We start from the raw sequence: 113,464 nt of genomic DNA, 5'->3' as shown, positions 1-113,464 counted from the left end.
TAAGTACGTACAACTGAAGAAACCAATGAAGCTTACCTACTGGTCGCGTCAGAAGAAAAAAAATACGCACAGAATTACCATAAAATTACCATTAGAAAAAAAATTGATGATATTTCAAATAGGATTTACTATTATTTAATGATAAATCATATTACTCTATAAAATTACATAAATATCACCATTAATTTTCATTTAAATTGGTGGACCCGACTAATGTTTTAGAACATTAGATTACGTGTCTAAAAGTCCATTAAACTTTTCAAAAATGCTCCTAATTCGACATATGACATCCTACAAACGCTCCTAAGTTGCCATGTGATGCTCTAATAAATTAGTGAAATTCTCAAAAATTCTAAAATAACAAAACATATTTTCATTAAAATTGGTGGATGCATTATTTTTAACCATTAGATTAATTTTCAAGAAAAAATTCATCTCCTAAACCCAGGCCCACCTAAGCCTGTATATATAAGTTACTTTTTTTTACAAAAACGAACGTACGTTTGTGCGCCTCCTCTTCCTTCAATTCATTTATCCACTTTTCACCTATTCCTTCTTCTATTTTCATGCCTTATTAGTTAGATAAGCAATAATTCTGTGTTAAACAATTAAGCTTCAAAATCATACAACTAATTTCTGATCCACGTAAATCTTTAGATTATTTATAACTAAATTTACAGTTAAAGACATAACTAAGGCCCTGTTTAATTCAGCTTAGGATTATTATAATCTAGATTGTTAGGAGTAAGCTGAAACAAATAAGTAGATTATTATGATAGATTATTATAATCTGTAAGCCAGATTAGTATAATCTAATAATCTCCTCTAGAGGAGCTTTTTCTAGATTATTGGGTGGCTAAAGACCCACTATCTTTAGATGCCTTCAATAATCCAGAGAAACAAACAACTCGCAGCTTATTTTATATTAGATTATTATAATCCAGCTTAGAGTAATCTGATTTAATAATCTAGATTACAGTAATCTTAAGCTGAAACAAACAGGGCCTAAATTTATAGTTGAAGACCATATTTCTCTACAATTTAGCTTTGAAAAAAAATGCCATTTTGGTTTAGATTTCTTGACTTTTGCGTGCCATTCAAGCAACTATAAAAACATATGAAATAATGATAATAATATAGATTTTATCATCATACATAACTTCATAATAATTAAATTAGGTCTACAATCATAAAAGTAAAATGAATATACTATGAGCAATGTTTCCAAAATATGTTAGTTCGAAAGCAAAACTTATGCAAAAAATAAGCAACTATAACATCTAACTCACACAACTAATATTTCATGAACTTATGTCTTTAGACTATTTTACATGTAAAGACTCATATCCATTGTAATATTGACTTTGAGAAGAAATATGTCACTTTGGAGCTATATTTTCTAATTTTTATGTGTCATTTGAACAATTATAAAATTATAGAAAGATAATGGTATAGATTTTATCACCATATATGACTTTGGAATAATTAAATTAGATCTATATGGATAAAAATAAAATGAACCTAACTCTAAGGAATGCTTTAAAAAGCTACTGCCCCATTATAACATTAGAATAAGTCAAAATAAAATTATTAGATTGTAGTGGTTGTATTTTTAATATCTACTATGAATATACTGGAAAAGACAAGTAAAAAGGATAGATTTTAATCAATCAATAAATCGTTTTTCAAATTTTAGTTAAAAAATAATTGCAACAAAAACACTACAACCCGGTAAAAATAATTATTACAATTATATGCACGCGTAATCTCTTCCCTTCAACTCTCTCTTCCTCTCCTCACTCATTTAACTTCTTTGTCTCCTAATTTTTAACTAAGTAAAAAAAATCAATAATTAGAAAGCCAAATAATTATAATTCTTAAGTTAAATCATAATGTTAACTTATTTGAATTTTTGCTTTATTTATAATTAAATAGATAATTTAAGATCCATTATACCCATATTTCACTCTACAAAAATGAAAATACGTGATTTAAACATAGACATCGTTCCTTTGCACAGTAACCAAATAGAAAAAAGACAGACCATAATACAAAATGAAAATAAGTATTATATTATCGTAAATCATTGTACATCCTCTGAGCTCACTTAAGGCGTCACGTGTTACACCTTAAATAAAAATAAAACTTTACAAATTGGAAGAAAAATCATCCGATCATCAGTTTCCACTTAAATAGGTAGATCTACTATTTTCAACCAATAGATATACTTTTTAGAACATCTTAAGCCACAGTGTGTTATGTTTTTAAAATTAGAAAAAATAACAAAAAATTTGAGAAAACAAATAGATCATGGTTTTGCTTAAATCTTTTACATAACATAGAAAAAAACACCCCTCCACTTTGCCCTCCCCCCAAACATATGCACAACATGGCACTACTCGTCCCATTCCTTCTCGGCTTGAGCTCTCTACTCTACACCTTACTGTTTATATAGCCAAAAGAAATAAAAATATTAAAACATGCATAAATTTCAAGCTATGTATTTGATTTTTGATCTAAATATTGTTGTATTTATAATTAAAACAATAATTTAAAATCCAAAAAGCCAATATTTTGAACTGGTATAAAATATAAAATAAAGCATGTAATAGAAAATGTAATAAATTCGTAAAAAAAAAGGTTCTTACATTTCACTAAAATTGGACCAACCATTGCATGTTCCATTTTTATAACAATTTTATAATGGCCTTACGTCTATCCTATATCATAGCATTATGAGTTTCGGTGATGCCCGATCAAATTGGCTAAATTGAAAAGTTTAAACCGAAAAGTTTAACCGAAAAGTTTCGGTGATAACCATTCAACTTCCTATAAACGCTCCTAAACCGCCACGTGGCATCCTACAAACGCTCATAAGCCGCCACGTGGTACTCTAACGAATTAAATAAATTCCTAAAAAATATGAGAAAAAAGGAAAAAATCTAGCCGTTGATTTTCATTAAATTTGGTGGAACCATTATTTACAATCATTAGATTTATCTTCAATAAAAAATTCATCTCCCAAACCGGACCCACCTGGGACTGTACACGTTAATTTATTAGAGAACGTACGTACGTACTCATGTCCGTGCGCCCCTCTCCCCTCTTCAATTCATTGATCGGTTCTTTTCCACCTATTCTTTTTTCTATTTTTGTGCTTTATTACTTAAATATAAAAGAGCAAAAAAATCTGTTAAATAATTAACCAACTATAACATCCAAATCCACTAATTTTTATCCGGTTATATCTTTAAATTATATATGACTAAATTTAGAGTTGAAGACCAAATTTCACTATAATTTAACTTTGAAAGAAATATCATTATGGGTTATAGTTTCTGATTTTTGCGTGCCATTCAAGCAGCAGCAGCAGCAGCAGCAGCAGCAGCAGCAGCAGCAACAACAACAACAACAATAATAATAATAATAATAATAGATCTACAACCATAAAAGTAAAATGAAAACTATGAGTAATGTTCCCCAAATATATTATTCATAAAGTAAAAGTTATGCTAAAAAATAAGAAACTATAATATCTAAATCATACAACTAATATTTGATCCACTTATATCTTTAGATTATTTTATATATAAAGACTCATATCCACTGTAATTAAAATTTAAAAAGAAATATGTAACTTTCGGGGTATATTTTTCCGACTTTTTCATTCTATTCAAATAACTAATAAAATTATTAAAAAAATAATGATATATATTTTATAGTCCTATACAAATTCACAATAATTAAACTAGATCTATAGTGATAAAAGTAAAATGAACCTAACTCTAAGCAATATTCTACAAAATTATTCCCCCAATTCTAACATTATTAGATTGGTAGCGTCCATAGTTTTAGTAAAAAAAAGATAGATTTTAATCAATCAATAAATATTTTATTCTTTTTTATTTGATAAAGTAATAGCAACTAAAACACTACAACCCTAAAAAATGATAATTATAAGCACGCGTACACTCTCCCCTTCTACTCTCTCTTTCTCTCCTGTCTAATTTAATTCCTTTGTTGTCTTATTTTTTAACTAATTACTAAAAATGATCAATAAGTAGAAAGCAAAATGATTATAATTTTTAAGTTAAAAACAGCCATTTGAACATAGACACCTATCATGTGCGTGGTAAACAAATAGCAAAAAGAACACAATATTATAAAAAAGTGAAAATGAGTATTATATCACAAGTATATGTCAATCCTATTAGGCTATATAAAATTTAGTGGAGCTTGATGTCCCAAATCATCCTCTAATAAACCATGATAATATTATGCAATTAAAAAGAAAAAAATCTTACTTTTATTTTACACTTATTTTTACTTTCGTTGACATGTTCTCTAAAGAAAATAAGTCTACCTTCTTTACTATTTATAGATATTACTTAAATATGATATAATATATAACTAATAGGTTAGAAAATTATAAAAGCAATTAATGCCGAAATCATGGCAGATGTTCTCCGGTTAATATTTTGCTCATATAAGTATCTCAAACTTAGCATACGACACATACCCGCGCATTCGCGCGGGCTAAATTCCTAGTTGATAAAAGAGAGTACAGAGAGTCAAATCGGGGTAATTAAAGATAGGGTGGATCTGCTCTCACCAGAGCGTTTCACGCGACTTCGGCATGGCGTGTTCGCTCCCGCTACTATCCACGTCGTCCGGTTTCTCCTTCGGGTCACTGGGGTGTGAACCAACACAAAACTTTTTACGACGGCAATTGACTGCTCTGTGCCGCTTGACCCCGTGGCTGACGAGTGGGCCTAATTCTTCTCAATCGACCTTTCTTTGATGGGTATAGGCGCGGGCCTGTAAAGAACGGCTGCTATGCCGGCCCCTCGTGCCTGTAAAAAGCTGCTTTGGTGCCTTCTTATTTGGTTCGATGGGCCTGGTCCAGGGTGCATAGAGAATAAGTGGGCAAGAAAATAATATGTTCTCTATGGACCGGGAGAACACATAGCAATGTGCTTGTTTACCCGCATACTCCTTGCCCCACCGTCCGTGCTGTTGGAGTCACTATGTATTTGATAAAGAGCGTTACCACTGACATTTGGGCTCCCCTATTGGTATGGTCCCACCGATCAGCCAGTAATTGCCGTTGCCCATTGGGTGGATTTACCCTATGTGTTTTGCGCGCCCAATGGGAAATCGACAACAGTTTCTCTGTTTCCCCGTAGTGCTCTGGAACCCATCAATGCCACCGAATGCCCTTCTCTCCTTTTCCCCTTTCTTCAGTTCTTTTCTCCTTTTCAATGTGTGAAGTGTTCAGAGTGCTACAAGTATTATCCATTTCACTCTTTGGTTCCTATGAAGATGGCTAGGTAAATTTCTCCATGCGCGTGATGTTCTCAGCATTCTTGTGCAATGTGTGAGTGTCCTCAGCTTATGCGTGTTTTTCTATCGATGTGTCTTCTGCATTCGTCGTCACCTTCATATAGGAATCAGGCTTGACGTCACCTACAGATCGCCCGTAAAGCAAAAGGTAGGGCCTGGTTGGTTCCTTGCATTCATCCGTGAGCTTTGATGGTAGGCTTACTCCTCTTCATGGAGCCCCGGCGTAGTGATCGAGGCAGTGAAGCCGTGCCTCGATCCCCAAGACATCGTCCGAAGCCGTGCCTCCGGCAACAACACCTCAAGCGCTTGAGGTCAATGCCGGTTATCAGCGCTCGGCGCTTTTAGTTATTTTCTCATGTGAGTAACAACCTCTCCTCTGTTGTCAGTTACTTGCCATGCATGGTATCCCTGGTTCTGATTGCTTGCCAACCATCTCAGCCACTATCTCAAATTACTACCTCTAACGATAGGATTTTTCATTCATATTACCCCTGGCTCTGATTGCTTGCCACTTTCTCAAGCATAATCTCAAATTGCTAGCTCTAATGATACGATTTTGCATCCAAGTAGTTATTTTATGGCCTACCCAAATATCTACCAGGATTCACCAGTGTTATGAGGGATTCTGCATTTTGGTACAGTAGTCGGATGAGATTAGCAGAAAGTGAATCAACTATATGCTTCCTTGAAAAGAAAATCTCCCAGTTTTTGTACACTGAAGCTTCATCTGTTATGTGTTAATTACATAAAAGGAAGTGACTGCTAGGAGCCACACAAGCTGTGGCGGGCAAACTAATACACTTTTGAGCTGTGAGCCAGTGAGGCTAGATTGATTGAATATATGTGGAGAAAACTGCCCACAATATGTATTTTAGAACTAGCTGACAACATGCTGACATTACCCAACTAATTTCTATCATGGTAGCACCGTGGTCAGGACAGAGCTTTGGAGTTTTTAGGTGCCCTCTATGTAGCAGCAAGTGCAATGTAAAATTTGAAGGTTCACGTCCACTTTAGATTTCAGGTCGGTTTGAGGTTGTGTCATTTGTGTGCCATGAGGTTGAGCACCCACCACCTTGCCTAGGAGATGCAACTTACTTTTTTCCTGAGTCATGTCTTTGTATCAAGCTAACTCTGTTAAAATTATCATCCTCATTGACTAATGCAAAAGCAAATTGCCAGATTTGGATCTACATTACAGTTGTGTTTCTGTGTTAAAAGGATAAAAATTGCTAATATTTATCTTTCTTTCCAGTTTGCCTTCTACTCTAATTGGTATGTGAAATGGTTGTTAATAGACAGTGGAATCTTTTTTTTTTGAGAGAAATAAGTGTAATCTGATTATAAATGTGAATATCAAATCTGATGACTCCTTTTGTTTTGTCCACGTAAAAAGGATTGGCTACTACCATAGAAGGTGCTCAAGTTTGTCAAAATTCCAGGAGTTTCTTGAAGTTGATTTTTGGTTATCTATCAACCTTGTGGCTCTGCTTTCTCATGTTATACTGTGCTAAGCAGCTGCATTGCAGTTCAAGATGTATTATTTTATACACAATCTTTGGAAATGTTTGAATTGCCACTTAGCTTCAGTTTTCCTTGAATGCCATGACTAAATGCATGTCTTTAAATATAGCGGGGTATCACTGCTTAGTTGTCAGACAAGAACAAATAACTGACAATAGAACTTGCTGCACTGATTATTATCTCATCTTCCTATTTTGTTTGATATTAGTTTTTTCCTTTCTAAATTAATGGACAAGAGGAACAAAACCAAAGTCAAGAGTTCTTTTTTGTTTACTCTGTTTTTCTATATCAAATTTAAGTGACAATGCTGTGACACTTCTTACCGACAATATGTACTATAAAATGATTAGAAAACCTATCAATTGACCTCCATGACTATCTTTGTACTTAATATTACTCTAAATGGGATATTAAAAGGCAATGATGATTTGCTCTATTTTTTTCTCAAGATTTGAATGAAAGTGAAGTTATATACAATTACAGATATGGTAACATACCCTATAATCTCTCAATAGAGCTTTGTGAAGCCTATGCCTAATGTTTGTTGAAATAATCTGCCATATTCATGTTTTGCCTACTTGCCCATTGGCTATGTGACTCTCATTGTCTAGACTACTACCCTTCACACTGGTTAAATTGGTCAGAATTTTGCTTTGCTTTAGATGCTCTTAGCAGCTATCGCATAGTCATGTTATTTGCTTTTCTTTGAATACTATTTAATGCTCTCCTATAATTGTATGTAAGCTACATCGCTTTTGATGAACGGTAGGGCACTGCGAAGTGCGGCTAAAGTCCTAGTTATACATGAAGAGAGCGGATAGAGGAGGAGAAGAGAGACTTCCACGTTGAGATTACATGACGGTCATCTAACTTAAGTCGCTCAGCCCACAAGGAAGCTTCAGCATGCATCCACGTGAACTCTATGGACCAAACGAAAAGAATGTTCTTTTCTTTCAAAAAAGAACTACAAATAAAACAAATATTGTTTTTCATGCCAATCAACCGCAATTTTCAACCATATATAGGTGTTTATGAATTATGAAATCTGGCATTTCTATTTTTGTAAAGAATAAGTAATGGTACTTTAATTTCATTCTTCAGATTGTTTACCAGATTATTTATACTGATTATTTCTTATCTGTGCTTCAAAAAACTATGTTTTCTCAAAAATCTTTTTTCTAATGCATTACTTAGATCACTTTTTTAAATATTTAATTTATATAGTTAAGTAGATAATTCATAACAATAATTTGCTCAATAATTTTAATCAAACATCCCAAGGAATAAGGCATAGTTTTGTATAAAATACTCGCACAATATTTTAATTTGTAATATATTCTTTATAAAGTACATATATCATTGGTCAAACTTAGTATATTTTGAGACCAAGTGAAGACAGAAACGGTATATTCTTTACGCGGCACTAATACCTTAAGCATAGAAATCGAAAGTTTATAATTTTAGTTTTATAACAATGGAATTCACAGTTTATATGCTAATGAGTTAAAAAATTCTAAAAAATATCATTGACAAGCGCATCATTGGAAAAAAATGCCGTTGCCACTACAAGCAGTTTTGTCAAACAGAAGATGGTTACAGCCTCCTAGTAACATCCCTCTAAGAGTTGAAAAAAAGAAGACCATTATACCTCTACGAATCGTAGAGTCGGAACTGATCATGGACAGAACTGTTGTTCTTCCTGTCAACCGATTTTTTTTGTTTTGTCTTTGGGGTGCAACTTACTTACATTAGAATTGAGTACAATTATGAGATTATGAATGTACTTTAAAGACAGATCGCACATACTATTTTCAGTTTCAAACCAAGTATTTTAAAAGTCGTTTGTAGTAAAAGTTTCAAAAGTTTGATAAAATATTGTCCAAAGACCAAAACATCATAAATTTATGACTGAAGGGTATAATATAAACATGCTTGCATTAGTACATAGCTGCTGTGTGTAAAGCATTTTTCAAACTTTTCTGTCAATGAATAAATAGCGATGCTACTGGTTTTTATTGAAAAATTGAAGCCAGATGAGCTTGGTAGCTTTCTGTAAGGATATGTTATTTTACGTTGTATCTGCTGGCAATAGAATTAATCGGGATATTTCATCTTCTTTTTCGGTGCCTATCTATGGCACCACCTCACAAAACTGCAACATCAACTTTTGATTTTATTAGAGAACTGCAAGCTCTGTTTGTCTGATAGGTCAGATCAACCATCAAACACAAATGTAACACTTACAGTCTTACACCATTGCCAGTTGAGCCCACATGTCAAACAAACTTATGGAAAAAGTTGGTTCTTCGATAAAATCAATACAAATTACATACATTGATACTCAATGCATATAGATATAGATGTTTAAAATCTATAAAGTTCAACTTGAAACACGACCAAAACGATATGCTTTGACATCCAGAGAGTACCAAATCAACGCTGATCTTGTCCCAATTATGGACGCAGAAATTTTACCAAATTAGCACTCTAGCTAATAAGCCATAGTGATAACAGAAACATTTTTGTTTCTACAAGAATCAGTAATATCCGGTAGAAGTTCCATTCCCTTGAGCTTCAGGACCTGCAGGCTCGTAGTATGCTCCAGGACATCGATGATGCTACGAAACTTACTGCAATAGTGTACTGAAAAGCGGACGAGGTTGGAAAAAGCACCGCGCTCGATTCGGAATGCCTCCAGGTTGGTTAGGCTACTGATCTTTAAATATCCCAGCTGAGGAAAGCTGTGCTGTGGACATGGCAAGAGTGCATCATCTTTTAGCTTGAGTTCCCATTGACATGTCAGACTGCCAAGTGTTTTTAATTGATCAGTGCCAATTCTCGAGGCTGACAATGTGATGCTCGTGATGTAATCTGAAAAATATTCGCTTAGAGTCAGGACAGGAGGATGTAGCATGCCTTGGAGATGCAGCTTGCGCAGCGGTGAATGGTGTGCTATTTTGTTAATCACTTCTGAAGAGATTTCTGTGGAAGACAACTTGAATGAGGTGAGAGCCAGCAGCAGCTTCAGAGATTTTACCAGTAGAGGGTATCCATTCCATGCTTTGAGTTCAATTTGTAATTTCCTCAGATCTTTTAATGTTAAAAATTCCATGGCAATCTGATCATTGGAAACTAAGACCCCACAAAACGTTTGTAGATTGGTGAGGCATCTTATACTTGGAGGTTCCATTCCGTTCAGGTACAGATGACGAAGTGTCTTAAGAGCCCAAATGGTATCAGGTAGCTTCTTGACTGATGTCTCTCTTATATCTAGTGTTTGTAGAGATGGGAACTTGCTCTCATTGAACGGGAACGCAACCAACTGGGTGTTTCTTAGGCACAAGTACCTTAAATGAATTAGGCTACTCTGGATGGATCTCAGAGCATCCGTTGGCATCATCAATCCTTCGACTTCAATAACTCTTATATAAGGCATGCTCCAAACTATTTGCCAGTTGATTCTACACCATCTAAAAATTAGCGGAAAGAATGGTCTGATAACCTGATGGCCAACACAAATGGTTTGAGTTCCCATTGTTCGTGGGACGATTAACAGAGCTCTCATCTTCTCGAAATCATGCAGATTATAACGTTTATCGGGTCCCGGATGGAGAACCAAACGACGATAGGGTTTCATCTCCATTTCCGACACTGCTTGGTTGCTATATTCACAATAAAGGAATCTGTTTTCTCTTCCTTCTGATATTGCTAGCTCACGCAATAGAGCATGGACACGCACCCTCGTTGATCGCTGCTTATGTTTCAGAAGAACAGGTTGCACGAGACACCTTTGAATGAGCTCATTTAAATAGTCAGTGGCCGTGTCCTCTTTTCTTCTTCTTCCACTTTGCTGAGGTATAGGATCGTCTCCAATCCATAGCTTTGTCAATTTAGAGATACTGATTTCAGATTCTTCTCTGAAAGCTCCTAGATAAAGAAAACACAGTTTCATACGATAGGGCAAGTCGTCGTAGCTTAAGGCCAATATTTTCAGGCACTGTTTCTCAGCTTCATTGTCGTTCCAGTTCATGCTATTCAGTATGCTGCTCCATACATCGTGTTTCTTTTCCTTGGCTGATAGTAGGCCTCCTAGAACCACAAGTGCAAGAGGTAAACCACCACATTTCTTGCTGAGTTGGCGCCCCAAATCCTCCATCAGTGGTGGATACGACATTGCTTGATTAAGGTTGCTCATTGGGAAAAGTTTGGATAGGAAGAGGTGAAAGCTCACCTCATCACTCAAGGGATTCAGCTCATGTGGATATGAAGCAGGGTCGGCAGAAATGGCTATTACCTTGGAGCGAGTTGTCATCAGGATTTTGCTCCCATTTGTCGACATGGGGAAAGCGTCAACCAATTCATGCCATGTTTCTTCTCTCCAGACGTCGTCCAGCACAATCAGGTACCTCTTATCAAGCAGAAAGGTGAACATATGATGTTTTATTTCAGCCACATCACGTGATAGATCCAAATTAGCTCCAATCTGAATAGATATGGTACTGAAGAGGTGGAGAGTATCAGGATCCTGACCAACCGGAACCCAAGCACAGACGTCAAAATGACTTCTTTTGCTGCTGCTTCCTGGATCTGTTGCTTTGGGTGGAGCTTGGCCAGACCAAGTGTTCCTTTCTTCAACTCCACGAGCCTTGTTGAAAACAAGAGATGCAAGGGTTGTCTTGCCTATCCCTCCCATGCCAACTATCACAATCACCTGTCGATGTTCAGTAGGTTGGAGCAGTCTTTCCATGATCATATCAGTGTCTTGTTCAAGACCAAAGATGGTATTGTTGCCTATGTGGTAAGATGAACTCCGCCACCTGACACAGGGTTCAATATTTCGGTTTAAAATTTTGTTCTCCGAGATAGGAATTTATTTTTGGCAAAAATTTCAGATATTTTTTTTAAACTTAGGCCCAATTTGGCATAGCCCCAAATCCAAGATTTTGTGAAGCTGCATATTCCTAGTCTACAACAGGGTTTGCATTTTCGATTTGGCCAAATTTTGGTGACGGTTGGACCGAAATTTTGTGATTTTCGGCACTTTTCGGACCGATTTTTTTTTGAAATTTTAACAAATTTTGACTAGATATGAATAAAATTTGACCAAATTCAACAAACATTTGAGAAAATCTAAAAACTTTGGTCGATATATTGATTTGTCGGTGGGGTGAGACATTACCGAAATTTCGAACCGAAATTGCAATCACTGGTCTACAAATCCATGCATCTGGATCTACGATTTTGTTTTTACCATTTGAATGAATCAGTTTGTTTCCATTATATATGAAATATAAAATTTTAAAACACTACTCCCTCCGTCCTATACTCCTTCCGTTTCACAATATAAGACTTTCTAGCATTGCCCACAAACATATAGATGTTAATAAATCTAAACACATACATATGTCTAGATTCATTAACATTTAAATGAATGTGGACAATGCTAGAAAGTCTTGCATTATGAAACAGAGGAAGTAATATATAAGGGATTTTGGCTATACAATTGTAGCAAAAATCCCTTATATTATGGGACGGAGGTAGTATAAGTCAACACTGGAAATTCAAATCTTGCATGGATATGTGGTCTAGATCTGTGCCAGAGAGGGCCTTAATTTGTTTAGACTTAAAATTTTCCACATGATTTCCTGATCCTTACTTCCTCCGTCTCAAAATAAGTTGATTCGTGGGTTTCCGTATATAACCTTTGACCGTCCATTTTATTTCAAAAAATTATGGAAAGATTCAAAAAGATAATTCACGTATAAACTATTATTCATGTTTTATCATCTAATAAAAAGAAAAATACTAATAAAAAAAAGTTTCATATAAGACGGATGGTCAAAAGTTGGACATGGAAACCACAAATCAATTTACTGCACGAGAATGGAGTATTTTGGGACAGATGGAGTACATCTCGAGAATGATTTTTGAGCTCCACGACATTGAAAACTGACGTGGAACAGGAGACGAAATGACGACTGATGGGGCTGATGCTGGTCTCTCCAGCTCAATGTCCAAGCTCACGTGCCATGGCAGCATAGCTGGTCCGGCGGTCTACCATGTCACGGATCCTGGACCTGATCTCCTCCACCTTCTGGGCAAACCTGTAACGACTAATCGGATGGAGAACCGAGTTCACGGCAGAGTACCTGTCGCCCTGCTGCTGCAGCACCGCGCTCTCGATGAGGTCCTCCGCGGCGTAAGCAACGTCCCTGAGAGAATTAAGCCACCGCCTCGCCGTCGCGTCTTGCCGCAGATCCATGCCGTGGCCTTGAGGAAGCTCTCGAGCGTCTCCCATTCGTCGACCAGCGAGTCCACTCGCTGCTGCGCACCCAACATGGAAGCCAACCCCGACACGGCCATGGTACTTAGCTGATCAACCATTCTGGTCAGGAATTCCTCCATCTCTCTTCTGACACACCCCCAAATGCAGAGAGAGACAATGAGCGAGCAAGATAGCGTAGTAGGTCGCTCTTATCTTCTGATAACTTCAACCATTTCATAAAGAAAATGAAAAGGACTTGCGCTAGTTGTCGATTACCTTGTCATTTTTTTTTCCCTTTTTCATTTTCATCATACTATCAGTCACTTTTCATTTGGATGGCCCTGATGATTACCTTACGATTCGTGCAGAGATGAAGACCTCCTGACTCCCTGTCCCTCCCGTTCCCAATCCCGCACCGCACGCCGCCACCAGTTGCTCGCCGACGCCCCACGCATCGCCGCCCTCTGCCTCACTGTCGCCGGCAAGGGCCGCCGGCCGCACCCTCCCCTCCTCCTCCGGCCGAGCTCGACTAATGCGACGATTGGACCAGGGGTCGGTGGCCGGCTGGCCGCTGTGGATTGGGAGAAGGTCTCTACGACGGCGGTCAAAATCGAGGGGATTAGCGGCCACGGTCAAGGGCTGGCCGTGGCTCAGCTCTCGGGCAGCCGTCTCGGCTAGTCAGCTGTGGTGGGCTGGTGGTTGTGTAAATAGTACTCCTACAGTACAGGGGAAAGAAAAAAAAAGCTACTCCAGGACAAAACGACATCCCGGCTGAGTTTAGAGCTGTTCTCTTTCTTTGACATCATTTTCAACCTTATCAAATTTAGGTAAAATTGCTAGAAAAGTGGCTATATTTAGTTTGCTGTCAAATTTTAATAGCTATATAAGAAATCCTGCCAATTGTCAAAATTTAGTAAGGGTTTTTTTTTGGCATCAAAGTGAACAGGCCCTTAGTTCCAAACTTTTTCTTCAAACTTTCAACTTTTTCATCACATCAAAACTTTCCTACATACACAAACTTTCAACTTTTCCATCACATCGTTCCAATTTCAACCAAACTTCTAATTTTAGCGTGAACTAAACACACCCCCGTCCACGGTGGAACAGTTCTGCACTGCACCAGTTCATTACCCGGCGGAGTTGGCGCACCAACCCGGCCAAATTAAGATGAAACGGGATTCATCACACTATATTATATCTCATCCCAATATAAATTGGTTTATTTTGAGAAGGAAAAATCATCTCTTGCTAGCATCTATTTAAAAAAACAGAAATACTATAGTATACTAGTATTTTGTCTGTACGTGACAACTTAATAACCATACAGCTAGATATTTTATCCACACTAGTACACCATATGTTCTTACCCCTTACTCTCTGTTCTTCTCCCTATCTCTTTCCCCTCTCCCTCTTTATCATGGATCAGCAGCTGAGAGCATCATCTCTACTCTCTGTCCTCTCTTTCCCCTTTCCCTCTCCGTCATGGATCAGCAGCCAAGAGCGCCATGCAGCCATCGGTCCATATGGTCGTGAAAAAGGAGGACGGGGTGGTAGGTCACATTGCTACTACCGCCGTCCCCAAATGTTCATCTCAAAATGTTTATTTCTAGTGTAATGTTTTATCTTAAAATGAAGCTATTTCTTTACCTACTATTTTCTCTTAACCAATCATAGTCATTCTCCATTTAATTTCTTTACCCATTTTCTCTCCTCAATCAATCACAATCTTCCTCTAATCATTTTTACCTATTTTTAAAACATATGTGTCTATCTCAAAAAATGATAACATTTCTATGCGATTCCCCCATTTTAAAATATAAGGGATTTTGGATGGATGGAGTACTCAACCTTTGTCCATATTCATTGTACTAGATTATGTCCTATTCAAGTACTAGGTTGAGTTTTTTTTGGATAAAGGGAGTATAAAGGGAGTACTCATCTATCTAAAATCCCTTATATGTTAGAACGAGGGAATCCCATAAATGTTAGCACCTTTTGAGATAGACACATATATTAAAAAGTAGGTAAAAATAATTAGAGGAAGATTGTGATTGATTGAGGAGAGAAAATGCGACGGAGAGGGAGTACTCATATATCTTAAATCCCTTATATTTTAGAACAAGGGAATCCCATAAATATTAGCACTTTTTTTAGATAGACACATATATTAAAAAATAGGTAAAAATAATTAGAGAAAGATTATAATTGATCGAGGAGAGAAAATGGGATGGAGGAAGTACTTGTTAGTACGTGTACAATGTGTACTATCTCTATGACTTAATGGATTTTTATCGAAGTTATGCCTAAATCATTGTATCTGGCTTGCACGCGTGTAGCGAGAGAAAATATATATCTTAACATAGAAAACGACTGGATCTTTTATTGTTTTTTTCCCTTGATATAGATCATGTGTGACTATGACCACCGGTACTATTTGAGAGCTACATTAGCGTAGCGTATATAGGACTAGATACCCACATGAGGTACCGGAGTCGGTATTCATGTTTATCGAACCCGATATCCATATCTATCATGTTTGGTTTAAGTCTAAAATATTTAACGTCGTTGACTTTTTAAAATATATTTATAGTTCGTTTTATTAAAAAAAATTTATGAAATATGTAAAACTATATATATACGTAGAAAGAAAAAGTTAACTCCTTTTAGGCTGCGTTTGTTCCAGATACATTGAGTTAGAAAGTACATCGTTTTTCGCGCGCACGCTTCCCAAACTACTAAACGGTGCGTTTTTTTGCAAAATTTTTCTATAGGAAAGTTGTTTTAAAAAATCATATTAATCCATTTTGAAATTTATAATAATTTATACTCAATTAATCATGCGCTAATGACTTATCTCGTTTTGCGTATCTTCTCAATCTCCTATCCCTCAAACACACGCTTAGAGCAGGTACAATAGCAGGCTATAAGCCAGCTGTAAATATATTTTAAGGAGTTAAATGAGGAGAGAGAAGAGCAGCGGGCTACAGATTTATAGTCAGCTGTAGCACGGACTCCAAGATGCAGTGTGTGTATGACAGGTGGGACCAGGTATTAATAGTGTAGTATGTAACTATTGTATGAATAAGCTATTATATTAGCTATATATGAATTGGAGCTACTAGTTGGCTATACCACTTTTATACCACTTGCTCTTAGGATAGAAACAAACAACATCGGTATTGTAACAACCAGGTGGCCCCTCGTTGCAACTTGCAAGCCGCCGCCATACCACTGCCAGGTGGTCCCCACCCCACACGAACCTACCTGAGACTAACCGCTACAGGGTGCCGCTGGCAGGTGGGCCCCACGGAAGCTTCTAGAATCCCCCGCACCCACCCCCACACCCCACCGGCGGCAAGAACTGAACAGATTCGTGGATATCCTCCCGATCCTACTCCTCCTCCTCCTGGGCAACGCGCTATCGAAGGTACAAGAAGACGAAGTCGTCGACGGCGACGACACGATCGAATCGAATTCGAAGCAAGCAACCGGAGGAGGAGGAGGAGGAGGAGGATCGGAGCAGTAGCTGAGCAGCCGCAGCCGACGAGGAGGGGATGGGGCAGTGCGCGTGCTTCGGCGGCGGCGGGGCGGAGCGGGAGCGGGAGCGGCGGGCGGAGGCCGAACGCGCCGAGTCGAAGGAGGCGCGCGCCAAGGCCGCCGAGGCCGCGCAGCGGAGGTAACTAGTAGAGTTCTCTCTTCGCCCTCCCCTCTCTCTCTCCCTTTCTCCCCTCCTCGGCGGAGCTCGGAATCCCCCTGTTCCGGTTGCTTGGAGTAGGAAGGAGAAATTTGGTTTGTTCTTCGATCGTTTCTCGTACGTGGTCTGAGCCTGTCAGGAAGAACAGAATGGGGGGAGGAGGAGTAGGTTTCTTGATTGGATGGGGGGATCGTAGGTGGATTCCTGGGCCATTCGAATGCTCTGTTCGGATTATGCCGCGCGCGTTGACCTGGTTTGATTGCGCCTCCTTCTCCTCCTCCAATCGAGCCGCGCGCCCTGTTTTGGGGTAGGGAGGTTTAATTTCTTGATACGAACTAGCGGCTCCCTTTTCTTGCTAATAACGTAATTTGTTGTTCTGTTCTCTGGCTCATTCATATGCCAATCTGTTCAGGCCTAAGTCGATCGGGTTTTAACCTTGCGGTATTCTTGAAAAACGTCGCCTGGAAATGTTTCCATGTAGCCTTGGGGCCATTTGAATTAGTGGTTTGATTAGGGTTTATGATTTTGTTTATCGAGAATGAACTGACCTCCCGATTTAGAGAACTCAGGGAGCTTGTTAGGATGGTTCGGTTACATATTCATTCACTTTTTGGATCATGTGTATTGTGTACAAATATTTTTGAATTCTTTATTTGATCTGTTGGGGCTTGTTCAAGTATATGTGTGTTTAAAGTTCTATCTTTTGGATCGCCACAAAAGAAAAATAATTATACCTTTTGGCATGATCTCCCCTGTCCTTTTTGCTGCCCATATGTTGCCATGCTTGTGTTGTCAACTTTCAAGTAGTTTCTTATCATCAAGTTGAATTAACTCAATTTTGCCTTTAGATAAGATTTTAGTTTGTCAATGCAGCAATGTTGCTATCACTTTTTGTGAAGATATTACTCACACATTTTGGCAGACACATTTCAAACAAATCACTGACGTCTCGAATTGTAACTCCGCAGACCTGTTTGAGTTGTATACTTGATTTGTATTATCTACAGAAGCTTTTATCCTGTGAGCACTGAGCAGTTCTTTTTTGCTTAACTTTTCCTGATAGCTCTACCAAGCATGCCCTTAGAGAGTATGTAGGCTTTCCTCTTATTTGGCGGGTTAGAGCTGGGGTTAGAGCTGAAGTAAGGAACAATTGAAGCAGGAAAACATGTAACAAAGGGATGAGAATGATAAACTAGATGAAATATATGTTCTTTTGGGGAGATTTTGTGCCATGTGATTTCTCGTCATGAAATGTTGTGTTCTGTTTGTTCACTGTTTCATCTTCCGATTTCCTTATATTCTTGAAAACAGTTCATTCGTTCCAATTTCAAACTTATTTCTTCGTTCCAGATTCCAATTCCAATATGCTTGGTTTCTTCGTTCCACATTCCAATTCCAATATGCTTGGTCTCTTTGTAATGCCACAATTCTGGGTATGACTTGAGTGGATGGGACCCTCCAAGACTAAAGGCATTGATGAAGTTTGCTTTTTCATCGTTTTAAGATAGATATACTCTTCTTTATAACAATTATTTATTCTGATTCTTGGAATATTTCTTGGCCCAGATATACTAATGATAGGTTTCATAGGTAGGAAGATACACTTAACTGCATTCAAAAGCCAAAACTTAGAGATAGGTTGTATCTATCATCTCTATTCCCTAAACATGAAGGTTTACTACACATTTGTAGTATCAAATACCAGATTAACTCAAACTGCAGTAGCTTGATCCCAATTTTGACTAATCTTTTTGCTCAACCTGCAGACAGGAGGAGTTTGATAGATCGGCAGCTGGAAGAGCAGCAAAAGCACAAATGAAGGCTATGAAGGAAGCCAAGACATCATCAAACCAAGGAGAACCAGTTCTTAAGGTATCGTTATCCTCAGTTCCTAGGTTAAAAGTAAATGTTTAAACCTGATACCATCCAATTTGTTTGTTGAGAGTATTTATCACTTTAATCTCTTGATTGATGCAGTGGCAGATGGGATCGTAAATTCTTCATTGGTGTTGACCTTGCATCCCTTGGCATGTAAGTCAACTATCTACACAATTTGTTCCGAAGAGCTTCCATTTTCCTATGTGGTGATGTGTGGCATCTAGTACTGTAACGCCTAAGCATTTTTTTTGTTCATTTTATATGGTTATGCTTTATTATTGAAAAAGGTTAGCAATTAATACGATAATTGATGGTATGTTCAACCTGTCAAGCAGTTAGTGAAAGGACTCTTGCAAATTGCAACTTTAGTTTGTGTTCTGAGAACTGGTCTAGAAAAGCCACATACAAGGAACAAGTATTCCTGCAAAATTGCCAGTTATTGCATACACTTGGTGCAGGTTAGGTGATATAAAACTAGTAGGTGGGTGAAATGGATATCAGTATCAATTTTAAACACTATTCTATTTTTTTTTATTTCCATGTGTTTTGATCTATATCTGTATTTTCTTTCTGTCTTATGTCTGTATTTCTTTCTTTTATGCCATGCATGCTTAGTGTTACAATCTCTTCCACGACCTTTTTTTCAGGCTGATAATGGTGCTTGACAGCTCTTGATTTCAGGGAGGATTCAGCTCAGTCATTTTCTGATGTGTAGTTTTGTGGAAGTGTGAATTCCCTTGTCATGTGCTGCGCACACGTAATTCAGATATATTTGTCCAGCTTGTGTGTTTGTTGGAACAGATCATGTACATTTCTGTAGTAGTTTTGTATAGTTTTTTTTTTTCTCTCGTTTTGGTACAATCGCTTGGGATTTCGGAGCTTGATTTATTTTCTCCCCCCATGCAAACCATCAGCTCATAGAGAAGTAGAAGAGTAGCAACACTACTGGTACTGAATTCTACAGAAATTTGTCAAATCATATATTGTATAAAGCACCTCCTGCAGATTCATGCAGACATTTGGGCTATGTTTCATACCAGTCTCTTTTCTATGGTGAAGCTATAAGCCTATAAGTCTCTGTAAATTGTAAAATAGTTTCAGTTTCTTTTCTGCACATCATCATTTTATCACAGATGATGTTTGGTATGGTATATGCACGCGGGAATAAACCCAGGTAACATTCTGCTGTGCCAGAACAAGCAATTTCTTTGTGGATCCTTCAATGTTGTGTCATATGTTTGCAGCTTGTATACAGCATCTTGTGCCAGATCTTTGTTACAAATTCTTTCACAAACTGCTGCTCATTGCTTCTTCGGCTCTCACCTGGCATTTATTTTTCATAGCAATAAGTCCACATGTCCCTCATTTTTACGTGAAGTTTGCACTTGACACCTAAACCACAATAACAGAAATCTTAAACCATCAACTTGCAAAACCGGGTTAAATTAGGTTTTTTTTAGAAGGGTACAACTCAGGACGCATACTCACACTACAACAACACACGCTCTTTGGTAGTATAGATCGTTGGTTTTGTTGAAATGGCAAGTTGACCTCACTTGTGCTAACTAGGTGTTTTGCGTGGCAAAAACAAAAGTGTGTCTCACATGTCATCCTCACTCTCCTTGCCTCGGGCGAGAAATAAAGAGAGAAGAGAGGAGAATGGCGAGTTGGCAGCGCGAACGGCTCGGGACGAGAACTAGGGCATGACGATGGCACCACCGCTCAAGCTTGAGTTCTGCCACCACTGTTGCAGTGCCCCATTCCCATCCTCCTGACTCCTACTCCCGACACAACCAGGAGACGGTGGCATGCGCACTCCTAGCGGCCCCATCCTCACCTGCCCTCTCCTCCTCTGTTGGTGCAGGCAGTCACAACCCCCATCCTCTGTGTCCGCAACCACCACCACCGCCTTCTTGCGAATAGCTTGAGAGCTCGACTCCCTCGCCTCCCTCCTCTTCTCCTTCTCTGCCATAGACCAACGGAGCCCTCTTGTCGCTGACCTTCCACCGGCGCTGCTCTTCTCCCCGTGCGACAAGCTCCTGGGGAAGAGAGGAGAGAGTTAGAGGGATGGGGAAGATAGGGGATAGGTGATGTGGAACTGTGGAAGTCCACTTACATGTAGGCCCCACATGTTTTTATATTTTCCTTTTTACTGACTAAGGTGCCACGTCAACGAAGCTAGCCATCGGTACTGCCATGGGACCGGCTTTGTCAAGATGGAGGTAAATATTTCTGGTATTGCCGTTTAGGGTTGTCAACTAAACTCGACGTAAAATGAGGGATGACAAGTGGACTTATTGCTTTTTGCGCATGTGTTCAAGTAGAAAATGGGCCGGTATAATGTTGGCCTGTTGGGGCGTCGTTTGTCTCGGTTGAAAAGAAGGCCAGGCGCTCCTTCTCCCGAGTCCGGGTAGAGGAAGGAAAGGAAACCTCAAACCCCCCGCCTCCTCTCGTCGCCACCGGAGTCCGATTCCGCTCCGGCGAATTCGCCTCCCCACCGCGAATAAATCCATCCAGCTCTTCTTCTGCCCACGCTTCCCGTTTGCGACCCACGGAGATCGGCGCCGTCTCAACGTCCGATCAAACCACAATTTGAGCCGGCGGCCACCGCTGCTGGAACGACCTCCGGATGGTGGCGGCGGATGCGGATGCCGATGGTCGGGAGGAGGGCTGCGACCTGTTCGAGTGCTTCTGCAGATGGCGCAAGCGCTGCAGCCCCCGCATCCCGCGGGTCTCTCCGGCGAGGGATTACGTCTGCATATCCTCCGATGCCTCCGGCGACAGCACTCCCAAGTGGTCCGTCCTCGTCGGCTGCACCTCCATCTATGAGCCTTTCCATAACCTGCGGACGCATCGCTTCCGGGTTTCCGGTTCCGGCCGAGTCATGGGCTGCAGCGACGACATGCTCGAGCGCTTCCGCGGCGTGTCCCCGCTCGACGACGAGCACACGGTTTTCTCCTCCGCCACGGCCGCCATGGCGCCCGACGGCCACAATCTGTGCATCATCTGCGCGCACTCTCCCTCTTTCGATGCGACAAGACGAAGCAACATCGAGCTACTACTGCCCAAGGCGTTTCTCATGGATTGTGCAGACAAGAGCTTGACTGCATTACCACCCCTCCCACTCCCACTCGGCTCGTATGCACCCGTGTCAGCTCACGGTGAACTCTGGACGCCCGCCACAGTGGAGGAGAGGAGGCCCTTTGGCATCGAGAGGCGGCTTATGGTGTATCTATTGGAGAAGGATGGAGCAAGGAACTCTTGGGCTAAGATTAGCGACATTGAATTCCCTTTTCGCTGTCCTTCGGACAACTTCTCGTGCGGCGGCCCTCTCCTTCACGGCTATGCTATCATCCGCGACAGGTTTATCTTGATGTCCTTCATCGACTTCAGCTTCTTCTGCTTCGATTGTGCTACCGGTACCTTGACGCAAGTCACCACAGAAGGCGAAACTAACGAGCATGTTCCTATCAATGGCAGAGCAGCACATGTCGCTGACAATGATAATGGTATCTACTTCATCGATGGTGTCACATTATTTAGATACAACTACTCACCGGAGGCCGATGAGCCGCTAAAACCTCCCAAGATGATCGACACTATTTGTCCATACCGCAAGGAAGGGTATGGATTCCTTGTTCACCTCAAGGATGATATGTTATGTGCCGTTTGGATGAACATGAAAATTCCTTGCAAGTGTGCCACACGACATGTCCTAATCACAACATTCCGAGTTCAATGCCAGCTCGATAAGGATGGTTTTGAACCTAAAGTACTTGAAGTCCTACACTCCACTTTTCGGAGGATTGGCATGCTCCGGAGCAAAGCACCTGACTTTGGATCCTATGATAGATTATGTTTCTTACAGTAAGTCACTGATACATTGTTTTGTTCAGCTCATAAGTTTGTTACAATTCATTTATTTCAATAACAGAAATTAATATTTTTTTGTTTAATATAATAAAATGTCTTGGTGAACTAGGGAATATCTTGATGATTCACCTGATATTGATCCTTGGATAGCTTCGATGATGCGAGGAAGCTCCAGCCACCCCCAAGGTGATGAAGTCGACCCACAATTATTGTTTTGTTGCAGGTACAATTTCGTTTAACGATTTCATTTATCTTTTGTTTTTATTGGTGAAATTGCTTCGTGAGCCATTTTGTTTTATCAAGTCATTCTTTTATAAGTAAGAAATTTGTTCGTCAAACCTTTTGTTGTGTCCTTCCATTAACAATTTTTTAATAATAATGCCTTTATAAGAACTTGGTTCATTAAAACCCTGGAAACCAGATTTGATCCACCGTGACAACTAGGATATATTTGTAGTACATTGGTGTCATAATTTTAAAATTTGTTGTTAAATATCCCTAGAACATAACAATCGCTATATATGTTGATATCATAAATTTACTGTTGCAATTTCTTGAAGTTTCAAATATTTTGTTAGGATTTGCTTTAGTCCTTTTAATTACCTTTAGTCACTTTGTTGTCATTATATCATCATTTTTGTGCTGAATAGTAGCAACCTTTATATGCAGGAGGTTTTTCAGTAGAAAACCTCATAATATTTTTGCACATATTAGCAATGTATATGTATACTCATTTACTTTTTCTAACTATATAATTGTACTAATTATTAAACATATAACTGTATAGAAGCGCTTTTTGTGATAAATCGATTAATACCAATTTCACACATTGAATCATAATATTTTTGCACATATTAGCAATTTAAGATTTGAGATATGACTGCGTCATCTATATGAAAATTGAGGTTGTAATTCCTTGGACAGAACTCTTAATGGAATTTTATTGGATAGGCTTCATTGCAAGCATGAAACCAAAACTCTGATGGGTTTAACTCAGAAGGTTTAATTCCATCTTGTTTTGCCAATTATAAGATTCTAGCCACCTAATTATCATTAATAATGCATCTTCCCATTATCACTTGGACTTTATTAGCGTCTATGTTGTCTTCTCCTGAAATGTGATAAATGATTAAGATAAAGTTTAGTGCACCGTTTCATACCAGTCACTAAACTTTACCTTCGTTGCATGTTACCACATGATTGACATGATTTCTCTGAACAATTGCATTTTCCATCACTCCATCTACAGGAAATTTTTGATTGGAAAATCTCGAGCCGTCACGCTTGAGGATTGCAAAGTGAAGACCAAGTCACATCTGTATTTTGTTTGCCAGGTCGGCCAACGTTCTCTTTTGTTCCAGATCAGCAATTCAGGAGGGAAGCTAACAGGATGCCATGAGAAGGTGCTGCAACCACAATTCTGCCTGGAAACAGCTAGACCTAGAGATGATGCTGGGCTAGTAGATGATCCTCATTCATGGCATTTCGTGCATCAGGGATCAAAGCTTTACTTTATCCCATCCAATCCATGTCTGAATCACTATGAGATTGACCTCAGTAGCAGTCTTCATAACATGCTAGAATGCAAGCGACCTTATACCCATTTTTCGATGGTTTCGCGAGCTGGTCAATACATTGTTGCTTTAGGTGACACTCTACAGGACGTATACATTCTTGACCAACAGACTCTCAATTGGGTCCCTTGCAAGACATTATCAAGGTCTCTGGATTTGACACGCGAGGTTAAGGTTTCTGGATTTGTAGACCTGATTGACGACGCTTTTGTATTGTCGGATGCTGACACGCCCGAGTGCTTCATGCTTGACATGAAGAAGAGGGAGTGGTTTCCTGTCAATCATCTTGAGATTTACCAGTATACCTCTGGTGGTTTGCTGAATGGGAGATGCATATATGCAGAGGGCTTCATCTACATGTGTGTCAAAGACGGCATCTTTGCCTTTGAGCTGTTTAAGGAGGGTGCTTTGTCGTACCGCCTCGACACGCCTACCCTACTGGAATTCCAATGGAAGAGGTTCTCAAACAGTAGACTAATGTCATTTGATCTGATTTCTGGGGACATTGGTACCTCCACTGTTAAAGTATTCTGTGTTGTTGAGGGTTATACTAGGGCGGGTCATCCTTATCCTTTTGTTTATAATGACCACGAGCTGGCTGTTACCACAGTTCAAGTGAAACTTGAAGGATCAGAAAGAGGAGCTATGGTCCCTGTTGGCATCAGGCATGTTGACATTGCCATTTCATCTATTCAACAGGAAGGATGGATCTTGACCAGCTATTCACTTGCTGTGTAAGCTAGCATGTAGTTTGTAACCTTTGCTGTGTAAACATCAATTTCATCTGATGTTTGTTACCTTTTATCATCTGATGTAATAAAAAGGTTAAGTGATTTTTATTTTTGAGAAATGAGATATTCCTCGCTCCTATTGAAACTGAAAGCGTAAAATGTTCTAAGCTAGTGCTCCCTCCGTTTCAGGTTATATAAGATATTTTGACTTTGGTCAAATCCAAACTATTTTAAATTTAACTAATTTTATAAACAAATATAGTAATATTTATAATACTAAATTAGTTTCAATAAATCAATAATTGAATATATTTTCATAATAAATTTGTCTTGGGTTGAAAATGTTATTTTTTTTCTATAAATTTAGTCAAACTTAAAACGTACCAAAGTCAAAACGTATTGTAACCTGAAACGGAGGGAGTAAGTGATAAGAGTACCTGGTTGGCTGGTTCTTAATTAGCCCAAATTTCTTCGGGCTATCTAAATAATATTGTCTCAAAGGTCATTATACCCTAAGCTAGACTTTCCATGTTTAACGAGGATGCAAATGCTAAGAAAAAATATTGAGAATATACATTTTTCTTTAATAATCTGCGTTGTATACATACATAGGGAGGAAATGCGTAAATATACACGTGCCGTAGGGTGGGAACACGAGAATGCTCACAAACTACGGTGAGGCCTCAATATACAAGTGCCGCAAGAACGCTCACAAACCGCGGTACGGAGATGCGTGACTGATGACCGAGCTGTTCCGGTGGCACAGGAGCACGGAATGGTCACGGAACGGATGCCACTCTCAAGTCAATAAGTCATGGGCATTCATTTCAATGCCACTTTCGTGATTTCTTGCATTTGCAAAATATTTTTTCATCCAAATAATTATTTCTTAGACCTTTTTGCACTGCACCTAGCTGTGGTTGAAACAAAGCACATCACAACTCTCAATCTGGACATCGCTTCTTTGTCGAGACCGAGCCGAGCGAGAGGAGAGAAGCACAAAGGGAGGGGCGACCATGCCGGCGTCGCTGCCCGCCAGACGCGCCGCCTCCCTCTACTATCCGAGCCGCCACCTTCCCCCACCATTCATGCCGATCTCCTTCCTCACGCTAACAACCCGCCCTGGACAAACCATAGTACAAAAAACAGACCGGCCCACCGGTTGAACCAGAAAAAACCAAACAAGAGGTTTGGATGGCTCGGTTCGCTGTAAAGACCGCCCTTGCATATGAACCGGAGCAAACCGCCTGAACCGGCGAACCAAAGCAAACCGAGCCGGCCGGTTTATCAGGCTAAGAGAGATGGGCCTTGTGCACACCGAGAGAAGATGGGCCCCACAAGGCCCACGATGCATGTACCATTGAAAATAGCAAGAAATAGGTGGAGATTGGGGGTTTGAACACAGGTTGGTCAGTTGAAAACTCCACGCCTCCACCTTCCTGCTAACCTTTTTATGTGACATATGGAGAATATGCATACAAAATAAGCAATTCCGGTTCAGCATTCGAACCGTGTGAACCGGCGGTTCAACCGCTAGACCGGTGACCCAGGGACTCGAGCGGTTCGATCTCCGGTCCGGTTTTTTCAACTATGGGCCAAACCCTAGCTATGGCGAAGAGGCTCGCTGCAGGCTAGGGGCGAGAGGCGGCGAGGTTCAGGGGTGGCAGCTAGGAGCGGCCGCGATGGCTACAAGCGCCAGCTCAGGCAGGACACCAACCGTAGGGCTAGGGGGCGAGAAGCGGCGGGGTTCCGAGGTGGCAGCGAGAGGCGTCGCAGCTGGCAGGAGAGGCGGCGCGGCGGCTAGTGGCGGAGCAGTGGTGGGTGGCGCCGGCGTCACCGCCTAAGCTCGTCCCCTCTCGCGCTTGCTTGCTCTCTCGGTCCTCCTGAAATGAGAAATTTGCAGAGGCGATTCAACATGTTGACCCAAGGGCATAAACGTCCGAGAAAAAGTGTAATTGAGGAAAAAATAATTTTGAAATTCAAAAAACCATGAAAGTGGCATTGCAGCGAATGCCCATGGCTTAAGAGTGGCATTCGAGCGAATCTCATTTTGACGACGGTATTCTAGGGAGGGATATTAACTATTTGCCACTGGGTCGATGTCTTGAGGTTTCCTAAATCATCAAGTAATACGGTTGGATAGCAGGTTGAGTAAGTCATTTTCAAGAATTGAAGATTTCTGCTAGAAGTGTTTTTATACCTTGAAGATTTCCTGATCTTCAGAATTGACCGATCGGCTGGGGGTTCTTTTGATCTGGTCGTTGTGCTGGCCGCCCGGCTGCTCGTGTCATCCTCTTCGTCCGAGTCATATATCGGCCTTTGGTGTTTCCTCTTTGTGCTCGTCTCATTGTCCTCAGTAGCTCGTTTCCCTTGGCTAGTCGGGTTGATAGTTGGACCACCTTGAGGTTGGCCTTGGCTGCTGGCATGCTGTCGAGGAGAGCGGCAACAGGAAAGAGGAGGCTTAGACTTGAAAAGGGAATTTTCCTGCATAAGTGATGAAGAGAGTAAATTCTACTTGAAGCACATAAAGACGATGTGACAAATACTGCGAATGTAAGTCTTACCTGTGGTAGAGGTTGGTGTAGGCTATACGACACGACTGGCAACTTGTGGTTGTAGTCAACTACAATGTCGGAAGAAAAGATCTTTTATATACGAGTCTTCATGATTTTGAAGTCCAAGGAGTCAGGGTCTTCACGGTTGGGATTGGTTTGGCCTTCAAATTCAAAAGCCGGCTTGGATCTTTCCTTGATTGGAGCCTGTCGGCACTGATAAAATGTCGAGTGACCTGTTCACCTTGGAGGCCTTGTTCTTTCATTTCCAACAGCCTGTCTATTAGGGTGTTGGCTTGTGCGACCTCGTCACCAATGGGCAGTGACCGCCAGAGTTCTTGATAGACTGGTGGGATGGCGACATACTCTGGAAGACCAGGGGCTGAGTTTTTGATATAGAACCAGATAGAGTGCCAGCCTTTGTTGGATGTTTTGAAGGGAAGACTGAAGTATTTTTTAGACAAAGACCCACGAAGTTGTAGGCCAGATCGTCCAACAAGACAAGGATCGTCTTTGTTGGATTGGGGTTTGAGAAAGAAAATGCGCCGGAACAAGACAAAGTGGGGGAGGATTCCAATGAAGGCTTTGCACAGGTGTATGAAAACGACAATGTGTAAGATGAAATTGGGATTCAAATGATAGATATTTATGCCGCAAAATTCTAGAAGACCACGGAAGAAATTAAAAGTTGGAAGAGAAAAACCAGAGTAGAAGAATTGAGTGAATACCACGATCTTTTCCTTATTCGGGGTTGGAAATGCCTCGGTCAATATTTTATTAAAAAGCAGTCGACATATCACTCGGATCATGGTATTTTAGGATTTGTACCTCGTGTGCTTTATATTTAACTATTATAAAACCACTTGGTTGGTTATTTATTTTATCCTTGACTATATGTTTAGTTTATTCAACTAATCACATAGTCGGGGGCTACACCTAATTAGGTGCATCTAGTCGATGCACCTAATTTTTTTATTTCAGCCCTTCACAACCTATGATGGATGAAAGCACTCGGGAGACTAGAGCAGAGATGGTTGAAGCACTCGGGCTTTTCAATTAATGACTCGAGAGAAGATTATCTCGTCGACTGTGAAGGTGTCAAGGGCTATTATGGAGATTATAGGTACCATATACCCACAAGGCTATGTTATCCGACTGGTTATAGGGGATAGTGGATAGAATATGTATAGGATAATGACCCGGGTATTATGTTAACTTGTGTATCAAGGAAATATCTCGTAGTCCTAGTTGGTTACAATTGTAAAATATCTATAGAACTTTAGACCGTAAGGGATAAAGTCTCTGCCTTGTAATCATGACTCCGCCAACTATATAAGGAGGACAGGGACCACTTGGGGGCATAACCACACCTCAGATCATCATATCAATAACACGATATGTGGAATATTTCCCCGAACAAGATTAGTGTATTATTTCTTATAAAGAAGGCCTAAACCTGTATAAATCTTTTGTCCCATAACACATCCACTTTCCTGCTTGTTCGCTACCTCTTTTAGAATAGCCAAAATCTAGTTTCGACAGTGAATGTCCTTGTGTTCCTGTCCTGCGACATAGGTTTATTTCTGCATTTTCTCTCCATGCATGTATATAAACATAAATTATTTAGAGAAAATTGTGGGTTCTCAAATTATTTTCCAAAAGCTAAGGTATAAATTCACCGTAAAGTTGTTCGATCTTACAGTATCCGGTTTCATTGGAATCTACATACCTCTTTATTTGGGTTTGTAAAATACTAAGCCAAACATCCTACTTGAATAATTTTATGCACTTCAATGAGCACCACCACGCCCAGATGTGTATACCAAGTAATTGAAATAAAGGTTCAAACAACCATAAGTAAAGCCAACCATAAGTAAAGCCAACCAGCCTAGTTACATACAATGAGAGAATCATGAATTGAGTATTAACTTAAAAAAACTTGAAAATGAATTAAAATGAATTTTAAAACAACATTTCTATAAAAAATTTTTTAAAAAAATACATCGTTTAATTTATAACTACATCAGGGTCAAGTTTCTCACTTCTCTATAGAATCTTTCAAAAATATCTGTATATTAAGAATAGATAAAACATGTGCTATATGGTGACACGCTCAACAAGACTGTCTCAAAACTCAAAAGGATAAAACAAATATTAAATAGGCCGGCAACACGATACTTGAGAAGAAGAATCGATTACATCATTTGCATCATTTACTTCAGATGTTAAATATCAAGCGTCCTGAAAATAGAACTTTAATGAGAGAAAGTACTCCCAACTTACTGTAGGAAACAGAATCGACAACATATCTACATTGCATCAGGTAGAATGTAAGATTTGGGTGCTACTATAAACAAATCCTCCATGATAGTTACGGGTGCCAATAACCCTCAGCGTGGTGGCTAGCAGATGACGGGTGATGCAGCTGCATGTAAGATCCGTACCAATCTAGGCAACACATAGAACCCGATTGCTGAAACTAGCAAGAAATCCATTACCATAAGTACTGTAATCATCATATAGACAGATGCATGCATTAAATAATGAATACCATACTTTTTTTTGCCATGGGCAAACATGGTTGCAAATATACTTACAAAAATGTGACGAAAGGAGATTAATATCAACATCAATCACCTATAACATAATAGAGAGTAAGGCAATAATAATTTGCAACCAAATAATTGTGAAATAATCATTGAAAATAATATATATTTTCCTATCTCAACGATTAGGGTGGTAATTGTAAACAATTATATTGTTGGTGTTATATGATAAATTGTTTCTGAGAATTTTCTCCCATATATTCCATCTGCCATTTATAGCCATGAGGCCAGTAGAATACGGTACAATAATGTCGTTGCCCCAAATATGTCATAGCGATGTATAATGTTACTTCAAACTGATAAATCCGAACAACAATAACATAAATTCGGGTCATGCGTTCTAATTTTCATAGCTTTGCTTGAAAATTAAGATAAAATTGATTAAAATAACAAAAGCTAAGAAAATAAGATAGAAAATTTTTTTTGAGGTATTGCCTGTTGTGTTTAAGATCTTGAAGGAAAATGAATGATTGGAACTAAATTGCATGTGAATCAGCCCACTCTTTTAGCTCCACCTTTGCATATAGAACATGTAGGGTATCGTCTGTTTCCTCCTCAACTTGAGTCATGTCACCTTCGGCTTCCTCAGTCTCAATCAAAGGCAATGGTGATGCCATGTCAGCTGGGATAATTGAGGGTGCAAACAAACTCGTAGTAGGAGTGCCCTTGGTCGCTGCCTTGGCGGTGGCGCAGCTTGGTCTCAGCGTCGAAAACTTGGTGGGCACTAGAGTAGGCAAGGTCGAGGGTGATGAAGATGATGCAGAATTGAAGTTGGCGGTGGTCGCCCTGATGCTGGTAGAGGACTCATCTTCTCTCTTCTCAAAGGCCTCACTCCTTCCTTCCTTCACGCCAAACATTTGCAGTAACCGATCAAGCTTCTCATCAAACCTACCATCAACTCAAACTCCTCTAGTAACCTATAGATTGCCTCATCCTTGGTTAACTTCTCCTTGCTCTTGATGCGAAGAACATCTCCCTTGGACACCCCATATTGGCTTGACATTTCATCCAACAGGTTGTGTGCGCTAGATTGACCAGCTCCTCCCTTGCCCAAATCTTCCTCCACCTTGCAATGCTGCCTTCCCAACACCTGCATAATGAGAAATCCCACGAACCGAGCGGCTCTGATACCAGATTGTTAGCAACCTCTTCTTCTCAATTCAATAATCTCAGGAGCAACCAAATCCAGTACAATCTTAGGAAAAATACAAGAGGGATTGGATGAGAAGGAGTAGAGGATACAAGCTTCTAGGTTACGGAAGCTTCTAGATATGGTAGTGAAGAAAAACAAGAGAGAGAGAGTGGGGAAGGAATAGAGATCGACGAGGTTCAATCGAACCAAGAAGCTGCTGCCTCCGCCGCCGCTTTCTGTTCGATGGCCTCGTGGAACCTTGTTGTTGTTGCTTTGTTGTCTCTCCAACTGGGCCTTCTTGGGCTGGATTGGAGAACAGTCGGCGAAGCCCATGATGCAGTCCAACAATACCTGACAGCATGCTCGGTAAAAAAAAACACGGAATTGCTATGTCGAACACTTTTTGCCGCCGTCCATATAAGAAAATTTCATGTACAAGTCACATATGAAAGTGACTCAATCCACTTACTATTAGAAGCAGTGCATAAATACGTCACACTACACAACAAATCCCCACTAAAATTAAACCAATCCTCTATCTTGTTGTACTTTTGTATAGAATCATAGATCCACCTCTTCTAATTAATAACCTAATCATCATATAAATCATAAAGTGCATGCACACAAGATGCACTGTCCCAGCTGCCATGAAAAGCGTCGTCACTTTTTGGGGGCCTTTTCTCCAAATTACTTTACAATTTCACATTCAAAAACGGTTTCTTGGAAATGAACTGCCCCTTTTCCCATGCATGCACCATGTTCAGTATAAGTAGAACAGATGCACCTCACCCAGAAAGCAAGTAGCTAGCTTGCAGCCTTGCAGTGAAAAAAACAAAACCTACCAAAGCTGAGCAGAGAAGCTCAAGATTGACCATGGGGCAGTACTGCTCCTCCTCCCGGCAGCCGGTCGCCGACCATGGCACGGCGACGGCGGCGGCCGCCGCCGATGGTTTCATGAGGTGATTGTTCACTGATTCGTACATACTGTCTACTCGCATATGGTTTCTTGGTTTAGTGTCACCTGCCTCTTCTTTTGGGTTTCTGAATTGAAGCTGCTGATTTGATCTAACCTGGATGCAGCTGCAGGAAGCAGCAGCAGCAGCAGCCGGAGATGGAGAAGAAGGCGGCGGCGGCGGCGGCGGCGCCACCGCGGAGGAGCAGGAAGGCGATGAGGCATGCCTACGACGCGGCGAGCCATGGCGACCTGGTTCTCGTGGTGTCGCTGGACTCCATCACCAAGATCGGGTAGCTAGCAGCGCTATCTGTAGCTGCACAACTCTGACAAGATCGAGCATGTTTCTCTCTGTCTCGCCTGGTACTAATTGAGCACAAATCTCCTCTTAGATTAAGCACAAATCTTGTGAACTGAAAGAGTATGAGTACTCATTGAACTGAATCAAATCCTTCTGATTTGAAAGTTAGTTTTGGGTTTAATTTTTTATTCTCATCATGCATGTGTAGTTGTAATGAAGATTTAAATCATCTAGTATATATCCACATGCTATATATATGTCAAGAATATTTTTTTATGAAAAATGTCATTCTGAATTTATTGCGGAAAAGTCGTAGTATGAGGAAGAAATATCAAATGCGTGATAGTGATATGAGATCATCATCACCAAAATGTATCAGTTTGCTTTCAAAGGTACAACCAATATCCCATCCAGTAACAACTTGGATGTTCTTGAAAATATCTTGAACAGCCTAGCATGGACGTCCATAGGATGATCAACGAACTTAGCAGAAAACGACTGTGCAAATCATATCCAGACAGCGAAATAATAAACAAATCAGTGTGATCTAGTAATAATTAGCTATGTTTATACCTTGTAATCTACTCCACCCGTCCAAAATCCCGACGGAGGGAGTACTAGCTTACAGCTTACACTACCTCAGGTAAAAAAAAATTATGGTTAGGAAAAAAGATTTAGTCAAACTTTTAATATTCCGACCATCAACAATTTCTCAAATTATTAATAATTTGAAAGCAAAAGGGATCATAATCGTAGATTTTCCTTGAAAAATACAATCCTAATAGCGTAAGCTATTGAAGTTTATAAATTTATTCTGTAAATAATGAATTATCGAAATTATAAAACTTGACCGAATCTTTTCCTAATGTCAAATATTTTTGTTTAACAGGGGGATTATTTATGGTGGTTGGACCTTATCTAACAACGTCGTCACATACTCACATTTGCCTTATTTACGTCGTCACCGAATCTTTTCCTTCTGTCAGCTAATGATCCACTAGGAGGATGTAGTTGACAGGTGATGTTTGTTGTCTACTTAAGAAGCTTTTATATATGCACCTGGGTGACTTAAATTAGTCCCTGGACCTTTGTATGATGAATAATTCGATAAGGTCCTTGTGTATCCATCATTTGTAATATATACTTCCTCCGTTTCACAATGTAAGTCATTCTAACATTTCCCACATTCATATTGATATTAATGAATCTTAGATAGATATATGTCTAGATTCATTAATATCAATATGAATATGAGAAACGCTAGAATGACTTACATTGTGAAACGGAGGGAGTATTAATTAATTGAGGGGTGTAATTGCAATTTTCCAAATTTTTTGTAGCTGTACTATTGTATCCTTGAAATCAATTTGATGATCGATCTTGTATTATCTTGGACTACTTGAGACCATAACATCTGCTGATGCATGGTATATATGTTCACTTGAGTTACTCTGCTTTTTATGACTGAAGTCTGAAGAAAAAGTTTCAAGATTGGAAGATCATTTCTGCTGATCACTTCGAGTCAATCCACACACAATGAAATGAACAATCCTTTCTACGATCGTTCATTAGCTCTCTCTCTCTCTCTCTTCTCTCTCTCTCTCTCTCTTCTAGGCCCTAGTGGAGTATTTTCGAATTAACAACTTAGATATATATTTTCTTTCCTTCATCTTTGCTTGCCTGGGGTTTTATGCCCCTTGTCTTATTTTCAGTTTTCACTTGTAGACTATTCTTGTTGGTTTAATTAATCAAACGGTAGTACTCCTGCAATTTCTTTCAATAACATCATATTTTCCTTAGTTTTCATCCTTGATGGTGATTGGTGGACATCACCTTCTGTCTGCTACTACTAAACTATAGGAGGATGCAGCTGAGCTGCCCTTATCATCAATAGTACTGTCTCGTCAACTGAAAAAAAATCTGAAGCAAATTTGCCTTTGTCCCAAACTGTACTCGTATGTACTCTATTCTAAAATAAATTGATTTCTACTCTCTTACCTGTAAGTACAATCAATTCACAGATTAAGAAATTTATCCCTTCAATACATCTTACCCACTTACTCACTAATATTATTTTTTTTATTAATGAGAGCTATTTTAGTCTTTTTTTTCCTCACTATTATAGTTTTCTTGGGATATGAGGAATCGTTTTATCTTGAGACAGAGGGAGTAGGAAGTTTGAGTAGATGGCTAGGGCTAATTTGTATCTGTGTTATTGATGATCCTATTTTCATTTCATCCGACGAGACGATTCTTGACAATAACTTTGAATTTTGGACCATATATTAAAATTTCTTTGGATTTTAAATGACCATTTGTATATTCTTCTCATAGGTTGGGTAATAGGCTAATGTCGTACTTATGATGATTATATAGGCATGGTACTGTCTCTTGTGTTTACAAGTAGTAATGTAATGGTGTAAAGTACTAAAACAAGATATTGGACGCATGAGAGAAGTATTAGGCATGTTATTTTTAAGATAAATGAAAATTTTGTTGCATTTGAATGACTAGACCGAAAACAGATGGATCTCACAATGTGTAGGACAAAAAAAATACAATTTTACAAGAACCGGTGACAACTGCGTTCCTGGTGCTTTTCTGAAATGATGGTAATGGTATATTCGTCGTTTGAATATCTACATTGGTTTGGAAAATGCACATTCCATTTTTTTTTATAAACTCTCCTGCTCAAAAGGGAAATATGATATTCAGAAGCAAAATCCAGTTTATTTGAGCATACTTCATCAAAGTGCGGTTATTTTCCTTTGTGTAAAGAAACAAGAATAACTTACAAAAGAATCCAGAAAATGAGATATCCATGAAATATAAAATCAAATCAAAGTCGGAGAGAAAAATTGCAAAGCTGCTCAGGCACAAATCCTTCCTAACTACTCTTGTGACAGAGAGTTCTGATAGCCCCTGTTGTTACCAGTGTCAAAAGCAAGGGGCGCATACATCCACATTTCATCAGAGCTCAAGAGCTGTGCAACATTCAGAAAGTAAAAAAGGTCAGGAAAATGATCACTGTAACACTTGGATATTTCTAATGTTATACTAGTACACACATATATTCAATGCAACTATGCAATGTAGTGAAATCTCATATCCAGTCTTATTTGTGTCAGCTCATAACTAAGAACTGAATGCACACCTTGATTTGCAGGTGTAGAAACTTGACATACTGAATTGCTTCCTCCAACATTGTGCTGATGTCAACCTGCAAATTTATAAAAAAAAGGAACAATTTAACCACTGCTAATTACAGCCACTGATCAAACCAGCAAGAACTTACTTTTGTTCCATTAGGGATCAGTTCTTGCAGTATTCTCAATCTCTCATTGATCCTCTGTCTCCTCTTCTGTTTTACAAGCATTGCGTGGCAAGATAAGAAACTAGACTGAAAAGCTCCTAGGTCAGGAAGAACATAATACAATTTAACAAACTAGTAAACCTTTGCATAATAAGACTGTGAGTTCTCTGAAGAAACAGAATGTTTGCATGCTTTTGACACCTGCAAATTCAAACTTAACTTGAAGTTCAACAAATTCCATGACAAAAAAAAATAGAACTAAGGTACATCAAACGTACTAGGCCCTTACCAACATCTTGGTGCGAACTTCCTTGCTGCGGTTCATCATCAGCTCATTCTCAGTATCCATCTGAACTTTTCTCTTGTTACCAATGGTAGTCTCCACTGCTGAAACGAAGCTATCATCTTGGTAATCAAAACATACGTTTGTGCTGCTATTCACAAACTCTGATGTCATTGTGTCATAGCCCTCACTACTGATGAGAGAAAATGATGAGCTACCAAAACAAGGATCAGCATCGCTGCTGCTCCAGAACAATGACTGCAAATGCGCAATCATCTCAGACTCATTGCAGATTGCTTCAAAGGAGCTGCATTCCATGGCTGAGCCTGAGCAATGGTTTTGTGAGTATGGTGCAAATTGCAGTTGCAGAGAGAATGTGTATATATACTGTGTTGGTGCTTGAAAGGGCTTCAGGTTTGCAGGCATGAAGTTGACTTGAGTTCCCCTCCAAAAAAAATGGATTGTTAATTGGGCAAAGAAAAATTCCTTTGGCATGTTGTTTCTCCTTGTCTTCAGAATCTTGTTGCACCAGGGTTGACAAATGACAGCACATACAATGACACAAAGAGGGTAGTAACTGCATTGAAATGATGAATCATGGTTAAGCACAGGAGAGTGACACTAATATCAACACCACAAAATTTTGTTTATGTTCAGTACACATATTTAAGAATGGAAAATGGTACATGGCTTCAGAAAGAAAAATGGAAAGAAAAGTAAAACAGAGAAGGTTGCTTGAGAAAATGAAGTGACAAAAATGTCTCGAGGACAGAGTGAACAGAGTAGGTTATGCTGGCAAACCATAAACGATAAGATACAATACTAACCTGAATTACTCCTAGTACTAGTTTACAACTAGTCAATGGCTATTGTGGAAAAGAAAAGTACAGCAACTTGCACAAAAGTGTACTTCTGCTGTGCGTGCATGATTCATGACGGCACAGATGGTTCTTTGTGAATCTGTCTGTCTGATGCTCTAAGCGAGTAATTAATTTTTAATTTTTTTTACTGATAAAATACCCAAACGATGTAACGGGTAATTTAATTTGTTGCAATTTTAGTTGTACGTGTTAAATTGTCATCGCCCATTATATAACACAGTACACGGGTATGTTGCTATTTCCATAATATTCAGAGTCTATGTCTTCAAACAAATATTCCTCGGTTCCATAGTAATAATGGGACGGAGGCAAAATTTGTTTTCAAATACTTGTAATTATAAAGTAGTACTAATTTTCACATTTATACCCCCAACTACCACCCCTTCACCATCAACCACACATAAGCATTATAGTTTTTTCCCTTACTAGCTGAATGCCCGTACATTGCAACGGAAATTAAATTAAATATCATAGAACCACACCGCATACTCTAAAGCCTCAAAAATTAAAACAAAACTATCCTCATTGTAAATCTTAGGGTCGAATTATTTATCATCATTTTCACCTCACTTCAATTTGTTTTCCATGTTTGATGGCTTGAGGTTAGGAAAGGGACGAGAGTCCACCTACCTCACTGTTTGAGAGACCCACGTAGCAGTGGTGATAGATGGTATGCACTATTTAGCAGTTTGAAAAGCGTACACGTGGAAAATAAGAGAGGAGAGTTGGGAACTCTTAACACACGAACACAACCTTACTCCATTTCGGGCTGATGTTTCCATATAGCAAAGCCCACTAGGGCTTTTCCTTAGTTCAGTCATGGCAATAAGTTTACTTTAGGTCCCTTATCTGGTTGCTCGGTTCAAGTTTCATCTTTGAACCACAAAACCGGAGAAAACGCATCCCTCAACTTATAAAACTAATGTAAAAGAGGCCCCTCAATAGTATTGTCCTGCTTTTCCGCTGATGTGGTGTCTACATGGCAGTACAAAACCTCCGCTATTGCTGCCCCCTTCCTCGCTAGCTTGCCGTCTTCCCGTGGATGAGATGGCGAGCTCACCGGCTGCCTCTCCTTCTTCTGTCGCTGCTGTCGGCGCGGATCGAGGTTCCCTCCCCGACCGTCGCGATAGGATCCCAAGGGACCGCCACGCAGCCCGTGGACCTCGAGGTTAGCGCGGATATGTTAGACGACGACGCCCCCACTGTCCTCTCCCCACTCCGGTGCGGTCAGCGAGCTCCGCAATGGCTGATGGCGGTGATGGGAGTCCTCTCGACAGCGAGACAACATGCATTCTTTCTCGCACTTCTCTAGGATGATTGTCAACCGAGGTTTGGACCACTTCTTTTTCTCCCTGAACCACAGCTTTTGCCCTCAAGCCACTACGGCATGCAAGTTACTCTGACACAAAATAAAGCTCTTTCCAAACCTCCATCATAACATCGGAGCCTAAGATTAAAACCACATGCTTGAGGCCATGCGTTGGACATGGCCTAACGGAGATCTCATTGTATTCATAAGCTCGTTTCTTTTTTTTTTTCCTTAAAGATACTCAGATGGGGCCAGGGACGCTCGACAAAACACAAAAAGGGACACAGCTACGGCAGCAGCGTTTCCCTCTTTCTTTTTCCTTTTTCTGTTTGTTAATACAATTTTATTTATATATTGCATCACACAAGCTAGCAGTGTACACGATGTATATACGGCGGGTATCGATCGGCGCTACTTTAGTCACCTGGGCGACCAATTACCGCCGTCATCCCTGTCCTTGCAGGCCAGCTGCCGGCCTGCGCCTGCGCCGGCGCCGGCAAGCACCGGCGGTAACCACAGCTTGGGAAGACGTAGTACGGTGGCGGAGGCGGCGCCAGCATTGCCCATGCGGCGGCGCCGGATTTGAAGCCCTTGTGGAATTTTCTGCCAGCCTTGACGCCGGCGGCGAAATCCTTCATCGCCGGCCTCTTCCGGCCGACAGATTCGACGCCGGCAGCAACGGCACCACCGACGACCTTCTTGATGGGCTCGGCCAAGCCCTCCCCGGCGGCTTCCAAGCCCTCCAAGGACGGCACGGCCGTGACACGATCGGCGCCGTGGAGGGCGGCGGCGACGGCGAGGAGGAGGATGGTGAGAGGGAGGAGACCACTCTTCGCCATGCTTTGCTTTGCTTATACCCTTAGCTCGAGCTATGCTTAGCTTGCTTCCTGGCTGCAGAGCTCCAACGATATTTATAGAGGATTAGAGGCTCGATCTCTGCAGGTGGAGAGGGTGTGTACTGTACTGTGTGCAGTGCGCACCCAATAGACGCGGACTAGAAGCGCCGCGTTCTCGATACGTTCATTAATCATTACTTACTACTACCTTCGTTTAAGGCTATATGACTTCCTACCATTACCTTCTTATAGATGTTAATCTAAGTCTTATAATATGACGAAGGAAGTATTGGTTATGATTAATTGCATGCTGAGTTTAATATTATGACATTGTATATTCTTCTCTGTACTACCTTGCCAAATTTGTACTACCTTGCCAAGAGTATTTCAAGATAAATTAGTTCAGTATATATTTCACATATAAATTATAGTTTCATATACAAGATGGGATGAATAAATAATTTTGTACAACTGCTTTATACTTCAGCCAGGGAAAAGCAAAGAAAAAGGAAAAGGAGGAAAAAGAGAAGAAAGGGGATTGACCACTGCCATCTCACTTTCGCATTACTCATCGCTGCCGCCGTCGCTACCCATTGCCCGTCACCTCACTTGCTAGCTGCTAGTGCGCAGAGTTTTAGGGTCCCTTTTGAATAGTAGGATTGAGAAAACAGAGGAATAGAAAAAAAACATCGGAATAGAAATGCCACTTATTGAATTCTTATGGATTTTAAAACATAGGAAAGTCTCCAAACTATCGTTTAATTAATACACAGAAAAAACATAGGAATCTTAGACACATGAAGAGAAAAACATGAGGTGAGACCCATGCTTGTTTTCCTCTAAAATTGCTCTAGTAAGGTCTATTCCATAGGAATTTCGAAGGGATTGATAGGAAACATCCTTCGTTTTAAAGTACTCTATAGGATTATTTTTCATAGAATAAAATCCTGTAGAATTCCTATGATTTTCCTTTGATTCAAAGGGGGTCTTAAGCTGTTTACTCCCAAGTACAATTTAGCCACTATAGCTGTTGTGATGTATGTAGGTCAACTTGCGAACTCATTTATAGATAAAATAGGTGGATAAACCTGCGGATAGTTAAATATCCCTTAATTTTCGGTGTAAATTAAGTTTCTTTTAAAAAAATCCGGTGTAAAGTTTATCCTAGGGCATGTATACAACACGTCGTCTTTTGCTATATAGAAAACCATGGGTCCACCACAGAGGCCCTAGGTAGTGTGAAGGGCTACTACTCGGTGTTTGCAACAATGACTGAACAGTTAACACGGGAGGAAGGAAGCTTCGTACGTGTTCACCTGACAAATCACTCAATCGATCGATCACATATGTGCCGATGTCTGCCCAAAATCTCTGCATCTCGAGGGTAGATAATAGTACAACTATAAATTTAATGTGGAGAAGAAAAATAAAAGAAAAATATGAAGCGTTAGCTCTTATAAACGATCTACTATACAAATACTTCAAAATAAACACATTAAGTTCATAGTGAGAGAAAGGTAGAAAAAAATAATAGAACTAACCTGTAAGTACACATATCTTTACTCTAATATGATTCTTTTAATATACTCCGATGGCTAAAAGATATGTGTACTTAAATATTAATAAGGTTGGTTTTCACCTACTACCCCGATGGGCTGATCAATGGAATATCTCTAGGCGCCTAGGTCCCAGTCGATAGTGCGAAATTTTATGAATTAATAGCTGAATTGATTGGGAAGACACTACAGATCAAGCGTCCGATTTTTGGAAGAAAAAATGGGTGCACTACGCATGTATGCAACCTTTTATTTCTGGGAAACCTCCACATGCATGCATGCGGTTATTTCTTCTCTTCCACGTGTGAGGTATATGCAAGCTCCTCCCATCCCCTTCTCTCTCCTCCCATACTCTTAATTAGCAAATTATAAACCATTTTTTTCTCATAAAAAAACTTATACAATTTGTGATCTGTTTGCACCATTGAATTTGTTGCAATTAAATATTTACAAAAGAGATCTCATATGATTATATTTTAGATAAATAAAACATATATAATTATATTACTAATTGAAACATTTTTATATTATAAGGAACATTGATTTGTAGCCGTTGAAACATCAAAAGAACAACACGTGCAACATTTCAAATGATCTAGTAAAATATATAAAAATATATAGTGAAACATCACAAAATACTACTGAAACATAAAAAAACAACATGTGCAACATTCCGAATGAGCTAATGTAGTACCTTCTGAAACATCACAAAATACTTTCTGAAACATTCAAATAACACCACGTGCAACATTCCGAATGAGCTAGTGAAATACGTTCTGAAACATCACAAAATACCTTCTGAAACATTCAAATAACACCACGTGCAACATTCCGAATGAGCTAGTGAAATATGTTCTGAAACATCACAAAATACATTCTAAAACATCCAAAGAACACGACATGGAACACTCTAAATGACATAGTGAAACATCATAATATATTTACTACAACAATAAACTTAAAAAATATTTTCATCCAAAGATAATCATATGAGATCTTGTTGTAAAGATTTAATTACAACAAATATAATGGTATAATCAAATCGTAGATCGGAAAAATAATTTAGAAGAAAAAATGCATAGTGTTATGATATAACATATTATAGTATTTCGATGATATAACAACTTTGTCCATAGTGTTAACTTTTGGCCTAATTAACAATCGTACTAGCGTAAAATTTCGGTGTAAAGCTTATCCTAGTGCATGCATACACCGCGTCGTCCTTACTACTGAAACCATGGGTCCACCACGGAGGCCCTACGTAGCGGGAAGGGCTACTACTCGATGTTAGCAACAGTGACTGAATAGTTAACACGGGAGGGAGGAAGCTTCGTACGTGCTCACCTGACAAATCACGCAATCAATCGATCACATATATGCCGATGTTTACCCAAAATCTCTGCATTTCGTTAATGGATAATAGTACAACTGTAAGTTATATGTTGGGAAAAGAGAGAAGAAAAATATAAAGCGTTAGCTCTTAAAAAAATCTAGCTCTACATATGTTTTAAAATTAAATGTATTAAGTCCATAGTTAAAGAAAAAGAGGGGATAAAAATAATAGAGCAAACCTTCTACAGGTAAGTACGTACAGTACATGTTTCAATATGATCTTTTTAAAGTGAAATTTCACGAATTCATAGCCAGTTTGATTGTCCTGATTGATTGAAATTTTACGGCCCTTTTCGTTTTGGAATGGAGCCAGATGTGGTACAGTTGCTAGCATTAGTGCTATCATAATACTAACTTAAACTCCCTCAGTTAAAAAGTAAAGTAAATAATTGTGTGTTTGATCCTGTTTCGTAAAACCGAAGCAACCATTTGATACCACTGTAACCACAACATTATTAATGCAGCTACTCCCTCCGTCTCAAAATATAACAACTTAGAACTAGATGAGACACATCCTAATCCAATGAATCTGGACAAAGCACTGTCCAGAATCGTTGGACAAGGTTATGTCCCATCTAGGACTATATTGCTATATTTTGGGACGGAGGGAGTAGATGATATGATTCTTTCACACGGCGGAGAGAGACGCGGAGTGGTGGCGGACTGTCCCGGCGCGGAAGGAACGCGTGAAGCTGCTTTTCTTTCTCTCTCCTAGACTACATTTTTTCTTTTAGAACTTGTGACTTTTTATTTATTACTCCCTCCATATTTTAATGTATGACGCCGTTTACTTTTTGACAAACGTTTGACCTTTCATCTTATTTAAAAAAATTATATAATTATATTTTATTTTATTGTGACTTGATTTATCATCAAATGTTATTTAAGCATGATATAAGTATTTTTATATTTGCATAAAAATTTTGAATAAAACGAGTGGTCAAACGTTGGTTAAAAAGTCAATGGCGTCATACGTTAAAATACGGAGGGAGTAGGAAACTAGAAACAGAGTACATGAGGGTGTGTTTAGTTCAAGTCAAAATTGAAAGTTTGATTGACATTGAAATGATGTGATGGAAAAGTTGGAAGTTTGTGTGTGTAGGAAAGTTTTTATGTGATGAAAAAGTTGGAAGTTTGAAGAAAAAATTGGGAACTAAACCAAGCCTGAGTTATATAATTGCCTCTTGCATGCAAAAGGTTTACAAGGCCACTACTAGTGTTTGGGCATGTAGGATGATATATAACAAAGATGAGTGTTGTTGTGATAGAAAGAAGTAGGTTCTAGCCGTAGATTGAACTCTTTTCTGGCTTCATTTGCAAGTATCAGCAACTTCGTTTGCCCTTCTTCGAATCCATTTGACCTGCAAGCAAAGTTGGAAGGAGCGGTCTCAAACTCCATTGGCCTCGATTTTCCTGAAAGTTGTTTTGCTTAAAGACAAAAGCAATTTGTTACATTGTCGGTGAGAAAGATCACATTCGCCGAGCTGAGAAGAATGCAGATTTGTAGGCCACCCGAAGTGCTGTGAGCTCAGCCTGCAAGGGAGAAGAAGCATCAACATAGCATCTAATACCAGAACTGGATCATGAATGAAAATACCAATTCATGTTTTGTGTTGTCCACCCAAGAAGCATTAATATAGCATCTAATACCTGCAGGGATGGGAGATATCTTTGTGATTATATATACCTGTTCCTGTTCCTGACCAACATTATTGTCCATCTTATCCACACTTGCTTCCTTGTCGTATGCAGAAATCATGGCCTGAGCTGCATGGATAACCTGCAGATGTTCCCATTTTTTTATTTGATTGAAATCATGTCTAGCTTTTTCAAGTTTGCTAGCTGTAGTAAAGATAGATGAGGTTGAAAGCATATCCTGGCTATTTTCATTCACAAACATACGCGAATCTATCATAGGAGCGGTGGGGTCTTGAGTCTCCACACTACTGATATGAGGCCCATAAAATCTCTACTTAAATTTTTTTTGACATACGTAAATAGGAAGTAGGGGCCGTAGTTTTGTCTATCTTATTTAGGCTGTATTTAATTCACGCCAAAATTAAAAGTTTGGTTGAAATTGAAACGATGTGACAGAAAAGTTAGAAGTTTATGTGTGTAGGAAAGTTTTGATATGATGGAAAAGTTGAAAGTTTGAAGAAAAACTTTAGAACTAAACATGGTGTTAGACCCCCTACTATTTATTCTTAGATCTATCACTGTTCCCAAAATGGACATGACTACACAATGACCAATCGCTGGTTTGGTTAAAGCAGTAACCACTCCATCCCATGTATAAATCCTCCTTTAGCTAAAAAAATATAATGATGCATATTGTTTTTTAGAACCTCTCTGATGACTTATATTTTTAAATCATATATTATTTTTAGGATCTATTTGCATCATTGTACTATACTCAAAATATGTGACAAAATGATATCAATGTTGAATATATTTAAACATTTCATTAATTAAAAAGTACTTTATTTCAATTGCAGAAGTAAGTTAGCTATGCAATAGAATAACTCTCTATAGCATTGGAAGTAATTACATTATGATTTAGTTGAAATAAAAAACTATGTGGAGTAAATTCATAAGCAAAGTGTAGAAAAGATTTTCAAGTAAATACATATATTATTTATTTAAAGTAATCAATGTATTATTTTTTAAAAAAAATCAAATCTTGTGTCATATAGAAAGTAACTCTTCATAACATAAAAGTAACTACACTGTTGGAGGAAAGTAACGTATTTAAAAATAGAAGTAACTCTTCATAATACTAAAAGTAAATACACTTATAGAGGAAAGTAACTATAAAAAAAACATAAAGCAAAAATAACTCTTCCAGATATTAGAAGTAACTATACTGCTAGAGAGAATTAACCTTTCACGACGTTAGAAGTAATTACACTACTACAGGCTATAGGGAAGTAACTCTTCACATTACTAGAAGTTAACTACACTGTTAAAAGAGTTAAGAAAAAATGAATAATTTGAATGTATTCAATATTAGATTTATTTTGTCACATATTTTAAGTGAAGTATGCCGGTTCAAATCGATCTTACAAATAATGTCCAGTCTAAAATAATATAAGTTATCAAAGATTCTACATATACCAAAAAAGAAAATGTACTAGTGTAATGGTATATTAGCGTCATAGCATAGTAGATAGCATGTGGTCTCGTTTATCTGCTTTTTGGTGAGTACATCATCTACGCGTTTGTATCTCAGCCATCATCAACTTTGATATATCCCAGGGTAATAGATGTCATTTGAAGAGATGCCATTCTACGGCAAATAGTTAAATTTCTTCAGAAAATATTGCTACGAACTTTTTCAATAGTATACACAAAAGTTGCGAACTTTGATGGCACATAGAATTAATTTTGTCGGTATAATAAGGATATATCCCATTACAACTCATGAGCATTTTGTATTACAACGCATGAGCAATTTGCTTGTCAAAGTGAAAATTCAAGCTGAATCTAGATCGAACATTTTGGCCAGCGTACTTTTTGGAGATTTTGGTCAGCGTAATTTTTGGTACAAGGAAACCAGAAGCGTCGTTATGACACAAAATCCGTTTCATAGCACAAGCGTATACAGCATATAAAAGCACGATAATGTCATCATTAACTTGATCCAGATATTAAGTAGAGATCATAAGATTGATCAGCACAACTACAAGATGCACAATTTAACTGATAAAACTGCGTTTAAACCACCAAACTGAAAATGTGCCTGTCCAAAATGCAGCAGCTGACTGCTAACCTGAACATCTCCATTCAACAGCAAAAAATCATACGATCCCTCACAGGAGCACATATATAATAGTATTGAAGGATTTTTTTTGATGCGCGATTAATTCATACTTAGCATCCACATCATTCAAATAGCATCAGAAACATAAACCACTTTAGTCTGCAGAGTACCAAACAAACAGCTAAATTACTGGAACTGAAATTAAGCCTTCCATTAAATGCTCCATCTCTTCACCCAGCAGTGGGCTGAGGAAACCAAGATGACTTTAGCGGTACTGCAACAAAATAATAGTGATCATTAGCTTGTACCATCTTGCAGCAAGAAAGACTACCATGAAGCAAGAAAGAAGCCAAAACATACTGATAAGCCTAACTAAATGATCAGATTTTTCAAAGATATGCACAGAAAAGCTTTTATTCTACAAGTGGGCCATTTTCAAACAGAAATGTACAGCATCATATAACAACCAAGATCACACCTAAATGGTAACGTTAACAAGAACACAACTCTTCAAGAATCAATTACATTACAATGCTGAATTACACAAGAAAAGATGAGGCATAAAGTAAATGAGCAGGACATCAATTCATAGGATGAATTTTTTCAAGAAGCAAGCAAGCATATCATAACATCATCTCATCATTCAACTGAAAGAGTACATAAAAATTGGTAGAGGCATCCCACAAACATACATCAACCACATATCCAGATAAACATTCACGCAAAATCATCTTAGTTAGGAGAACATTGCACAAAATCATCTAGATAGGAGAACAGAGTAACTATCTGGTTTAGCAACAGGCAGTAGTGATGCAGCAGCAGGTCCATTACTACATAACCAATGTCAACGCAGAAGCAGCAAACAGAACCAATGAGGATCTCACTATTTTCACGGAACAGCGGAAGTTCATAATAGAGCATACCTTGATGAAGCCGATGTCCTTGGCGTTGCTGCGGAAGCACTGTCTGCAGCACATGAGCCCGTACTTCCTGATCAGTCCATGAGGGTTCCCGCACACCCGGCTACCAAACACATCAAAGAAAATGTGGGATCAATACATACATACACCCAAAGGGCTAATCTTCCATGACTGCAATTAACATATCAACTACAGAAGCAAAGTGTGATTAATGAACAACAAACAGCCTACGATATCAGCTTTTCTACAAGAAAATCCATTTATTCTATCAAAAGCATTTACAGGTCACACACATACCGAACACCAATTTTTATCCCAGGAATCATACAAGTACTCTAATTCTGATATGCTACTGCAGACGAAGCTACACAATCAAAATAAGGTAGAAAAGTCTACTTCTTAGTACTCATTTGCTAGTCCTCTAACTGAACAGTCCATTCCTGAGAAATCCTACTCATGTAACCGAACTAGATCTTAAGCATGGCGGTGAAATGATTTCATCAACGAAGCGTCACAACCAAACCCAAATCACACTAATCGCGACGAGCTAAGCACCAAGAAATCACCACCAAAACCCAACCCAGGTAACGCCTCGATCCGAGGCCGACGACGTCGGAGAAGGTGGGGAGGAGGGGGAGCAGCAGCCATACCAGACGCGGGAGCCCGGCCCGTAGTTCTTGGGGTGGGAGTTCCACACGTTGGAGTGCCCCATCTTCGCCGCCGCCGCCGCCGCCTTCGCCTTCCGCCGCCGCCGGTGAGAGGTGGGAAACCCTAGAGAGGCGCGCGCGTGTGGGAGGGTGGCGGCGGCGGAGAGAAGCGAGAAGGCTTTTTATAGGAGCACGCAGAGCTAAACCCTAATCGGTCGGGTTGACCTGGGCCGGCCTAATGGGCTTTTAGTGATGGCTGACAAGTTGGGCCTCAACTTGGGCCGGGGTTTTCCTCCTCTCGGGCCTCGTCTTCTACAAGACGTATCCTCCTCCTCCGGAGGGAATTTGATTAGTTGATTTGCATATGAGAACCGAGCGTTGCGCGGTTGGCCAGCGTCGCCACGTGAGCGAGCAGCCCGCACGGGTTCGATCCCTGGGATCGCAACTCGTGTGTGTCACAGGGGTTTTTTTCCGTTTCCTCGGGACTGACTTCGGTTAGTCCCGGCTAGGTAATAGCGTTTTCTCGGGACTGACTTCGGTTAGTCCCGGCTAGGTAATAGGGTTTGGTAGGTTATAGAGTACACACGCGTGCGTGTTTAGTCGGACTGCACGTTTCCCGTGCACTAAGGTCTAGTGTCTCCAATCTCATTCCTAGCGTGTTTTAGAGACGCACACGCGTGTATGTGCGTGTGTCATGGTGTGAGTGCGGTGTGTGTTAGTGTGCGTCCTGAGTTGTACCCTTCTACTCCAATCTCATTCCTAGCGTGTATGTGCGTGTGTCATGGTGTGAGTGCGGTGTGTGTTAGCGTGCGTCCTGAGTTGTACCCTTCTACTCCAATCTCATTCCTAGCGTGTTTTAGGGACGTGCACGCGTGTATGTGCGTGTGTCATGGTGTGAGTGCGGTGTGTGTTAGTGTGCGTCCTGAGTTGTACCCTTCTAAAAAAAGTTGATTTGCATATGTTTTCAAAGTTGAAGGATTGATATAACCGGTTTGTATTCGAGGGAGCAATAGTTTAGAGAGAAAAATAAACTTACAGCCCTATTAGTTTCTCTAATAAGGTTAAGCCAAAACCAAAATTTAAATTTTCAAACTTAACTTTTAAATTGATTTTAAGATATTTTCAGCGTAGCTTTTTTATATTGTTTTTTAAGTCTCTACAAACACGTATATAAAGTTTTACCTAAAAATTAACTTTTATAGCCTAAAAAACCATTTTGGCTTATTGAAAAATGGGCAATTGATGAGGATCTTAATTCCCGCTACAATTTATTAGTTTTTTCTATCGAGAGATCTGCTGACTCAGCAAGTTAATCGTGATCAATCTATTACAGGACGAGTTAATTTACACTGATTTTAAATTTGGGAAGGTGTTCTGCTCGATTTTACGGTTAATTAAGGAAGAGATTCAATCAGTCGCTACATAAGAGATTAGGGAGGCAAAATAGACTTAATCCTTCAGATCGTATCTCCTGCGCCGCCAACCACCGCCTCCGACGATGTCGTCATCCTCCTCCGCCGCCGCAGGTGCTGGCTCCGGCGAGCCCTCGTCGACGTCCCGGCCGGTAACACTGCACTGTGCCTCACTCTCTCTCTCTCTCTGTCGGTGGGGTTTTCTCGTGTTCATCGGATGCATATTGTGTCGTCGCAGGGGAAGGAGAGGGAGGACGGCGGCGATGGCGGCGGCCGTAAGGTGGGGGAGGGAGGCGCGGATTTTGATCTGGCCGGAGCCGCGGCTGGGTGGGTGGAGGCGCGGACCAGCTGCCCCCACCTCCCCGCCATGCCCGCGGCCAGCGCCGACGACCTCGCGCGCGTGCCGCCGCCCGACTCGCCGTGCTCTAGGTTTTGGCCCTAACCTAACCTACCTCTCGAAAACCAACTCTGTTTTTTAGTATTCGGATTGTTTGTGTTCTTTACGTGGATAGAATGTTAGTAGTCGCCTCGCAGTATATCACTAATTCAACTTTTGCAAATTGCAATGAATGGTGAGACGGTTTGGTTCACCAAGTAAAGAGGAAAGTTTAATGCTGCATGATCAAGATGATTATATTGATCGTAGACATACAGTAAGGTTGTGGCTCTCAAAATCTCAAGATGTTTTGTAAGACATATGCAACATTTAGTGTTTGGCGGTAGCAGTTGTTTCTTCTTCGGTTTAGCGCTGGAAGAAATTGTGACATACATGTGAGTTTCTCTCACCAGCACAAGAGCACAACTGGATCAAGTCCAGAACTTGGCATTTTGCTCACTGAATGAATAGACACTGGCGATTTGATTGGTCACGAGGGGTGGGTGGGAACATGCTCTGTGTTGTGATAACAATTTTTGCAGTACTTTGAGCCTGGAAATGTACTCCTGGTGCCTGGGGATGAAGTTTTCTTCACCTACTTACCAACTGGAGTAATTGATAATTGATGACAAGATTATTTCTCATTGGGTGGTTTTTATGCAAATTTGTTAGATTAGCAGCCAAAGGTCCTTTTTTATGTTAACTGGACATCATGTTATAATTATAAGGTATAAACTTGTTGAGAGGTGTCTAAGAGGCCAGGCATGAGGTCACATGTGTACCCTAAGAAATATTGTTGAAATTAATCCTAAGAGTATGCTTGTAGATTAGAGTGGCTCATTATTCTCCTCAAGTTCAGGATGTGACGAAGGTAAAATTAATCCCAAGTGCCGATTTGCAGACTAGAAAGGCTTATTATTCTCCTCGAGTTCAGGATGTGACAAAAGTACCTTAAGAGTTCCAACCGAGAGTTGTTGAGATTTCTAACCAAAGTTCCACCTGATGATTTTCCTTTCCTTTATCTGCCACTATATTTTCTTGTTTCAACATCTGGCTCACACTATCATGTTGAGCTAATTATGCATGCAAACCTCATCTATGATAATTGGCCCACAAACCAGACTGACCTAGTTAGTAGGATTAATGTTTGCTAAGGTTAGGTGGGTTAATTAAGTTGCCAGTACAAAAGGTGGTGCATTAACTTACTCCACTGGTTGACCGGATCACCCCTATAGTGGGTTAACTTTTTCATGGGTTTAGAGGGTTAAAAGGCTTTGGCTGGGTTAACTTAGCCCTCCTTACCCATGCGTTGGCAGATAAACTTCTAACTAACCCTTATTCCCAAAAGAGATTCAACTTTAGTATTGACGTCTCCCAGTCATTTAAGTTAGCCTGAGTCACCCTGTATTTTGCATGATTCCCAACTGAAATATCTGTTATTATGAATCTTCGCTTAGTAACTGAGGACATATTTGCATGATTCCCAATGAATGCATGTGCTCTGAGTAAAATCCAAGGTATTATCTTCATTTGTGAGCGTTTGTCCGTGCAGATGTCATCACCCTGCTGAAAACTGGTTGTGCTTGATCTGTAAAGATGTCCTGTGCAGCCGTTTTATCAACAAACATATGTTGTACCATTATCAAGATACAGGACATTGTCTTGCCCTGAGCTTCAGGTAATCATCAAAATTGCATTTGATTAATTTCCTCTTTGATCACAGTGATTTTTTGGTGATACGATCATGCATCTGCACTGTCAGTAGTCAGTTCAGCGGGTTTAAAGTGTCACCTGAATTTCAAGTGTTATAACAATGAATAATTTTACCCGTTACTAGACTCTTGAACTGTTCCAATTTATTCCTACATACATCATCTTTAAAGAAAACCAAATTTACAGAACCAGCCAATAGCCCATTACTAAGTTATAAGTTGTACATTTGTTCTGTTTAATGTCTCTAGTAGTAAACCTAGTTATATAATTATACAAAAAAACAAAGATAATTAAAATATGTTTTAAATATCAGATTGTTATGTTCATATTAATTCCTATCCATTAAGTTCACTTCCAGGCATATGCTGCCTCTCTCTTGTATCTCAGCTTTCATTGTGAACCTGTACAATGTACATCTTCCTATGTTATTTCATTTCTACATGATCTGGTTAATATTACTTAGTACATGTATATAACCCATTGCAGTGATCTGTCAGTCTGGTGTTTTGCCTGCGACACCTACCTAGACGTTCAATCCATCTTAGAACTGCGTCCAGTTTATGAAGTTGCACATCTGATGAAATTTGGACAGCGGCCTCCATTTCGATCACTTGATGTACTGGATTTGAGCAGTGGACAGAACGGAGGTTCACCATCACAGTCCTAATGCTCCATATTCTGTTAGATTTCTTTTCATTATGGAAGACTAGTTAAACAATATGAACAAACAGTAGTCTACTATGTAAGGTGTCACTTGTTAAACTTCAGTACGATATGCCAGATGAATGATCCTGCTTCTCCTTTAATTACTACATTTTCACATTCAAAGCTTTCACAGATAACCCTGGTGATGTAGTTTGTTATATCGGGTGCGAAGCAAAATGACAAGTAAGTGTGTTCACCTTTGGAGATGATGAAGGCATTATAGCTGCACTGATATTGACATTGAAAAAACTATCCAACTGCGAATTTCTTTAGCTCCACTGACTGATGTACTTTATCTTATCCACTAAAAGGCATGAAAGTTTAGGTATATGTCGTTTGACTTTAGGTTCTTTGGCAAGACTTAGGCCCATCAACCTCTAATGCATAAAATATATAGTTTGTGGCATTTGAATTCTTTTGTCTATCCTAAGGAAAAACACGCTGTTTATGCATCCTCTTTTTAGTGAACAGATGTACAGTATGCACATCCTTCTTATGGAGGCTATATAATTTTGAAAGACAGTCAATATTCTAGTTAAAATGTTTCCTGGAGCACTGGTTTTAGATTGAGGGAAAATGCACACTCCTTTATATCACACGGCAAGTGATGCGTGCTTAACTTTAATATCAACTTGGCACTTTGTGACAGGCATACTAGAAAATTCAATGCATCTGTGAAAATAAGCTAATAGCTGTTAAAGTTTATGTGCTTCTGGGAGGATAAATACTGACATGAGAGTTGCCGCTTGGCCTTTTGTAACATGATTACATGTACTCGTCTTTGAGTTAGTATGATGCAATCTTTTGTTCCCAAGGGTGACACTGATGTCAATTTGCTAGTTGCCTAACATCATTGTCTGTCCAATCAGATATAGAAATTATCCATTCTTTAATCGTCATATGCTTGCCTGGTAACACATGGTGGATATTCATGCCAAGTGTGCCATATCATTATTTCAATCAAGATATCTTTTGTGAGTACAAATCAAAGAGGTACTCTGGCTCCTTGCAGTTGGTAGCTGCTTTGGATGTACTGGGATATTTATAAGGAGCTACTCTTTTTCTTTGTTATATCATATTCTTCTGTACTGAATGTTTACAAGTCATAATGCTTTTGTTTCGGGTTTTAAGAAAAGAAGGAAATATTTTCGTCATAGATTACTTTCTTGTGCCAGGCATTTTTTATGATAACCATACATTTCGGGGCAACTTCCATTTTCGATCTGGTACAAACCTTGAGGCATCATAGCTGGAAACATGAAACAAAATTTAATCCTAGGAATAATAAATACTGTTTTTAATGTTGCTGACATACTTGTGTCAATATTCAGATACTGCTAGTGCTGCATAGTGTTGTTCGCTTCAGAGTGTTCAGTTTTAGATTTTCCTTAGAGTTCTTATTGGCAATGAACATAGAAAATCCTCCTGAAAACTACATGCAAATGTTAAGTAGCATTTAAATGTCCCCACCTCTATCTGAACATGGTAGTGGTTGAATAGTGATAACGTTCAAGTGCAATCTGAGCATTAAAAAGTAGGGATGAGAGATATGGTACTGTATTCTGCATGATAGTATCAAACTAAGTATCCATTGCACATATAGTTGTTGAGATGCTACATAGTACTTGATCAGGTAGGACAAGTGTGCATAGTTCACGAGCGTTGAGCATTGCTTAGGGCACTTACCAAATGCCTCCAAGTGTTTGGTCAGATGTCCATATCAAGAACATAGCAGATGCTGCCATTATGCACTAAAGACACCCATTAACTGGTGAGTATCAATATCAATGGAATCAGATCCTCTGACTTCCAGTTGAACAGGTGCTACGTGCCTTTCGTCATCTGCTCCTTCTCATCAGAAATGGACGGCCAATATCTTAGGTGAGCGATATATGAGTTCAAATTTTTGTAATTATCTTTCAAGAAACAAATAAATTGCTTGTCAGTTGTCATCTCGACTCGTGATGATTTTCTGTTTTGTTTGCATGTTGCGGCAGAGGATGTGAACCTGCACAAGCAACCTTGTGCTACCATTCCTGGAATTTCACTTGGTTGGGTTGCATCAGGGTTGATATGATGTCCGTTTCATGCCAGTGCATGTGGAAGTTGATATGGTTTGAGCCAATTGTGCATGTGAACATGTTCAGGTGCCATTGTTAGATCAAAGAAGAGGTTTTCTGTCTTGGCTAAGCATTCACCCAGTGTCTTTCCAAGCACTCTGAACTGATGCAATCCAATGTGATTGCATCAGGGTGAGAAGGGGACATTGACAGCTGCAGGTGCATCCATTCCACGCATCTATTTGTTTCCCAGGTTTTACTATCTAAGCTGTGGAACTGGGACCATTAGCACTCAGCTGGAAAAGGCTAGTGTGATCCCTTTCTACGTGTCGACATGAGTTTTGTCAACTGTGATATGTGGAGCTCTGTGACCTAATCTAATGGGCTTGAATAGTTTTGTCACATAATCTTAACCTAGTAGCACATGATTGAACCATAGGAAAGAATAGAAGGTAGATTAAACTAGCACCATGTTATGTGGCATCTCCATGTTAGGAAAAAGCAGATGGAACATTAGCCCTTAAAGATTGCTTGCAGATCAGATGTTACTGTGGGTTGATTTCCTGGAATTCCATACAAAAACCAACTCTAGTAGCCATATGACTATCTTTTCCGCAAAAGTTCGCCATGACATTATTGTTTTGTGTAAAAGGTCTTTATGTGGCATATGATGGATAAACAAACATGTTTGCACGATCATGCTGGTGGATGGTTAGATCATGTGGGTGGTGGATGAACACGAGTGGGTGTACGACTGATATCTTTGTTATATATCTTGTAAGAGGAATATATCTTTTTTTTTCGCTTGATCATTGAAGTGGTTTTATTGAATGATGCTGTGCCCCTAGTGTCCTGGTAATCTGCACTTGTGCCAAAAGCTACTTTTTTGGTGTTGGGTTATGCTAGATGCAATATATATGATGTCTATGATGAGTTCCACATTTGCTTTTGGATGGCCAATAGGAGTAGTTGGTTGTGGAGTATCTCCAGTTAATTACAGTAATATGCCTGTGGGAGTATCTATAACTACACAGTATGCTTTTCTTATATGTTGGTCTCTGAACAACCACTAATGTTCCATCACTAGTTCAAGAAGTTGGTTTATTTTCTTTTCAGAATACATGATGCTTATTTTTTATTGTATGATCTTTTGAAGCTAAGAAAATATCAACATGTACCTGATATTTGTGTGTAGACATAAATCTGAACTGAATTTCTTTTTCCTGTAATGTTAGTGGGATTATTTGTTCAGTTTGGTCTAGTACCGGGCTTAGTGCTAGAGCTCAATCAAAAATTCCCTTTCCATAATACAAATAATCAATATTCCATTTCCATGACACAAAAATATGAATGGTAAGTTGGGTACCAAAGGTGCAGATAAGAGATGAGTCAGGAATCATGATAGCTACAGTTCTCAACCTTTCTTTTTGGTAAGTTGCATATAATTCGTTGGATGCACCGAAAGAAATGCAACCAAGATAATTCAAGCTCGACAACGCAACCCTTCTTTTTTTTTTTTTCGAGGAGACCAGACGCAACTATTATGCTACTAGATAAATAGATATATTTCTTCTGGAACCCTAGCTTTCTAAGGCTCTACAGCAAATTGAGCCCATCTTTTTGACCAAAAACTTTATTATGAGACACCTACAGAGCCGTCCCAGCCATTTCACGCCAATCTTTCTCTACACTTTATGGAATGGGTCAACAGTTCATTCCACTATCTGGATATGTTGGAGCTGTGAGCTCTCCTAGATCTACTTGCTAGATCTCAGATGATGTCAAACAATTAGTATAAAATTTCTAGATCCTGTCCAAGCTCCTTCCATTTTATTTTTTTACTTCTTGTTTAATTAGGGTATTGATATATTTATTAATATGCATATCTGATCATTATTTTTTTAATCATATATTCAATAAAAAATATTAAAAATATATGTGAAAGTTATTTTTCATGTCAAATATAGTTGCTATTTCTCACAAATCGAATTTAGTATTTTTGCTACATGTATATGAAAGGTTTACTACACATATCCTAAAACGATGTCTACCTTTGTGAGATATTTAATTTTTTGCCACTCTTACAAGTGACAATTAAAAATTTTTCACTGGACTCACATGTCATAGACACATAAGGACCCACATATTATAGACTAACAATGGTAAATCTTTAATTGCAACATCATAAAAGTGACAAATAGTTAAATATGTCCCGCATAATGTTTGCAACTCAGTGGAAGCATCACATAAAAGTTTGCAGAACAGTTCTCGCATGTATATTCTTCAAATAGATCATACATGTAAACTAGTAAATATTCACGTGGGACGTTAGGAGTGGATAAAAATTATTTCCTCTCTGTCCCCTCCAGGATTAGGTACTCCGTACTCCCAACAAGTTGATCCATCAAATCCAGAGAAAACTTTAGTAAAGTGCCTCTCATTGGTAGATAAATAGTTTTGGTGGGCAAATAAATAGGCAAAGTGTATTGAAGTAATAAAATTGCTCGATTTTTAAACTGAGAAATTACATAAGAGTGTAGAATTTAACATATTTTGCAACAAAGTTTGAGCTCCAAAAATCAACTTATTTTGAGAACGAAAGGGGAGTTCTCCCTCCCTCTCAAAATATAACGGATTTTGACTGAATGTGACATATCATACTATTACGAATCTTAGCATAGAGAGCCTACTTATTCAATCAAAATCTCGTATATTTTGGGACGGAAGGGGGTACTATTCAGATTGGGTGATCAATGATGATGCTTGCAAATGCAAGCCCCAATCTATTGCTGCCTGGCAAAGGCCCCACCATGGATGAGGCAATGTGCCTCTTCAACCCGGCAAGGCGTGCTCCACTGTCTGGGGGCCTCCCTCACCCTCATCAGCCAGGGATCAGAAGGAAAAATAAAAAGATCCTTTCTTTCTTTGCTTGCTGCTGCCTAAATTATCTATAGTGGCTTCCACATGTGTTTTCACTTGGAACCATCCATCTCCAGCATTTTGTTCTCTAAAAGAGGGAAGAACATGTACCAACTTCTAATAGTTAATTAATTTATATGAGCAGCTCTATGATCAACACCTTATTAGCAAAATTTCGATTCTCTGTTAAAGTATTGAGAGTGTTAGAGTTTGTTTTAGTCTAGTTTTTTTTTGGGGGTAGCATTTACTCAACTTATTTGTGCAATGATTTGGCATAGTTTTAGGCTTTCAGCTTCAGTCTGAGTAGACAATCAGAAATGGGCATAATTTTTGGCTTATTTAGCAACATGATCCAGAAAAATGATTTTAGGGGGTTAAGGGCCTAAGTGAAATAGTTTAGGGAGTACAGTGAAGATTTCTCTAAAGGACAGCTCCAAGAAACTATTAATTGGAGAGAGTCGGAACTTAAATGGGGTAAATGTGTACTGAATTAGCAAAATAGTGTTACTGATATGTGATGAATAGTCTAAAAGGTAAAACAAATCAAATATTTCCCTGAAATTAGTCCTCAATATATATCTATATATAGCACCTATCTGATTTAATTACGTGCTAAATAGAATTTATTCCAACTCAATATTAACTAGATTGATTCACAAGCTTTTCCTAAAATAGGTGTGATCGAAAAGCAAACAAGACCCCAAAATGCATCTTTGACCACTAATGGATATGACAAGATACATAAGAAACACTATTAAACTATTAACATTGTGAAAATACTTTTCGGTACAAATTCGTGTGCAGGGTTAACATAGCCACGTCTAAATATTTATTTACACAAAAAAAGTACAGAATTACACTCATCTGGAAATAATAAGGTGGAGGCAATAATTCTGAAATTGATCTTTGATAGACGTCTTGATAAGATGGAGTACAGAAATCAGCTGACATAAAGTTTTTGGGACGAGCAATATGGAAATATTGCGCTAATTAACAATAATAATGTATATCCACAGACTACAGCTGTCACCTAGATTAATTATTTGAAGTAATAGTCTAGCTGGTATATGATTAAGATAAGTACATTTTCATGATCCTCCGACAGTATGTATAAGATCCAAAGCAATTAAATAGTTTAGAGAATGGATTTCTCACCATCTGCTGCGTTCAACTACAAATGAAAGATTGGAGCTTTTTAATGCAGGGATCTTCCAAATTTTGGGATTTACTATGGACCAACAATTATTGATGTCCCTGTTCAGTATTGAATTAAATCTCCCACCTTATATCTACCTAAGTCTTATATATATGGGTGCTAGTAGTTTTAGAAGAAATATAGATGTGTTAGTGGAATCTTCTTTTGAGCTTTTTTTATGTGATAATGATCTAACCTTCAATGCCATACTAGATCTAATTGTGATACTAACAATTCCTTATTCACTATACCTTACTTGCCATCAATGTCTCACTGCCATGTGGGTCCTGAACTCACATTGTGTTTTAGAAAATTAGTGTCAAATAAGAAGGATGTTAAAATTTTGCTGCATATATATATATAAGAATGTTAAAAAATTAGTTTAATTAAACCAGGAAAAATATGCTTGTTGAGAAATAAAAGAAAAGCACATAAAAATGAATTGAGATGATCAACAGAGACACATGCATGGATGGACCCATGTGCAATCTCAACTGTTTGCATGCATGTAAGAGAAATTATTGGTTATTAGGTAGGTAGATCTGGGGATTTTGTTTTCTTTTGCCAAGCACAGGGGGGAGGGACCAAGGTAGACTTGACATTGCATCTAATGTGCTGATGTGAGGACATGACACAATCATAGAGACTGAGCCCCCCTTACACTGAGTTTCACAGATCACCCCAGTGATGAGCATATTACACAAGGCATCATCTATCGGTGTTTGTATTCTTGTTACAACATATGAGTGTGAATATGACCATATGTGCATAGTAGTACAATTAGTGTCTGCTTGTGACAAAAAAAATAATTATTATAAGTTGTGTGTGAATTGCACTGACATGCTTGTCTGTTGACATTGACAGGTGGGTCCTGCTGAATTTTTCACCTTAAGTTCCTGAAGAGAATTTAACTTGAAAGTTTTTTTTTATACAAAAAGAACAAGATGGACACCATTGATTATCAATCATCTAACATTGTGGATAAACACACTTAAATGGATCCTTTATTAAGATTTGTTTGTTTTTTCCCTACATGATTGGCATGCTGGATAGATTTGTACATGATTATGAGATGACTAGACCAAAATATTTTTGCTTGCCAAATTATGTCGTCTTTCTCTTCTGAGCCGTCTAATCCAAGAAAACATCATCACGCATGCTCAGCTAGCTGCCTGGCTTTTTTAAGAGCCTATTGGAATTCTATTTCTGTGATATGTCTATCTTAATGTTCATTATTCCTTTAACAAATGGTGTGATCTTGTTTGTGGTCGATTGTAAAAGATTCCAATCGATTTTCTGTTCACCCCCTCTTTTCAAGGGAGTGTCACAGTGTTCATTTGAAGGCAACTTTGAGCAAATTTTTTCTAGCTGTTCAAGTAATCTGAAACAAAATGGTGTTCATTTGAAGACAATTTCGAGCAAATTTTTTCTAGCTGTTCAAGTAATCTGAAACAAAATTTGTCGTAAAATCAATTTGATACTGACTGATAGGTTGGTCCTGTTCATAGTAAAAACCACATGGACCTGTCCGACACCGAGTACCTATGTCTTATGACATTTGTTCTTGTGCAGTCTTACCTGATACTCCAAGTACAACTACCAAAAAAAATCTAATTAAATTTGAACAGTAAATATAAGCTCAGTTTACGCCCCAGATCATGTACTTCTTGTAATGAGGAATCATTTCCAGAACTTCTGTAATCAATTTTCTACTACATAATTAGGTTACTAATGCTGTTTTCTGAATGGTACAAGAGAGATTAGGACAAAGTAACCACTTACTAGAAACAAAACCACAGCCATTTCCAAATAATGCATGCAATGATGCAAAGGAATTCTGTGGCATGAAGAACTACCACGTGTTCAACAAATTCATGCATCTGAAGTATCTGATTAACCAGATGACAGATATTAAACCCTGGAACAAAAAAAAAATCCAGCTAATTAATCCCTGGGGAAGAGGGTGACAGAGACATGCATCTGATAGGCCTGAAAGCAATGAGATGGACAATGACAGGGGCTGACACCATGGTCTGGAACTAATCATGCAGTGTTGGATTTTTCATACCCTCTGGCTTGATTGTCCAAATCCCTTGGGGATGAACAAAATAATACTACATATCACATTCAGGATGAACAGTTTGCTTGCATTGCAGGCCTCACAAATCTGAAGAAGAGAAAATGGGGGAGGGGACCAACACATGTTATTGTGACCAACTACTCCACATAACTCACTATCCAATCACATTGCCCAATCTTGAGCTGCATATAAGCCAACCCAAGATCCAACTTCAATTCTGAATCTGATCAGGATTGACCTGCTGTGGATCTGAATTCCTGCAGGATTTCAAGTCAGATCAAATCTTGACTGTCCGTTCGCGCTGTAAGAAACCGTTTAACCCGGTAAAGAATGATAATCCCTCCGTACTAAAATATAGCTACCTCTGTAGTTTAAATATGAACATTGCCGCAATCTGTAGGGAGTAGTATTTTTCTACTTACATCCTACCGCTGTCGAAAATGGTAGGGCGGCTTTTGTTATTCTAGTTTTTTTTCCCATGTGAAGCGAAGGCAGATTGTTCTGACTTTCAGTGACAGTATATTGCAAGTATTTAAATTAGTTGGGACAAGTGGTTATGGCATTCTTAAACCAATGCACATGTTAGCATGAGATCTAAACATAGCATTTCCTAGTTGTCTGTTCAGTAATCCTTCTGATGCTTGTGATCCACAACACAAAAAAAAACATTCAAAACCAATATTGCTACACAGCCCCAAATCTTACCAACAGCTCAGTAAACTTCAGTAACAAGAATCCCTACAAATCATAAAATCAACAGATCCATGTAAACTAGCACTACCAACATATAAATTTTCATCCCTTCGACAACGAAAAATCCTCCGTGACACAGTGTCAGCGGGTGCGCGTAGGATTTTTTTTTTTTTGGTGTGTTTGCAAAAATGAGAATATAATAGCTGGGGCTTCTTATCTTGGTCCTATCCTTTTCTTGGCACTACATAGGAGCATCTTTGGCACCTTTATCATACTTGAACTCCATTGGCCTAAGTGACTTGGATTTGTTTCGGCATGCCCATAGGGTCCCACCCCATGACAGTAAAACTAATGACAGGGGAGAATCTTAAAATCCCCCCCTCCTGCCTCACCAGATTTGATACATGCCAACCTGTTGCCTCTTTGCAGAACCAGAAGCTCCTTCCTTTGGTCTAGCTAGCAAGAGATCTTACTTGTGAGAGGAAGAACAAGAGGAGGAGAGGTAGTATAGCCTTGGCCTTCTTTCTTCAGAGGAATTCAGAAGTAGGAATTCTTGGTTGAGGTGAGCACAAGGCCCTTGTCATCCACCTTGCTTCTCTCATGATTCTTTTCCTCAAAGAACTGCACTTGAGGCTTCCATGGAGCATATGGTTGCATTTCCGAAAGTTTCGCGAAGCTCATTCTTTGATTGTGCTCCATGATTTTTCATAATTTCATCATGCTCAAGGAGGAGCTGTGTTGCTCTGTCCTTCTGAAAGTGTGGCATCATGTTTCGGTTTCGAAGATAAAACCGCTGCTGTTTTGTTCTCCTCTTGTTTCTTCTAGAGCATTTTAGCAGTCTTGTTTATGAAATCATAAACAAATGCATGCATATTCTTGTTCCATCTGAACAATGGTAGAAGGAAAAATCATGCTTCCATCTGAACAATGGTATTAGGAAAAATCATGCAGAATTATGCTATATGTACATCTCGTTTCCTGCTTCTTCCATAATTCTGTCTGGAAACATTATACATCGTTGACGTTCAAGGTGTAGATTTTGTAGTTGTCATTGGAGACATGAAGTTGTGAAAGAATTCGTGTCCCTGTTCAGATAACTGAACATAAAATTTATGATTTCCAGTACAGCATGATCCACAGTTTAATTGTACAACTTTGATACAAAACGTAAACGACAGTACTTCTTAAATGCCATCTCAATTTACATATAGTTATTTTCCTCTGTTCAAATATATTTTTTCTAAGCCTCTTCTAGTATCCTACAGAAATGTCAAAAGTTTCGTGTATATGTAGCATCTACATCCTGCATGTTTTTTTTCCCATCATTTTCTCAACAAAAAAAATTATCGGTTTTTAAAAATGGGATGACACATTATCAACAAGAAAAGTCTCACCCAAGCTGGAGTTCTCAATTTTTTTGTTCTACTGAAAGCCAGTGTACTTGCAAGAGTATAAACACAAGCAGACAAATGATTGATGTTAGGTCACATTACATTTATGCTTACATAGGATACTCATTTACCTAACTAATGCAACTTAAATGCCTCATGCTATCACCTGCCTGACTTCATTGCAAAGATTGGTAGTCCTCTCTAATAACAAGAAAATTATCCAAACAAGAACAAAAGATTAATTCAGAGGCTTCACTTCAAAGGTTGTGTTAGCAGCAGACAGTGTCACAATCACAGCATGAAAAAAGTTGAGAGAAGGAACTCACAAAGCCATCCACGCAACCAAACACTTAAACAACAGATGCATCAATAATTGCAGCGTATAGATGTAGCGGTGTCAGCCATTGCCATTGTTTGCAACAGCAACAATTTGTACTTACTTTGTCATCTCTCATGAATCAGATTATACTGCCCATGCCAGTGAGCTGACAAGAGAGAAAAAAAATGGAGAAAGAACACATCAAGATGGCCATCCTGAAGCAGGAACAGACATTCAGACAACAGGTAAAACATGTTTAACCAAAACCAACAATGCCTGCTCAGAGATAGTACAAATCTTTCTACAATTCTGAAGTGTACACTGTTTGTAGTAGAATCTTTCTACAATTCTGGAGTGTAGACTGATCTCATCTCTTTGTTCGTCGACGCAGGTCAATGAGCTGCATCGTGTGTACCGGGTTCAGAAGCAACTGATGATAGAGATGCAGAGCATCTCAACCCAGGCTCATGCAAAAGCAGACAACCGAACCATACCAAGATTGGAGATGGACCATCAACAATGGTACAGAAACTCGGGGGAGAAGAAGGCCCCCGAATTCGTTGAAGATTTTGACCTTGAACTCACACTGGCAACTGGGGCTGGTAGGAAGCAGGAGAAGCCATCCAACTCGGACTCCGGAGCAACAGTGTCATCGTCGACTTCTGCTGAATCAGAGTCGGAGCGGCGGTTCCCTGAGTCCAATGTAGCCCTAAGGTTTCAGAATGAGAGCAAGAGGCATGATGATCAGCTCATGCAATCTCCTTGGCTCTATCAATGTTTAAGTCTGAAGATGGCATGATGACTTAGCTATGATGGGTGGCTTTATGAGTGTTCAAAAACTCAAAAATCTCAGACAAAAAAAAAAAGGCTTCTTTTATGTATATGTATATGACACTAATTCAGAGTAACTGGAAGGCTCAAAAGAGTGAGAAAATGCACACAAAAGAAAACATGCAACATGAAGTGCTACTCCAGACCCTATGAAAGTTAGTGAAATATAAAATCATTTCTTCAGACATAGAAGAAGAAAATCCAAAGAAATATATATTCTTCAACAAAAGCTGCATCATATGTAAAAGATGTTGGAGCATAAACCTTGTTCGGTCCGACTTATCTTACTGAAAAGAACAAAATTACCTTACACCTCCATAGCTGGTTACAGTAAATTTGGTGAAAATTGCTTGGCTTCTGAGCCGTGGAATGAGAAACCCGGAAAGATAGAATAAATGCCTAGTATGGGTTTCCTCTATCATCCAAACAAAAGGCCTTCAGGCCAAAATAAAAAAAAAATTGGGAAAAAAGAGGAAGCAGGTGTAGTGGACACTATACACCACTAAAGAAATAATAGGTAGGGATAAGTTCATCTCTGTTTCTAGCCTCCCATTGAGAGGAGCAGATAGTGATATAGCCAGCCGCATCATAGTCCAGTTAATTCCTGTGAAGACCATCTAGCTAAAGTACTAATAGTTAACACAATCGACACATGGAGTTCATTCAGCTCTGATTATGAACTCGTGGTCACATCAACATCTGCTTTCTTTAAGCTAGCCATGTATGTTATGTAGATGGTCCAAAGAAACGAGAAGGAATTGCTCACTAGCGGCTGCGGGGAAAAAAAAACTCAGTTCAGAACGAGATAATGTGTTCAAATAGGTACAAGTGTTGGGAAATTGATGTTACCTGTAAATGAACGGGGATAAACTTGAAAGTGATAAAGTCACAAAGTGGCCAGTATATAAGTCCACTTTTGATGGTCGGGATTAAATCTCTCTTCAGTCTTGCCATGATCTCTGGGATGGTCTCACCTATGAATCATATCAAACAAGCAATTAGGGCACACAGGAGCTTGCTTGCTACAAAAGTTTCAACAAGAAAAATTTCTATGTGATAAAGATAGTGGGAAAGGTGTACTCCATCTAAGTCTATCTGAACATAGCTTCTCCCATCATGCTAAACAGTACATAGTGGCAATAAATGTATAGTGCACGCAACCTTATCCTAAATCGATAGATCAGAGACTTCAAGGAATTCACTTGAAATGACTACTTCAAAAAGGAAAGATTATAATGAACTGGTGGTACTCTAAAGTTATCAACTTGCAAATTTCAATTACAAATTTTTGCTAAGTACATTGCTAAATTTATATTTTTCTAATCTGAATCTGGGATCATATGGGAAATTTCAACTTTATTTCACAGTACATGACGATGTGCTATAAGTCAATTTACTACTGGATCTTATACTGCTACCTGAGTTCATTTTATATATCAATCACATCCATTCATGTAAATATATATTGGTCTTGATTTTTCACCTTAGTTGCATTTAGCAATCTACAGAACCTCAATGCACAATGCATCAAGGTATGCATGAATGAGACGCAAAATTGAAACTGAAACATCTACAGAGTATGGGCCTGTTTGGGGGAGCTTTAGATTCTGAGAAACAGCTGTTTGGTAGCCAGCTTCTGAGAATCTGGAAAAGCTCTGAAACCCAGCTTCTCCAGCTTCTGGCTTCTTAGTTCATTTTTCAGAATCTGTAAAAGCTGTGGACTGTTTGGGGCAGCTTCTAGCAGAAGCAGCTTTTGGGAAAAGCTGCAGCTGGGACAAGCTCCCCCAAACAGGACCTATATCAGCATGTGGAAGCAGCTGCATTTCATCATACAAAGCTTTTTTTTCAATTTAGGAGTGATTGTGACACTAGATAGCAATCAAAGCATACAACATGGATGGTGCTAAAACTTTAGTCACCTGTTGACCATGTTAAGTGTTTGACACAGGATCAAACCAAATAACAGTTTCCTCAAGGTCCTGACCTAATCAGATAAATATGGACATTAAATATTGTCTTCAGTCATTTGCCACTCAAGACACCTAACCAACAAAACCGTGTTAAACGGAAGTGCAAACCTGTTGTCACATGGATATTTTTGTTTGATTCACACAATACAGACAGTGAGACAGAAAATTTATAGCTAACATGCGCAATGTTGGTGATTTCTACCCAAGACATTAATTGTTGCACCTTACAGAAATGAGAAACCATATAAACAGAACGGCCACTGCATCAGAGGTGTACTACTGAGCAATACTGGACCGCTCGTGTAGCAACTAGCAAGATTAATGCCTCTAAAGGTTTTTTCTTATATTATTTTCATTGGACAGGATAGGGAGTCTGAAGAATGCATCATAATCTCATATCCTTAGCTCTTTACCTCACCATTGAACGCCAATAAAAAAAAACTACAAAAGGTAGCAGGTCGATCATGTCATATCCTATATGCTGCAGTCTCAACTCTCAATCAGTAGTTTACTAACATTTTATCAAAATAGAGTTTTCAGCCATGGTCAGCATAAGCATCATGGTAGTAGTTAACAGGTCAGTGTAGCACTTTAAGGTAAGAGTTATAGAAACAAGTCAAAGGAAGCCTAAATTAAATTCTTAATTTCTTATCAACGATTTGCACATGCAAAGGCACATAAACACCAAACAGAGAAAAAATAGATGTTTTTAAGAATCAATGTTTGTTCTTCGGAAAAAGAAAAGAATCCAAGTTTGTTCACAGAGGCATGTGCATCATACCTTGCAATCCTGCATTGTATGAGAAGAAAACTGAATTAATAATTGGTCCATAAACCGCTTGCCCAAGAAACATCTTCTTGAAGGTGTTCATTACGTCCTGTTTGGGGAGCAATTTTGAGACAAAGTTGAACCAAATATGCAAGGAAGGTCCTGAGATCAGTAGCCCATAACTAGCCATCCGCAGAGTCCTAACTAGATCAAGTGAATCTTCAGGGCCAAGTGTGATCATCTGATGAGGCAATATAGCAAAAAACACAAAAGAATCACATGACTTGACATAGTAAAGCAAAACAAGAACATTGTAAATTGAAGATAGAAACCAAGAAAAACAAAAACGTTATAAATAAAAGGTAGAAGCCTAAATAATACAGGTTAAATGATCAAAGTATGACAGGACACAACATAAAATAAGCCTCTTACACATAATATTAATCATGTATCCTACTTCTAATATAAACAGGATCAGGAGACCTATCTAACTTAAGGTCCTGTTTGAAAGGCAGGAATTTCATCAACTTCCAGGAGGAATTTCCATAGACATGTAAATCAAGACATATTTTCAGAATGATGCACATCTGCGCCATATTATGTAGCTAATGACATGTGCCACCCATTATTGGTAACACTTCTTTTCGTAGGTTACTAATAATAAACACTGCAAATGATTGATTAGCACAAAAGCTCTTACAAGGATAACATGCTGGATGATATGGTTTATACAACAGAACCCCATATTTAGTAGGTAATCAAGAATTAGAAACAGCTGGAAGGTTTCTCTTCATAACATTTATGGAAGTGCTACCCTCTACAAAAACAATAAAATAATACCAATAGGATCAAACGCAGATACTGGCCTACTGCTTCATCCCGGAGAATGAGCCTGGCTTAATTACACACACACCATTTTTTAATACGACAGATATTTTGTCTTCTAGATTTATTACAATGTTTTGTCTGGTGCATAATTTGAGCATATGATTTCTTATATAAACAAGCATGGTATTGGTGAACCCTTGAGGATCAACTAAAAGTTCAACACCTTTCAGGCTTTCTCTCTTTGCTGTATGGACTCAATAGTGTTGCTGGCTCAGCCATTGGGCCTTAGTGCCCAACCAGTGCATAATGGCTTTGGGTGATGCTTTGGACTGCATGACAGGGGTAAAACTTGTGTTGCAGTCGCTGAAGCCCACATGGTAGGACCACTGTGGTCTGTGGAATGATCTAGTCGACAATCGGAATTGCAGGCAAGCTATCACCCTCAATCAAATCTCACCCGACACAACAGAAGGCAATGGTAGTGTTATGTCATGGGCATGGGCCAAGGCCCTAATGAGGCAAAGAGATCAGGTAAATGAAGTTGTTAATGAAGCCAGAAGTATTGATTTATAGGAGATTAGGATTATTAGTTGCTATGTTTTCTATTTCCTTTCAGATGGAGTACTCATCTAGCACCTCTATAAACTATACGAGGACACCACTGTTATCATTATATCATGAAGTAGATCTAGCTACATCCCCAAAATGTACATACTCCTAGTCTAAGTATTCTCTCTTCCCTGAGAGGTCAATGTAACCTGGGAATCATCCTGTGAGTGCTTTGAGTTTTGGGGTTTAGCCAATAGTGCAGTACAATATATTGTTATAAACTTTTTAAATGAATAAATTCATTTGAACTTAAAAATGATGAGTACTACAGATATCAGCAGATTTATACTAACTATTACATCCCAACTATAAAATATGCAATACCTATAACAGTTCAAAGCCCAAAAATATGGATCAGAATGTATGGAACACAAGAAAATCACAAGCCAATAACACAAACCGGTAAATTTCTACAAAGTTTCGTTACTTTTGTTCTATATTCCGACAAGTTCCATTGTCTTACATTTTGTACATACACAATACAGGTATTTCAAGCGACCATTATTCCGATTTCCAACCATAATGTCCAACATAATTCCCACTGCAAACTTTACCAGCCAATATCAGGCTGGCAGATACATGGCTAGTGTGAATCTCTTGTAAGCAATCGCAGAACAGAAGCAATTAAGTACCATGACTCAAATTTGTAATGGAATTCTGATCCCCATTACTGTCTCAGGTTTAGCTTTTGAATCAATTACCTGGTCCCTTCCTACAATCTTATTCAGTCAATCCTCTAAACACCAATACTAATCCAGATAGATATTGTAGGTATTCATCACATTGGCACATTGTATGTTTAACAAACATATATCACACTTCCCACAACATATAACACACAAATTGATTCTTTAGCGCTTTCTACAATCAGAAAAGAACCAAGGCCGTGATACACGATCGAAATTGCATTCAATACAAACGACTTGTACTAATAAAAGCAATAGCATTTCCTCTCATCAGCAACATTTTAACTGATCCAAAACTCCTGCGCCACAAACGCCTGTGGGAGAGAGAGCGAACGAGAGACACCCACCTGGGAGGAGAGGTCGGCGACGGTGAAGATGGCGGCGGCGGTGACGCTCTTGGTCAGCACGGGCCGCGCCTCGATCGAGCCGAGGTACCACGCGACCACCCCGGACCCGACGGCGGCCCCGGCCCCGCCCCCGCCCCCGCTCCTCCTGCCCGCGGTCTGCACGAAGGCGGAGGTGGACGGGGCAACCGGCAGCGGAGGCGGCGGCGGCGGCGGCGGGGAGGAGGGGGAGGGGCGCTTGGAGGAGGAGATGAGGTGGGAGCGGACGTGGGACCATGGCTGCTGGGCCGCGCCCGGGGCGCGGCGGAGCGGGAGGAGGTGGCGGCCGCCGGCGTGGAGCGCTCCGGTCGGGGGCATCTCGTCGTCGTCGTCGTCCGCCGCGGCGGCGGCGGCGGAGGAGGAGGGGAAGGGGGGGGGGGGGGTTGGTTGGATGTCCTGCGTTTGCGGCGAGGGTTTAGAGGGGAGGGTTTGGAGGAGGAAGGGCGTGGGAGAGAAGAAAGGAGGGGAGGGGAAATCGGCCGTGCTGCCACGTGGCGGTGGTCGGTCCTCTAAACTTGGAATGTGTTTATTATTATTATTTTTTAGGTTATTTTTCTTTATGCCAAAAATATGTGTCTGATGTGTACAGAGGCACATGAACACACACAACAACAACGGCACATTCACATCCCCATATCCCCATGAATACGTTTCCTAAGAGCAAGTTTAATACTATCTTCGTATCAAAATGCAGCCATGGATATCCGTGTCTAACGTTTGACCGTCTGTCTTATTTGAAAAATTTATGAAAAATTTAAAAATATTTAGTACTATTCATGTTTTATCATCTAATAGCAACAAAAATACTAATCATAAAAAATTTTCAAATAAGATAAACGGTCAAACATTGAACGTGAATAGTACAAAACTACACTTATTTTGGGACGGAAGGAGCAGTCTATAGTCAACTACTGGCTTCAAAACATCTATAGCCAATTTAATAGCCAATTCATGCAATAGTTGCTTACTATACTATTAATACCTAGTCCCACCTGTCATACACATATTACGTCTTGGAGTTCGTGCTACAGCTGGCCACAGATATGTAGCCCGCTGCTCTTCTCTCTCCTCATTTTTCTCTTTAAAATATGTTTATAGCTGGCTTATAATCTGCTGCTGCACCTGCTCTAACACATGTTCTAAGAGCAAGTTTAATAGTAGAGTCAACTATTAGCTTCAAATTATCTATAGTCGATTTAATGGACAACTCATCTATAGTTACCTATAAACATATACTACACTATTATATGCATGGTCCCACCTGTCATACACACATTGTGTTTAAGAATCCGTGCTACAGCTGGCTACAAGTCTCTCTCCTCTTTTATCTTCATGACGTGTTTATAGCTCTGCCTCAACACGGCGGAATGGAGCAGTGTGATTAAAGCTTTGTTTGAATCTCCTGAAATGACGAAGATGAAGATTAAGTATTTTACGTAAAACGAGGTGGTAGTAACTCGTGATTAATTGAGTTTTAATTATTATAAACTTAAAAAATAGATTAATATAATATTTTAAAATAATGACTTTCATATACAAAATTTTTACATGAAATATACCGTTTAGCAATTTAAAGTATGCCACAGAAAACTAAAACTTTATCTCCCGTTCTCGAACAGGGCGAATAAGCCAACAATGTGATTTTATCGACTACCAAGAAAGCACGAGAAGCGACCGTAGCGGTGGGATTGGATCTCTTTCGACGGCTCTCGTTGTTTCTTTCCTTCACGATATTTTTAACCATTATCGAACGGCTACGGTTCTTTCTCTTTTTTGGTTTTTTTCTGAATCATATGGCCAATATTTATTCAATGACGTGGCACATGGTAGAAATATTTTGGGAAAGAACTTTCACTTATAGAGATTTGCAGGGTAAACGAGGAACAAGTTCATTTTTAAAATACTAGTAATATGTCTGTGCTAAACGCTACGGTGCAATTCTATTTGTTTGTATTTTTTAAAAAATTTCATGGTACCAAAAAATATTTTTACATAATTTGTGCATTTGAACTTTAATTAAATTCATATTGTACATTAAATATATTTTATGTAAGGTGCATTACTATCATATTACGTGGGCACAGTAAAACTTTACAAGACTTAATTATATATAATCACTTAAGTATACAATATAAAAGGGCAATATACGCATAAAAATATGTTAAGGAAGTATAGAGTTATTCCATTATTTATTGCGGGCACAAAATAAAGCATTTGTTATATATATATATATATATATACATATATATATATATATTAAATTTGTTTGGTGCTCCATGGTGCCCGGGCACCATTGTTGAAATTGAGTATATACCCAATTCAAATGAGTATGAAACTTTTTCAATTACTTAGGTATTAACATTAACTACTTTACTAACTAGTTCAAAGCATGTTTGTACTGAATTTGAACTTGTTTTTGTTAGATTTTGATTATAGGTATATAGCATCCATACATATAATTAGTTAGGTATGTAATCATGGATTGTGAAATAAAGTTAAATTTGAGTTGTTTTGTTGATAGTTATAGGTATGAATCGAATTATTATAACTAGGTATATACTCACAATTTGAAAATTTTGAAAAATTTGAGTGATTTTGTGCATTAGATACCATGGTGCCCCATATATATATATACATATATATATATATATATACATATATATATATATATATATATATACATATATATATATATAGAATACACCCTATAGGTAAATAACTATCCTAATGATTTGCATTTGCGATACACTGAAGAAAATCTCATGCGCCATAGGAATGTTACTTTCGCACTCATTTTGCTCGTACATCAATAGATGTAGCAAAAATTGTTTCCTTAGCTCGTCAACATTCTGTAAGTGCATTTGTTTATAAAATAAATAACTATATTATAAAATAAAATATAATATTCTAAATGCCCAATGCTAGTCAGAATGACCTTAAAAGACGGCAAATGAAGTGCTCCATTATTCCCAGATCGCATGAAAAGATATACAAGACAACTCGACAAATTACTATACCATGCGTCAGACAAATAAATTTATTGGATCAAACAAGTTTTTAGAAGAAAACTTTCGAGTCAGCCACCGGATTTGTGACATATATATGACGCCACATGTCGATATCCTCAGTCCACCTAGAGCCAGGACATGCCACAAGCATGGCTCTGTTGAAGTAGTCGGTAACTTTTAACAAATTTTTTGGTATATCTCGTAGTTGGGTTGTTCTCATACATTGGATTTAGTGGATTAGGGTCTAGAAGATAGTGTTATGCTTTCTTGGTCCAGTATGACCAAGATATAGCTTCCAACAGCACATATTGGTATAAGAATATGGAAAAAGTCAACCGTTAAGATAATATAAAAAAAACACATTCATATATGAACAAAGGAAAACACATTCATATAAGAAAAAAGGATAGCCAGCGTACCGATTTGTATTTTGCAACTTCATAATGGATTTTCAACCAACTACCAACGACCCCGCAAGATATATATCCTTATGGAACATCAGACTTACACCAAATTCAGTAGCAGTCTATATGATGTACAATAAATGTTTAAAACATGAGCAAAAGAATTAATATTGGGTAGATTATAAAAACTTACCCAAAACTGTAAGTACAGGCAAGATTATACAGTAAACCATAAACACATGTCAAATGATTTAGAGATGGAGAAGTATCAGGATCTGTCTGAAAAATGAATAGTAAAGAAAGAAGCAGACAAGCTTCTCCGAAGGAACTTTAACTTGCTTGGCTCATTTCTTTATTCATCGGTAGTATAGTACTTCAGTACACCAACCAGAGTTCCACACAAAGAGGTTGCATATCTAATTATCTATCATCGATGCGCCGCCAAGCCATCTGCTCATCACGATTTACGGCCTACACTAAACTGAACCCAAACTGCCTTAAACATTAAATTGAAGTGTTAAATAAATCACATAGTTATGGTTTTTCAGCGTTAAATAAAGCATTATTACATTCCAGTGCACTTATAGGCACACACATCACAAAGCATTCAAAATTGTCTTAAAACTAAGCATGCTTAATATTTTTGTTGAACGAAGACTTTGAATCCAGAACTTCGGCAATGTGAACCCATCTTGTTACATGATATCGGTCGACAAAACTGAGGTTGACTTCTCCGTTGACCACAAACCACCGAAAGTCTGTATTTTCACATATATAGTTATTACTTAGTTCATCTAAACATATATTGATCAGTGGAAACAACAAGCTTTATAGAGATACTCACTATGTAATTCATTCAGAGCATGAAAACTTGGATTGAAATGAAATTGGCTATGATCCGAAGACTCCAAGCACCCTGCTTTCATCCAGAAGTAATTATACGGGTAGTTCAATTCAACAAGTATATAGCACATATGTAGCAACACTTTTTCTAATACACTTACAATACGTGCGGTCCAATTGCAGCATAGTTCCCACAACAACGTGATTATTAGCAAATGTTGAAGCCCATTGCAGCATGTGAGTGGTCAGATGGTTAGCGTAAACTCCAATAACCACAAGCTGACACCTTCAAATATAAACAATGCATACATATAATTACTATTTACGTAAGAATAAGTTAAGGGTTGATTTTGTTTATGTATAAATACATACCTCGTGTCCACGAGGGTGACCTCTCTGTAGAGGCGATTAGAAATGCATTGAAGTAGACCTAGATACACAATAACACCAGCAATGTCTAAAAAAAAAGTGTCAGCCAACATATTGCTAATAACACAATTTGTCATTTTTTCCCATAATATAAAGATGAAATTTTTTAAAACTTACCCACAAACATCTTATTATAATATGCTGACAACTCACCAAATTCCGTGAGTTGTTTAGGGTAGATAGAAAAATGGAGCGGTTGGTTATAGGACTCAACTATAGTATTTCTAGTGAAGAAGCATTCATATTGTCTTTTTATAGCTCGAAAATTTAATTTCCAATAATTAGGCTGGAAATATACACCATGTATGGTGTAGTTCCGTCCTACAATCAAAATATTTTGAAACCTTGTAGTCAGCTCACTGCTTACAACTGCTTCCATTTTCGAGCCCTACAATTATAGAAACCATATTACATATTTAGTCGACGGTAGTATTTAATTTAATTTTGTTTATATTTTGTCCACATTAAAAACAAAAAAAGGAACTTACAGTAGCATTCATCAAAATGAATCATTGCCTATCACCATGAGCCTCTGAATGGAACTTGGCATCTACCATTACAATAACATTAAACGCTCTATCGACCATGCAATCTTCAAACTCTACATTGTCAAAGTGCTTGAACCTACAAACAAGCAGTCAATCACACGAAAGTATAAATTTATTACTTTAAGTTTAATCAATTCAATCAACAACTTACCTATGCACAACGGGTCTTGGGGACACAGCGGGTATTGCACGAACAGGTTGTGAATGTGTTCTATTCCTGTTCAGATTCATTGGGGCATTTCTATGCGAAAACAATTTCAAATGCAGCGAGAACAATTACTACAATATTATCAAGAATATAAACTTCTGATTGGATTCTAAATTTTGATTGTCTAATACTCACTATCTGTAATACTCACAAAAGCAATGTCACAACCTTTTCCCAGCTAATATAAAACAGAAACATGGTCCCACCTTAAAAAAAACAGAAACACGGTTGTCCAAAGATATAAAATCCAGATAGAGCAATTCACGTAGCATCCATTTATCAGATGCTAATATTTTAACAGTTCATGGCAAAGATACACACTGTTTATCGTTTGAGTCTATCAGAGATGTTATACACAACTGAATGAAATAGACACAAGAGAACGTTTCCATCACTAACCTTGTTTGGTCGCAGAGAGCATGACGATCCTGAGCGACGGTACAATTTTGCTTCGTACTAATTTCAGCATTGTTTCTACCTAACTGAAATAAACCAAATCAGCTAGATCTTATTAAAAACAAAAACATCAGACCGCCTAAATACAGTAAATTATTATAGACAGATGATGAGAAAACATTATGTTGATATTGGTCAGTTATGTTAAAACCTGATTTGGAATTAAGCAAAAAAGGAATTCATAGAGTGCGTGGAAGAAAAACCAATCAAATGAGTGTACCAGGATGGGGATTGGGCTCACACCTTAGGTCCGCAGCCTAGATCGAGCACTGGAGCAACGTCTCTGCGTTCGTTCACCCCATCAGCCGACGCGGAAGAGATCAGTGCGGTGCAAGCCGCCGAGGCCCCCATTCGTGTATATGTAGAGATACATTCAGATAAGAAAGTGTGGTAATTGGAAAGCGAGATTAGGGGATGAGCGCAATCAGGGGATTTCGAGTGCGATTAAGAGATTAGGAGCGCATGGTATTTGCACTGATCGGACTCCCGTTAGTGGACCCGCCACTAAGGCCTGTGACAAAAGTTTCCTTGTCCAAAAGGCAAAATTTTCTACAGGATACTTAAAAAAATTGTAATTAGCTAGGAGACACCGTAAAAACGTGACACAGCTGACGGACACTCCAAAAATTGTTTAATTGGCTGTAGGACACCGGAAGCAATATTTTATAATTTCCAGGTCAAAATAGAGGATATTTTTTTTCCAAATGACAAGATTGCCCCTGCCATGAGCGCCGCCGCCGGCCCTGCGCGTGGCTACTTCCTGCCGCGCTCCACGTCGTCGCCGTGGCCGCCGCCGGCCCCGCGCGCGGCCCAGCTCGAGGCAATGGGCGTCGATGGCGCAGACGGAGGCTCGCCTTGGCGACGAGCTGCGCGACGGCGAGGCCAGCGGGGCCGCCGCCGACGACGGGGTGGGCCGCGCGACCAACGAGACTGCGAGACGCGTCTGCCTCTGCTCCTTGCCGTGCATCGTCGACCCAATCAAGTGGTGGAGCGGCGTCGGCGTCGGCGTCGGCGCACGACGCTTCACGGAGCACGCGCAGCTCATGGCCGCTCTCGGCAGCGACGACCGTGACAACAACACGGTGGACATGCTTTCCTGGACAAGAGCGTCCCACGCCGCCACCGCCGTGTCTTCCATGGGCGCCGGCGACGAGCAGAAGGACCTCGAGCTGCGTCTGTAGATCGACGACCGTACATTTCCATGAATTCATCTTCTAGCTATCATCTGCCATGTTTGTATTAGTGCATCTTTAAGCGTACGTACGTATTAATCTTTACAAGTACGTCTCCTGTCTTCTTCTTCTGAATATATAATTTTCTTTCCACGTTGGGCAATCTCGTCATTTGGAAAAAAATATCCCCTCTTTTGATCCGGAAATTATAAAATATTGCCTCCGGTGTCCTACAGCCTATTACACAATTTTTGGAGTGTCCATCAGCTGTGTCATGTTTTTGCGGTGTCTCTTAGCCAATTACACATTTTTTTTCCTCTAGCAAATTTTGCCTGTACCAAAAATCGCACAAAATATGCCATATAAAAATTAGGGCCTGATTTGAAGGAAAATCGTGTTACCGGTGGTGGGGCCGCTAGCCAGGATGCCGCCGCCATGGGAGCCGATCGCCAGGACGCCGCCGCCATGGGAGCTGACCGCCAGGACACCGCCGCCATGGGAGCCGACCACCAGGACACCGCCATGGGAGATGGGATCCGCCTGATGTGGGCAGCAGCACCTCGCCGTCGGAGAAGGGGAGAGAGACTAAGAAGACGATGAAAAGAACGGGAATATCGCTTCGCTTCCTCCGCGCGCGACGGGAAGACGACGGAGGACGGGCTCGCCGTTAACGGGCGTTTACCCCATCGCCAGCCACCGGCGAGGCGTTCCTCCTCGCAGGCCGATTATTTTCCTCCCACAGGCGCAGACCGGCGACGCGGAGGCGAGGGATTCGGGTGGAGGGCGCGGTAGGAGGGGAGGCGGCGCTCGATCGTGATGCGGAGGGGAGGGATCCGGAGGAGGCGCGGCGAATGCGGAAGAGAGGGAGATGCGGGAGAGGATGCGCGATCGCGCCGATGTGGAGGAGGCGCAGCGATTGCGTCAATTGCGGCAGAGAGAGAGAGAGGGGGGTGCGGGAGAGGATGAGGAGCGACACGCGCGCATCTGGGACGTCTGATCTTAACTCATCAGATGATTTTTGCACCGTTAGATGTGTGATATGATGAATGATGAATGAGTAAAATCATTTGTTCAAATATAAGGTAGATAACGTTATTTCATGTTTGATCATTCATCATATTAAAAAAATGAACATATAAGTATTATTTATTTGTTGATGGCAAGACTGGTAAATGGCTAATATGGTATCTAAAGTTTCGCTCCGGAATCAATTTAGTCTTGTCCAAATAAATCCTTGAGATTTCTTATTTATTTTTACATAGCCCCTTGGATCCACCCAAAATGCCATAAGGATATGCCACGCTATCCTCACATGCAAGCCTAGCAAGGCTTGTTAATTGCTAGGCTTGCATGTGAGGATGACATGGCATGACTGTATGGTATTTTTTTTAGTCCTAGGATTTTGTTAGGCAAATAATAAATCTCGAGGATTTGTTTGGATAATCGGAAACATTAGGACTAAATTGATATGGGGTGAAATTTGAAGGACCATGTTGGCTTTTAGTATTTTTATTCTAACTAACACAAATACCCATGTGTTGTAATAAGTGAAGACAATTTTCACGACCGATAAAAACTCTGTCCATTTAAACGACAAACCGAAACAAGACAAACAAAACAATAGCAAAACAAAGTCAGCAAATTATATATATCATTGAACCCGATTGTGCTTATTTCATGCATCATCACACGAAGAATCCCTTATATACACATTTCCATAGCCTCGTAAATTGATCGTGTGGCTATTCCATAAGTTAACGCATATGAATTTTGCTATACCTCATGGACCAAAGATTAAAATTTTAATTATCCAATTAGTAAAAAAAATTAACTGTAGATGGAAAGCATTTGTAAAGTAACAAACTTGCCATATACACACCTAAAACAATGATAATTTCAAAAGGAAATATTTATGATGATAGAAATTTGGTAGATAAAAAAGGAGGAAAAAAGAGAAAAGGAGGAGAAAAGAGAGGAGATTGGAAGGAGTGGGAGAGGATAAGGATTATCGGGAGAAAAAAAAAGAGAAAAGTAAAAAAAAGGAGAAAAAATAGACACTAATCAAGGGAGGGGCTCATGCGACGCCGAGTGGAGGCGCGTAGGATGGGGTGGGTCAGTTGGGTTGGGTTGGGAGAAAGATGGTTAGGCTGGGATAAGGTGTACAATAGTTATTCTAAACTTACGTCGAATTGGATATGGACGTCATATAATCAACTCAAACACGGATGATATATAGGATTCCAACGAAAATATATTCAATTTTTATAATAGTAGAGATAATACCACATGCATACTACTAAATATATATATTTTAGCTTAATTATTACAAGTTACAAGTTTCATTAATTTGTTTAGCTTTGGAGATACTCCAGCTAGTACCAACACATAGCGATGGAGATAGGCAGGTAGCTGCCATTTGCTATCAATCATTTTCCCATTGATTTTCAGTGACCGACCGGGACAAGGAACCGCGATGGTGCCAAGCCCAGTGCCAGATAGCTGCTCCCAGGGTTTTACAAAAACCATTGAGAACTGTGTTTTCGCTAAGGCTGGCTTGATATCCAAAACGCTCAGTCAAACGCAAAAGAATCCAAGCTGAATTTTGAATTTCTAACAAAATTTAGTCAGATTCCATGGTAGTCAAATGGTTTTCAAACTGTTTTCACGAAAACCAGATGTACCGCCAAGGAACGGCTTTTAAAGGTGGTTCGGTTTTGTAAACCATGACCACTTTCTCGTCTGGGAGGTGGCTCCACCGCTAGGGGCAGTGAAAAAGATACCGACCATTGATCACCTCGCTTCATCACATTTTCGGTGCATCTCATCCTCGGCTACATCCGTACTTTGATTCTCTTATGGATGAGACTATTGAGATGACATCTCCCTCGTGTGGTCCTGTGGTCTATATATATTGAACGAATTTCATATGAAAATTTGCTTGAGCATCCATTACAAATGCAATCTTGCAAGGCTTCTAGAGTAAGCAGGTCAATTCTCAGGAAGTTCACAAAGATTTTTCACGCTAAACAGTTCGATTCCGGCGTTCTAAACTTGACATTAGACTTTTTAACTCCTGAGTTCACCTACTTTTCCTGATTCATTTGAAGCCAAAATTCCTTTCTTTCACTTTGAAAGTTAGTCCCAACAGTATACTCTACACCCTTGTTTCTAATAAATGAGTAAAATTCTTACAACTTGTTTTTGGAAAAGAAAACCCTCAAATGCTTTTGGATTGATATGCATTTTACTAAGATTTTTCTCCCATTCCAAAGGTATTATATATATTATCCTTTAACCCTACATTCCAACTCCCCCAATCAAGGCCATAAGGATGCCATGAAGTCAGCCAGAACTTCACCACAACAGAATTTCAGCTTTTCTTTAGACTTTACTATGATTTTGGGTGTTTGACTTGTTATTCTATTTCTTTGGGTGTCATACATTTTTCAAGAATAGTTAAACCTGCAAACTGATGACATACATAGTACTGGATTTAGAAAGCATACACAGTTGGGGATTAATCAATTAATCACAAACACATAGCAAAAACTTGCCCTAACGGATACAACTAAACAAGTTTAATTTTAAAACACAGACATTCAACACAAAAAAAAAAGGCCAGACTACTGGCAAATCTTTCATTCCTTCATTCATTCCCCAATATTCCAGCGTAAACTTTGAACTTTGAAGCAGAATTTTTACTGCACCTGTAGTAATGTCTAGTTCATCAAAGTTTTTCTGACAAAGTAAACCATTGAGATCCTAGAGATAAAGATATTTGTACTGTAGTTTGTAAAGCAGCACATCATCCTACACCATAGGCTTCCACTGAAACCAAAAGGAGAGAACAGAAGAATCGAAACTGATGACAACAACAATACAAGAATATGTGCTTTATTCCATTGTCAGACCTCTCCTAGTATCACCGACCCTAGTATCAAATCTGGAGGGAAAATATTTTACTTTTTTCCCCTGCAGCAAGAAGAGACAAGAAGCAATCGAAAATGCTCCGTCTTTAGTTTTGCACCGCAGCTATATCTGCATCCTACAAGGGGAACCAGATGCTCATCCCCTCCATTATTGTGCAAAGTGATTGTTAATCATCCTGATCAGAAAGAAATGCATGGGGAAGATGGATCAGGTCAGGAAGTACCGTATGCGAAAATTCTTGACCGTACCCAGCAGCATCCAGTAAGCGAACATCTCTGCCATGAGGATATATAAAATTCTAGTCCAAGATCAGTTCAGTTAGTCACTGGAAGATGGGTAATAAACTGAATCCACCTATCAATAGAGCCGACATGTCAGTTGCTACCCATATGGAGTTCACAAGAAATTCTAAAATATCCTTCATAACTATAGCACCATTTAGCATAAAGATAGCGTAATTGCTTTATAGCTGTGTTCTTTTCTTTTTGAATATGGAAACACCTAGCACAGGTTGTGCTGTCTCATGATTCTACACGTAACAATAGTACCACCCCAGGACTGTACTTGGCCAGAATTGACTTCAGATTCTGGGAGCATCAGTTCCACAATGTTTTTGTCCAAAGGAGTCCAATCAGGCTCAAAACCCCATTTTGGTTGCTCAACTAGAAGGCAGTGACTGCGAACAAAATAATTCGTAATCCTCCAGATAAGTACTAAACACAGTTTATCGTCAGGTTATCCTGTTCACTCACTCATAATCTACCAAGTATACAGTGTATTTGTAATTGCCCTAAGTATGTTGGAAGACTGCACTAACAAAGCTAAAACTGGCATATAAATACCAGGGTTGGGGAGGTAAGGTACCAAGCAAGAAGGAACTGCCATCAGCGCATCGGCTAGTCGATACCAAGGAGGAAAGGTCTGCCAGTAGAACCTTTATTGTGTTTCTCCACCTCGCATCGATGGGCCGAAGTGCGATTGCAAAATCGGCTGGTCTGCTCCGGTAACTAGTCATCCACTCTGAACCTACAATGGCGAGCTAGCGATCAACTTTCGATTTGGTTGATTCCATCATAATGCTCTAAAAGCATGACTGACCTCTGATGATGAAGAACATATTATGCAGTAAAATATTTTTTCACAAGCAAGACCATATCAGCTCTCTATAACAAATGTATAAAATATGCAGGGAAATCAAGAACAAACAAAGCTCTAACCTTATGAGCCGGGTGCAGCCTTCAGAAGCAAGGTCAGCGGAGACAGCATTGTGGGTGCCACACCCAAGAACAGGGATCTACTATCCCAAGGGCTTTGAGTGGGTCATGGAGGATGTCCCCAGCAGCGCGGCTTCATTCAGGCAGCTGTACTGGCTCAGGAGCGGCGACGCAGAGACGGCGAGCTCTCCCACATCAAATGATGCCGCTGCCTTTGATCACCCATTTGTGTAGAAGCATGAGAGGCTTTCCACTGGAAGAATCACTTACAGATGCAGTTGTGGAAGTTCTGACCATTTTGAAAGGTGCATGCATCCTATGAAACACTTAACAGTTGTTCTGATTCCCAGTGTGTAGGTGTGGCATCCACCGACAGATCAAGAATAAAGTTTGCCCTCCTTTTCTCCTTTGTTTTTCTCCCACTTGTTGATTAACCAACAGAAAACTCTCCCTGATTGTACCATCTGGTACATTGACACTCTGAGCTAATAATTTTAAGTTTGTAGTAACATTCACAAAAATAAAACAGCTTAAGGATTCGTTTCTCCATCTTTTGGGGAGCAACAAGCATGGAGGATTGTAACACAACCAAACGATTTCAGTTTAATTTTTCTTTAATTTTACATTTAAATTAATCTTATACCCAGTCCATTTCAACTGAAAATGGATGATCTACATATATGAACTAGAGTTACTAAACAAAAGTAACAACCAAATACTGGCAAAGTGCATTGAATCCAGAGAACATAAGTTGACAACATAGATAACAATCCTGTCCATTAACATCATTCTGATTACAACAAAAATGACAAAGCTGAGCATAAGCATCAAATGTTACCGAAGAAACATGCAGGTATGCAACTAAGGCACAATTGAGGGAAGGAAGGTAACATAGCTTATGTGAATTATAAGGCACAACCATACTATCCATAAGGACGAGATTTTTCAACACGCTCTGGAGAAACAAGGCTTGATGCTTCATCTCCTTCGGTCTTCTTCTGAAACTCAATGCCCTGAAACTGGACTCTAGACGAGCGATACTGACAACCATACGCTTTGCCGAAGCCCCACCCTAGCCCAAGACCAACTCCACATCCCCCACCTTAAAAGAAGGAAGAACTTTAATTGAAACCTGAGATACTGTAGGTGATGTACAATAATAAAGTAATGTACAAGAATTAGTACCGATGCCCAAGCCAAACATATTCAGAGGCATTCCTGTTATAGAAAAACAAGAGAACACGTTATCTTCAAACCATGAACAGATGAAAACTTCAACAATGGTACTAAGGTTGATGAGACTATATCACTATGAGCAGAAGACTTAAACCATTTCTTAGCATGTAAACTCACAATAGAACATAAAATGCTCCCAATAAATTTTGCCCCATTTCCCATCATCTAAGAAAAAAAAAGATTGCCTTAAGACTGATGTCGGTTACAAAAACCTATTTCTATCTATCATCTGGGACCACAGAGACCATGTCCTCATAAACTGGTTTCAGGGTTCATAATTGCACAGATGTTCATGTCTGATGCAGCATAACAGTACACACTGATGGAGGACAAGAAGGTCTGCAAAATCTCCCAAGCCCCAAAATTTACGAGATCACCTTCCACATCCGAGGAAACCAGTTTGTATTCAATAGCAATGCCTGTGGTCTGTGACTAGGCATGGTCATGTTCCACATTGGATCAGTCAAAGAGAAAACCTACAAGTCTACAACTTAATTACCAATTCGGAAATCAACTGAAATCAATACAAAATACCTTTGGAATAATCATAAACATACGTAGTAGAACTAACATTCTATTGCGTCACCATAGTTACATTGAAAAACAGGATAACCAGTACTGAATCCAAAGAGCTACTAAAATCCTTCAAACAGTATAAATATCAACGGAGCCGCATAGAATAGAACAAATTGAAAGAGAGAATTAATCCCAACCAATATGTGACACTGCCATTGACAAACGAGGCTAGAAATGTATTAGGGGTTCATCTCGAGCAACTCAAGAGTGACATCCATTATTCCAATCAGAACCTAACCCAAGCATGGAAAGGTTAAACCATAACACATCACATCAAGAGCTTCCTTCAACTCAATTCGACTAACTAAAATTCCCAATTCCACCACCAACTCCTACAAATTCCAATCAACGAAGATAAAACAGTCCGACGAATCCATGAAGCAAAAAAGAGTCCTCTCACCTCCGAACCCCCATCCGACGCCGAACCCGCACCCGATGCCGAACCCTGCACCCGAATCGAACCGCCAACGAGAAGGTAACACAAGGTCAGAGAAAACCCCCAAGAATCCAAACATTGCGCCACACAACGACAACAAAAACAACAGCAAGATCCGGTTTCGCAGGGCGGAGCGCTCACCCAGCCCAATCCCGGGGCCCGTGAAGTTGTTCACCACCATGGCTGGCAATCCGACGAGAAGCCGAAGGGGAAAAAGAAAGAAAAAAAAAAAAGCAGCAAAGCCAAATCCTTTCGCCTCCGTGGCCATTTGGGAAGACGACGCGGTGACGTCAGCATCCTCATGGGCCGAGATGGGCCCACCCTCCATGCCCAGGCCTAGGCCCACTACCGAATCAGTGGGCTCAAAAGTGACGTCAGCATATTCATGCGCCGACAAGTGGGCCGGATGTTTCGGTGCCGCGACGTGGGCCCCATCTGTCAGTGACTCCATCCCTCCTCCTCCGGTAATCGCGGCGATTAATAATCTTACCGTTGCCTCCTGCCCTCCTTTACCCTCCCACGGCGAAGAAGCGGATAAGGTTATTCCCGGGCGCTCCTCCACCGTCCGATCGGCCACGGCAGCGAGATCGGACGGCTGACACGCGTCCACCTGGTCTACTACTACTACGACTACTACCTCCACCGCCTTGGCTAACCCTATCCCCAAACCCACTCGAAAACCCCGCGCCGCTGCTTTCTCCGCGTGTGCTCCGGCGATGTCGGCGACGGCGACGGCGGCGGCCATCCGCTCCGGAGAGCTACTCGCGTGCCCGATGGCTCTGCGGAGGGCGGCGGCGCCCGTGGCGGCGGCGGTGTCGTTCCGGATGGGGAGGGCCGCGACCGCGAGGGCGGGGCGGTTGGCGACGAGGGTGAGGGTGAGGGTGAGGGTGGTGGCCGCGGCGGAGGAGGGGGCGGCGGAGGGGAAGTCGTCCGGGAAGAAGAAGAGGGCGGCGAGCGGGATCATGAAGCCGAAGCCCATCTCCGCCGAGCTGCGGGAGTTCGTCGGCGGCGCGGAGGAACTGCCCAGGACGGAGGCGCTCAAGATCATCTGGGCGCACATCAAGGGCAACAACCTCCAGGTCTGTCACACACCCCCCACCTCTTGCTTTCCATTTTCAGGTGTAAATTTTTGTTTCGCTTTGCGTGAATTGCTCGGTAGACGGTACTATTGTACTACGGTACATTCATATGGATGCAATTTGTATGATAGCATAGAATCGCTATTTGTGGCCTTGTGGGTGGTCTTGCTTTTAATTATGCTCTAGATTCATCAATTTGTCGTCCTGGTTGCCATGCTTCGATTTCCTGGTTGAGTTGTAGCTGCGAGTCTAGCTAGTGATACTGACTACTGCGGACAATGTAATGAGGCCTGTGGTCATCTATTTGCCACTTTTAGATTTAGCAATTAACTATTTGCCACACCTATCTCAATGACATGTGGGTCCACATGTGTCTATGACATGTGGGTCCAGTAGCAAATAGTTAATTGCCACATCTAAAAGTGGCATATAGTTCAATATCTCGTGGTCAGTACAGCATAATATGTTCGTCAAGAATGTCTCCCGCCATCGGTCACACTGGTGGAGGTGTGTTCAAGCCTATCACAAGACTAGAGGATATTAGGATGGATCTGACTTTTAAACTGGCTGTCTTATTTGATATGGGAATTATCCTATCCTAAAGAGTATTGAGCTTAGGCTTGAACCTGTCAATAGAAGGTCATCTATCAGTATCCTTGTCTAACTTTTTAGGTGTGGTCGGAGGGTGGCACAACTATTGAAGATAATTGGGTGGTGTACACTTGCATTGTGGCATGGCCAGCAGATTAATTATAGATATATATAAATGTCAAGATGCATTCAATCCATGTGGAAAACTGGAAACTGTAACACTTATCTATCATATGCCTAGAAAAATCTGCTAGGGTAAGTGAATTGATAAAATTATCTATCTACTAGCAAAAATGCCCGTGCGTTGCAACGGGTGAAAAATTCTAATGATAATATACGTTTTTCATGCATAATCATGTCAATGACAATGTTTGTATTTTAATGAGCGACATGTTTTTATATAAACAATGTTTTTTTTCTTGCGCGATTTTCTCAAACCATTTTTCAAAAATGGCGCATTTCTTTCTAACAATTTTTTCCTAGCATGTTCTTTTTGTTTTTTTTACTGACGACGAAAACCATATTTTTCTCCTTTTTTTGCTTTTCTTTTCTCGTGTGTTTTTTGCATTTTTTTCTAACAATTATTTTCTCACGCGTTTTTTGCTTGTTTTTTTAATGTTCTTTTTTGCTTTTTTTCCAATACAGGAGAATATATGACGAAATAAAAGCCGTGTAGTAGATGAAAAAAAATCGATGGATCCTATCCGGCTCAAACATCCATCAATTTAGTGTTTTTTCTGACAGTTTTTTTGGACCGATTTGTTTTTTTAATAGACGATGTTTTTTTGCACGGTTTTTTCAAACCATTTTTTAGAAATGGCGCATTTTTTCTGATAGTTTTTTTCCTCGCATGTTTTTTTTTTAAATTTTTTTTATCGACGATGGAAATAATTTTTCTCGCGTGTTTTTTTATTTTTTATGGAAGATGGAAATCCTTTTTAGCGTGTTTTTTTGCACTTTTTTCTGACTTTTCTCACACGTTTCTTTGAACCGTATTTATTTTTTCGTGCATTTTCTCTTTTTAAATAGTTAGATTAGATTAGACATAGCGAAGAGATATATACTGATTAGAAATTGGAATTTGTTTCGCCCTTTCCATTTTTTTCTCGCGCTTATTTTTTATTTTATACGAACCATTTTTTTCTTCTTAGAGAATCGGACGAACTTTTTTAGATGTTTTTTCGATTTTTTTCGCCTTGATAGGAATCGGACTTTTTTTCCGTTTTAAAGGAATCAGATCTAGCATTTTTTTCACCATTTTTTTTTTGCCTTTTATAGGAATCGGATCTACGGTTTTTTTGCCACTTAGGAGAAACGAAATTTTGTTGTTGTTGTTTTTCTTTCTTTTTCTTTATTTTCTTTTTTTGTGCGGTTTTTCTTTTTCTTTTTATGCAGCTTTCTGCCTTTGTTCTTTCCCTTTTATTATTTTTTAATAAAAAAAGACCTCAAGTATCTTATTGCAAGATTATAGGGACTCAAATGCTAAAGTACAGACCCAAAAATTAAAATCATATAAAAATGGAATGCTCTCGACCAGTAGGTTCCATTTTTGCAAACATATCTATAATCCGGCGCATCAATTTTATTTTTCGTTTTTAAGGGTGAATCAGATCTAGAGTCGGACTTTTTTTTCCCTTCCTGAGAGGGAAACAGTAGGAGTCAGACTTTTTTTTTTTGTTTTGACGGTTCTGAGACGGAATCGGTAGGAGTCTGACTTTTTCTATTTTTTTCGCTATTTTTTTTTAAGGATGGAGGAAACATCTCTTATTTTTTAAGTAGTAGAGATGTGTTACACAATTGAATTTGTCCAGACGAATTATGATAATGCACATGCAGAAATCTAAATCTAATTTTTTTTTCATCACCATTACAACAGATATTCATATAATTAATGAAATGGCCCAAAATTAGGATTTTCTTTCATGTTTGGAATACACCTTGCATGCCAGATATGTTGCACATTGCCCAGAACTTGTTAGAAGGCCCATATCACTGGCTCAGTTGCTTGCTTGGTGCATTGGCAGATCACTAGATCAGCTGCTATAAAACAGTAACTAGAGATCACTCCATTGCACCTAGGTATTTGTGATTTTTCTATACCCTTTTGTAACTTCTACAATTCCCAGTGATGCATGTAGTCCAATTATTTCGTTTATGTCTGATGTAATGTGCACTGAAGTGAACCTAAAGTACAAAAAAAGAACCATGTACCAGGATGGTAGAAAATATTATAAATGTAAAAAGTTCTCTCATGCACTTTATCTTACTCAAAAACAAAAGGAAAATGAAAATCTTGTAAAACATTTCTTGGTAAGGAATTAAGGATATGGCAGCAGTTCACATTGAGGAAGTGAATGCCAACAGTTCCCACTTGTTTCCATTATTTTGCATTATTATTGTGCAAACTTTACCAAAAGTTGACCCAGTCTCATCTTTGGTGTGAATTGTTATAACCACACAAACTGCCAGACATCTGCATGGACCACAAGTACAAAATACAAGTTGCTTTTGTTGTTGGTACACAAGTGAGTAATATAATCAACATGCCATGCTTTGCTAATATTAGCTTTTCCAATTGTATGGATTGCTAAAAAAGTTTGTCCTGAAGTATTTTAGTTAGTTCTTTATTAACTGTTAAAGAGTATTTATCAGCGTGGAACTGTGGACCCAAATGTGGTATATGTACTATGTATAGAGAGCTCTGAGATGATTTTAAATCATCTGATTACCAAGAACCTTACGATTATCACATACCAGTCCAGTGATTCTCTTTCTTGGATGTAAGAAAAAAAATATTGTTATACCCAATTAGATAATCACGAGGATATTTCATTCACTATCTTAGGTCTAGTTAATTTGTGTGTTCTTCCTGATTGGTCCTCATATCTATTATTGCAAAGTTAGTGCAGTTTTCTTGCCCAGAGGCCTAGTCTCCCTTACCCTTAGCAAATTTATCATATTTCTGTGTATTCAAACTTATAATAAATCATCAGTGTAGAGCACATAGAGTTTTGTAAACCTGTGAAAATTCAATTTCAAATGTGTCCTAGATGTTGAGATGCAAGAAAGGCAGCATTCATTATATACTATTGATCATGCAGTGGTAGCACCACTTCTCTTTTCTGTATCTCGACATCTAGATTTAATTTGAATTGAATCTTTTTTCTAGTTTACACAACTCTATTGTTCTAAATCCATGATCTATTTTGGATTCCTCCCTCGTCACATCATGTTAGATGGATTTGTTACATTTCTCTAAGAGGAACATTGAATTCCTGAGACAGGCAACTAGTGTTACAAAATACAGCTTTGTTGTGTCATAGAACATCTCAATGGCTTCTTATCTTTGCAATTGCAATTTGTGCCATTTTCCGTAGAGCACACATTTGCTGAATCTTTTTGCTTCTGTGACCAGGATCCGAACAACAAGAAGATAATTGTGTGTGACGAGAAACTGAAGAAGATATTTGGAGGGCGTGATCGTGTTGGATTTCTTGAAATCTCTGGGTTACTCAATCCTCATTTCCAGAAATGACAGCATTTATGTAAATCTTGCTCTTTTTGTATTAGCTGTGACTTTTATCAGTATCTTTAGCTAAACTTGATATGAATGGTGCCTTGTGCTGGTTTAAGAATGGTGAACGTGTTCTTGGAACAAACATCTTCCTTTAGTATTGTCATTAAATGGTTTACTGGCTTTTGGCTCTTCATCAATTATCTGTCCTTTACCTGTTGTGTTTGCATCACATTCAACTACCATATTAGACCTAAGTGATGGACGTGGGTCATCACGTTTGACCATTTGCCATATGACTAAAATGAAACTATAGATGACAGCTGAAAGCCAAGCACTTGTCTTTGATAATCAGGGCCTACAATTAAGAAAAGGTATTGTTCCTTGTCTTTGGCTTGCTAATTATTGCACTGCTGAAATGCGGACTAGCTTGCTTATCTGTTATTGCCTCAAGCTGTTCATCTGGCAGGAAAGAATATCAGAGAGTTCTTCTGCACAGGATGCTGATCTGGCTCATCAAAACCAATAGAAAGAATGTCCTCCTTCAGGTTGATGCAAGCCATGCGTCGCATTCTCAAGTTGGTTAATGTTTCTGACAAATCTGGTGCAGGGCCCTGTTCATTCACTCTGTTCTGGTCCTGTGAAATATATGTCAATGCCAGACATCCTGTGCAGAATTATAGACCATTCTTTGCCTTGAACAGGTGAGCTGCTTCACATGCTCCACTTTGTGGTTCCCAGCAGTTTCCATTGCTGTATTGCGAGTATCATACCCTGCATAGTGCATACAGAGCGTGCAGAGTCTTGTTGGTTGTCAAGGGCAAGTGATCATTCTACCTTCCCAGGTTCGTGCACCCAGGTAACTTACCTAACATGCCTTTTCCAGTTTTTCCTGCAGCTGTCCATGTCATGCGATTTGTTGGCCTCATCATAATTTGTCTATGAAAAATAAATTTTCTGTGAACTATTGTTTCATCATTAACCATTCCAAAAAATAAATAAATAAAAAAAGAGTGAATTGCACTTTAGGTCACCTTTTATAACCAAAGTTTCAGTTTGGGTCACCGTTTAACCAATGTTAGAAAACACAAAAGTAAAATTACCTAGTCCGAAGTGAAAACATTGGTTAAAAGGTGCCACAAATCGAAACTTTGGTGATAAAAGGTGGCCCAAACTACAATTTACTCCTATTAATTAAAGTTACCTCATGTGGGACCCAACTTGTTAGACTTGAAATTTTAGGTAAAGTATTTTCATTTTCACTGAAATTAGTTCAGTTTCTTTGGAACACAGGTATGTCACAGGATTTTAAATGTGCATCAGCTGAGCGAATCTGTGGGAATTCCATTATTAAAACGTACGGCCACTCAAATTATTAGAACAGGGGTGAATGAATAATTGTAATCCCGAATCTATTATACTGTGGACTAAAATGGTCCTCCATTTATTTCAGTTGCGCTTGCTAATTAGTGAGCCTGATGATCAGAGCACATGTCGGTTAATATAGCGGTCGCGTAGAGACTGAACAAGGTTGCTATCACCTTTGATAGAGGCTGGGCCTTTTGAGAATGATAGTTCACTTGTTCCTATCAAATCCTTAAAACTTTAATTTTTTTTTCTTTTTCGATTTGGACTTTTGCTGCATAGCACGTAGAAATTAGAATCCCTCTGCATTGCAAGTATATATATTACTGGCATTTATTCATACAGTCCCATGCAATACAACACTCAGAGTACCTTGTACGAGTTTGATTGAAATTTATTGGAAAAGTTTGGCTGGCTAGCTATAAACATAGGACAACAGTGCACGCTTTGCATTGGTAAAACTTGAACTCATGAACCAGCTCAGAATTGGTCATTTGCTATTGGACGCCTCACCAAACCAGAGTGTAGTACCACTGTAGATTGGACGTTGTAGATGCTATATAGTACCAATGGACAACTGTAGCATGGACGTTGTGAGTGAAGCTCTTAGCCTGTACTGCGTTGGGTGTTCTAGCACTGTAGTAGTGCCCATTTATTTACATTTTTATTTTTAAAAGCAATAAGTTAGTTAAAAGTTTTTATATGGTGGAGTTAGGCCTTGTTTAGTTCCCAAATTTTTTTCTCACAAACATGTATGGAGAATTAAATATAAATAAAAACAAAAACTAATTACACAATTTACATGAAAATTGCAAGACAAATCTTTTGAGCCTAATTAGTCCATGATTAGCCATAAGTGCTACGGTAACCCACATGTGCTAATGACGGCTTAATTAGGTTCAGAAGAATCGTCTCGTGGTTTCCAGACGAGTTATGAAGATAGTTTTTTCATTCGTGTCCGAAAACTCCTTTTGATATCTGGTCAAACATTCGATGTGACATCTAAAAATTTTATTTTCGCGAACTAAGGGCCTGTTTAGTTCGCGAAAAGAAAATTTTTGGGTGTCACATCGGACGTTTGACCGGATGTCGGAAGAGGTTTTCAGACACGAATAAAAAAACTAATTTCATAACTCGCCTAGAAACCGCGAGTCGAATCTTTTGAACCTAATTAATCCGTCATTAGAACATGTGGGTTACTGTAGCACTTATGGCTAATCATGGACTAATTAGGCTTAAAAGATTCGTCTTGCGATTTCCCCCTAACTGTACAATTAGTTTTTTTAAAAATCTATATTTAGTACTTCATGCATGTGTCCAAAGATTCGATGTGATGTTTTTGAGAAAAACATTTTGGGAACTAAACAGGCCCTAAACAGGGCCTTAGAATAGGGAAAAAAAAAACTTAAACTCAAGTGACAAAATGCCCTGAAGGCTACGTGGAAAAGGAAGAACTTGTGAAGAGAGACAAGGAAAGGTATGAGTTGGCTGGAGATGAACGCTGGAGGGATGTCTCTTACCTTTCAACAAAACATGGAAAGGGTTAAGTCGTGTTAGTGCCCATCTAACAATCTAACATCGAATCACCTAGAGAGTTGCCTCTTACCTTTCCGAACCCTCTGTTGATTTTCATAGGGTGGATTTTAATTAATTTTCAAAAGTTAAATTTTGTAGACTCTGACCAACAAATAGTTCAACGGATAGGCCATTTTAGTATATAAAAACTGCACGATAAATTCATATTTCAAGTACTTTCATATACTATTTATTTTTGGCTAAAAGTATTTTTTTATAAGAAATCGGTGGTCTAATTAATCATGAATATTTTTTGAAAATTAAAATACACCTTATAAAAGTCAAACAGGTGGTAATTAATTACTTAATCGGATGATCCTTGATGAATCCTAATACTCACTATAGGTTGAAAATAATTATTGTTTTGGACAAGACTAGTATCAAACTTTAAAGACTTTAACTGTGAATAACTTAAAAATATTTGCCTTAGAAATATGGACCGAATGCATAGATAATCTTAAAATATTTTTTATAAAATCATATATTTGTTGATATTTTATATGAATATTTTTTAGAGGTCATGTCCTTATCTACACCGACAAGTATTTTCAACCTTGAATGAGTAACAGTTCCATTGTCCAAGAGAGCAATTATCACTATATATCATTTTCACAAATAAACAAATTGGAGTTTCACCCTAAGGCGAAACATTGTACAATTATTTATGTTTTTCCTTTCCGTACCAGAGCTCAAACTATAGGTGCATTTTGTTGCTCTTTATACGTGACCGTAACATATTTCAAACTCGTAACAATATTTTTTCAATCTGTAAGGAAGTACCTCATCAAGAGAACGTGCATCTAGCTATTAATTAAACCATGAATGTACGAAATCCAAAATCAAAAGTCCAAGAAAGTTGAAAGTAATTGAGTGCTCCCAAGCGTTGTAAGGTTCTTTCTTTCACGTTTTTATTCCTTTTTCAAACACTTCATTCCTGTACTGAATGTAAGGCTTCCAAGCATATAGAGGCATAAACTGATGTCCGTACCACACATATTTGATATAGAAAACATGATCATTAACATATGCAAAACGTAGCATTATTTGCGGGTTCTTTGTTTTTCTTAAGAAAAAAACTCACTATGTTTCTATGAATTTTGGAACAGTAAAAGTGAGTACTTTTTACTGGTCACTTATTCCCTCTTGATTTAGGAGTAAAAACAGTTCTGCCTCGGCACCTAAACTGTTTCTAGTTTAATGTAACCCAACTAATCTACTATTGTTTATAAAGGCTAATGCTAATTAGTGTATATGTTCCAGCACTCCTTTCTTTTGTTGTAAAACATTCCTTAAAGTTAATAATAGTCCTTGTCCGTAAAATCATTTACCTAATCCAATCCATCCGATTGAGTGGATTGGGAAAAAAATATTCCACCTAATTACACCGACAAAGAAACTACCCCCAAGATTGATTTTGTTTGCTGTGCTTAGAGCTCACTCCAATATCTTTTTTAATAAAAAATGAGCTCCAATTATAAATTATATTTTCTACGTAGAAGACGGCATGTTTGGTCCATTTTTTAAATAAAACCCCCTGTGATAACTCATTTCCAAATATGACCTCTTTAATCCACCCACAATGTTTCGATGGTGAAGAAATGTTTTTGCCATGTATCCCCGCGTCCACACCAACCACAATGGCACAGTAGTACATAAAAATTATATGTAGGCACTATGCTAATACAAATACTTTTAATATAATCTATATTTATTTGGTTTATTCAAATGTTTTGATTGAAAATGATTATTATTTTATCCTTTCCATTTTATGAATATGTCAATTTTTAATAGCACGTCAAGACTTTACAACTTGCACCTTAAGTGTTTTTATTGTAGGAATTCAGCTAGTGAGGTTCAAAATTTGTCATTGGTCTTTGTCTTTTTTGAATGTGTGATAAGGGACATACTGACGAGAGTGCATGTATACACATTCCACATAGTAAAAATAAGTACACATAATTTTGTATTAAAAATAACCATAGTTCCAGTAGTTTGAGTTTAACCTTATTCTCACAATCTGTAAAATAGCCAATGTTTTGGAGAATATTTTGCCGCGAAATATGACAAAAGTGGAATTTTAACTAATGAGCTAACCTGACTAAAAATAAATTAATGAAATGATAACCCAAGGGCCAAAGTCTATATTCCACTACAATCTAGGGAAGTAGCCACATAAACCAAAAGAAAAGAAAAACAAAATTCCCTTTCCAGTAGAATCCAAGCACAGTTTGTAGGAGTTGTTGGGTCAGCTGGTGGGGAATACCACATCCTACCCAACAGGAAGCAAGAGAGAAATGATGCATGCCTGCCCATCCTCTCAAGCCTCTACTTCCCTACTCCCCTTATTAAAGCAAATGGCCAACCCCTCCTCTCCTAACAACATCCAAAGCCCCCCAACACATTCCACTCCAAAGTCCAAACCCCTCCAAAAACACTCACAAAAAAGACCAAACCAAACCAAAAAACCCAATCCCAACAAAGCTCAAAGCAATACAACACCAAATTCAGCCAACCAAAGAACCCACAAACACCAAACCATCAACCATTCCCTCCAACCCCTAGAAACCATCCCCATAAAAAACCACACACACCACATGTGCACTCCTAAAAAAGTTTAGTGAGGTTTCGTAGATTTATCTCTCGTCTCTCTCTTAATTTAGCCAGCATTGTGTTTATCGTCTGGTGGTACGCACGTGTGCGTTTGTGTCTTCTATTTTATCAAAAAGCCACCAGTTGACATACGCATTAGCCACATATACAAACACATCAAAGCCCATTTACAACACAAATGCCATCCTGATCCATATATAAATATATAAATAAATAGTAGTAGTATATATATATAGGCACACACGAGCATACAAGAGCTAAAGCAAGAGAGAGTGTGAGGGAGGGCGACAATGGGGAGCGCGACGAGGATAGTGAGGATGGCGCTGCACGCCTTCTTCAGCCACTACCACCCGGCGGCGTCCGCGGCGGCGCTGCTCGCGCTGCCGTTCTCCGCCGCCGCGCTCGTGTCGCGCTCGCCGGCGCTGCTGCAGCTGGCGGCGCCGCCACGCGCCATCCTCCTCCTGCAGCCCGCGCTGTCGCGGCGGCTGCGCCGGGTGTTCGTCGCCGCCGGGTTCCCGCCGGCGTCGCAGCTGCTGTTCCTCCTCAACCACCGGCTGTCCCAGTCCATCGTCTCCTTCCTCGCCACGCTCCCGCTCGCCATGTCGTTCCTCCTCCTCGCCAAGGCGTACGCCGTGCACGCCGTCGTCGCCGCGCGCGGACGCGGGGCGCGGCGGTGCGTCGGCGGCGCGGCGCCGTCGATGGCGTCGCTGGTGCGCGCGAGCTACCCGGCTATGGCACGGACGCAGCTGGCCAGCTTCGGGGCGCTCCTGTCCGCGCACGCGGCGGTGTTCGCGGCGCTGTTGGCGGCGTTCAACGCGGCGGAGGCGCTGCGCCTGGGCTCCGATGGCCGCGCCGTGCTCGCGCTGTCCGCGGCGGGCGTGATCGTCTACTCCGTGGCGCTCGCCAACGCCGCCGCCGTGTGCAACCTCGCCACGGTGGTCGCCGCGGCGGAGGGCGGGCGCGGCGGCGCCCGCGCAGTCCTCAGGGCCATCCTCCTCGTCCGCGGCGACGCCGCCACCGCCGTCGCCGTGGCGCTCCCGGCGACGCTCGCCACGGCCGCCGTCGAGGGCCTCTTCCAGCTCAGGATCGCCAGGCCGTACGCCGTCACCGGCGAGCTGACCTCATCAATGGTTTGTGAGGGCTTCTTGATTGCATACATCTACTCCATCATCTGTGTTCTTGACACTGTCATCACTTGCATGGTGTACCAAACCTGCAAGATGAGCCATTCTTGTGATCTCTTGGAGCTTGAGGAGAAAGGGGATTTAGCAGCATAAATTTTTCTTTCACAATTCTAATCACTAGGGCCTAGAGCACATCTCTTGATGATGATGATGATAATGCTGATGCTCATTGATCTATATATAATTTTTTTTGGGGTTTTGGTTTATATCATTTTGATTCATCTTGTTAATTAATTAATTAAGGGTTAATTTCTGGTCCTGGGGGCAGAGATGCTGTTAGTGTTTAGGGAGAGCATCAGGTCCATCAGATGGCAGAGGGGGTCAACATGTAATTAATTGGGTTAGTAAGGTCTATAGCAACATTTAGTGCCCACATGAATGAATGATTAATACTTTTGGTATGCATTATATACTTTTCTTGAGATATTGCTCAAATTAAGTATGCCATTTTGTTTTCTGATGGTTATTGGATAATTCTTTTTTTTTCATTAGGCAGATACTTGAATTGGCTTTTTATTTTTTACTTGAGAATTGACATTTTCGGAGAAACTTGCTAATTGGTCAGACAAATTGACTTCTTGTGTTTCTTTTTTGTGTTTGATTTGAATTCAATTTTGGCAGTTTTGTACATTGCACAGATTTTTAAGTGTACTACATTCATGATCATTTTGTTTGAATTTTTGAAACATCGCACACGGTGGATCCGCCAATAGCGAGGCCCGAAAACCGTACCCTTATTTCGCTAGCTAGCAGGCTTTTCACCTTAAATCATCCAAGTACAAACTCCAAAATCATTCCATGCTTTGACATTAACCTACATATTTCAGCCCTGCCTGACTGCAGCTGAGTTTTATCTGATGGATAAGGTCTGACATGTCACCTAAAGTCACCAACAATTTGGGTCAGTTGTTAAGATCCTGAGCCCACCATTTTCAAGTGCTCCTTTCCTTGATCCTAAAGCAACAAGGCCAATAGGCATTGCATGCTACACATTTCTGCATCACCTTGCAGAGGTCACCACTCACCACACACCAGCCTGGCCAGAAGCCCTAGTGGTGACTGACCTGTAAAATTTCCAATGATTTTTTCTACAAGCCTTTTGGTAAACTTTCCTGCCTCCAATCCAATCCATTCTTTCAGATCTGGGAAATATGGTTACTACCACTTGTCTCATGCAGATACCCACTGTCATAATGCCTGAAAGAACTTTGTATCAGTAGAGACATGGACTTTAGGTAGTAGTACCATTGTACCATTGAAGCACAAAAAGGATGGACCTGGGGACTAGGTTATTACATAATAAATGGGTGCACCAAAAGTTAGGGCATCATAAAGAAACTAAGCTTTTGGGGTTACCAAATGGGAGAAAGCTACAAAGGGGGGGTGGTTTTGTTCACTGTAGTAGTAACTGTCTTTTCACTTCAGTTGTAATATGTTATACTAACATGGGGATAAATACAGAAGGGTATTTTAGTTGAATTTTTGGCCTTTTTACGATACATCATGTGGCTGAGATTTTCTTAAACTTCGTGACCTGATCCCAACCATTGGATCTCAATCGAGTGTCCAGTTGTGTTGATCAATCCAATGAGCTGATGGTGACGGTGATGGCAACAAAACACAGTTATGGTGGTGGTGTATTCTCTAGCGAGGTACCTGAATTAGGTTATCGGAGTTGAAGTTGAAGCAGGGTACGGTGGTCGGTGGGAGGGGAAGAGTTCGTCGGATGAAGTTAAGGGGGATACTCTAGTTATCGAAGACTGGTAGTGGGCAACATTCTAACTCTTAAGAAAACAAGTTTACTAATTATTTGGTTTATAAAGATAATAATTCCAGCTACCAGATGGGTGTGCAACCCAGTTTCCATTTCAAGTGGGATTCTAAAGAGATAGAATATCATTACAAATTGTCATACCTTCTATAAAAAGGGATATGATACTGGTAGGCACAAGGCATAATGTGATTTACTTGCAGTGAGATGAGATCATAGTCTGGTTTCCAACAGAAAAAAAAAGAAAAAAAAAGAAGAAAAAATAGTTCAAGATTCGATGATGCTATGCATGAATCATACTTAGGTGATGTTATCATGCTAGGAGAGAAGAATCATTTAACCAAAGAAACTTCAGCTTCAAGTATGGCTAAGAAAGCATATACCTATGCTTAATAAAATAAGTAAAGACACGGATTACTATAGGATCAAGTGTCATTCTCAAATTTTTCATTCTTAAATCATTCATGGAGGGTAAGGCCTTATGTTTCTTCTTCCAAAAGGCTCAAGATCAACTAACCAAATAGTACATGAGATTCTGAGTAGATGCAGCAGTATTAGATAAGGACATTCTGGCTGATCTTGACAGTGATGTGCCTGAAAAAAATTACAGTTGATAATGCTCACCTGGAGATCAAAACAGCAGCATGCTAAGCTACATAGATTATTAAAAGTAATACATAGACTTTTGCCTTTGGGATAGAAACAAACAGAAGTGCCAAAGTTGAGGAAAAGGTACTGTACCTCATATAGTGGTGGGGTCAGAAAGCTCAATAGTTGCTCTGAACAGCTACAGATTCTGTATGTATGAAGCACATGTAGCTAGATAGATACCGAGGCTGAAATTACCATGTACTATCAAAAGCAAAAGGGAGAAACAAAATGATTTTTTTGAAGATGAAATTCACATACTAATATTTGGTAAAGTACAAGCACCTGCAAATTAGTATGGCAAGAAATGGAACGGAAGCTGGAACGACGGTAAGCTTGCCATGTAAAAGATCAATCTTTATGTCAGACAAAGTAAGATTGAACCAAATGCAGATGAAAACAGGTAGAAAGTTAAAAGTGCAGATGAACAGGTGATAAAACATACATCTTGGATACCTAGCACAAGCAATTTGGATTAAAGTTTGAGAAAGAATCTTAATATATTGTCCACAGTATACCTTCTTTTGTTGATTTACTCTTCTACAAATTACAACAAACATATACAGAAATACGGGAAAGCATCTGTACATTTCACTTCTCTATTCAATCTTATTACAATGCAGGAGCTTGATTGATAAACAAATTACAAAGTAAACATGTATTTGATTACGACCCGTCCATCTGCACATCCACCTAGCTGGTGTTATATTGAGTTTATGCTTCAAAGTAACAGCATGTACAAGCTAGAAAGGCTAGGTGTCGTTTCAGTAATTCTGTGTATCGGTAGGAAAATTGCAGACAATGATATTGCTGTATTACTTCTTGAACGTTTGGAACAGTGTGACTATTAGAATTGCAGGCATCCAATATTTGCCTGAAGAAATCAACCAAATACCAGTGTGCCACTTCAGCAACCGGGGTCCCAAGAAAGTCAGTTGACGGTGTTATTCTTCGCTTTTGAACTGTAAGACCCCAATTGGCCTCTGGTTAATGTTGTTGAAGTCTGCCATTGTAAGTGAAGCTTGATTACTAGACAAATTCTGCATATTCTGTTGTGCACTGCTTGAAGGGGCCGCATTTCCCGCATTCTGGTTGTTTCCCCTACCAACCGGTGGTTCATGGTTATGTTTTCCTTCATAAGTTGTTATGACAGCCTTAGGGTCTGACGAAGCCCTCTCAATGTGTTTCCTAACATTACATCCAGCATAGGTGCACTTGTAGTAACTCCTACAGAAAAAAATGTGAAAGAAAACAAAAGGCTCACATTACGGTTTTGTACTGAACCATATGTAAAATTGAATAATAAATTAAGTAATGCAATAGCTCAAAGTTGATAGATAAAAGAAGTTCAAATATAATTGTTCCAGGAAATCAATAGGAAGTAATAAAAGCAGGTAGACTTTTTCCTAGGAGTATGGATGAAATTACATATATTAAACCTACAGACTCAGTGAGTGTCTTGTCATGCAGGGAAAAGGCCATTCTCTCTCATAAACTGTTATTCCCGATTTGATATTAAAGATCAAGCAAAAATAATATTCTGTCTAGCTACTAGTATCTCCCTAATCGTACACTAGGATCTCACTGGAGCTACCCGTTTTCCTTAAATATTTTACTAGGTTCCCTATTCTTTCAATAACTCCAAACATAAACCGATCTGACAATTTATTCAAAGGACTAGCAGACAAAACTTGGTAATAACATCATGTAATCTGGATACCAATAGCTACACTCAGATAAATGAGGGAATCTAATGATTTAAATTAAAGTGAAATCTAATGGTGACTGAGGTTTCATTTAAATATCTAAAGTCTGAGTGTTGACCAGAATGACAATAATCTATTGAGGAGCATGGCTACCACTGCAGTTTCAGGTCATGTAAAGCATAGTATTTGTCTGTTCTGGTCAAGTTGCTACCATGTTAGGTGGGATTTACAGCACATGTATCCATTTCCATCATTTGACATGGATATGATAATCTATACAAATATTTTCCACCAGCTACATAGCGCTGTGAAGAGGGCTGCGCACAAGCCAACTTATCTGACAAGAATGCAGAGAGATGTTTCAGAATAACAGAGGATTCGATTTATGATATTTAACAGAAAGAGGTGATGAAATACCCAACGAAAATGGGGCTAAAGCGTGAAAAATAGGTATTGTGTGCACTGTTTTTTCCTTCCTTAAGCATATCATTGATACATAATACACAATCTATTCATTATTTTTTACATGGCTTTATGCTCACATTGAGCATGCGTTTGTTGCCATCATCTTCCTGCAGTAAAATCTCACAAAAAAGGAGAAAGGAACCTTTCCGACAAAAAAGAGGCAGGGATCATCCTTTTATCTATTTATCAGACTCATTTGTGGAAAAGAAAAATCATGCAAGGCATGATGAAAGAATGCTTGAACAACTACACAAAACCAGGATGCATAACCAATATTGCATCATCATGGAATGAGAATACTTGCAAGATGGAACAAATAATCTAAGATATGTGGTCTGAAAAGGAAAGAATGCAAGAGAAACTAAAACTGGAAAAAGAATGTCAAGACCACAATTAAATCACAAGGTATTGAATGTAAGAATCAGAGAGGATCCAACGGGTGCCGTAACTGTTGGCTTATGTTCTCCCCTAGATAATAGCTTTGAATACATGGTAAGATCAACAAACAAACAACAAAATCCCAACTATATGAGTGTCTCACCAACTCTGGGACTTGGGGGGGACAAGTATAACAGTAGTATGTATGAAATTGAAATAAATAAATCACAAAGAATGTTGCAAATGTAACCTACCTTGGATGAGGGTTTCCTTTAACCACCTTCTGCCCATACTTGCGCCATCTATAACCATCATCCAAAAGATCAACCTCACTGGTTGTTTGCACAATAATCTTAGCTTCCGCTGAAGTCCTCTGTGAAGAAATTTGTATATTCCTAAACAAGAAGGGAAAATATGATGAAAACAGCAATGTAGTGAGATAGTGGATTTCTATTGACACCTGAAATACCTTTTCTTGCTGTCGCTCTCTTTGTCATCTGCTTCATGTGGCCTTGATTCACCATCGTCCATATCATCTCCTTCACTTAAACCAGATAGTTGCTCAGACATTCCATATATAGCTTCCTGATCTCTCTTAATACCTGACAGACCAGACGTGGTATCGTTGGATTGCTCATTTTGATCAGCTGCTGAAGAGCTGCCATCTTTTGCCCGCTTGTTTGGTGGACGTTGGTGATTGTGTTTGCCTTTGTATATGATCTCAGATATCTGACCATCTTCTGCATGCTCTACCTTTTTCTTGACCGGACAATTGGGGTGAGTACATTTGTAATAGCTTCTTGGGCAATCACTGCCTTTCACCACCTTCTGACCATACTTCCGCCAATTATAGCCATCATCGGCAGGCTTATCAACAGGGGCATTGACTTGATACCTCTGAGACGCCTCAGCAGGTTGAAAGGCTACATTCTCATTGTTTGTTGGACCCATGACCATGTCTGAAATTCCTGTCATATTAACTGCTGCATTCATATGCTGCATAGCTTCAGATGATGTTGGAGCTGCTGAGAATGATGGTTGTTCAGTGTGATCAAACATTCTGAGTGGAGAATGGCTTGCTTGGGCTGTGACTTGGGCAAGAGCCTCCCGATGCGACATCCCAAAACCCCCCTATACAAATAAAGGACATGTTTCATCATCAGTAAAACTTCGATTTGCATTAATTGCTCAAAATTAGAATAATGCTCCAGCCATGAACATTGTTTATCGAGAAAATTAGTTGTGTGACAGTATATTTGACCTTCACCATGAAATAATCAATTACGTAGCCTGTTCATACCAATGAACTTACTTCAGGACTTGTCTTTACAAAGTAGATGTCCAACTACAAAACATCCACATGGCTTTAGAGCTCTAGCCTCTAGCCATTGTGAATAAATAGTAAGCACGGAGCAATGAACTATTTCTAATAGAGATGCTCTTGCTCTCCAGAGTAGATGGGTGATTGCTATAACCACCTTAATCCGAGTAGCGCGTTTTGGAAGGATCTTATCAGGTATGAACATATCAAGGACATCAAAAGCATCAAACTAACAATACAGTTTAACTGGAAAGTAGTCCCATCGCTAGTAAAATAACAAGCCCACTTGTAATTGTACTATCATGCACTAGAAGGTACAATCATTGATACTAACAAGGCAATCTGCCAAATCACCACTTGCAATACCTAAAAAATTGAAGAATCAGCACCTCTCTTTGTAGCCTTGTAGGTAGAGATTCTCTACTTGCCATAGCACCGTACAACAATTATAGCAAGGTGTCTGGACAAATCGGCAAACCTATGGGGCTCATCAGCACACTAGATGTTGTCACCTCAGCGAAAGTATAGTTTTCATTTTGCGTTCGCGAAACTTAAAAGAGAAAAAAAAGAAATGAAAGAAAACAAAGTATAATTGTCGTTTCCAGATTCCTAATTTACAATACATGAATCTTTCAGATCGTCAGATTTTATCCCGCATCACCAGTTCACCACCAAATGAATAAAGAGAGGAACCTTAACCGAATTAGTGACACCTATCAAGGTGATTAAGAGCTCTCACGCACACACACGCACACACAAGAAATGGAGCATTTATCTTTACATGAGCCCCTTGTGTTCTTACCATCTCATCAAAAAGTATTCCCTCTAATTAACGCCCCTCAATCAATTAACTCATATAGCTAATTAAGCACTTCAAAAATAACAAGAACAACAAGTAATAAACTCTTATATGCGTTCCATCAAAGCTAACTACGCCCAATTCAAGAACCTCTCAATCCATTCTTTCATGTACATAAAATCTTTAGCCTCTTTGCAGCAATTTTTTTTTAAAAAAAAAGTGCAAGAAATGGAGTTCCTACCATGGCCGGCGAGAAGAGCAACCCGGGGGAGTCGAGAAGGCCGGAGGGGCTGAGCCCGGGCGGCACGGTGAACACCGACCCCGCCGCCGGCGGCGGCGCCACCGACAGCGCCGGCCCGGCCCTCGCGACCCCGCCTCCTCGCGCCGCCTCACGCTGCTGCTGCTGCGGAGGAGGAGGAGGAGGAGGAGGCGCGGAGAGGTTGCCGATGAGCAGCTGCGTGAAGCTCGTGGCCCCCGCGGCGGAGGAGGAGGACGACGTCATGACGCCGCCGCCGCCGCCGCCGTCGGGGTCGGAGGGGAAGAGCGCGGAGGCGAGGGTGAGGGGGCCCGGGCTGGCGTCGCCGGCGCCCGTGAAGAGCGACTCGGCGGCCGAGCGCGGCGGCAGCGCGAGCCTCGGGCGCGGCGGCGGCGGGGGGCGCGCGGACATGGTCGCCGGAGAGCGCGCGCGCGGGCGGCGAGAGAAGGAAAAAAAAATCGCAGCTTTTGGCGTTGACTTTGGTTGGGCTTGTGTGCTTAAATCTCTCTCTTTCTATCTTTTTCTTTCTTTCTCTTTTTTTTTTCTTTTGCTGCTTTGGGTTTCTGGTTTTGGTGAGTCTGACTTTGATCCCTTCTCTCTCTCTTGCCCTGCTGCTCCAGTTGGAGGGAAGAAGAGGAGGAGGAGAGAGAAGAGAATTTTTCTTTAGATAGATAGAGAGAGAGGCCAAGAAAGGTTTTATTTTTCTTTAGACACAGAGAGAGAGAGAGGAGGGGAAGAAAGGTTTTTATTTTTCATTTCTTTGGTTTGCTTTTCTTAATTTGTTGAGAGAGGGGGGATAGAGGGGAGCAGAGGACACTTTTTGTAACTTCTAATCATGATTAACTTGTAATAATAATAGAGTGAGATTTTTAGCGGTTTAAATATAATCTGTAGAGTGGTGGAGTAACAATTTGTCTGTGTGTTGTCACGTATGTTTTGTTTTTTATTTAAAGAGATGTATGTGGCATATTTTAAATGGTAAACATAGTTTGGATAGCCTTTTGTTACATAATATTCCCTTTCTAAACAACTAAATTGCATCGTGGGGTTTTAATAATCTATAACTATTAGAAAAGAATAATAATAATAATAATAATAAGTAGAAAACCTAACATTTATTCTCATCCACTAGTTAATCACCTGCCAATAGGGTGCAAATGGCCAATCCGTAAATCCATTACTCACTTATCTATATTTTAAGTGGGTTCACGGATCCTCCCGCTTGCACCCTAGCTTACCCGTCGTTATAAGAATCTAAAGCTAAAGCTCCAAAACAGGATATTTTCTGTAGGGTGGAGAATCAAGGATCTGCGTGATATCATTAGCACCAATAAGATAGTTTAATGAAGGAGTGGCTAATTAATGCTAGTAATACCATCAATTTAATTATAGCCGGTGTGTTTTCCTTTTTCAAATGTGTGTATAATAAGTGCTTTGATTCCTCTGTGTTGAGAGGAGAGGAAAAGAGAAGATTGACAAAATACGAATCATTAGTATATAATTAATTGAGTATTAACTATTTTAAATTTGAAAAATAAATTAATATGACGTATAGTAACCTTCCTATAATTTTTTTAATAAAAAAATGCGTTGTTTAGCCAATCTGCAGATGCCTAGCCTAACACAGTGTTCTGTGAAAAAGTGTGTCCTATCATTATGGAGTATGACGAGGAATTAGATAAATTACCAGTTTATTATCATAATCTTATCATGACAGCCTGATGTTACAAGGAGAGCACTTAAAGCTCTTGGAGTCTCCGTGGTCTTCCAAATGGGGGACCTGGAGATCCTGGACATGTTTTAATTGCCTAGTGCCCTCCAAGATCGAATAATATTAATCCTGCTCTTTTCAAAGTGTTGGTTGCAAAGTGACAAAGCGACTCCGTCTGGGTTTCGACTTTCGACCATTGGATGATGCTTCGTTGTCTCGTTCCAAACATGCAGCGAGAACAATTAGTTTAACATATGCCACGATTTTTTTAAAACGCATTGGAGGCATTAGCGCTTATATACATATGTGCACGCACGTAAACTATCTGTATACCTTTAAATACTGGTTAACATATTTTGAGATTGACGAAATCATCACAAATGTTCCTATGTCGACGAGTATATCACCAAACCAATAAAAATAATAATCAAACATAAATGTGAGCACCTATACTACGTCTAGGAACATGTTTCTAGGTCTCACCACATGCAAGATACCTAACTACTTAAACTATGTTCACTTGTAACATACCATGATTTATTTTAACATATAGTAATTCTTTATTTGCAACTCAAAAATAAATATTTTCAGTTACTGCACTCACTTGTAACATACCACGATTTATGTTAACATATAGTAATTCTTTATTTGTAACATAAAAAGCAAGATATTTTCAAATATGTCTCTAGTGATATGCATGACGGTGAACGCATACTCCCTCCATTTTAAAAATGCAACATTGTTGACTCTTAGGCACGATGTTCATCACTCGTCTTATAAAAAAATTAATGCAATTTTTTTAAAAAAAAGAGATGCTTAAAGTATCTTTAATGTAAATAAAAGTAGCAACAAAATAAATTATATTCACTCTGTACGCTCTAGTTTTGTCCCAAGTTTAACATGTCTGAAATCTATATAGTTCAACAATATAACTCAAGTTATATATTATGGAAGTATTTCTCGTCATGAATTGAAAAATGTAAATCTTGTTATGTTAAACTATAAGGATTTATAAAAATTAATAGTCAAGATAGATATGTTTTGACTTGGGATAAAGCTAAAAACATAAGTATTTAAAATGGAGGGAGTACTTACTTTAGTTTATTTTTTCCAAACAAAACGAATAGTAAAACGTTATGCGCAAAAGTTAATAGCATTATACATTTAAAAAAGCGGTGATAGCATATGATTAGTTCATATATTAATTAAATTTTTAAATATTGATTTTTCTGAGATAGCATATTTATTTACTAACAGATAGAGCATATTGAAATAATGGTAGGAACAATTTCCCCTGATATTGCCAATAGTGAAGGGGTGGTCAGTTTAATCTTCTAATTAAGGATTCAATTTTAAAATATCACTATCCATATAAATTTGTATGATAACAATGTCTTAATAGTGTACAATTTGTATAGAAATAGCATTACTATTATAGGTCTTCTTCTTCCTTTCATTTCTCTTTGTCCAACATGCATGAAATGCAAACGCCTGCATTGAGATATCTCTCTCTTATTGCTACCCTTTGCTCCATTTGTCAAAACCATGGCGTTAATCACATACCCACCCCCCCCCCCCCCCCCCCCAAAAAAAAAACATACAAACACACACACAAAAAGTCCAAGATGGGACGCATCTCGCCGTCATCGTGCGGCTCACGTCGCACGGCAATTAATTGAAAACTTGTCCATCCAAAATATGATACTACATCGGCTAACCATCAAGGTCGCCATTGCATTCATTGATGGAGAGCCAGGACAATGAGAAAATTCTATCCTTCCAGCCTGCCGACCGGCTGTGCAACTCATCCACAGGATAAGGGTGTGTTTAGTTCGCGAAAAAAAAATTTTAGTTGTCACATCGGACGTTTATTTGACTGGATATCGGAAAGGGTTTCTGGACACGAATAAAAAAACTAATTTCATAACTTGCCTGGAAACCACGAGACGAATTTATTAAGCCTAATTAATCCGTTATTAGCACGTGTGGGTTACTGTAGCACTTACGGCTAATCATGGACTAATAATTAGACTTAAAAGATTTGTCTCACGATTTCCATGCAAACTGTATAATTAGTTTTTTTTATTTACATTTAATGCTCCATGTATGTATCCAAAGATTCGATGTGACATTTTTGGGAAAAAAATTTAGGAAATAAACAAGGCCTAAATTGACTTTTATTTTTATTTTTGTAAAACATATGTATTCCTCTAGCAGAAATTAATATTTGATGTTTACGAGAAAATTTGGTTAAACTTTTAAATTGTCAAATGCTCTATTTGAAAAGAAGAAAAATGGTTATGCATGAATTTGCCTTAAAAATACTATTATCGTAAACTTATTAGATTTACCGAAAGTTCTTAAAGTTTATCTAACTTGATCGTAAACATCAAATATTTATGATTAGAGGGAGAATAAAGCATGTATTCTATTCTAACTAAGGGAGGGTGCGGGTGCATGAATCAATTAAGGGATATGATCACGGACCACGATTAGAGGATCACAGAACACAGAACACGTGAAGAAAGGTGGGAGGTGGGAGCAATGTGGAACGTTGGATGTGAGTGAGATGATCCTGATCGTTTCATAAAATAAAGTATGAAGGATGTGAACGGTTGTTTGGTGAACTATATGGTTATTAAGTAATCTACTAGTTAAAGATAGATGTTTAAATATAACTGTAATAATAATAAAGTCAGTTTTAAAGCCTACTTGTCGATGACGCTTTCATACTTTATTAGTTTATTGAAGATCTAGGTGAGGATAATGATATCTCTGAATGTTTGTAAGTCGATATCATTGTCATATCCTGCGGGAATTTCAGGTCAAAAACTTCAGCTAGTGAAGAATAAATAAGGCCTATTTGGAACTTGTCAACTTTAACCAATAAGGAAAACTAACTTGTTCATGTACCTACGAAAATCTTGTGAAATTGGACCTAATCTGAGAAGATCACTCCTTTCGAAAAGTTTAGTTGCCTCAAAAGAATAATTAGTTGTTCATCGGTTAATCCCTAGAAAAGGGATATTGTAGTGGATTGATGGGTGGATTCTCCTCTAAATCCATCTCAATTTTAATTTCCTTGGGAGAGCGATTAACCTAATAAAACCATAATGTGAGCATCTTAATTAGCTCAGCTAGCAATCATGAAATATTTCTAAAAGCAAAAGAAAAAAAAGGATCATACGTTCATTGGAATGTATATATCATGGACAAACATCCATTGAAATTTAGGAAAATATAATAGAACTATTGCATGCAAACATGTACTAGTATATACCAAGACATGCACATGAACTTTTGGTGGTTGATAATTTATTCAAGTGAATAATGAATCACAAAAGGGGTGAAAGCAATGTGCCCAAGATGAAGACATGTTCTTGGATAGTATCTCTCACAAAAAAAACGGTGGTGGTGTCAAAATCGAAGTGTTGCAATTGGATATCTCTCACAATCACATCTGTGTATGCGTGCGTCTGCGAGAAGGAAAAAGATGGGAGGAAATTTGAGCACGATGTGGCTATACTTGTGCCATTCATATTGGTTGCTACTTAGCACGTGCCATAGAAACTTTTTTTGAAGGGTGTGGACAATCCTATCACAAAAAGGTGATTTGTCATGTTGCAAACCAAAACAGTGTTTGCTAGCTTTTGTTTGGAATTTGGTCCTTTGGCTTCATGCCTTCATATCTAATCAAAGATTTCGGACACCCCTTCCTTATTACTCTCTCCGTTCAGGAATTTCGTTTTTAGCTTATACTATTTTGTCAAAATAAGTTCACTTGTAATCTCTTATTACTATCCACCGCCTGTCTGTAAATCGATGAGTTATATTTCTTTAATACCTTTTATCTACTCATCACAAATAATATGTTTTCTCTTAATGATATCACTTTGACCTTTTTCCCTCCATCTCGTTTTGAACACCCAGAGTAAAGATGAAGTTATTTTAGAATAGGGGGAATAGTTTATTACTTTTTAGTTAAAAGTTAATATTGGGGTCCCTTATTGGATAAATAATAGCATAAATTAGAGACCGGGTGTGAAACACATGATATAGGATTATAAAATTTTAAAATACAGCAATTAGAAAACGAAGTGTCATTTGGCCTTGTAATCTTGGGAGGCTTTTTTTTATTGGGCCTTGTAATTTGCTACTACTTCCTTCCATCCTAAAATACAAGTCACGACATTTTTTTAATATTTCATACAAGGCAATTCACTAGCACCTAACTATTTCCTAAAATTGTTTTATTTTCTAAATCCTCTACCCTTCTTCTCTAATCACATTAGAGGCATGCATTGTATTTACTAAGGTAATCCAAACGAGAAAGTGATAATAATTATTTTTTCGTCTTTGCATTAGTGGTGGTTATACCGTATATCTTGGGATGAAGGGAGCACTGTTTAATTATAGATAATTAGTACTAATGGTAGATTTTAGATCCCTAGATATTTGGGCTTTGAATGCATACTTTGCATCGGCCAGCATACAACCCTGATTACATATAGATAATATCTTTTTGGTTGAGTCAGTCCAATAAGTTGGTTGTGTGAAGTGGTTTATGATTGGCCTACAACTAATGGTAAGATTTGAACGAATTGAGTGGATTGTTGTGCGCTTTGAAATGAAATTCTATAGCCAATGTAGTTTTGCTTACAAATCAAACTAAGTTTAGACAGAAAATGTTTTTGTGAAATTTACTCTTTCTAGAAAATAAACAAAACACGTCAGCTAGCAAACTCAAAGTGGAAGTTGGATGGCACAAAAGTTTGCATTGGTCATTGCTACAATTATTCTGTTTGCTTCTATAGTAACCCTAGGAGACTAACTTTTAGTTATCACTTCGGGCACTATCAGGGATCCATCCAGACATGTTATCTGTGCCGGCTGTGATAATCAAAACTAAGTAGAAAACGACATTCGCATTAATCCCCGTGGCCTCCGAGGGACCCGCTGGTCTAACCTCAAGATATTAAAATATAGTGCATTGTACACACCGTACAACAACTGGATTGATGGATGCAATCAGTAAAAAACTTAAGAATTGAACATTCAAATAAAATCTTGGTAAGTGGATGGTGCATTTTCTATAAACTTAATTTAGTTTTAGTTTGTAGTATAGCAACTTGGCTAAGTATATATGTATTGTTATGGTTAACGAGTGGTATGTGAGTTTTTCACGATGTCAATATGCCATCACATAGCAACCCTGCGAATAATACCTTATAATTATTCTTTATATAAGAATTATGTTATCCATCCAATTTGCACCAACGATTCTAAAATCTCAACTGAAATACAAATATTTCTACATGCTAAAATTTAACTAATTTCAATTATAAAATTTAGATTAAATTTCACAGAACTACATATTTTATGGTTTAAGTTGCAAAAAACAACATACATTTTGACACTTGGCACTTAAGTACATATATTTTGGTAGTTTAGTTTCACGAAACCACACTATCGATGAATGGATTCACCCGTGAGATGACGTGGTTGTTCATCTAGGATGAGGACGTGTCATCATTATTAATTTCATGCGATGGCTATAATAGAATGTCTTGTCCTCGTCCTAGGTGAAACAACCATATCATCTCGCGAGTGAATCTATAAATCGATAGTGTAGTTTTGTGAAACTACACAACCAAAATATATGTACTCAAGTGCCAAGTGTCAAAGTGTGTGTGGTTTTCTACAACTTAAACCACAAAACGTGTAGTTTTGTGATATTTACTCTATTTTGAGTATGCTCATACAAATCTGCGCAAGTATATTAATAAAATGAGTGTTTAACTATTGAATATGTGTAGCAAAAAGTACTTGAAATAATTAAGTTGTTACAAATGTACCAAAATCACTCCCACATTGTAAGTTGTTGCACCCGTACGCTCATTTATTAGGTTCTTGCATTAAATTACACCCATCAGTCAAGTTTTGTTGCATTAGCAAGCTGACCTCTCATATTTTGGCATTAAATTACATCCACCCCAAGTTTATATACCACAAATGCAATTTCCTCTTTAAGATATATGATACAATTAATTTTATTCATTTTTGATATATAATTTTGTAAACTATTTATCCAGTAAAATATAGCAATAATATGTATTCCCTCCATCTCAAAATAACTTTATTTTTATTATCTTATTTATCCTAAAATATTTTTATCTTTTAAACATGAAACAAATACATTAAGACGAGAGATAATTACATTGTTATTTGATAAAGTATAGATAATTACATTGTTATTTGATAAAGTATAGGGTATTCTATTTTTTTTCTTTTGTTATTTGTATGTGTAGGGTAGATAAAAAAATAAAGTTATTTTATGACGGAGGGTCGGACGTAGTAATAAAATTACTCCAATGTTGTAGAAGTGGTAATAAATGTAAAATCTATATGATTTTTCTATGATGTCTTATATTCTTAAACTAAATAATTTGAGATTTTCTAGACTTTTTATATTTCTAAACTAAATATTTCAAGATTTATTGATGATGATCAAAGTTTTCACAATTTAACCGGATAAAGTTAATAGTGTTATACACTCACTCCGTCCCATAATATAAGCTCCGTCCCATAATACAAGGGATTTTCGAGGGGATGTGACATATCCTAGGACAACGAGTTGATACATGATTTTGACTCAAATCTGCGGAAGAATTTTGAAAGAAAAGAAAAACCTCTCACAAACATCACCCGTTCTCTGATGATGAACCTCTCACAGATTCCTAAACATTCCTTAAATCCATGACACAACATCAGTTTCAGAATTTCACCGCCAAAATTCAAGATGCCGTAAATTCAGAAAGAAAGAACGAAAAAACGACACGCAAGATTCTTCAGAAACTCCTACGCCGCAAGATAAGAACAGCAGCTACAAACGAGATGCCGTACAAGAACACTTTGACAGCGATAGAAAGAAAGCAACATCACCTGAATAACAGATAATCGCAGCAAAGACCAGACTGAGAGATGTGTACTGTAAAAATGTATTTAGAAAGTTTTCTCCTTTTTTTTTGAGCCATTAACGTCATAGATTTTGCCGTCTTACCACTGCAGGGAGAAGCTTTTGGTATAACTGTCAAAAGTTGCATCTGCAGATGCTAATAGCAGTGGTCATGGTGACAGCACAACAAGGTCTCATGGTTTATCACAAATGATATTTTCACCTTAAGCACACAATCCAACTCCACAATGAAAGTTACTACCAAATACCCAAAGGGTTAACAAAACGTCTAGGGATGGTGGTTTAGGGGTACAGGAACTCAGGAAATTTAGGACAGTGAATCGACGACGAGACCCAGATAAATAAGAGCCTGACTGGCGGGGACGAGTTTTGTGATACAATTCCTTAATGGTTGTGACTCTGTATGTTTTAAGAGAATCCTTGTTCCTACATACCCAAACCGATCATAACTGAAAGTTCAGTAGTAATCACATGGTGGAGAACAGGTGAGGTTTACTTCGGGCCGATGTCCTTCAGCGCGCAGATCTGCTCCTCTCCCATGGCAGACATAACAGTCACCACCAGGTCCTTCCCTTCTCCAAATCCATCCTTGATCTGCACAAGCAAATGAATATGAAGATCAAAATATAGTAAGGCTCTTGTTTAATATTATGAAGAAATAAAATTGTTCATAAATGCAGATTGGACTTTTGGTGCACATGGTAATTGGGGGGCTAATTTAGGTCACAATGGCATACTCAATAGAAACAGCCGATGTATAAAAAAGAGACACAGTATTGATCAGTTAAACATTGATTTGTGAAGACCTTGCATCTGAAAATGTTGACGATTAAAACTAGCAAATACCAGAGGAGCTTTGCCTTTTATATTATATGTAAAAACAGATAGGCAAATTCAGATTCAATTCATCTCTGAAACTGAAAAAAGTACAAACTTCCAAAAACAATCACTTTCCGATGAAAAACAGCAATACTCTTTAACTATGTAAATAAGCTGCCAAATTTGGTCGACATTCTATTACCAATTAAGAATTGGTACAAGCATCAACCTATTTCTAATGCAAACAAAAGAAGCCAGAAGTATGCGCCGAAATTGTACATACCTGACTAAGCAGGTTATCATCAGTAGGGAGCCTGAGGTCATCCTTGGTGTTGCCATTTTCAGTTAACAGACTCACCTAAAAATGTTTAAAACAAATAGATTCAACACACGATAACACAAAATGATGAACAAACATGAGCAATGAAGAATAGAATGAAACTTACAAATCCATCCTCAGATATATCAATGAGCTGGTACTCCGTACGGTTCACATGCGGGACCTGTAAAACATTCACATTAACATTAACATATTTTGTGTGACCAGAAGCAGCACTAACTCAGAAAGTGTTGAAGACATGTACTGACATCACAGTTGTGAGAAGATGGCACAATATCTTCGAGCTTCTTGGCAGTAAAGATGTCAATTGCAACAAAGTGGCACTTGGCGTGACCGTGCTTCCCAGTTTTAGAGGTTGAAACCTCAACAACCTACATATTTGTTTCAAATGCATAACATTAGAGATCAACAATCCAGTGAAGGAATGAGCCATCAACACGAGGCCAGATGGAGAATATGACTTTAGCTCTACAAAAACAGATCTTGGCATCCAATCTAAAAAGGGGAGACAAGGTAAATGGTACTTATTACAGAGATAACTAGCATAATTAATAAATTGACTAGGATAACAGGTCATCATAGAGCCATCCCAGCATTGCTAGACTAAACAATTGTAAAACTATAAACGCACTTTATCACTATACAATTCATAGCAAGAATATACCAGCTCACCCATGACTACTACCTGGCACAGTGCAAGTACCGAGTTTCAGACAAGTTTGCTACCCTGCTATTATCCCAAGAAGTGGTCCAAGAAACTTAATTGCATGGACCACAATACAGAAATTACTATATGCAGGCACAACATACACCACGCAACAAGTATGCGAGTCACCGCAGTGGTAAACCGTGTGCTACTAGTACCAAGTTGCAGACAGTGTAGCTGCCCTCACATGCCCCTGTCCAAAGTTGGTGAAACGAACCAAAATCTGATCCTGTGCAGGATGAATGCAAAATCTAGTACGATGCTAAATAGAACTATCTTGCGAGAGAACATTATCTTAGCCACGCCGAATGACATAACTCAAACCAGAGACATTTCTATTTCGCTTAAGATATTCGATTTGCAAGATACATTTTTCAAGCACCTAAGCCTGGCATAATCAACTTTTACAAAAGCTGAACAAATTTTTTTGCCAAAACGATTAGTAATAGTAATCCTAGTCTGACATGCTAACGATTAAACCATCTAACATCAACATCTACCTGGAATTCAACCTTACTGTAGCACCTACAGACAGTCACATTGAACGAGAGAAGTAATGAACTTTCTCTGGCACGCATCAGAATTAACACTAACGACGCAGGGAGAAACCCAGTCCAAGATCAAGATCACTGAACACAAAAAAGAAAAAAACACACAGATTAGTCCTAACACCCATTCAACCCGCGAACTCACACGGAGCGGCAATCGAGATGGAGAGACGACCACGCACAGATCTATCTACCCCACCTAGCGGATCGAGATCTCAATCGATGGATCAATCAATCAATCAATCAATCAATCAATCTACCTTGCAGGGGCGGTTCTTGATGACTATGTAGCCATTTTTGCGGATGGTCCCAGCCTGCTGCGGGTAGGTCTTGGAGGCGCCGGCGTCGGCCTTCGACTCGAAGTGGTGCTCCTCGGAGTCC

General features: G+C 39.1%; 14 protein-coding genes, 1 long non-coding RNA gene and 1 pseudogene across 18 annotated transcripts in view; 7 read left to right on the top strand and 9 right to left on the bottom strand.

Annotated features, from left to right (window-relative positions):
- Positions 1-10,330: 10,330 nt before the first annotated feature.
- LOC127756829 (toMV resistant protein Tm-2 netted virescent-like) lies at positions 10,331-13,298 on the bottom strand. The gene is given in 3 exon segments (XM_052282208.1): positions 10,331-10,504; positions 10,507-11,684; positions 12,822-13,298. Coding segments are annotated over 2 exon segments (1,158 nt in total). The 5' UTR covers positions 11,621-11,684; positions 12,822-13,298; the 3' UTR covers positions 10,331-10,460.
- A 3,187-nt stretch (positions 13,299-16,485) lies between these two features.
- On the top strand, positions 16,486-19,769 carry LOC127756718 (uncharacterized). Of its 3 annotated transcripts, none has more exons than XM_052282092.1 (4): positions 16,486-16,808; positions 18,593-18,698; positions 18,804-18,857; positions 19,386-19,769. In XM_052282092.1, the coding sequence occupies exons 1-3, from the start codon at positions 16,687-16,689 to the stop codon at positions 18,819-18,821; spliced, it is 246 nt and encodes an 81-aa protein (XP_052138052.1). In that variant the 5' UTR covers positions 16,486-16,686; the 3' UTR covers positions 18,822-18,857; positions 19,386-19,769. The 3 variants fall into 3 exon arrangements, with proteins under 3 accessions (XP_052138052.1, XP_052138050.1, XP_052138049.1); XM_052282090.1 differs by having other exon boundaries at positions 19,373-19,769; XM_052282089.1 differs by having other exon boundaries at positions 19,352-19,769.
- A 1,564-nt stretch (positions 19,770-21,333) lies between these two features.
- LOC127756346 (uncharacterized) lies at positions 21,334-24,889 on the top strand. Its single transcript, XM_052281707.1, has 3 exons — positions 21,334-22,571; positions 22,687-22,800; positions 23,827-24,889. The coding sequence occupies exons 1-3, from the start codon at positions 21,334-21,336 to the stop codon at positions 24,887-24,889; spliced, it is 2,415 nt and encodes an 804-aa protein (XP_052137667.1).
- A 10,248-nt stretch (positions 24,890-35,137) lies between these two features.
- LOC127758036 (transcription factor BHLH133) lies at positions 35,138-36,516 on the bottom strand. Of its 2 annotated transcripts, XM_052283651.1 has the most exons (5): positions 36,028-36,516; positions 35,880-35,939; positions 35,721-35,786; positions 35,580-35,645; positions 35,138-35,409 (listed from the first exon to the last, which is right to left on the bottom strand). In XM_052283651.1, exons 1-5 carry the CDS (start codon positions 36,514-36,516, stop codon positions 35,317-35,319), a joined length of 774 nt encoding a protein of 257 aa, XP_052139611.1. In that variant the 3' UTR covers positions 35,138-35,316. The 2 variants fall into 2 exon arrangements, with proteins under 2 accessions (XP_052139611.1, XP_052139613.1); XM_052283653.1 differs by lacking the exon at positions 35,880-35,939 and having other exon boundaries at positions 36,028-36,499.
- A 12,226-nt stretch (positions 36,517-48,742) lies between these two features.
- Positions 48,743-51,637, top strand: LOC127758230 (uncharacterized). Its single transcript, XM_052283855.1, has 4 exons — positions 48,743-48,886; positions 48,973-49,163; positions 50,663-50,788; positions 51,310-51,637. The coding sequence occupies exons 1-4, from the start codon at positions 48,821-48,823 to the stop codon at positions 51,488-51,490; spliced, it is 564 nt and encodes a 187-aa protein (XP_052139815.1). The 5' UTR covers positions 48,743-48,820; the 3' UTR covers positions 51,491-51,637.
- A 9,159-nt stretch (positions 51,638-60,796) lies between these two features.
- LOC127757422 (uncharacterized) lies at positions 60,797-63,066 on the top strand. Its single transcript, XM_052282923.1, has 3 exons — positions 60,797-61,037; positions 62,329-62,430; positions 62,577-63,066. The coding sequence occupies exons 2-3, from the start codon at positions 62,371-62,373 to the stop codon at positions 62,982-62,984; spliced, it is 468 nt and encodes a 155-aa protein (XP_052138883.1). The 5' UTR covers positions 60,797-61,037; positions 62,329-62,370; the 3' UTR covers positions 62,985-63,066.
- Positions 63,067-63,212: 146 nt separating this feature from the next.
- Positions 63,213-68,618, bottom strand: LOC127757421 (uncharacterized). Its single transcript, XM_052282922.1, has 4 exons — positions 68,226-68,618; positions 65,768-65,996; positions 63,866-63,990; positions 63,213-63,788 (listed from the first exon to the last, which is right to left on the bottom strand). Exons 1-4 carry the CDS (start codon positions 68,577-68,579, stop codon positions 63,690-63,692), a joined length of 807 nt encoding a protein of 268 aa, XP_052138882.1. The 5' UTR covers positions 68,580-68,618; the 3' UTR covers positions 63,213-63,689.
- Positions 68,619-70,985: 2,367 nt separating this feature from the next.
- LOC127756345 (uncharacterized) lies at positions 70,986-71,768 on the bottom strand (annotated as a pseudogene).
- Positions 71,769-72,118: 350 nt separating this feature from the next.
- On the bottom strand, positions 72,119-74,556 carry LOC127757929 (uncharacterized). Its single transcript, XM_052283520.1, has 9 exons — positions 74,401-74,556; positions 74,101-74,183; positions 73,645-73,734; positions 73,434-73,569; positions 73,063-73,333; positions 72,889-72,973; positions 72,678-72,802; positions 72,518-72,589; positions 72,119-72,431 (listed from the first exon to the last, which is right to left on the bottom strand). The coding sequence occupies exons 4-9, from the start codon at positions 73,443-73,445 to the stop codon at positions 72,298-72,300; spliced, it is 699 nt and encodes a 232-aa protein (XP_052139480.1). The 5' UTR covers positions 73,446-73,569; positions 73,645-73,734; positions 74,101-74,183; positions 74,401-74,556; the 3' UTR covers positions 72,119-72,297.
- Positions 74,557-79,092: 4,536 nt separating this feature from the next.
- LOC127756504 (uncharacterized) lies at positions 79,093-80,598 on the bottom strand. Its single transcript, XR_008013228.1, has 3 exons — positions 80,477-80,598; positions 80,124-80,285; positions 79,093-79,613 (listed from the first exon to the last, which is right to left on the bottom strand). It is a non-coding gene; the product is annotated as an uncharacterized LOC127756504 (long non-coding RNA).
- On the top strand, positions 80,146-80,880 carry LOC127756503 (uncharacterized). Its single transcript, XM_052281846.1, has 2 exons — positions 80,146-80,262; positions 80,449-80,880. The coding sequence occupies exons 1-2, from the start codon at positions 80,222-80,224 to the stop codon at positions 80,705-80,707; spliced, it is 300 nt and encodes a 99-aa protein (XP_052137806.1). The 5' UTR covers positions 80,146-80,221; the 3' UTR covers positions 80,708-80,880.
- Positions 80,881-81,204: 324 nt separating this feature from the next.
- Positions 81,205-82,989, bottom strand: LOC127756502 (protein TRIGALACTOSYLDIACYLGLYCEROL 5, chloroplastic). Its single transcript, XM_052281845.1, has 4 exons — positions 82,863-82,989; positions 82,686-82,730; positions 81,659-81,691; positions 81,205-81,575 (listed from the first exon to the last, which is right to left on the bottom strand). The coding sequence occupies exons 1-4, from the start codon at positions 82,987-82,989 to the stop codon at positions 81,397-81,399; spliced, it is 384 nt and encodes a 127-aa protein (XP_052137805.1). The 3' UTR covers positions 81,205-81,396.
- Positions 82,990-83,369: 380 nt separating this feature from the next.
- LOC127756597 (upstream activation factor subunit spp27-like) lies at positions 83,370-88,105 on the top strand. Its single transcript, XM_052281949.1, has 2 exons — positions 83,370-83,800; positions 87,807-88,105. The coding sequence occupies exons 1-2, from the start codon at positions 83,438-83,440 to the stop codon at positions 87,924-87,926; spliced, it is 483 nt and encodes a 160-aa protein (XP_052137909.1). The 5' UTR covers positions 83,370-83,437; the 3' UTR covers positions 87,927-88,105.
- Positions 88,106-94,153: 6,048 nt separating this feature from the next.
- On the top strand, positions 94,154-94,732 carry LOC127756344 (uncharacterized). Its single transcript, XM_052281706.1, has one exon. The coding sequence runs from the start codon at positions 94,154-94,156 to the stop codon at positions 94,730-94,732; it is 579 nt and encodes a 192-aa protein (XP_052137666.1).
- Positions 94,733-97,515: 2,783 nt separating this feature from the next.
- On the bottom strand, positions 97,516-102,623 carry LOC127757763 (probable WRKY transcription factor 3). Its single transcript, XM_052283337.1, has 4 exons — positions 101,969-102,623; positions 100,077-100,738; positions 99,862-100,002; positions 97,516-98,285 (listed from the first exon to the last, which is right to left on the bottom strand). Exons 1-4 carry the CDS (start codon positions 102,392-102,394, stop codon positions 98,003-98,005), a joined length of 1,512 nt encoding a protein of 503 aa, XP_052139297.1. The 5' UTR covers positions 102,395-102,623; the 3' UTR covers positions 97,516-98,002.
- Positions 102,624-110,846: 8,223 nt separating this feature from the next.
- The window catches only part of LOC127757516 (eukaryotic translation initiation factor 5A-2), a 2,876-nt gene continuing 258 nt past the window's right edge, over positions 110,847-113,464 (bottom strand). Inside the window, exons 2-6 of the mRNA XM_052283041.1 lie at positions 113,344-113,464; positions 112,078-112,200; positions 111,936-111,992; positions 111,773-111,847; positions 110,847-111,264 (exon numbers count right to left, since the gene is read on the bottom strand). The exon at positions 113,344-113,464 is cut by the window's right edge and continues 41 nt beyond it. Of these exons, the coding sequence (XP_052139001.1) occupies positions 111,163-111,264; positions 111,773-111,847; positions 111,936-111,992; positions 112,078-112,200; positions 113,344-113,464 (478 nt within the window). The 3' untranslated portion in view covers positions 110,847-111,162. The remainder of the gene's footprint in view (positions 111,265-111,772; positions 111,848-111,935; positions 111,993-112,077; positions 112,201-113,343) is intronic.

The sequence above is a fragment of the Oryza glaberrima genome, chromosome 12, assembly GCF_000147395.1.
Source record: "Oryza glaberrima chromosome 12, OglaRS2, whole genome shotgun sequence".
Taxonomy (NCBI): Eukaryota; Viridiplantae; Streptophyta; class Magnoliopsida; order Poales; family Poaceae; genus Oryza; species Oryza glaberrima.
This window is presented reverse-complemented; position numbering and strand designations above follow the sequence as displayed.

What these genes read in the sequence shown, in the direction of transcription:
- LOC127756344 (XM_052281706.1), top strand. Translation starts at nt 94,154, where the DNA reads ATGGCGTCGCTGGTGCGCGCGAGCTACCCGGCTATGGCACGGACGCAG.
- LOC127756718 (XM_052282092.1), top strand. Translation starts at nt 16,687, where the DNA reads ATGGGGCAGTGCGCGTGCTTCGGCGGCGGCGGGGCGGAGCGGGAGCGG. An exon ending in GCCGAGGCCGCGCAGCGGAG is followed by an intron (nt 16,809 to 18,592) that starts GTAACTAGTAGA and finishes CTCAACCTGCAG; the next exon opens with ACAGGAGGAGTTTGATAGAT.
- LOC127758036 (XM_052283651.1), bottom strand. Translation starts at nt 36,516, where the DNA reads ATGCCAAAGGAATTTTTCTTTGCCCAATTAACAATCCATTTTTTTTGG. An exon ending in AAGTTCGCACCAAGATGTTG is followed by an intron (nt 35,940 to 36,027) that starts GTAAGGGCCTAG and finishes TTGAATTTGCAG; the next exon opens with GTGTCAAAAGCATGCAAACA. An exon ending in TTCTACACCTGCAAATCAAG is followed by an intron (nt 35,410 to 35,579) that starts GTGTGCATTCAG and finishes AATGTTGCACAG; the next exon opens with CTCTTGAGCTCTGATGAAAT.
- LOC127757421 (XM_052282922.1), bottom strand. Translation starts at nt 68,579, where the DNA reads ATGCCCCCGACCGGAGCGCTCCACGCCGGCGGCCGCCACCTCCTCCCG. An exon ending in TCGCCGACCTCTCCTCCCAG is followed by an intron (nt 65,997 to 68,225) that starts GTGGGTGTCTCT and finishes TTGCCTCATCAG; the next exon opens with ATGATCACACTTGGCCCTGA. An exon ending in TTATCCCCGTTCATTTACAG is followed by an intron (nt 63,789 to 63,865) that starts GTAACATCAATT and finishes TTTTCCCCGCAG; the next exon opens with CCGCTAGTGAGCAATTCCTT.
- LOC127756502 (XM_052281845.1), bottom strand. Translation starts at nt 82,989, where the DNA reads ATGGCCACGGAGGCGAAAGGATTTGGCTTTGCTGCTTTTTTTTTTTTC. An exon ending in GGGCCCCGGGATTGGGCTGG is followed by an intron (nt 82,731 to 82,862) that starts GTGAGCGCTCCG and finishes ATTCGGGTGCAG; the next exon opens with GGTTCGGCATCGGGTGCGGG. An exon ending in TATGTTTGGCTTGGGCATCG is followed by an intron (nt 81,576 to 81,658) that starts GTACTAATTCTT and finishes CCTTCTTTTAAG; the next exon opens with GTGGGGGATGTGGAGTTGGT.
- LOC127757763 (XM_052283337.1), bottom strand. Translation starts at nt 102,394, where the DNA reads ATGTCCGCGCGCCCCCCGCCGCCGCCGCGCCCGAGGCTCGCGCTGCCG. An exon ending in GAGAGCGACAGCAAGAAAAG is followed by an intron (nt 100,003 to 100,076) that starts GTATTTCAGGTG and finishes CTTCTTGTTTAG; the next exon opens with GAATATACAAATTTCTTCAC. An exon ending in AAAGGAAACCCTCATCCAAG is followed by an intron (nt 98,286 to 99,861) that starts GTAGGTTACATT and finishes TTTTTTCTGTAG; the next exon opens with GAGTTACTACAAGTGCACCT.
- LOC127756503 (XM_052281846.1), top strand. Translation starts at nt 80,222, where the DNA reads ATGGGCCGAAGTGCGATTGCAAAATCGGCTGGTCTGCTCCG. An exon ending in AAATCGGCTGGTCTGCTCCG is followed by an intron (nt 80,263 to 80,448) that starts GTAACTAGTCAT and finishes TAAAATATGCAG; the next exon opens with GGAAATCAAGAACAAACAAA.
- LOC127756346 (XM_052281707.1), top strand. Translation starts at nt 21,334, where the DNA reads ATGGTGGCGGCGGATGCGGATGCCGATGGTCGGGAGGAGGGCTGCGAC. An exon ending in GATAGATTATGTTTCTTACA is followed by an intron (nt 22,572 to 22,686) that starts GTAAGTCACTGA and finishes TTGGTGAACTAG; the next exon opens with GGAATATCTTGATGATTCAC. An exon ending in CAATTATTGTTTTGTTGCAG is followed by an intron (nt 22,801 to 23,826) that starts GTACAATTTCGT and finishes CTCCATCTACAG; the next exon opens with GAAATTTTTGATTGGAAAAT.
- LOC127756597 (XM_052281949.1), top strand. Translation starts at nt 83,438, where the DNA reads ATGTCGGCGACGGCGACGGCGGCGGCCATCCGCTCCGGAGAGCTACTC. An exon ending in TCAAGGGCAACAACCTCCAG is followed by an intron (nt 83,801 to 87,806) that starts GTCTGTCACACA and finishes TTCTGTGACCAG; the next exon opens with GATCCGAACAACAAGAAGAT.
- LOC127757929 (XM_052283520.1), bottom strand. An exon ending in GCAATTGGACCGCACGTATT is followed by an intron (nt 72,590 to 72,677) that starts GTAAGTGTATTA and finishes GGATGAAAGCAG; the next exon opens with GGTGCTTGGAGTCTTCGGAT. An exon ending in TGCTCTGAATGAATTACATA is followed by an intron (nt 72,432 to 72,517) that starts GTGAGTATCTCT and finishes GTGAAAATACAG; the next exon opens with ACTTTCGGTGGTTTGTGGTC.
- LOC127757422 (XM_052282923.1), top strand. Translation starts at nt 62,371, where the DNA reads ATGGAGAAAGAACACATCAAGATGGCCATCCTGAAGCAGGAACAGACA. An exon ending in AACAGACATTCAGACAACAG is followed by an intron (nt 62,431 to 62,576) that starts GTAAAACATGTT and finishes TCGTCGACGCAG; the next exon opens with GTCAATGAGCTGCATCGTGT.
- LOC127758230 (XM_052283855.1), top strand. Translation starts at nt 48,821, where the DNA reads ATGTCGTCATCCTCCTCCGCCGCCGCAGGTGCTGGCTCCGGCGAGCCC. An exon ending in CCTCGTCGACGTCCCGGCCG is followed by an intron (nt 48,887 to 48,972) that starts GTAACACTGCAC and finishes GTGTCGTCGCAG; the next exon opens with GGGAAGGAGAGGGAGGACGG. An exon ending in TGTCTTGCCCTGAGCTTCAG is followed by an intron (nt 50,789 to 51,309) that starts GTAATCATCAAA and finishes AACCCATTGCAG; the next exon opens with TGATCTGTCAGTCTGGTGTT.